Source organism: Idiotropiscis lumnitzeri, chromosome 10 (genome assembly GCF_059441095.1).
Source record: "Idiotropiscis lumnitzeri isolate Australia: NSW breed Sydney's pygmy pipehorse chromosome 10, RoL_Ilum_1.0, whole genome shotgun sequence".
Classification (NCBI taxonomy): domain Eukaryota; kingdom Metazoa; phylum Chordata; class Actinopteri; order Syngnathiformes; family Syngnathidae; genus Idiotropiscis; species Idiotropiscis lumnitzeri.
In genome coordinates this window covers 13,009,581-13,153,759 of record NC_142400.1, presented here as the reverse complement: position 1 = coordinate 13,153,759, position 144,179 = coordinate 13,009,581, and the positions used below count along the sequence as shown (strand labels likewise).

Sequence of the window (144,179 nt, the reverse complement as noted above, 5' to 3'; positions counted from 1 at the left end):
TATTTTGCATATTTTGCAAAATGCCATATTAGCTGTACATCTTTAGCAAGTCTCAGAACAAAACATTGTGATCAAGTTACCACTGGGCCTTGCAAAGCAACACTGCTGGAGTGTGGCGCTTGTGGGCGGTTTTGAGAAATGTCTCGAAGAAAAATGCCTGTAAAGATGTTGCTATTTAGATCGTATTCAAGAATCAAAGAAATCTTTGAATTAAATATATTTCATATTTAGTGATTTTGCATCAATTCGAAGATGTTATTGAAGTAAATATCTGTTAGAAGCTTCGCAAAAAATTGTAGTTAAAAAATGTGATTAAACGTGATTAATCATGGCATTTTTTGTGATTAATTAGTTAAAAAAAATAATCACTTGACAACACTTGTTAAATTATTTTTTCAATCTTATTCAGATAATTTAATTGTGCTGAACATCCTTTGTAATACTTGAGCCTCTGATGCTCCTCTGGGTGAACTGCCGGATCAGACATTTTACAAGTCAGTCACTCTGTGACGGGAACACACATGTGAATACAAGGTGAAACTGTTCCTCTCACATGGTGCACCGCAACAATGACAGGTTAAGTAGCCACAGAGGATTCAATTATATGCAGCTCTTGCCCAGTAGCGAGATGGTTTTCTTTGTATTGCCCTGTCTGGAGGTAGAGGAATTTGCGTCATTCGCATTCATGTCCGCATGAATATTTGCCTAGATAAATAAAGACAATGCATTTGAGTTTGACCTTATTGGTTCAATTTCTTCACAAATAAAATAATACTTTTGATGTCAGTATGTAAAATTCTGTATATTAATAATATTAGAAATTTAAAAAAATATATATTCACATTTAGGACACCTTGGGAATTAGTTTTCACATTCCAAAAACCTAGTTTTCCTACAATTTCTGACATTTTCACAAGAAAGAAAATACATACAAGTGAATGGGAATTGAGCAATTTATTAATCTTTCAAGCAAATTTACTCTGTACTTTCATATATTAATATTATAAATGCCGTCAATATACATGTACTGTTCATTACTCATACATTGTCCCCCCCCCCCAATTTTTTTTTTTCCACAATCATACTGAGTGGTGGTGGTTGGAAATTGGAATGATTGTGTATGGTGGGACGTTTTGTCACATTCCGCTTCAGTTAGGAAATGTCTACAGAGTTTTGTAGGAGTAAATTTCGCTATTCTACTCATGTATAGTATGTCCATCACGTTACTTTTCATTATCGAAATCAGCACTACTAATTTATTACTGTGTTATTCACACCAGAACAGCCTTTCTCACCCAAAATAACCCACTTTGCTTTCCTCTGAACACATTCTGCAATCCAACGTCTAAATATACATATTGAGAAATAAAAAAAAAATGTATGGAAATCCTGGCTGTGTCACCAAATGTGAATGCAGAGACAGTTTGATGACATTCTGAATAAGTTCACACGGAAGATCTCCAGGTGCTGTGGCTCCTGTTAAAATTAAGAAGACCTTAAACCAGCCTAAAACACATGGAGGTGCACTATGACCTCAAAATCAAAATGCAGCATAGGAGATCTTAAGTGGAGAAGAACTAAACTCAAAATTCATTTAACCTCGGCAGACAATGTCTTTGTAATTTTATTAAGAGTAATTCGGGGCTAGACAGTAAAAAAAATAACCTCAACAATACACGCTCTCCATTTGTTTTGTTTGATAAACTCACTTATCCCCCAAATCAAATAGCAGCAGAACTACTCTCACACAAATGCAATTGATTTGCTTGCCATATTAGTGAAAAAAAAAATTCAACTCAAAACAGAAATATCCGCATAAATCAAACACAACAATTCAGTAATGAAAGAAGCATTAAAAGATCCTGTGTTCAACCCATTCCGGGTTTAGTCGGCGTTTTGCCCACAATCAGCTGTGGCACACTCTAGAATCCCCTTACTCTGATCTTCAAACCTCATCACTGGTTCCTATCAATTGCTGGATGGTAATCTTGGTAATAAATCTGGCAACATAGATCATCAAAATCCCTTAATAGCTGCATTACATTGGCGCTCTATAATCTTCATTTCACCCAACTACTTCTATGCTCACTGCTATTTTAGATTCATTCTTCAGCCCTGTCTTCGTTTTTCTCTCACCAGTCGTACTTTCTATTTGTGTTTTTAGTTGTGTTGCCAGGTCTTGGTGGTTGATGGTTACCTCCCCCCACATGGCCTATGATCATTTATTGATGACAGGAGAAGAGAGGGAGGCCTTCCCAGCTGCTTCTGCCTGGCACCCCTCTAGGTACAAACGCACGCACGCAAATGCACGCGCACACAGTCACAGTGTTTCCATCACCTCAGAGCACAACACATTGGCTAACGCTCATATCCTGCAGACTTCCTCAGAAATGGAATGACACACATCGTGAATTGTTGTGAGGTGCAGAGCACTGTACGTACAAATGCAGGAAGAGGAAAATCTAGTTTTAGAGCATCAAAAAAGGCCAGTTTGACTCTCACGTGTGACAGTATGTTGTTTTGTAGTGTCACATATTTCTCTACCATCTCTACTGTCAGGTGCAATTCTATGCTGCACTTTTGCTCCCTCTTTCTGCCACTCTACCTGCCTCCAGCACTATTTCACTTCCTGCTGTGGTGCTACCGACTCTGTCAAACAGAAGCAGACAGGAAAGACACCTGTGTGGAGGGAAAGAGGAAGTTGACGATTGAAGGAAGTGTGGGAAATGAAAAAAACTTTAATATTTGGAAAACAAAGAACACATTTTGATGCAAAAACAAACCACTATAATTATTTCTGTTAGTATACAGCTTTCTTTCCTAAAAGATAAACTGTATTAAAATGTAGATTACCAACTAGAAAGAAGATGACTTGTCAAGTCATGTTCTTTGTAGTTCAAGTCGGAGTCAAATCCAGTCTCTTGGATACCAACTCAAAGTTAAATCAGGACTTTTTCAAGTTTTTGGCAATCAAAGCCACCATCCTAAAAATGGCAATTCAAGTTTGACTCCAGTCGAGGTCAAATGACGAATCCCCATCACAGGTGTTTGCCAATTTCTGCCAACTTTATTCATGGAGAAAGCCATAGTAAATATTCAGTCATGACAAGTTACAAATTCAAATCATTATTATTATTATTATTATTATTATTATGATGATGATAATTAATAATCATAATGATATAAATTTAGGTTCCGTCCTGAGTGGTCACTTTTGTATTTCACTTTTTTAGAGCCTTGTGTTTACAACAGATCCCAGAACTTCGACACTGTCATCTTATTTGCCGACAGATGCAGGTGTTTGTTTAAACGATGTGGCAAGTAACTCATGGTCAGTTCCTGTACACGTCCATCCATTATAAGAGCTGATTATCCTCACGAGGGACTCAGGCGTGCTGGCGCCTATCTCGGCCGTCTTTGGACAGTAGGCGGGGTACACCCTGAACTGTTTGCCAGCCAATTGCAGGTTACACATAGACAAACAACTATTCACACTCACAATCACAACTAGGGACAATTTCGAATGAAAACATACAATTTAGGAAAAAATACTGTGGATGGTATTTTTTTTTCTGAAAATCTAAATTGTGCCAATATATGTTTGTAGATAGAATTGGGGACTTCTTCGGATTGTTTTATTAGATATTTTTTTTTAATCAGGAACTTTTGTTTTCTTATCCAAGCAAGATGACTTGGAGGAAAGGTTTCTCAAAAAATGCTTTGGAAAGGTGTCACAATGCAACAAATAATATTTAGAATATGTTGTTCTTGACCAACCTACACAAAAAAAAAACAAGGACATCTGTTACCCACAATCCTTTACGGCAGCAATTTTTTAATAAAGCGACAGATGTCACTCAACAAAGATGCTCTAAAGTGGATACCAGTTCATGGGGCACTTTGGACTTTGGGAAAAAAAAAGAAACTATGCAGTTGACGCATACACTAAAAGTAAATCTACAAGATAGCAAAATTAATTAAAAACGTACCACGTACAAAGCTGCCCAATATGCAGTATTACTGTATCAAATTTTGTAGTGAAGGCCATATATGTATATGTATATGTGTACACACTTTCACTCCTGGGCCAGAGGGGTTTCATTGCTTGCCTCTTATACCCAAAACTTATTGATATGGTGTACTGGAAGAAGAGCAGGGATGGAGCGAAGGGAGGTGAGCAGCATCTCAGTACAAGTCGCTGTGATATAAAGGCCAGTGTAAACACACGTCCTTCCTGTAACTGTGTCATAAATAGCCTGAACCATGCATGTTGCCACTTTGAAGTTACACATGGGATACAGCTGTGATATACAGCTGGCTTCAGCTGGGCTACCCCAAGAGATGCATGAAAACACATGCTGGCGCACACACACACTCACATGAATACATTCCCTCGTATATCACACACACAGACACACGGAACAACAATCTGTCTATTACCCCAGAGGTGCTGTTAGTGCTAACACACAAAGTTACCCACTAGAGGGGTCATCCTACCTGTGCAGCTCGGAGAGATGTTGAATAAGGAAGGTGTGTGCGTGTATTTGAGACAAAAAAAAAAGTTACACTGGACATTCATGCAGGGCTCATTCAACAATGTTTGCAAATGCACCTGTAGGTGGCATTATTATCACGTCTAAAGGAATATCAGGATGTCAGTCAACAGAATTCCCTTTGTGATCATTCATGCGAAATATGAGCAGCATTACACACACACACACAAAAAAATAGAATTACTCATTTAGAGTGAGTTTTTTCCCCATTTCCAGATACCATGGATAATCCACAAAGCTCCATAAACCCGAAAATGAGATGGAAATATGATTAGAGCCATCAACTTGAGTAAAAGCTCCGTTCTGAAACCCAAGTTATTTGTCAAGGTAATTGAGGCCCTTTTTTGAAATATAAGTATTTGTGTATGTGTGCACTCATATGAGAATATTGGGGACTGAAGACAGGTTGACAGCACAGAAGTCTGTTTGTGGTTTAATCCCCTCGTAGGTCACTGAAAGTCATGGTGGGGCACAATTGTAACCAGGAGAAATTCACGTTACAAATCTGTCTTTTAATATATGCATGCAGGCTGACTCACCTGAAAGATTCACACAGGCAGACAAGCAATATTTCCTATATTATACATAATATCAAGAATGTGTTTGTTGGATGTCATGAAAGGACCAATATCATTCTATTTTCAGACCATAAAAACCCAACATAAATTATTGTGTGTTGACTGTGCAAGTATGATGTCTTGTTTCAGGTCACACAATTTATAAACAGTCATCATGTTGAAGTCATAGCTTTCCGGCAGGGCTGCTGTAAAAATGGTCTGTCCGCATTTTGTCACATTTTATGTTTATATAGTCACAATTATGGGGCTATGAACTAGCTGAATTTGACAACATTTGACTTATTTCTTGTGGTGCAATTGCAAGAAGATCCGTAGTTTTTATGTTATGACTGTAACATTTTAATTGTAATTGTTGCTGAAAAAAAACAGTTGAATTAATGTTGCAGCGGATGAACAGGAGCAAACAATAAATCATTTCTTAAACAATCAGCCAATAGGAGGAGCTATTTCACACAAGGTGAACAATATAAAGCTTACCAAGCACGTGCCATTGTGAGGCCTGACTTCAGTTTGTTAAAATATCCCTCCCAAACCAAGGATCACTTGCATAACAGGTGGCATCACGATTTATATCCGGTGCTTCGTTATTCCCAAGAATTTATTGTCAGACACATGTAAGAATAGCATTAGAGGTGAGAGGGCTGCATTTGCACAAGTTTCCCCAAAGCATACACCACCTTGTGGAGACATTTGCTTACGAAACTGATGAGATAATTTACACTCACACAATATTCACACGAGAATATTTATTGATAAGACAACTACTCTAATAAATTCATGAATGGAGCTTTGGAGCTGAAGGGTCACTGTTGAAGTCCCTCTGCACTCTGATATCTCTTCTTGTCGTCCTTCTATGTGTGATTGCCATCTTGCTTCACGTCTAATTTCACATGCCCATTGTGTGCGTGCATGCATACATAAAGGCGCATTTTGGGGATTGGGCTAAAACATCACTGAATTAATGCCAAGACTCAAGTGAGGATTGGCCTGACTCATCCATTCAGGTGGCGGATTCTATCAAACACACTGACGAGACGTGTCATGTGTTCTCAGTTCCCACTATGTGTTCTGGTTTTGGCGTTGGTCTTCCCAGTCCATTCCTGGCTAAACGTGGCTGACCTGTGTCTGCTGCATTTATTAGTTGAATATCCTTTAGCTGTATCAAGCGCAGTCCTTTTTGTTGCACCACACCTTTGTTCCTGCTGAAATTTGCTAATCAGTTTCTTTGTCCTAAGTGTCCTGCCATAATTCGCAGTTGTGTTTTCGCCACACTCTACCAGCCAACTTGTCTTCACTGGTCAAGTTATAAAACCTGCCAAGTTTTCTCCCCCATCTGGCCCTTGGAATTTATGTCATTTATTTCAGTCTTTGTTGTCGGTTCAGTTTGGGGTCCTAAGCTTTGGTAGAACACGTTCACCTAGAATTGAGATGGGAGCACTACCGAAGAGAGAAATGCCTGAAGGCATGGTAGCCTCGAGTCCAAAAATTTGATTCCTAAAATGTGAAACTGGTGAGAATTTTTTGGTGAAGTTAGTCAGAGACAGAGAGTAAGAGGGTAATACATTTTTCATTAATACAGATTTGCAGATTCAAGAATTAATAAACCGGCTCGAACCCACCTGAGTATCCAGTGAGGTATGATTTGACCTTGAATTTCTAAAGTTCCAGACAAGACACTCTTAACTAGATGATAATGCAATGCCCCTAATTTGATGAATTGATTAAAAATGCAAAGCACCAGCTGTTTAGCTGTTCACATGTTCCATAAATTGTTGCTTTAAGAACACTGTGTGACATTACCCACACCATAATCTTTCTTCTCACCACATGGACGTGATGCAGTTCTGTCCATAAGCGTGCCAGATCACACACAGACGTGTTGAAGAGAATTCACGTTGTGGGAGTAAGAAATTAATCGTTTATCTTGTTTTGAGAGCAGCCGGAATGATTAGAGCCGCAGCGTTCCGGATCACCATTAACATTGCAGTAATCTGTCTGGGACGTAGTCACAAGACTGTGAAAGTGCTATTGTGTTTGCAATGCTGATTTAAGTTTGCATTTTGGGAAATGAATACAGTCACAAAAAAAATACACCCTACGTTTGAATAATTTTTGAAAGTGACCAGATTGTCATGGTTTCTGTTTGTTGATTTTGGGTTAATATTTTGTTTCATGTTTTGGCTTGTGTTCCTCTGGTGTGTCTCTTGTTAAAGCATATTCTGTTCATCTGTGCTTGTTGTCCCTAGTGTTGACCAATCAGCTTCTTCCAACCCTTTGCGTCTTGCCCAGGTGTTCCTTGTTGTCTCGTCAATTTATTTAATTTAGTTCCCTGCTTCCTTTAAGCCTTGTCGGTTCATTGTCAATGTCTCCTGTCATGTGTCTGTCGTCCAGTCCTCAGCATGTTTAAATTTTCATAGTCTAAGTTATTTTGTTACTTTATCCATGTTGTTTTGTACTTCAATATTTTTGTATATCAAAGTTCCTTGTTTGCCTTTTAGTTTTCTTCAGTTAAATACGCTTTACGTTACGCTTGCCTCGCTTCCCTGCATTTGGGTCATCCACCTCAATCCTCTACCATGCCAAAACTTGACAGTCTTTCCAAAATTTGCTACCAAAAAATATATAATTAAACAATGAGCTGCGGAATCAGATTTTTCTATTCAGGCACCCAGTTTCATCAAGCTACAAGCAACCAATTTATAAAATGTGTGGTTTCAGTGCAAGGGTCATTTCACTGCATATTCAAGTACACTTGAAAGTACATTGAGTTTTAAAGTACCATAAAAGCATCGATCGTTGGTGAGAAAATGACACCAAAGTGCAGATATGTGGTTTTAGTCTATGGACAAAGACACGCTAAGTTCTCGACAAATGTATACTGTATGGCATGCACACAAAGATGCATATAAGCTAACTCATACAAATGTGAAAGACACCGAACACAAACAAAGTCCTTTGCTCGCAAGGTTTGCATAGTTGAATCAATCTAATTTGCTACTATTGTGAGAAGAAATTAGCATGACAAGGATGGGATCAAATGAGGTAGTTACAGCTTGAATCATAAATTGCAGACTGAGCGAACGTGCCACCGCAAATGGATTATAGTTCACATTAGTATTCGTGAAAAAGGGTGCTTTTTTTGGGTATTCATCTCACATTTATGTATCCTACTTTGCGACTCATTTTTTTTTAATAGTATGATAGCATAAGGCCCATTAGAAAAAGTTGGACAGGAATCAAAGGTTCAAAGTGTCGGTGGTATTGACATTATATCATTCACACAGTATTAACAAGCCACACTAAAATGATAATGGGACCACATTGAGGTTGTTGTTTCATGCTCTACCTGTCCAATCTCATGAAATTGGGTCCAATGTTGATGTTAACGAATCATGAGAAGCTGTTTTGCATGGATACACTGCAAAGAGAAGCCAAGAGAAAAGCCACAAATCAATTCTTCTGTTTTCTGTGTGCCAATCCAGAGGTCCAAGTCAATCACAAGATAATATATTTTCAGTCTCCCAAAATAAAAGTCCCATATCTCTCTCTCTCTCTCTCTCTCTCGCTGCGGTCAATGGGTTGAATTCAAAATTAGATGATAAAGATGATAATAATAATGACATAAATTAGTTCATTTCTGCTTGATGCACGCTGTTGTCAAATTTATGAATGAAATATGATGACATCCATCACACATGTCCGTGGTGCTCTGAATCTCTCTGTCTGTGCTCGAGTTCGATTCACCAAAATCGCCTTTGACAGTGAGCAGGATCAATGAGCAGGAACAGACACAATCTAACTGTTTCGCTCTTTGTCATTGAGTAAGAGACTCACAATGAGTAAGAAGGGATGTCTTACAGACATGATGGACGGAATGTGTTGGGAAAAAGTTCACAGCTGTTCTAAGTGTCAAAAGCTCTGCAGAGATCTATATAAAAGCATGAATGTCCATTTTGGTAATTGATTGATTTAGGCCAGTAATTCATGGTCTGAATCTGAAAGCCATAAAACCACGAATGGCCAAGGACATTTTGTAAAACAGTGCCTCCATCTAAGAATCCTAAATGAGCCCTCTAAACTTGATCAATTTAGCAACAAATCAAGAAAATACAATAATCATTGGTGGAATTTGCATTTGTGTTTGTCAACAATGTTCTGCAACTAAAATGTTCAATTTACATTCTATACATTTGACCCTTTTTTTTTTATTTTTAATTTTACTATCAAAGACTAACATAAGTTGTCCAAAAATGACCCATATGCATTTCCTCTGGGATTTGGATACTTTCTGTTTTTATAAACTATGACTGCCAGAACATGTATTTTGTCTGTCACACAGACAATTTCAGAAGTGTCCCCTCTTTCTCCACCTCCTTTACTGCCAAATAAGACTTCATGTCAGTATTATCAAAATGTTGACCTTAAAAGAAAGTGCTGCGTGCATATTGTTTGTGACTACTGTGGTTATTGATATTTGGTTATCATTCATTCATCATTCAAGCCTCCTACTAAATTACGCAAATGACTGATATGAATATTCAGTATGAGCGAGGACAGTTGTATTAGTCAACTGTAACATGTCATGTGACGACAGATTGGATGCGACTACCAGTAAATCTATTAGCTGAATGAAGCTTTTTTTGTATAAATTCATAAATTAACCACATCATATTTCAAGATGTGTGGTTCCAGCCACGTATCCCTCAATGCATCCGTCTATTCTATATAGCGCATATCTTGTTCAGGGTTGCAACTATCACAGCTAACATCCCCACATCTAAATTTGACTAAATGTTGTGTACTGTCGAAGTAATGCAAACTCAACAAAGAAAGTCCATTTGGGCTTTATTGTAATCCAAGGTCTTGTCCATGCTTGCAGTAGTGACATTTTTAGTAGCCCATAATGAACACAATCCCTGCAGCAATCATACCTTGGTTTCATAAATTGGGTGTAGCCAGTAGTATCCTGTTGAATATCAAATAATGTCCTGAATAAAATACAATAATCTTCAAGGGACATTTACCAGGACTTCTTGCTATGTTTCCATACTCCCAACTACAGATAGAGAGCAGATGTCCAAATGGATCACACATGGAGGGAATTTCAGCAAATAACTTTCCTCATCACAGCTTTCAATTTCACAAGTTTCACTCTATGTCTGGTGCAGATGTTTTCACACAGTACTTGAACCAATTTCCTTCGGAGAGATACGGCAGCTATGACCAAAGCCATGGCAACAAACCAGACTGTGTTGATTACAGAGCAGAGTTTGGTTAGAAGCATTGCCTCTAATCACTTTATATTCATCGTCCTCTAAGTGAGTTTGTCTTTTATGTTGTGCTATTATCGCTAAACATGAGATGTGAATTGCCTCACTCTTCTTTTAGTTCTAATGTGAGATGCACTTGTAATATAATATACGGTGTCAACTTCCAGCCACATCTCAAACACTAGAATGTGTTGTAATTAATGATCTCCAATAGAATACAGGAATATCATTTTTTTCCAGTGTGATTGTTTAGGTGTCAAAATTCCAAGAACTCATTCTTTGTGTCTGGCAAGGATTAGATTTAAACCCTGTCTCTCCGATGATATGATAAAATTAAAATAAAAAAAAAAAACATGCATTGCATAATAGATTCCAGCTTGCATTTGTAGTTCTAGCAATGAACTGTGGTAACTGACAATGATTTTCTTTCTTTATTTATTTTTTTTTGCCCACGTGCCAATATCCTTAACACAATAATGCGGCGCTGCCTGAGGGATCGATGTTCACAGGCACCCAAGCTTGTTTTCTTTTCCTTGCTGGTGACATGCAGAGATAGCTCCAGATTATCTGAAGCATTTGATGATAGTATAGATTGTATTTAATCAAATCCCTAAATTCCTTGTGGTTTTATGTTGAGAATTGTTGCTCTAAAACTCTTTGACTGTTCACGTATGCAGCTATTGTCATATATAGTGAACCTCACACCATTGTTACTTGAGAACCACTGAGCCTTTTGGGGACGCTCCTTTTACGTACACAATCATGACATACACCTGTTTCCAATGAACCTGTTCACCTGTGGAATGTTCTGAACAGGTTCCTCGACATTTTCTGTCTTTTGGTACCCCCGTCCCATCTTATATAGAACGTTTTGCTAGACAATTTGCAAAAACAATAATCTTCTTTAGTTAATAATTACATATCTTGTTTCTGTAGTGCATTTTATCGAATATAGGCTGAAAAGGTTTTGCAAATTATTGTATAGTGCTTCTATTTACATTTAACACATCCAAACTTCATTGGAATTGGAGTTTGCATTTTTTATGCATATAGTGGACTTTTATGGGTTCTCAAAGATATTTTATATTGTGGTGAAATGCCATAAGTAGGACTTAAAACACAACGAAAATGTATATATTCACATGCTTCGCTATACATAGGTTCCAATATTCGAGAATTGTTCAATGTTGATAACTTGCATAATGACTGCTTCAATATCAAAAGGCTAATGCCATATTTCTGCATGACATTTCCCTCGCTAAATATTCACCATACTGGATTTGGAGAGCTTAACCTTCTATATGAATATGAGGTTATTGAAAAATGCATTGCATCCTCGAGTCACAAACTAGATATTAACTAATAAAAAGAAACTGAGTCAAAACAGAAACTTTAGTTTTAATCAAAAAAAGCCTTCATTACTTATTCTCCTCCATGGCTGATGGTGACGTTTCTCCAAATGTAATTAAACTTGCGCCTGTGAGGATAAAAACATAAGCTTGTTAATACATCCTGGGTGTAATGAAAAAAAAAATAAAGACAATGAATAAAATACACACGTGCACTGCCTCCCATTTATTGCTTCAGAAGTAATATTCTATCTAATAGCACGGAGATGGGAAAACATATAGCAGCTTACCATTCCAATAAAGCCACCTGGCAGCTGAAGGTTAGATTGAGGTTGAGGCAAACTCTGTAGCAAGAAGAGAAAAAAAGCTAATTATAATGCACCTTACAATTAGAAAGGAAAGATGCCAGCCATGCGCCATCATCAAAGGAACAATTATGCTTTTGTAAAAAGATGATGGTGCTAAAATATAAAGATTCACGACAAAGAAGTCGAGTCAGTGGACGCAATCTAATCAGGAGACTTCCATTTGATTGTCCATCATTCTGTTCAGCGTCATGAATATTTGAGATCACAAGTATCCACATAGATGGCTTAACAAAAGTGTTCAGAATCGTCTTTATTCGCCGAGTATGTAAAACACACAAGGAATTTGTCTCCAGCAGTCTGAGCTACACTAGTATTACGGTAACAGGCAACTACGATGCGAAATATAAGTACAGAAAAACGTTCCGCAATGTAGAGCTACTATTGTGCAGTAAAACCACCCAAATGACAGCTGTGCAACAATTTGGACAGTCATAAGAGCAGAGATAAAGTGATCAGTGGTGCAGTACTTAGAATACTACGACAATTGTACAGATGATGCAGATAAGCGTTGCACCATTTATTAAGCCCTAACTGTCCATCCCAATCGGATCTTGTCCTTTTTTTGTGGCGGCGCTGAACCAGACCGTGATGGAGGAACACATTCGATAACTGAATGGAGGTGATGTTGGCCTCTCATTTCAGGTCCGAAGAGACTGATTGGTTCTGTTTATAGTGTTGTTCATAGTTTTATTTCAAAGGATTTCTACCTCTGGTTTAGGTTTCATTTACTGATTCAACTGAGAACAACTCACTCCATGTATCAACAAATGGCTATCACAACGGTTGTTAATCATTTCCTTCGGACATCTTATTTGCTCATCGCCGACTAGCCAGCTGCCAGTTGTTTGGCCTTGAGTTGCCACTCGTCCCGAAAAATATGGAATTGGTCCTTATATGGCCTTTAAATGTGGTATAGCATTAAGTTGATTGAGAGTCAGTGGCGTACTTTTTGTTAAACTCCGCTCACGAACAAACACAAACCGCACAATTGATGGGGGTGATACCTCTCGCCTTAGGGCTCTTGCGCAAGGCAAAGGTAACTGTTTTCTTTAATTCAGGAATGTTATGGTGAAAAACAACTGAAAAATAGAGCAGTCTCGCTTCGTTATTACATTGCTCCCTCCGTGAACACCCTTCTGCTACTCTCATTAACTCCTAGCGCCCTCTATCTTTATGGTACAACATCCATTTTGACAGTATTTCTTTCAAACACGACAGTAACGACTACAAAAAGCAAACGAGCAAGAGAAACTTGTTTGAACTGATTCAAAGTGCTTATGTTGTTTGCAGACAAGCAATGCACTAATTTTTGCCACAGATGATTCGATAATTAATCTTAATCATTTTCACACAATCAATTGACTTCTAAACAATATGCCTCTTGTCATCAGCTGTTGTGTAAATTGAGTTTTAACATTTATGAAGAGCATGTTGTCAAACTGCATCGAGACAAGTAATGTTCAGTAATTATAAAAAGCTAAGTGGTTCAAGTTTTGTATTTCACAGAAATGATTTCCCTGCTTTCCAAAATTAACTAATTTGTCTCACCAATGTAATTCCCTAGCAATCGTTTAATGATTAAAAACCATGTAAAATTTGTGACTATTTCAGCTTCAGTTGCATTGCAGGATTTAAATCATCCGATTGTGAGTCGGGACATTAGCAAACCAATTATTCAGCCTATGGCATTCATAACCTCTATAACTGGAATGGTTTCATTTAAAGGGCTCACAAAGTTCATTCAAGTGATAATCCTCCGTTGAAGTTTAAATGGAGGATAAAGAAATATAGAAATAAATCCAAACGTCAACATGGTCAGAGTCCCATGCTTACAAAAAATCCGCATGATTAAATAAAAATAAATGCAAATTAAAAACACTCTGGCACAACAGAGTAATGCAGCTCATTGTTTCTGAGGGTGCATTTAGCCAAACATGGCAGACATCAGCACACACACACACACACACGCAAGCTTACACTAACACGCTATTGATACTCTTTTGAAACGTGCGTTTCTAAAGGGAAAAGCAAAAAAAAGGAAGCAACTCTTCAGCAGCCTGGAGTCTTTACTGTGAGTAACTGTGAAGTCTGCTACAGAGAGAGGGAATATAGTAGCGGCCATCGTAGTAATTGCTTGTGTATTTGTGTATGGAATAGGAAGAAAAATGTGTGCGTATGTGTGCTGCCTTCACCACCTCTAGGCTGAACTGATGAGCTCATTACTTTTGCTCCCAGAACCCCCTACAGTCTCTGGAACCGCAACACACAGCGGAGCTCTCCATGTGTCCTTGCGTGCATGTGTGTGTGTGTGCGTCAACATGGCCTTTACTTTGGAGTTATCCCTCTGAACTATTTATTGTAAAAGCAAAAGGCCTCAACAGAGATGTGAGGGAAAAGTGAGTGAGAGAAATGTGATGTCATCAAAAGTGATAGGTAAAGGGAGATGAGTAAGCTGTTTGCATACATGCAAGACTGTGTCCGAACAGCTTCAAAAAATACTCGTTACATTTGAAAAAATTCACATTGTCACTTTGACTAAATTTAACACCTGAAGTCGTATAAAAAATGGTATACAGGTACTGTGAGACACACTTAAGTCTTTCTCCTAAATGGACGAGGCTCCTTATAACGCAAGCACGCCTTATGTGTGCAGCGAGTTCAAAATTCTGTAAATGTTATTGTGTGATTTCGATGAGTGCTCTGCTTGACTGACTGGGAGCATTTCTTGCCGTGACGCTGCTTATATAGAGGAAAGGCAGACGTGATAGAAGACAGTATGGTAACGTTAAAGGGGGAAGTGTGCACGTGCCATCATTCCAACATCGGTATAAACAGGGCGTTGAAAGTGAAGTTGCGAGCGTCATTCGAGCGATAGATGACAGATAACGAACACAGCTTTACTAAGACTTGGAAGCAGCGCTGGGCGAGTTACGCCACAATTTGTGACTGGATTGTGGATGCTTAGGATAACGTTTGTGCTTGCACTTTCGCAAAAGCTGGCATTGTGCCGAGGTGCCGACACAAGGCCCTGCCTCAACAGCTTGCCACCATAGAGGTTGGGAAGCACAAGAGACGTGAGCGGCTGCATGGACTACGTGCAGAAATAGACATTAAACGAGGTGACGGGAAAGGCAGGCAGGTAGGTAAGTGGCTTGGATACAGGTTGGGAATGACACAACTTGGAAAAGGCAAAATTACAGCAGGGACCAGAACCTTTACCTGTCCGCCTATGTTGGCCACCACGCGGAAGTCCCTTGTAAACGGCCAACCGGGTGCTCGTGTAAGGGTCTGAAGGGAACGATTTATGAAGTCTACATTAAGGGATCATCAACAGAAAAATGCAACAAAAACATACAAGGGCTTGAATAATGAACAAGGAGAGGGACCGGGAAAACCGAAATCAGTGTCAAAATAGGAATCTGATTCAGAAAGGACATGACACAAAAGTGTCTTTATCTTTGAAAATACAAAGTAACTACAGAGAGCAGGACTGGATTGAGAAGACATGGAAGAAAGCTGACATCCTCACTTGAAGGAAAGCTTGACAATGTGTCACTGATTAAATCAAGCTTAAATACTGTAAGACATAGGCCAATATCATATAATAAGCTGCTGCTCCTCTGCTGACTCCTGCTCCGGGGAGAGGGAGGAAACTGGAGAGTCTACCTCTCCAGGTTGGGCCCGGACCATCTTCAGAAGAGTTGGACAAAGTGGCTGTTGGAGAAGCAGATTTGTTGGTTGAAGTAGTGTCATTTTCGATTGAGTACGAATTCTAACAATGATATAGCGACAATGGCCAGAACATTATTTTAAATGTGAAGGCAGAACTTTGTGTTCATGTCTTTCGCCAGCCAACAGCTGGAGCTGCAAGCCCCATTTACAAGATTCAGATCAGTGGTGTTGCTCCAGAGTTTATGTGCTGAAAAGTAGAGGAAAATAAAGTAAGATACCATCTGGACTAAACACAAACCCACTGAAATGACCACAGGGCATGGCTATTATTGGGCTGCTTAGAGTTCTGAAAACACGCCAAGAGTAATTAAGTACTTCAATTAAGAATTGTTGTGATTTCTAAAATTAGTTTTTAGTATTTGTGTCTCTTCCTTCTAATCCGGCGTTCACATAAAGGAAATATGGATGATGTTTGGATGTAGATGGAGAATTTGGAATTGTATTTCATGTGATGTCATGTTAGCGGGGCTACATTAACACTGTATTTAACATATTTTGGTAGAAGCAAATGGAGGCTGCATGTGACTTGTTTTGGACTGGTGAGGAGCACAGCTGACTCCTTGTAATTAAAACAATATGAAAAGCCTTGCTTGATTGATTCGAAGTGTTTGTGTGATCATTTCATGTCCACATTAGCAATGTATAGAATTGTCACACTCGTCTCGAATCTGGAGGACAGGGCCTCACCAACTTATGTGAGGATTAAGTTACAAAAAAAAAACATATAGTCATGTAGGCTACACGAAATGTACTTGAGTATGTAATGTTGATTGTTATGTGTCGATAGTCTTTTGTCGGTATTTTGAAGACCACTCAACGTCTGAATAGCCTTCTGGTGAGAAAAGCATGTCCATGATGAAATGTTTGGTCTGTTGCCACTACTTCCTGGGTAAAATATGAAAAACTATGGAATTTAATATCATAATGAAATATTTTTATGTGTGGGCGCTTAAAATAAATCCCCTATTTGAGGAAAGTTTTGAACATCTTCATGGTGATTAGACATTTCTTTTGAATACAAATGTTGTTCTGATGCGTTTTAATTAGGGCTGTCAAAATTAAAGCTTTAATTCAGGTGATTCATCAAAAACATTTTAACTCAGTTAAATATTTTAACTCAGTTAACTCAGTTTGATTTACTTGAAAAATCATTTGCATACTAAGCAAATATTGTGCCATATTAGCTGTCTTTAGCATGAACAAAACACTGTATTTAAGTTACCAGTGGGCCTTGCAAACCAACACTGCTGGAGTGTGGCGCTTGTGGGCAGTTGGGAGAAATGTTTCTAAAATAAATGTCTGCAATGATGTCTCCATTTAGATCGTATTCAAGAATCCAAGAAAGCTATGAGAACACTCTTTGAATTAAATATACTTCATATTTGGCGATTTTGCATCAATTCCAAGATATTATTCAAGTAAATATCTGTTATAAGCTTCGCAAAAAATAGTAGTTGAAAAAATGTGATTAATCCTGATTAATCATGGATTTTTTTGTGATTAATTAGTTTTAAAAAATTAATCACTTGACAGAACTAGTTTTAATGTTTACTTGGATGCATTTAGAATTTAGGCAGATTTGTTCGCTGTTATTAATGTGTCTAACCTGATTTCTTTATTGACATGATTCGTGGTTTTCACAATACAATGATGAAAGTACATACATATTAAGTTTTTTGTTTAATTTAAGGTGGTAAAGCATAGGTTATATTCCCCCAAACTGTACACTCAGTTTAAATGTAAACAATAGTGTCATTATTACTGCCCTGTCCACACTACATCCTCATTAGAGTCACAGGTGAGTTGAAGCCTCTCCCAGTAGAATTTGGGCAAGAGGTGAGTCAATCACAGACTTAATAAATTCTATGGAGGAAAATATGTTCTGACACTTTACTATGATGGCTGTATTCATATACGATATGACAGGAAAGGTGGTGTTCATGGAAGTCTAGGGACCATCAGCATTGCATTCAAATCATCTCAATCTTATTCTATATTTCAATAAGAAAATATGAAATAGAGAAAAAAAACATGCTTACCTAAAAAAATTGAGTTGGATATTTTTGGTATGCACCTATTTGAAACCCATACAGTCGTACCCTGCGCTGCTGCCTTTCATATTTGTCTATATTGACTCATTCAAGATGTGACTGTGAAGTCATGTTTAACTTAAATTTTGTGATTTAAAAAATAAAATGTATTCCTATGTTTAAGTCCATCACAATGTTGTGTTCTATTGTAGCTATGTTAGATTTGAAGTATATGTCTTAATATTGCTCTATAGCTTCATTGAAATGTCGGTTTCTCATTCTAATGCTTTCTTTTTTGGGGGGGGGGATTCTTTGTTGTGTTTTGTATTTTTGTGTATCATTTTGTAATATTTCATCCCCTGTAGTTGCTGTTTATCAGTCAGCTTGCAACAAATGAGGCTGTCATTATTTGCAGGATTTGATCATGAATGTTTCACTGATATAACTTTTTTTTGCTGTGAATACAGTATGATAAGCGGTCATGCAAAATGTTAGACTGAAAGTGTATTCACTGGGAGCCTGTACGTTTCAAACCGAACGATGCCATGTAATATTCGAACACGACGACAATAGGCAGGACATCAACTGGCTCTAAAAGAGAGAGAGAGGAGATTGAGAAAAAAAACAACGTTAGAAATAATAGTAGGCCGAGGCAGCAGAGACAAAAATGAAATGTGAAATGCAGGCTTGATTGGGGGTGATACGATGACACAATGAGACTGAGAGAATGAAAACATATATGACATTCACTGACACATGCTTTCCCTTATAAGCAATTTAACTATATGACACACCCTTAACTTATTCCACACCATATGCTTGTCCTATTTGGTTATGCGCTCGCATACAAACAGTGCTATCGCTGTAATTTAACAATAATTTGTTCCTGCTGTTTCATATGTCTGCATCCTGTTGTTACCCATATGTCCATGCAGCATGGTATTCCGTTTCCATACAGTATTGCGTCTATTTCCAACATCTCTATCAGATAACATTCAGGACAATCACACATGATATTGGACTGACGCTCTCTTTCTCTCATAGCACAGTGCTTTTCTGATTCCCATCAGAGGCAATATGGAGCACTGCAATTCACTAGCAAATTCAACATGTACTGTGTAAGACTGCATTACGTTTTTATTGGCGACTGAAAATATTTCCAACACAAGGACAACAGCGGGGGCCCTGTTGAATATGAAGGCACCGTTGTGAGTGCAGTGTTAATAATAATAATAATAATAATAATTTGTATGTATGTTTGTATGGCTTTAAAGAAGAGATCCTCTTGAAAATAAATACTGGTACGATTATCTGTGTGTGACTCAGTTATTTTTTTGCCATTAAGTGTGCCGTTGGACACTAAAATAAAACAGCAAATAAAAACATTTTCTTGCATTTTTCTCATCATTGTTAATGTAAAAAGGCATAGAGACAGATGTTCCCAAATGCAGCAAAAATGCCATGAATTAAATGAATGAAAGAATGAATAAATAAATAAATAATTAAAATAAATAAATAAATACTAAAACCAACCTATTACTTTATTTATTTAAGCAAAATTTATCAACCAAAATTTACACTTAATGTTTCTATACAGAATAAGGGCAGTCATACAAATTAGATTTGTATTCCTGCCGGAAGAAAACGTGTACAATGATTTTAAGTTAACATTAAACTGGCTAACTTTAATCAAAGTATTGTTCCAGAATAAATGTAGTCAGTTTTTCTCCATCACCAGCTTAGAAGTTGTAGCGCAAAGCCCTGGGCTGTTTTGGGAATTCAAAACAGCAATGAGCCAAACAAACGTGTGCGTGCAGATAATGTACGAAAAACTAAACAAAGATGGTAAGTTTGGGATAAAGTATGTGATGAGTTTCTGGAGTTCTCACTCACCTGACTTCTGTGCATTCAGGTAAGTTGGCTCCAATTAGATGAGCTTGTAGCTAGGCGATCAAGATGTTCACATATAAACCAAACATGTCCGTGACGTCACACTTAAAACCTGTTTCTTCATTTCAAACAATGGGTAATGAATGTGTCAAAATCCCAATCCATTGAGACATAATCAATTAACTATGAAACGTCTTGAAAATAAAATAAGAGCCACAGGTCTAGTAGATGTATTCCCTGGTTGATTATGCGATTCAGTCTGACATACATAACTTCTGCTTACATGAGTGCTTTACATACAAATTCATTATTTGTACATCAACCTTGTAGCACTGAGTGGCAGGAACTGTCCAGATAGATACCTGCTACAACACAGAGGTAGTGATGAAAATTGCCTTCAGGCTGCGCTGTAGGAGTGAACAACAGAGGAAGCCTCAATTTTAGAAGAACATCAGCGGGCACACAGACACACACACACACACAACACTTCCTCAAAAATACTCATTGATTTTCTACACATGAATACAGCACCGTAGGTGGTCTGACAGAAGTGTTTTATTGTGCTTGAATGAGGCTCAAATATCACTACGTTGCATCAGCCTGCCAAATGACTTTTTGCTTTTTTTTTTTTTTTTGATGCAACACATGAAACAATAGTACGCAGCTGGTCTGGAAAACCTTGCATATTTAATTAGACTGTTAAGCAATGGGGAAAAAAATGTTTTGTAAATTTGACACACCACAGAGAAGAGTGTTGTTAACAAGTCTTCCAAATCTGGATAAATTAAAAAAAGAAAATAATTAATCACCAAATATTTAAAATGGGGCTCTAAAAATCTGAAAAATAGGCTCCTTTCTCATTTTGCTGGACATTGTGGCATATATGCTGAACTCACTGAAAAAGCTCCCGTTTAACTTACAGCTGTCAAGTCACCAAAAAAATACAAATACTGAAATATTGTTGCATGGGCACTATATGTTCACATTTGCATGTGCTTCTGTCCACTGCAATGTTGCCTTCTCATGTCAGACTATATATTTTTTAATCAATGCATGAATCTATTTTTAAGCCACTAACAGTGAGATAAAGAAAATGGAACTCTTCCCGGATATACTTTGACGGCAACACTGTTGATTGATTGGCCACTGGTGGATGCACGTTTATTTTATATTCTGCCACATATAACAACAAAGATGTATTTGCACTTACCCATCTATCCATTATCCGTACTGTTTATACTGTTCAAGGTTGCAGGGAGCTGGAGCCTATCCCAATTGACTTTGGGCAAAGGATGATCGCCGGTCACAGGGCACAGACAGAAACAGAAAACCACTCACGCTCGCATTCACATTTTCAGTGTGTGAGATCTGAACCACTGCTCCCACTCGAGTCAGGTGAATGTTCCACTTCTCTAGACCTGTATTTCCCAACCTTTATTGAAGCAATGCACATATTTCATGTTGCAAAAAAAATCTCACAATACACCACTTCAAATGTTAACACATTTATTTACCTTATGTTATCTATTGGAAGCGTATTTTATCATTTGGCCTCTTGCTACACGTTGGCAAAATCATTTTTATGGAGTAAATAACTGATTTTTCATCCAAATAAGTAACATTGGATAATTTCCCGTAGCGCACCGGATGATCTCTCAGGGCACAGTGGTTGTGAATCACTGATCTATGGAGACTGTGTCATACCGCATGTACCTGTTAGCAGTCTGGGTTGTAAACGACTCTGGCTAACTTAAATGTTGCATCATCCGTTATATTTCCTGTGGCGATAATTACAAATGTGAAAGAAGTTTTCTTTTTCAGGCTTACATAAAGTGTGAATTGAGATGCTTGGGTTTATTTTGAGGCGCACTCAACACGAACCATGCACTCGCTGCTGTCAGGCCTGCTTTTGTCAGTGAATTATTCTTTCATCAGGGGAAAGCGAATGTTTGGAGGAAATTGTGACAGTTTCATGAACACAGACATTGAATTATGCTCGACCCAGGTACTATTTTTAGTTAGCGAAAAGGTGTCTTCAAACAGAATATTTGTGATAGTTTGGATTCCTTTTTATTCTCATCATGTCTTTTATCTCCCCTCGCTGAATACATTGGACAGAGCACTGTATTTAGTCTGTTATTTTTTTCTACATTTGCTATTCTGTTATATTCTATTCTGAAACCGTTACTATTTGCTGTGAGTGTGTTTTGTTAGTTGAGTGTCAATTGTAACTCTGGTGTCAGTGGTCAAGTGTTACCTCTCTTTAAGTCTCATTTATTGTGCATTTCCTCTGTTGGCTTAACGGCTGCAACACGACATACCCAATGAGAAACTGGGGGGAAAACAAAGTAGGACTACATGCATTTAAGGATGTAAATATATGTACAGTGGAACTTTGGTTTACAAATGCTCATTTGTATTGTAATTGATCTTGCATTGTATTGGAATTTATGAAAAATTTAACTTGGATCGCGCACTATTTTTAAAATTCCAGATTTGATTGTCGGCTGTCGAAGTATCCTTTGGCAAAGCAGTGAAAACATATTTGCTCCCAATGAGCCTTGCATTACATGAATGTGAGAGTGGATGGATGAATGTGAGGCTTTGCAACACGCGTAGCTGTTTAATGGCATGGGATCTCCGTATTTGGTTGCAGAAATCACTGATCGTTAATGTTGATACGCCCGTAACACTCATTGTTCTGGATACCGTACTTCCTGAAAAAAAATCATGGGTCAAATTGCTCAAAAGGTTAAAAATAAGAACAAATAGTTTGTAGGTAATTGTGATATAAAAAGTATGTTTTCCAACACATCGACATTTTATCTCATTGACCAAGTTTACTGGTTTACTCTGCTCGAGTAAAGTCATGCTCACGCAGGTGCAGTGAAAGCGAGCAGATGCCTGTGACCAATAGAGTCAGCGGCAACGGGGCCACAGAAGGGCGACACAAAGTTAAGCACCATCACCATATTACCATGTCTAATGATGCGTAGACAACAACAAAGGTTTCACTCATCATAGAACAACAAACACACAGCACAGTGTCATTATTCTAATACTACTCGTCTGAATGTGTCATACAGGCACGGCATGTTGAAACATCGATAATGGTGATCACAAGGGTTGCGGGTGTGCCGTGCTGGTAGTAGGCAGGGTACACGCTGGACTGGTTGCCAGACAATTGCGGGGCACACAAAGACAAAGAAACACAGTCGCACCTAGGGACAATTTCGAGTGTTCAATCAACCTAACATGCGTCTTTTGGAAATTTGGTAGAAAACTCACATTGGCATGGGGAGAACATGCAAACTCCACAGCGGAAGACCAGTGCCTATATTCAATAATTCCCCTTTTGCTAGTTCTTTGCCAAGAGGGCTATGATCCCATCAATATAATCAATACAGTATTCGATTACGAGACCTTTTTACTTGTGGTGCAAAATCATTTTTGTTTTATGTTAACATTCAAGAACGTTTAAAATACACTAATAGGAGTGTTCAGCCGGTTGGATTTGTACTCGTTCTGCTGCCTCATTCTGTCGACAGCACCCGCCCCCACCAGCACCAGCAGCAGTTCATTCCTTTTGTCAGTACTGTATCTGTCTGGCTCTGTACAAACAGACAGGCAAAGACAGGGAGAAGTTGTTGTGCTTGCAGTTTGACACACTTCAGCTCATAAATTCCTGTCAACAGCGTGTATGTCTCCCCCCCTCCCTACTCCTCTCCCTCAGTCCCTCCACCGCTTAAGGAGTGGAGGAACCCAATGACCTTACTGTCTCACGCAGTCAAAGGTTTCGGTCTGTGACACAGAAACCAAAAAACATGTGGGAGGTATCTCCCAAAAATCTCGGTTTTCACCTCCCTCTATCTATATCCCTGTTGTACTCCCTTTCTGTCTTTCGCTTCGTCAGGCAATGTTTGCAACAGACAGTCGTCACTAACAACCACTCCCTACGGTTGGAGGTAAACACCTGGGTAATGAGGCTATCCTGCACCTATAACCCAAAGAGCGACAATCAGGTCACACGTGCAAAATAAGGGCACATATTCATGCATTACACAAACACATACGCACAGAACTCCAACACAAATATGCATGGATACACATGGACAAAAAGCAATACATCTGTTAAACTAGCTTTGAGCCAACATGGCCGTGTCAGCCAAGACACAAAAATCCAGACGTACGGCACGCTGCATTGAGTTGAGGTGAGGGGGAACAAACCCAAGTCAAGCATCTTTTGTTCCCTTGCCATTGATCATAGTTTATTCTACAAAAGTAGCAACAATTCGTGGTGAATGTGAGAATGACAATATTTGCCAACAAAGTTATGTTGTGTTCAGGGTAGAAAGCAACCACAGTGAAGCATCAAGGTTGTCTGTGACATCAGGGTTCCTCATACTGTGAAGAATTTGACATACGTTTCCGTGTAACAAGTACATGGATAAAGATGATTAAAACAGATCAGTCAAGATGAGGATGCTCAAAGTGCCCAATTCTAATTCAAAATCAAGATCCACTTTTTTAAAATGTCTTTTAACATTGACAATATGTAACAATGATGACTCACATCGTATTTACCGACCGAGATTTTATGAAAAAATAAGCATGTGTTCTAAATTGTGTTCTAATCACTTCATAAACAGGAGTGATGCACGTGAAAGCTGTGACAATGGACAAATCCATGCAGTGACTCAATCCAAATCAAATAAATTCATATATACCAGTAACCGAAACTATATAGAACTTCAAACAATTAACCACATAATATTACAAACATGCTGTGCATCCATAAACTATTCACAGCATTTTCCTTTTTTTTCATTCCGTTCGGTTAGAGTATTTCCAAATGGAATTACAACATGAACAGCATTTTTGGAGGCTAAAAAATCCTTTAGCTGCAAACTTATTGTCATCTCTTTCATAATTGAGACGAGAGAGGGCAAGTTAGATTTGTCTAAAACTGAAATTGTCATGACCACTTGTAAGATCCATGCATTTCCAAGCAACAACATAATTGTATCTTTCCTCTCCAGCTCAGAACATTGTTTTCCACAAGAGTGTTTCATGTCAAGAGTAAATTTAGTCACTCAAGCTTGAAAGCTAATTTGAATTCTGAAGGAATAACTGACAATACAATGCAAGTGTGCTATATTGTTTTTTTTCCCCATTTCTGTGACTTTACACTTTCAGCTGACTGTAGTTTACATGTGCATTGTTGTAAATGGCTGACAGTGAAAAATGTGACCAAGACCCATTTTAATTTCGAATAAAAAGCAAGGCTTTCTCAATATTTATGGGCTCTATTCAGGCGAACAGGAGAGACGAGTTAAAGCGTGAAAGCATGTTCCTTATCACAATTAAAAAGTCCCTTGACATTTCTGCAAACCTTTCAAGTAAGATTAATACTAATATTGGACTCAAACAGCTCAAAGTGAATTGGCTATTGCGTCCCTTTCTTTGTTTTGTTTTTTTCTCCATGTATTTTTTATCCTGACAGATTTTTTATTTTGAGTGCCGTTTGGTGTTTTTTTTCCTTTCACCTAAAAATTACTTTTAGAAAAGTGGGTATGCTTAGAGTGTAAACTAGGACTATGGTTGATAGGACTGAGGAAGAAGAAAGAACAGTAATTTGACTGAAAATTTATTTTCGTAAAGCATTTAAAGTGTCTGCGGTCCATCTCCAAAAAGGACAATTATCACAATAAGTACACTAAAATGCTCTAATAGTGAGCATTTAAAACCAGACTGTTACTTTACATCCCAGAAATCTAGCCACCATTAACTGTGAGCTTGTGTCTTTAAGACCCATCATCATAAAAAAAACATGCCATTCAAATATAGGACAAAGAAACAGAGAGATGTGAGAGATTTCTAATTAGAATGAGTGCGATAGCTTCACCTCAAGCACAAAAAGAAGACGACAGCACTGAAGGCCGAGGTGACAAGGTTAAAAACAATCCTCTACGGCTCACCTGAGATCGCAGAGAGCATTAAGATGGGGAAAAAAATACAAAGGCTCAAGCGGCTGCTTAAGATTTACATGCTGTAAATTATTCATGTAATCAGCTGGAGAAGGACAAAGACAGATAACAGGTAGGGACCAGATAGGAGAAACAAGTCACAAATACAAAGACCAAGACGTTGGAGCATATGTATAAACACAGACAGAGACTGAATATCTCCAGAAAGGTTACAATGGTCCTGTCTTAACCATGTGACCTTTATGACTGCTATTGCCGGTAACTTTTGCACAACGACCCCTATTAACGTCGATGAATAAATACATGTATAATTATGCAGCAGCTTTAGTATTTTTTTTTTTTTTTTTAGTGTTACATGTTGAGTGACATAAAAAAGTCCTGACCTTCAAATTAATTTTCATCTAAAAGACATTGTTCAGTGCTTAAACAAATATACAATATCTATGCTATATTTGAGAAAAATATGCTTGACCAGCCACATTATTTTGCCAATATATCAAGCAAAATTGTTCAAGAGCACCGGTTAACTTCCATTTTTTTTTTTAAATTAGATTTTAATTAGGAATAGGTACGACATAACGCAAATTGAGTCAATCAAAGTTTTGAGGTCAGGGGTCAAATCCAGAGGAATCCGGTCTTTCTGTGTTTGAGTTTGCATATAGTTACTTCCGTCCTTCTACATTCTAAAAATCAGTTTCCCAGATCAACTGATTACTCACAATGTTGTGTGACAATGATAAAAGTGAATACATGGAAATAGTTGCGCCCCAATTTTATTTTTATGTTTAAATAGCTAAAGGGGCTGCTGTGGTGTTGTAAGCAACCGCACTGCTCAAGGCAGCATTAGCTTTTGTACACTAAACAGACCAAGTTCGCAGAACAAAATCAGCTTCTTAAATTCTTATCGTCCAGTCCATACATGTGGCTCAGTGCCGTCGAGTGTGTTCGCATTCACCACCGGTTGCAGCCGTCAGTGTCGTGGTGCGAGTGTGTGCCAATTTCGGAAGAACATCTCATCGAGAAGCCCTGGAGTTGTTGTTGTTTTTTTTTTTTTTGTTCGGAGATGCGGTCCAGCGCTGATTTTAGGAACCACTTCATGAGCGTCAATTTCTGATAGCAAAAATGGATGGACTGACAGACTTTGAAAAATTCAGAGCACCAAAGCTTCAGCGAGGAGGCTGACTCCACAGGCGAGTGTGGCCGGACATTACACGTAATGCACATTACCACTCCTCTGTTTTGTATTGATTTGTCCAAAATGAATTGACAACATTGAAAATGCAAGCTAATATCATTTTCCTGAAAAAATAATGAATGAATTGAGCTTGTTGTTGAAAAATGCACCATCCGCTATGGTCCTACATAAGGGTTTCAAACACAGTTTTGTTTTACATACCAGTGGCAAGATCTTAAAGACTGAGTTGCTGACACTCCAAAACACATGGTTTACACATGGTAATTCAGCAAAGTGGAAGCCTACAGTTGTGTCCATGTGTTGGGCTGCAAGGCCTCAAACTGCATCAAAGGCACCGGAGCAATAAATACATAAGGGCGTTCACAGTAACACTGGCAATAAAACAAAAATCCCAACTCCTGTCAAGAGTTCATGTTGTGTCTTACTGTGGTGAGTGGGGGTGAAAGTCGGATGATGAAGGATAAGAAAGAAAACAAGACGAGAGGAAATACAGAAAACAACTCCCAGATGCAAGGGCTCAAGAAAGGCCAGTGAAGAAAGGGAAAACCTGTCAACTCTTAAGTGCAGGAAAAACAGCACCTATCCAAATTTGTCTGTCCAGTTTTTTTTTTTCAGCAGGAATGCCCACATCTCAACATGACTCATGATTGATGTGTGCTCTGGCCCAGTAAAAAAAAGAAAATAAAAATTCCGGCCTTCCTGTGGGGAATTTGCATGTTACCCTGTGTGGGTTTCCTCTGGGTACTCCGGTTTACTCCCAAATTCCACATTCATTGGATACTCTATATTGCCCGTAGGTGTGAGCGCGGATGGTCGTTCGTCTTTGTGTGCCCTGCGATTGGTTGGCAACCAGTTCAGGGTGGCCCCCGCCTATTGCCCGGAGATAGCCGGGATAGGCTCCAGCAACCCCCTATATTAGGGCTGTCAAAAGTTACAGCATTAATTATGGAGATTAATTTATATTTTTATAACGCACTAAAAATTATGAACTCAGTTAACTCAGTTGTATTTACTTCGTGTAGCAGTTGACCTCTGCTCATTGTGCAGTCAATCTTAGAGGAGAGTTACTGTCGCAAAGACAGACTTTTAGTTAGTTTTACTTTAGGAATTTGCTCAAAGACTCACTTTGCAAAGCCGAATTCAAAAAGTTGTACCTCTTTGGTGTATTGTTCCACTGTTTTCCCTGTACTTCACAGGAAAATAATCGTATTCATAGATCAAAGAAAGCTATTTGAACAGTCCGAGTAGAAATATACTTTTAAATATCGGTTCCAAGCTTCTTAAAAATTGTAATAGAAAGACACGATTAATCGCGATTACTTATGTAAATTTTTGTGATTAATTAGTTAGTTATTAATTAGTAAAATGGTAATCGCTTGACAGCACTATATATATATATATATATATATAATAGTAGTTGAAAAATGTGATTAATCATGAAATTTTGTGTTTAATTGGTTTAAAAAATTAACCACTTGACAGTACTAACACACACACATATATATATATATATATATATATATATATATATATATATATAGTACATTGCTTACTATATGCATTGTTTTGTTTACTGTATTTGATTTTTACATCCAAATATGTTGATGTGATCATGGAAGCCTTCCATCTCGAAGGCAAAAATGAGAGAATGGAGTTTATTGACAGTGTATGGGCATGACCCAAAAACCATGTTTAAAAAAAAAAAAAGAGAGAGCCTAGAGATGAGTGGAAAAATGACATTAGGACTGACTGACAGTTCCCACTGAGCCATTAGTGCAAATTAATTGGGTGGCTGTCACTTCATTTGACTATAATTACTTGGGAAATGATTTAAATGCATGCTAATTGACGTATGACAGCGCTCTTGTGGTATTACGGACCACAGAAATATCTTCGACTTCTGTGGGTTTTCTGCAAACTGAATGGTCACCAATAACATTTTGCAATTTCGTGACACAAGGCAGCAACATGGGTGAGAGCTGAAGGGAGGCGGAGGCAAAACAACAAAGTGAGATGAGTGACGGGCTGGATGTCTGAAAAAATGTATATATATTCATGCAAGGCGATCTAAGGTCTGGCTTTGGAATCACAGATTACCCTGTCACTAAATGTGATGTAATCAAGATGAATAAAATGAAGTAGGCAATGTTGCCCAACTTGGGTGTGTTTGTTGGTTTTATTTTTAGCCAGTCAGGAAACATTACAGACAACCAGCTACATCAAAAACAAATCACATATATGCATTAAATGAAAAAAATAAATAAACAGAGCGTGTGCCTGCGTGTGTGTATTTGTAGTGTGATAAAGAAACATTCCAGGCAGATGGAAAACATGTCTTGGCTAATCCACGGGCTATAACAGTTAATTTTCCATGACCTCAACTCCATGCTGTTAAACATGCACATACTGGGCACACACTTGTATGTTAAGATTCTTCAAACGGCAGAACACCGTCTGGGTCAAGGTGGTCATGCGGACCCAGAGTCTACTGCTATTAAATAAATCAACATACCGTATATTTTGGACCATAAATCACACTTGATTTGATCCTGAGACTTATACTCAGGTGCAACTGGTGAATATTAACATTAGCTCAGACTGGTACCAAAAAAATCCCTATTCCCCAATCATGTATACGACAGTCCACAAGTCCAGTTGGATTGGAAACTTTCTCTTCCTCTTCTTCTAGAATCCCTGTCGGTCACATCGAGACAGCTTCAAACTTACTAGCTTTATACAATAGCGGGCATGACTTCTTCTAAATTCCCCCTCAAAATTGTGACTTATCGTCCAGTCTGACTAATATGTCTTTTTCATGATATATTTCTGACTGTTTTATACTCTTGAGCAACTCACTGTCTGAAAGATAGGGTACGTGTTTTTTTTCTCAGATAGGCCACCATCACAGACTAAATGTGTACGCAAGTTATAACGGCAGCACAATTGTGTGGCCATAATGAGTCAAACCATTGATAACCTATGATAATGACGTAAAATGTTGACTAAAAAAGTTAGGTGCGAGTTTTCAAAAAGTAATACAAGGACCGGTACTTTTTCATTCTTCCAGCACAAAAGGTTGTGTGTACATATGTTCGATAATACCAAGAAGGTTTCGCGTCACTTTCAAATGAAACCCAGATCCTTTTGACCAAACAACATAACCACTAAACCAGCAGCCAGCGCAAGCAAGACAATTCAACTGAGAGCCCTGTACGGCAAAGCTGAAGGCCTGATCACTCACTCCATTATAGAAAACGAAATGTGTCCTTTTGATTCTGGATGAGTTAAGTAAGACAGGACCTCTGCCCTGAGAAATCTGTTGCAACCACAACAATCCCAAATGTATTTGAAGATCCTTCAAAAGTGCAACAGTGCTTGAAATTTGATGAGCGATATTTTTATGACATAAGTGCGCCTGTCAAATCACTTGCACATTTAATTATATTGTTGATTCATGATACATTCTTGAGGATTTTGTATTATGTATTCATGAGCTATGAACTCAGTCACTTTAAATGTTGATACCGCTTTAATATTTAGATGTAGTGAATATTTGATCATTTTTGTATAATTAATGAAGCACTTCATGGTGTGGGGAAAATGTGCTTATACTTTTAACTCCTGAATTAGTATTTTATGAGCGTTATTTGCGTTATCTAGAATTGATGTTGTGACACTGCGGTTGAGATCAGGCACTATCAGCTGACAAAATAAACTGTCATACAGACGAGATGCATTAAAAGTTTAGCAATTGATGAGACAAAGTGAGTGCAAACTGATGTTAATAATTAAAGATGATCGCTACGATGTGAGGAAGAACAGTAGCTGTCAAATGTTAATATGGATCTGAATGAAAATGAAAACAGGTGGGCGCCAACCACTTTGATAAGTAAGCACATTTTAATAAGATCGCAGAAGCATCTGTGATGCACGTTGAGGTGCACAAATTTACGAGCCAATCACAGCTTCGTCATTGTCATTACAATGTTCCCTTATTCTCCTTTGGGACTTCGATGCTCTCCTGGACAATGAGAGCGAGACCTGGAAGGGTATGATCTGGAGGAGCAACCCCCACCACCATCACCTCACCCCTCTTTCGCCCGGAACTTGAGTGATGTTGTTTTAGGAATTTTATGCATGTCATGCATATAAGAAATAATTTTCAAACATATGGATGTCCAAGTACACTTAATACCAAGCACCCAAAGTTGCATTTCAATAAAGTCATGGTCTTACTGCATCATGTCATGGAACTGTAGGAGGTTTCAGTCTGATTGCATATTTGTATTGTGACAATTTAAAAAATATATATTCCATTCTACTCAATCAAGCAACAAGCCTATTTCACTCAAATATTGATGACAAATCTGTCTGAATGTTGGTTTGTGAGCAATCTTTTGCTAAAATAATCCGTGTATCTCAAAGGAGTGTTATAGCAAGATTTTGATGATTAGTACGCATGATAATTAAATGACAATAAAAGGCCGGTCTAAAAATTACTATTTCGTAGGGGTCCTTTTGGAAAGGTCAGAAATTTGGCACAGTCGTTGTTGAGGAGTGGGCCAACATTTGACATTCCACAGTCAACCACCCGATCAATTTGATGCAAAGATGTGTCGGGCAGCTTTAGGCAAATGCTAGTCACTCCAGACACAGACTGCCTCCATTTCTTCTTTCTTTCGAAAAACTCAAAACCTCTTTTGTGTATACTAGATAGTTTGTCGTAAAATAAAACCAATGGAAATGCGATTAAGTCATACAAATTTAAAGTGTGCCTTATTGAGTAGAGTAAAACGAAATAAAAGACGTGAAAGATTAAGCTAAGCCACCATCTGGAAAACATTAGCGTACCAGTTAGGCATATGGTTCCTCCAGCATACAGGAAATGGCTTATTTCTCCTAAGCAGACCTGCCTGAACCGAGGAAGTGGCTAACCACATGAAACTAACGCAATGCCGCATGTTTACTCGCCCACATTTGCACAGGTGAGAGATGAACACAGCACAGCCTTGTTTAGCTCCTTCTACTGCGCAGTGAAAAGTGTTTGGATAAGTCATGAATTCATGTCATTCATAGATTGAAACTTGCATGGGCTCAAGTTTTAATTCACACATGAAAAGCAAATAACCTACGGTTCTCTTACATAGTTTGGAGTTCTTATTAATAGGCAGGGCATTCTGTGTAGCACCGGCCAAGAGTCACTTGAGTCTGTTCGTTGCATCAATGGCATGCTGTGGATATATTTGTGATAGGCTTGATAAAATATCTGAAACTACGATCAACAGGTATGTTCTCAAACAATATTGAATGGATAGATGAGTGATGAGTAACTTCATAATTTCTAAGGCTATCTTTTTTGTTTAAAAACAGAGTGGAAAATGGGGAATGGGAATTAAAACATCTCTTGAGTAAATATCTTTTTTGTTGGTAAGAATTCAAATTTTTGTGTTCAATAGCATGAATAAGTTTTCTTTTTTTGTTCTTTCAGCACATTAATGGCCTTGCAGGAACGAGGCAAGCGAGGCAATCAATGCAAAAAAAATGCTTTTAAACATCTGATTTATACCTTTTTTTTTACTAAAAAAAATCAAACCTAATAAACAGCTTACTAGGAATTCTGTAATTAAACTGGTTTACCGTAGTTCACTAAAGAAAACATAATCAACACTGTCCTTGAACCTGAAAGCCCTTTGAAAAGTGAATAGATTGGCATTGGATGTTTTTCAAAGCTGTGTGTAACCTTCATTTTTTTTTTTTGAGAGAGAGATTGTTTACAGTACGGTGCTTGAATCTAAGTTCATGAAAGTTATAGTTTTCTGCACTTGTCATGAAGCGCAGTATAGTAGTACATTTAGGAACTAGTTTATTTAATCATCCTTCATCTTTGGTCATGTCTGGTTGACTATGAGCTGTTCCACCTCCTCATCATTATCATCACCTTTATCATCATCATCATCATCATCGTCATCATCATCATCATTCGTCTTTAGTGTTTACTGTCTGGACTGATATCAAGAGTAGGCTCTCGCCCTTCTCTGATTGGTTTAGACCGTGGTCTGCAAAATGTGTGTTGTTGAACCAAATAGAGACTTTTCCCCGCCTCCAATGGTTGGGTGCACCGGTGCGACCCTTTTTTAGTCGCACCGGTGAGAAAATAGGTCGCACGTGCAATAAAGTTGATCATGCTCTAGAGTAGTGCGGAAGATAAAACATAACGTATTTGACCACAATAAAACAAACTCGACATTCTGATATGTCACACTAGATTGGCATAAAAAAAATATGTAAAAATAAATTACAAATTGACGTGAGAACGAAGAGACATAAACATGCAAAGTTTATCATAAGCCGATCTTACAAATACATTATAATTTGTATTATTATTATTATTATTTTTAATTTCCTCTGCAAACAACTACCAACCCTAACTTGTTCCTGCTTTCTTGCCTGATAGCTGCCCGGCTTCTTTTCAGAGTGTCAATTCTCATAAAGCTTGAGCAAAAATGGAAAGAACTGAGAGAGATTGGGGGGGGGGGGACAGTGGTAATAACCGTATTTTCCCTCCGCTGGTTTTGATTTCAGGACAGAAGAATGTGTCAGAAAAAACAGCAGGTGCTCTCCTGTCTCAATTCCATGCCAGATCTTTGAATAGGAAGACGGATGGAAAGCAGTTACCAACTGAGCAAAAACAGATATAGATAGTAAATCCCTATCCTTGCCGATAAAAAGACTTGAACTTAGACAAAGAAACACAATGAGCAAATGTGATTCTGGGGACAAGTGGGAGGTTGTTACCGATGAATTTAAATAGCTTTGGGTTCAGCCAGCAGCTCAATCACATAAAACCTCCCCAAAAAATGCAGCTGCAGCACATTTTTCTGACAATGATTGTTCTTAATCAGTCAACAAACCTGACAATGTATCTGGCGCCAGATAGCAAGGGTGAGACCCTGCAAATGAGACAGACAGGGACAAGGGGGATTCTGGGTAAATACAGAACTGCATGCCGCTCACACTATGTAAACACTGCTACCTGATTACCCCAGGTGTCTGTATTCACACATGAGGAGCATTTCATTTAAACTCTTCCTCCAAACATGTGTCAGCCATCGCCCATCTGTCTGTCACCCTGTCATGCGCTGACAATACCACCAGCACAATTAATGGAAATCTGTCAGGATGGGCCAATTTACTCCTAATTTCCTTCTTGCTACTAAAATGTCTGTGTGTGTTTCTTAATATGAGGTGTGTCATTTTTTTTTTTTTTTTTACAAAAAGCACGATTCTAAAAAGGATTTCTCAATTGGCCCATTTTGTAGCACATCCCATTTGGAGCTTATAATTTCTGTTGCTTTATTTGAATGCAGAACCACATCAAAATGGGCATGTTGACTAAAAAGTGTGCTTTTGCCACATGCATTGCATTGTTTTGCATTTTGCAGAGTGCATATTCAAAGCTGATAGCGACCAAAATAATAAGTGCATTTTGATTTGATATTTCCTTGCCATGAGCTAAAATATGTTTATTTTAAGGTTTTTGATTTAACATGATGGGCAGTACGGCGCATGATTGGTTAATACATCAACATCACAGTTCTGAGGTTGTGGGTTCGAATGTTCTCACTGTGCTTGCATGGGATTTCTCTGGACCCAAATAAGGATAAATTGGATAGATGGTGACTGGATGGAATATAGATCAATATGGAAACTTAAAGAAAGACACGCCAGTGTAATACCGCCATCTGTCCATATTTTATTTCCCTTTCAAGTTGAGATAATCCCAATGTACCATTTTATGTGTTTCATGACTATTCGGGTATAATTGGAAAAGCTTCTGGATATCAGCCGGCAGATGTACTTAAAAGATATGACTTTAAATATGGTGTGGAAAATACTGTACGATTACCGATGCTTGTTAAAGCCCGGTTCACACGACAGGATAATTAGCCCAATTTCAGACCAGATTCTCCCCTCCCAACCATCTTCAGGACGCGTCAATTATCGTAATGACTCCAAAGATAATTTTACCAGACATTCCTGATGTGTGTGGTGTGTTGATCTCAACCGCTTGGAAGGTCGTTTTGCCAACTCTGATCTAAAATTATGAATATTCAACACGGTGGATTGTTTAAACCGACTTCTCATCTTGTGTGATGATGAAAGCAAAGAAAAGGAAATTCTGATATGATATATACATATTTTTTTTATTATATTTTATTTTATTTGTTTATATTCTAAGGTAATGAATCAGTCTGGTGGGCACGAGAAGCACCAACCTACCTCCATATAATGCTGCAGTAGGTATCGTCCATTCTCACGTTATCTCCACTCTTGAGCAACGCCTTTTCTTTTTATGTTGCTTTTTTTGCATTAAAAACAAACCACGAGCCACTGCATCCTCTTCTTCCATCATGTTTGTTTCCTCCAAAGTTTTGTTTTCATTTTGTTAATCCAAAGAGGTTTTGTGAGAATTCCCGTCTGATGGGAATATACGTAAATGGGGAAGTAAAGATTCACTAAGGCCCTGATTTGATTTTTTTTTTCAGTTCCCGAATTCTAGTATTTTTGTTTTTCCAAATGATGAACTAATTTCATAAGCAAAATATGTTTTTATTTTAGTTAGTTTTTCCTAATTATTACCTAATTACTACCTGAAATCCAACTAGATCATCACAACTATCCTTGGGCAAAAAAAGGCTTTCCCTAAATTGCAATACTTCTAAAAGCACTATAAGCTTTAATATACCCGTCTTTCTTTGCATAAAAAAGTGAGATTACAGTAACTACATGGGATGAAATGGACATTTGTAACATCTTTAATGCTATTGTATAGAGGCAGAGCTATTCCTCTGTGCACCGTCCCTCATTATCAAGGCATTTACAATGACTCAAATTAAAACACCCATTAATCCGTCAGTGTAATCCCTCTATTGCATGGAGCAGCCTATTCAGCCCCAGTGTGGATTAGAGAACACTGAGACCCCGTGTTGGTGGTCACTGGTGTATAACACCTCATAAAGATAATGCTGTGAGTTTCTGCGTGTGCATGTGTGTGCACTTTCCTTCTATGCTGGTGGTCAGCATTGTAACATTTTGTAGTACAAAAAGTGTATGAGTGTGTGTACACGTTGGGGGGAGTGTTGTCCATGTGGATAATGTGCTTCTTTTCTTCCTTTGTGGTTACCTGGTGAAGGGGAAAATCCCTGTGAGGTGGTCTTCTCACAATGTGGTTTGCCGAGAAGGCAACCTGTAATAGAGGAAACAGTGAATTAATAAAATAAACCCCCTGAGTGGAACACTATTTACGTTGCACAGTTAAAGGGTTTAGCGTTAGACGGAGGGTTGGATCTCATCACGTAAAGGGCCACACCTTCCATAAAGTGACATACTTTTCCTTAGTCTTATTTTACTTCAGAGATTCGCTTCGGTTCACTATGCGATATGGCCTCATTGACCTTTTTGATTGAAAGATGCTGCCAAAGTCAGCCATTTACAGAAGATGGACTTTTACGCAGAACTATACATTAATAGTACAGTGTGTACTTTTCCACATCAAATTAGACTAATACATTTGAATTTGATAAGACAAGGGCAACAATTCTAAAAAAAAAAAAAAATTTAAAAAGTAAAATACGTTACAATATTGCTCTCAACATAAAAGGGCAGGAAGTGACATCACATTCCTGTCCCGGCAGCATTTCTTTTAACACATCTAAAAGTGGAATATTGCAAAAGTGACTTTATCAAATAGTTGCGTTTTTTTTTTCTCCCAGTGTTTCTTTTTTACTTTGCTGATTTTGAGGACTTAGTTGCTATTGTTTTCAATTATTTCCCAGTACCTCTGCTTGTGTTTTTGTTGATGAATAATTTTGTTCAGTACACCCTACATCCTTGCCTTTCCTCATCTGCCATTCCACTTTTGGGTCCACCTCCATGCCAAAACCTGACACACAGTAAAAAAATAAATGCCAACAAGCAGTGTGAAATGAATATTGAGAACAACAGGCACTATGTTCGTAGACAGGTGCACATGTACTTGGCACAAAAACTGTTGCATCTTCCGTTTTCTGCTGGGACAAGTGCAGTTTACCATGCTTTGGAATTCAGCAAACTGTGCCATGCCGGGGGTGCTGGCGGACTTTTACACTTTTACACGCCCCAGAAGCGCCTGATAATTGAGTGACAAAAAGAAGAGTAGAAGTGCTGATTTTCTGCACAGAATCCAGCGAATCCTTTTTTTCCGCCATGTAGACCTCACACCTCTCCTACGCTACTATCAAAGGGAATGAGGAGAGCTGCTTCCATTGGTAATCAAGTTGGTTGCATCCAGTCCCACAACTGTGCAATATATAGAGGTGTTTTAATATCCTCAATTTAACGATCAGAGCCTTTGCTTAAAGCACATGTTGATTGGATCTTTTCAAATCCATTGTGGTGTTGCACAGAGCAGAAATGCAAATTATTGTGTCAATGTCTGAGTGTCAACTTATATGAACCAGGAATAATATTACAAATGGAATAATAATACAAATAAAGCTAGTGAATGCACCATGCATTTCTGTTAGATCACAAAATGTGGTCCTAACTCTTTTTTTTTTTTAAAGCAGCATTATTGGAACTTATGATTCATAATATAATCATTGAGGTCTGCAGGACTGAGAGGTATTCAATGCTGTTTTATTTTATTTATTTATTTTTATTTCTGGTAAATCCATCCTGGACCAGCCTGAAATACTAATGGCAGCTCACTGATGGACTCACTGGGCTGACAATGACCACCTCTAGCAATTCAGCCCTGTTCTGTAATTCGCACCCTGCCGAGTGAACGTAGCTAAGTCAAGTACGCTCAGCCATGAACTCTACGATTACACGTTTACAATGAAGTGATCTGTTGAACATACACGTTCTGTCAGCAGATAATAAACTGGGAAACAAATATATATAATTCTGTTCATTGGTCAATGGGAAAATCCAATGGCAGGTGCGTTTTATCTGCTAAAAACTGATTATGTGATGACCTCTCCACAAAAAGTAAGTGGGTGAGATGTATAGTTTTGAATACAGTGTGTGTTCGAAGGATTAATAGAGTTGATAAAAATGCACAATTGGGTCTTATTTCCTTTTCTACCTTTATGAGTGAAATAGGTCAATACGCAGTATAAACCTTCCTGCTGCCCTAGAATGGAAATAGTATCCATCTTTTAAAGCCTGATATCACTTATAACATGGACTAACAAAACTTAAACTCGTGTTTCAATATGACGCAATAATTCAAATTGTATTTTTGCTCCTTTGAGCCCCCTACATTTGAGAAGGGTAATTGAGCCGAGATGTAAATATAAAGATTTGACAAGCTATTATTAAGTCCTTCTCTTTTAGTATCAGTGCCATGATCATCATCCAATAAGCACAAGCAGCAAGTTGTGTGTCACTCTCTGCTGCAGTTTACTGGACTCCTTAACCGGCTACTTAATCAGAAAATCTGCTGTGCTATGGTCATGCTGTAAAAAACATGGGTGGGCACCCATAAAGTGTCAGGTACTGTGCTGAACAAAAATCTTCTAATCCCCCAAACGCTTTGCGATTCATTATTATTTCACAGGGCAGTCTTCCCAAATACATAACGCTCCCCAACCCTTCTGGGCTCAGTCTGCCAAGCTCCAAGTCTAGGTTTGATGTTCCTCCAACATCCAACCAGGCTATGATTATTTCATTCTTTTTATCAGAACAGATTCATTATTAAATTTTTGCATTATTAGATTTTATTTATTTATTTTTGACCAAAATGACTGTGTTCATATGTGTGACCAATCCCCATTAAAACTAGAAAGGAAGAAAACATCTGAATAGAATATACTTCATGTCTTGGATAACTGATGGATGGGAAAGGGGTTTTGATAAAATGGAAAGTCATAGAATTTTGGAATAAAGTCTGATCAGATTAGTTCTTCTTTCAGTTCTTGATAAAATGTTGCTCTTCCTACAACCAGTTTTACGGTGACAGTGGATGGTTTCTCTTCAAAACCACTGGACCACACATTTTAAAGCTTCTTCTCAAAGACTTACAGTATATCTCAGCAATGTATAAACTCTCCTACTGAAAATACAGGGTCAAAGGCTTTGTGAGAGACCTCTACATCATCAAACGTAGGCCTCTTATTTAGAATTAGAATTAGAAATCCCTTTATTGTCATTGTACTCAATTTTTTTATTCCAATTGCCACGTGTGTGAATAGAACCGAGCACTTCAAACATGTTATATGTGAAGCATGGGTGAAAGTTGGTGCATTACATTTCATCCTGCTAAATTTTCTATGGTCAGCTCTAAAGTGGGTTATTAATAAGTGTTTGGGAAAAACAGTAACTCAGCTACAGAGCGGTAGACCACAAAGTCACAGAGCCGGGTCCTTGAATGCAGAACACATGGTGCGTAAAAGTGGCCAACGCTCTGCTGACTCAAGAAATACAACGTTCCAAACCTCCTCTGGCATTAACACCACAATGAAAACTGCGCGCCAGGACCTTCATAGCTATGGTAAAGCCGTTACAAGCGATCTTCCATTTTACCTCACCAAGCAAAGTACTAAGACAGAATTGTGTCAATCATTGAGACCTGACCCTATAACTAAAGGTTGATGGAGGTAAACCTCAGGAGCTTGGGTGTGCTTTAGTGAACAAAAATGGGAATGCTTCATGATGGACCAAGACATTCTGGACAATTTTACACATCTAACTTTGAGGGAAACTTTTGAGGAAGACCCTTTTCTGTTCCAGTGTGGTGATGTCGAAGTACACAAACCAAGCCCCAACAACGGAGGATTGAGGAAGGGCTCTGTGTGACAAATGCCCCCTTTGATGAAAAAACAAATAGGTAAATGTTTAACAAATAAACTCCCGGTGTTTACCGTGCATGCATCTATAATGGTCTGGTCGAAAGGTAGTAAATGGCAATTTGTTTCTGCAAAGACTGATAATCTTTGCCCTTTTACGAGTCTTTCTCTTCTCTGTATTTGCGGTTAATTCCACAAACAAAAGTCTTGCGTTGAGTAGTCGACTCAAACTGACCAGCTCTATCACTGTTAACGTTTCTAAAAGCGTCCTGGTAGAACCCTTTTCGCCTACAATGTCTACACTCGATGTGGCATTATCATTTCCATAATGCTGTGCCACCTGAGGGATCGAAGGTCACGGGCTTTCAATGATGTTTTTCTGGCCTAGCCGCAGAGATTTCTCCAAGTTCTCTGAAGCTTCTGATGATATTATGGACCGGAAATTATGAAATCTCTCAATTCATTGCATTTGTACAATGAGAGGTGCTTTTTGTACGTCAACTTTAATGGCCAGTCAGGACACTCACCCGTTTCCAATTAATCTGTTCACCTTTGTATGTTCCAAACGAGCATTTTCCAACATTCCCAATTTTTTTTCTTGAACCAATCCTAGCATTTCTGGAATGTGTTGCAGGCAGCAAGTTCAAAATGAGAGAACATAAAAGAGAAAGATACAACTAACGTTAGTTTGAAAATTAAATATCTCATTTTTGTGCTGTATTCAATTAAATGAAGGTTGAAAATGATCTCCAAACTGTAGTATTCAGTTTTTTTATTCACATTTTACACATTGTGTAAATCATCCCATCTAATATCTTCAATGTGTTACATCTGCACAAGCACACATTGTGAGAACAGCTTTGTATTTGCCGTCATGCAAAATTATATCTCTCATTTTAGCAATTCAATAATGAGCAGAATATCATTCTGTACAGTGCAGACCTCCACCAAGGCCGAGCTGTTCATGAAAGTAAAACAAGATTCATAGTGATGCATTTAGGTTCCATCTGTTGGCTGCTTCCTCGTTCATGGAGGATGACAAATAGATAATTGGTGCAATTAGGGTTCTGGGTGGTGTACGGTTCAGTGACGCAGTTGTGATTCAAATTGTAAAAATATATTCTTACATACAGTGCAAGTACAGTTTCGCCCAGGTTCAACTAGCTTGTTCAGTATTTTTTCAGTTTTTTTTATTTACACTTAGGTCGCAATACAAAACTTAAAGTATGCCATTCCGTTGGCATTCTGGATCATTTAATTATTTAGCTGGTGGTGCAAGGCCTCTCATTAATTCTTACCTACGCAAAAATCATTACTATATCCTTTGGCCTTATTTTTTCCGCCACACTTCCAGTTGGTTTTCTGCATCTCTCCTCACTCACTCCCTTGACATTTGTCTCCCTACATCCTCATTTCTGCTAATGAGCCCACTTAAATCCATGCCAAAACACAAATAGGAAGAAGAAATAGGTACAGCTCTCACTAGATGCTCTGTTTGTTCAAGGATTCATCATGTGTGCTGTTTTCAATAAATAATTGATGCAACGCTGACTTTTGTCTGCAGACGAGACTTCAGGACATGAATTATGCATTGTTATTCCTGGATAGGGCAATGCAGGGACAGTGTGTCTTAGTGTGTACTTTTTTTAATGTGTATGTAGCCAGTGCACACACAAACTATAATTTGTAAGATTTAAGAGTCAAAGCGCCAACATGGACTGAAGTCACTTGTGATTACACATCTGACAACATGGTTTTGTTTGTTTTGTGTAAATAGCATCTCGGATCAGGTTTGAAATTTTGGAAAGCTAAATGCATGTAATAAAACATTAATCAAACAGAAATTTAATTGATTTATATTAAATGCTGAGTAATTGTATGTGAATAAGGTAGACTATTTTTTTCCGTTGTATGTGACTGTACAGTATTTTTCCATTTGATAGGTACTCTTTACTCCCTCTTCTTCTCTTCTTTTTCCTGCTCTGCAGTCATTGCAACAACAAAGGAAGCTACGTTCCCACAAACGGTGAAAACGTTCGACCTGCAATGCTAAAATATTTTCATCTACTTCTTGACTGTTGTCACATGGGAACAGAAGAGGGAAAGGGGAAAAAATTATTTAAAATCAGGGGGGGCGGGATTACAAAGAGAACGGCTCGCAACCACTCGCGACAGCTATCATCAGTGATCTCCGCTGTCATTTGACTCCGCTCTAAATAATTCATCAAAAGAAACAATAGTGAAAATAATATGCAAATAAATCTAAAAAAATTAAATTAAATTAAAAAAAAATAATAAAAAAAAGGGGGAGTAACATCAGTAGCAGGTTATGACTGCGTTGAATTTGAATTCATCTTGTTTCATCTACGTTGACAGTACTGAAGTCACACATGCGTACTGTGTGTGTGTGTGTGGGGGGGGGGTGATGGGGCGGTGGGATTAAGTACAAGGGGTATGGAGGGATTTTGGAAGGGGGGAGGATCAGCAGAGAAGAGGGACTAGTCAACATTAGAGGCAAGAAGAAAAGGATTTGGGAGTGGAAGGGAGTAATGGAGGGAGGGACGCTTTCGAGGGTGCATTCGTCAGTGCTGTGAAAGGTAGCCATCAAGAGCTTTGATGAAAAGTGCAGGCCTTCTAAAGCTTACAGTGACAGCATATGATTTGGTCAAAGTATGAATCTTTTCAAAGGTAGACATTCTCATTCCCATTCATCTCTCTCTTGACTTGAATATATTTTTTGGGGCTGAGCTCTGGCAAAATTCCAAATGGCTTTGACAGATTGGCTGCATGCACTATTGTCCCTGTGACTTACAGACGGTAGGTCGTCTGTAAATATAGAGACCACGAAATGAACGGATTACGTTTAATGTTTAAGCAAATGGTCCTAAATCAGGGTCTATTCAGAAAGTCACATTCGTATTAGGCAAATGACACAGGTCATATAATTTCATATGCAGAAGAAAAATCTCATTATCTTTGTCCTTGATGCAGAAATGGTAGACGAACACAAATGTATTTTAAGAGTGGCGGGGTGGGGTGAGGGGCTGAGCATATGTTCTGACATTTGTCATGTCTGTTCAAATCTGAACAAAATTTTACTGACAGTATAGTCATTAGAATTTAGGTTTAGGACGGGGATATCTAATTATATAATGGATGAAGTGGGTCAAGAACAACTTGGGGGGGGGGAACATATCCTTATTTCCATTTAAATACAGAGACATACCAAGTTCAGACATGGTAAGCAACAGAGCGGCCTCGCACCACTAGTTTACGCCCTAAACAAATACAGTTGCTGGCTAGCGGACGTCATGTTGAGCAATATGCTTGTCTATATCTTTAGGGTGACCATAATTGAGAATCACTGGTCTACAGTATATCGAAGGAATACAATTATGAGCAACTGACTGGAAGTTCCACTTTAATGTTGAATCAGACCACACCTCGCCCATTAACTTTGAAGGCAAGAAAAGATGAGCCTCGACCGTATACAAGAGCCCATCACCATTACTTTATTTCAATGAAATAAGAACTGGCATCTGTAAAGAAACAATTAAATGTTGTTCATTGATAATAAAGGTATAATATCAATCAACTGGACTGGTTGAATGCAGGTTGAAAATTGTGTAGCTAATTACTCTTTAAACTCTAAATTATGTTATTTTAGGCTTATTATATATACATGTATTGCACAACACAAAATGTACAAATACAACATTCAGTGATCCCTGTAAAAAGACAGATTTACATTTGTGTTATAAGCACTTCACCCTAATATTGTTGCACGCAGAAACAAAAACTAGAAACAAATACTGTGGCCGTACGACTTCACATATAAGCTTCGCTTTTGTCAGTTAGCTCAATAAAATTGAAATCTCCCATTTCTAATGTTACACTGCAACATTGTAGTGGGTGAATGTAAAATTATTTGACTTCCTTTTGCACAAACGGATTGTATTTTATGTCATTACTACAGCTCTCTCATGAATGTTTTATATGTTTCTCATATTTTGCAACACCTGAGCAAACGACTACCGGTGGGCCAATATATCTGACATCATTTTCTTGGAGTGATGCTTGAGGCTTATTAGCAGCCTGGCTTACAGCAATGTGGACAGGCTTTCAGAGCCAACACTCATTAAAATTAAGGGTTATGCTCTACTGTCCCGGGTCAGTGGTAACACGCCTGTCAGATGATGCCAAACACTAATGCACACACACAGGCACACACATACACAAAATGCATTTTGTTGAAAATATATATATATTTTTTAAAACTTCCAGACACTTAGAAACAGACTCATGACACTTGCACAAGCTGAACCATTTGAAGTGAACCTCCCATACGAGCCTTCGAGGCTTTTGTGTGACAATAGTCTAGGGCCGTCCTTCTCGTAGTTACACACATATATACAGATAATGGAGTCTAATTTAGGTTCTCCGTATCTGCAGAGAACTCCAGAGGACTGGTCCTCATTGGGAATATATTGGTGACCTACATACTAGGAACAAGCAGTCATACCAGTGCATGCTCCACACTGTTAGGCAGACTCAAGATACTGTTGTGGAGCATCTGTATAATGTCAACATAAAGACATGGCTTGCAAGGATAACTCAAATCATAAACAACCATTAACTCAGGAAATCATACACCAAAAGATCCCCATCAATATTGAGTAAAGTTTTGAATGCTCCAAAATGACGACCAGACTACTTCTAAATATACAGTAATGATATAAGTAATATATAGACAGAGGAAAAGATTTTTAATATTATAATTCAAAATAGACAATGTAATGTGATGTCGTGTTTGTACTGTCCGAGTTAACAAGTCATGTTTCGTTGTAAATCAGATTACGTTGCAAGACCATGTCACATTGTTTTTGACTTGGAAAACGGGTGACAGTCGATATGAAACGAAGGACTGGACTCTGTGGTTTACATTAGTGGGATACCTAAATGTAGGCAAGTTTTAGTCTGGTCTTCTCATTGCAGATTTTCCATGTAAAAAAAAAATAAAATACTGTATATATTAGGTGACACAGTCCTCCCTTGACATGCCTCAGTCTTTGTTGTTGTGAGCGTTTGTATTCACCACATTTTCATGACATATCTCTTTTCTCCATCAATCAATGGGGACCACTTGTAGTTTGGGGACTAAAGAACGTTATGGGGACGCCATCCGTAATTGAACCCCACATAGGAATTGAGTATTTAATTATAAATACCTTCTTGCACCGCATATGCTCTATAAGAGTACATGAAAGGTAAACACCCATTATTACTGTATTTTACGGACTATAAACTGCTAAAGAAAGCTATTAGAACAGTCTTTGATTTAAAATACACTTCATATTTGGTACTTTTTCATTAATTACAAAATCTTATTCGAATAAACCTGTTAAAAGCTGCACAAAAAATTACTCGCTGTTAATATTTTTCTGCGATTAATTTGTAAAAAAAAATGTCATCGCTTGACAGCACAAATATATATATATATATATATATATATATTATTATTATTTTTTATTTTTTTTTGTCGTGATGGGAAAATGAAGCCTCAATATGCTTCATGAACCAGCTTTTTTATTCTCTGACTGTTCTAGATGGCATCATCTGCATTTCTGGCCGGCTGATCCTTACACAGATGTAGCTTGAGCGTCCTTGCAAGTGAAGCACTTCTCCAGAATTACCAACCGTGGCTGAAGCGTGGCTGCCCTGTCCTAATACTCCTGACACCCAACATGATGTGTGCATTACAGCTCCTTGTTGAGAAGAGACAGCCATGTAGTGCTCTTTGCAAGACCACTGACCCAAGACTGGGGTTCAGCCTTGTTGTGTGCCCATGAAAAGTCTCCACAGGTCACTTACATCCACCAGGCTGGAACCAGCCCCATCCCCGTGGGCCCGTCAGTGGAGGTAAACATATTGTAGAGGAGAACAAATAATGAACAGAGGAAAAGTCAGAAAAAAAACACCAAAATGATCGACTTCTATAAAAAAGGTCACTTTATTCAAGGCTTAATTCACCTCTGTGATGATCCATGCTTCCAGTGTCACGGTTTGTGGAGTCACAGTCATTGGAACATCCATCCAACTGGTTGCCAGCCAATCGCAGGGCACACAATTACGGACAAACATCATCACTCACAATCACACCTAGATGTAAATCGAACCCGAGCCATTCGCGCAAAGTACAACATGCACCACTACACCGTCAATCCCTAACAGTGGGTAAGATTGTACTTTGCTGTGTTAATTACCCTTATAAATGCCAAAGTTTATCAGGTCATGCCTTTATGCGCTTTACTGCTATTTCGGGTGGCAATTTTTGGGGAGAGAGGCTGGATGTGACATGCCTTAGTGTGTGTGCCTGTATTTGTGCATGTGTTTATTTTTTAGTGTTCTTAGTGGAGGTTTGAATAGCGTTTCACCTGTTATCGTCAGCGTGCTTCTCACAATGTAGCTACTCATGTGCAGTTCTTGTTGGATCCTCTTTACGCATCGTATGATCATTATTATTTTGTGCTTGTTCCTTTGGTTATTGATTTCTGCACCAACAGTAACACTACTACTACAAATAAAAATTACAAAAAGAAATGGGATATGACTTTTCACCTCTGCTGTGAGATCTCTAAATGAGTTTGACAGATTTACTGAAGGCAAGGACTTACAGGTTGAAAATGTAGACATCCTGAAATGGAGGGTGTCATTTGTTTCGGTATGAAAATTCCAACATCAGCAGAATGAAAGTTACCTTCATTTAGGAAATAATGTAAAATTAAATGCCCATTATTCTGAATGTCGTGAAGAAAAAGTGACCTGAGCAGGCTTGCCTACAGTGTCTCAGTTATAAATCAGACCTCCATAAAAAGCCACCTGGTCTTTTTAAACTGTCCAGTGCAGTCACAAATCATATCCTCTTTAAATGAAGCTATGCAGAAAATAAGTATATCATACCTTCTGCATACTTATAGTCCCATGTGGTTTAAAATCGCCCCCGGCGGGGAACTTCCGGAAACACAGTTTCGAGGTGGTTTTAAAGATGAGTCAGGATATGATGGGATAGTTTAAAAAACTTTATTAATCCCAAAACAGGGGGATTCACTTTTGTCATCATAAAACAACAAAATAAAAATCTGAATAAGTGGAATATAAAATAATAAAAAAATTGAAGGATATTGTACACATCAGTAAAATAAATTTGCAGTAATTAACACATTTAATTACAGTACTGTCATCAATTATGGTATAATATTTAGGTTTTTAATTCCCGCAATTTCCAGACTATTGCACATACCTAAACCTAAGCCACAGCCCACTCAATTTAAAAAGTAAAACATTTTGCACACAAAGTTTATTATATTGTCCTGTCATGATCCGTGTCGGGCATGGCAGGGTTTTTGTTGTTATTTTTACGTTTTCATGTTTTTGTGTTATTGTTTTGCCAGCTGGGTGGGGGCGTTCCCCCTCAGCATTCGTCCTCACCAGCCACGCACCTGTTTCACGTGAACCATCACACACCTGATCCCCATCTGCCGCCTAATTACTGGACTATTTAAGCTTCCCACGCCGACAACACAGTGTCGGGTCATTGCCGCTCCTCACGGACTTTCACGACCGCGTTTTGTTCTCGTCCCTTGTTCATGTTCATGTTCATGTTCATGTTCATGTTCATGTTCATGTTCATGTTCATGTTCATGTTCATGTTCATGTTCATGTTCATGTTCATGCGCTCGTTCTCGTTCTCGTTCCCGTTACGTTCCCCAGTATTTGTCCCTGTCTTTCGTTCCTCGCCCTCCGATCCTGCTAGTTTCGTTTTGGTTACCCTTTGTTATCTTGCTCACGGCCACGTTGTTTTTCCTTGTTTTGATTCCTTTAATAAATTCCCCTTTCGCTACCCATGTCCCTGCTTCCTCGCATTTTGGGTCCTACCTCCTCCTCGCCGTACGGCGATCACGACAAGTCCACACTGGACAATAAGGCAGAAAGAAAACGCAAACACGCTTAAATAAATAAATCACTCTTCAAAAGCATTTTTTTCCTCGCTCAAAATGTTACTACATTATTATTTGCATACAGACACAAATTTTCTCGGGGGGTGAAAAACAAAGCTGAGAGGAAATCATGATGGTCAGCAAGTGGTGAAAACAAACATTTGTTACCCAATGTCATGTTTGTATAAAAGTGTTCCCCAGATAGTGATAAGTATTTTCCAAAGCAAGTTTTGCCACAGGGCCATTCTACATGGCTCTCGCCTCAGACACACTTGGCAAACATCTGAGATTCTGGACTTTTTTTGTGACGTCACAGGAACTCACATCAGGCTGCACTTTACTCGCTGTGGGCTACTGTATATCTCGATGTTGTCGCTGCTTCTTGACGTGAGGTCAACCCCTCCGAGTAACACAACTTGGCTCTTGTCAATGCGTACAACCAAGGGTGGGTGAAAAACATAATTTCCCCTTGTTTCATAAGGAAAAAGAAGAAGAGACACTATTTCTATTGTGTCATTAGGATCATTCGTTTGGCATGACACAGCTTTTTCATTCTTTGGACCTGTTAAGTTTTAAAGTTTGCTGAATGGCAGGCACCAATCTGCTTCATCCATGAGGCAAGAACAGTGACTTAGGTGATATATTTCTGAAGCAACATAAGCACATGAGAACTCCAAAACAATGACTCATTGAGGCAATATTCATTTAAGGCCATTCGAGTCCTCTCATGAATATTCTTGTGAAAATGTTGTCTTACAAAATAACTACAAAAGTATGACCACAAAGCTTCCAAGTTTTTCTCGACAATATAACTGAAAGCTTATGCAAGACGATTTGCTGAACTTGTTTCCTGACACGGACTCTGTCTACCGATGCCTTCAGGCAAAACTGACAGAAGAAAAATAACTGTCACACCTGCAACAAGCCCCCTCCTGCTGCATTTAAGAGCAGTCTTCTAAATCACATGCAAAAAGAATAAACACGTGGTTGATTCCTACAAAAACATATCTGGACAAATTCTGAATTGGTGACTAATGTACAATTGTCCCATCTCGTATAAATTGTATTGACTTTACAGAAACTTGATTTTCAATCTGTTGTTCTTATTGGGCCAGAAATGAAATTTACCCATACTGAACAGAGCAGTCTTTCTCAAGCTATCAATTACGTTAAAAGCAGAAAAGTAAAGGGAACAGCTATGAATCACTAGAAATGATTCACTTCTCCATCATTGAATTTATATTTCAGCCCTGAATGTTTACCCGAGACGTTCACTATTGAGTGATGGTGCATTTATGGACCATACTACTCACTCAGTCCCAAGAGAGTGAATGTTAAGTGGTAAAGTAATGATTTTGTTTTCTTGCATTTACTTTTTATCACAAATGAAAAGATATTTTAAATCTTCATGACAAAAAGTTTGCGAGCCTATGCGCTTCTGTATTCCCTCTTATCACTTAATATATAGTCCGTTAAAATAATGGGGTGTTTTTTTTTTCTTGTGGCCTGACTCAGCATTAGCCAGTAACTTGGAGAAACCGATGCCAATGGAAATGCATCCCACTAAGAGGAAACAAAATTAACTAAGGTAGAATTAATCAGTGATGTTTGTCGCTCATTCTCATTGAACAAATCATGAAAGGCAAACTCAATGGGTATGATCGTTCGCTGAGGGATGCATGTCGTTCATTTGGAGTGAACGAGTCACATTCGCTCAAGGGTCAACAGTCCCTCCAATGCACACACGCGGGCAGCGTCATTCACAGATCCACTACCGGTAGCACACTCGCGGCTGAGCGCAACTGAACTGAGAAATGGAGCATTCCATTCATGAAAGTGATTTTATTTGGTACGTTCACTCAAAATATTTGTTCATTTCAATTAATCGTTGGTGAACTAAATATTACTAAAGCAGTGCACAGGGGAGTTTTGAATGTGCCACTGATTGACAAAATGTCATAAGGAATTTTATTTATCGTTACTTACAATGATGATGGAAAGTGTTTGTTTTAATTATTAATGTAGAATTATGTGTTTGTAGTCCAGTTTGGATCCCTGGGAGGAATGAAATGTCAAGTATTGTTGAGGTGTTTGATGTGAAAGTTACAGGTTGCAATCATATCCCAAAGCGGCCTTTGATATTGTCTTCCTCCAACTACGTGTCGGATTTGACACTGTTCAAAATGAACAAACGGCTATAAATTTAGACCTTAAAATATGAGACAAAGAGATGTAAAAATGACTCACCTCAGCGACCTCGACCCCCTTGTGTTCGATATTTCGTGTATGTCAACGTTAAATAAAAAGTTGTATTTATCAATATGGAAAAACATTCCGTTTAGAGTTGAAAGTTAAACATATATAATTCATATACTTTAAGGAACGATCACCCAAGGAGAAATGTTTGGACAAACTGAATGAAAGATCTATGACATAAATCTATGAGTGCTAGTTTTATGAAAATAATACAAAAGTAAAATGAAGTCACATTTTGAATCAAGCAGCAATGTGAGAAAGAAAGATTTTTCTTCATACATTCGGCATATGCTGCAAAAGAGCTGAGCAACTCTTATGTAAATCAGAATGAAACATTCATAAGAAAGCCATCGTTTCACACTCAACCCACTGGGACGGTACTTCGAATGATCCATATGGTGGTTTGGCAACCATCAGAAACTCATCTACAGCAAATGGAGCCGCTCTGACAGATCCAAGCGACACTGCAGTATGATATGCAAGTGGGCAGCAAACACAAAATTTTTTATTGGTAGGAATAAAAAGATGTCACGACTCCAGAGCAACCGAACTTAGATTCAAACCGGGTGCAGAATTGTGTGGATGTGAGCGACAGAAAGGAGGCTGGCGCCATGCACATAATGCATTCCTGAGCCCCTTCACAACAGTGCTTGACCCCAACCCTTGCCCTCGGCTGGACCTCAGGCCGATTGGAAACTTAACCCTTTCCATCTCATAATGCAAGTATACCAAAGTTCACATTCACAAAGTCTTTTGCTCACAGACAAGAAGCACACGCACAAATATCACCATGTGGTTATCTGTGTCTAAGTGTGTGTGTGAGATCATAAGAGAGGAGCTGTGCTGTGGAAGTTGTGGCCCCAAAACCACCACCCCCGCCACCATAAAGAAATGGGGACTTAATAAGCTGTGGGCTTCTGTTGTGGTTTCTTTAACTCTCTAGCGCCCTTTTTCAGCTTCTGCTTCACACTCCGTCTCACTTTCTTCCTCCAATGAGCTGTTACTCTCCCGCTGCTTGCCTGAATTTGTTTCCCTCTTAATCCATCACAGTTTCTCTCACCTATCAGCTATACCCCTACCCGTTTATTCCTCCCTCAAACATACTTGTAGACACAGATTAACTCAAAGTATACTAATTCAGGTAGCTAGAGATACCGTATATTTCCGTGACTTATCTGCACTTAAGTAAAGTATTTAAACTTGAATCTAGCAATGAGTTTAATTGAAACAATATGGTTCAAAATTGAAAATTACCTTGGCTTCTAAGTTTTGTTCGAACAAATTTACTCTGCGCGTCAACGTAAAAACAGAATTGTGATTACCTTCACATGTAGTCAAGAAACCTTTGAAAAGCCATATATTAAATTGTTCTGGTCGCGCAAGGCCATGTATGCCCCTGCAAAAACCTAAATAAGACCTCCTTATGTATCCTGAATATCTGGTCATATAAACGCATATCGGAATCTCTCCACTGAAGGCAACATTGGTTTGTGTGGTGTGCATGCTCTCTCCACAAGGAATCTTGGTCCTTTGAGTACGGTGCCCACTGGAAATACATAAACAGAACTAAACAAATCTGCCGAAACTCAAAACAGAGCACAGGACCATACTTTTGGAGCGAGGAGGAACCCAACTGTTTTATTCTTGTGTTGAGCGACATGAATATAATGTCTTTTCTAGATGCTAGAAAGCAAGAAGCGTAAATGACGCCAAATTTCGTCAAGGCGTTGACCGTGTGTCAGTTTAGATGTGGATTTGTTTATACGGGAGTAGCTCTGTCTGCTCATGCATGTAAACGGGTTATTCTGAATGTTTCAGAAACAGGAATTATGACCTTAACCTGAATACTTACGGCACGAAAACATAGTCATTGACTGTAGTCGAGGGAAACAAACACTCGGAAGTTGAGGGATTGCAGACATATTCAAGTAATTTTTTTAACTTTTCATCCGAGCAATTTTGCCCAATATGCGACCATAATATTGATTAATTGTCTTTTTGGTTCTTATTTCATGAATGCAATATTAATAAGAGTTCCGTGTTTTGACTCATGCTTCCAAATACAACATCCATCCATCCATCATCTGCCGCTTATCCGGGGTCGGGTCGCGGGGGGCAGCAGCTTCAGCAGGGAAGCCCAGACTTCCAGCTCCCCAGCCACATCTTCCAGCTCTGCCGGAGGGATGCCCAGGCGTCCCCACGCCAGCCGGGAGACGTAGTCTCTCCAGCGTGTCCTGGGTCGTCCTCTGGGCCTCCTGCCGGTGGGACATGCCCGGAACACCATCCTAAACAGATGCCCGAGCCACCTCATTTGGCTCCTCTCTACGTGGAGGAGCAGCGGCTCGACACTGAGTCCCTCCCGGATGGCCGAGCTTCTCACCCTATCTCTAAGGGAGAGCCCAGACACCCTGCGGAGGAAACGCATTTCGGCCGCTTGTATCCAAGATCTTGTTGTTTCGGTCGCGACCCACAGCTCGTGACCATAGGTGAGGGTAGGAACGAAGATCGATTGGTAAATCGAGAGCTTCGCCTTTTGGCTCAGCTCCCTCTTCACACGGAAACGAATCCGACTTACTGCCGGCAATGCAGACCAAACTCTGACATCGGTGGTACAGGAACCCAACTGCCCGTCAAATACAACATATTATTTTTTTTTAAAAAAAGTCATTCCATACACATAATCAACAACTTTTTTAATTTACAATAATTGACAATGCTTCTTCAGCATAAGCAGCCGGTATAGTCTACAGGCCGACAATACAGTGGGAGGAAGTCAAACACAGTTTGGTCTTGGAAACTGTTATGTTATAGTAAAATGAATCTGTGAACAGGATTAAGACTTGGAAAACTAAGTTTTGCAAGCAACTGCTGTTAAAACTAGAATTGTAAAAAAAAAAAAATTAATAAATAAAAAAAAGAAATAGAATGCACACAAATCCTCAATTTGATATTTCCCTCTTTGTCTTATCATCACTGAAATCTTTACGACAGGGTAAACACACACCGTAATAGGGCCCACCTTCCCAAAAAGAAAAATGAAAACCTATGACAAGCCACTTTGTCTTTTTCCTGTATTTGTTTTAGAAAATAAATATGGGATATTTCCCCCAAGATTTCAGATAAAACTTTGGATCAAGTTTGACCAAACTTCTTCAAGTTGTGAGACTCGGCTTTCTAAAAACAAAATCAAAGAGAACAACTGCAGATCTCTTTGTTATGTGTGGGTTTATGTCCTCCAACAGGACTGCAGGAAGATGGAGTTTGGATAATTGAATGAGGACCTCCTCAAAGACAAACCGCACTGCTGTGTGATCATGAGATGGTAGACTTGGTCGAGGTTTAAGATCTTTCTTGTGGTCACTTTGGTCTTTGGTGCAATTCTTCATTATTGTTTATCCCCCCCCGCCCCCGAATCTTTTTCCCTTTGTTGAAGTGTGTAACTTCAATAGTTTGAGAGTGATATGAGCAAAAACTAAAATGTATTACGGCCTTTGATTTTACGTTTTTAACCACCTCCCCCTCCAAGTTTGCATTTTTGCGGAAACCTCAAACTTTGTAAAAGGAGAAAAAAAACCATCATGACGAGCTTTAAAAAGGGTTTAATTCAAGGTGGTTGACACCAAGAAGCAAGTCAGATCAAGACGATAGAATTTAGTAATTGTCACAAGCAACACTTTCTACTTTGAACCACACATGCATACTGTTGCACTTAAACACACATGGATTTTGTGCCTTCCGAAAGACGCCTAAGCCACAACTTCAGCCTCCTCCGCCTGTTTCCTCAACATCAAACTCCCACAGAGTGCCTCTTAGTCAATTAAAAGCAGTCAAGCCGGGATTCTGAGTGAAACCCTTTTGAGGCGCGCATGTGTGCGTGCGCGCGTTTGGAAAACTTCAAGACGTCTTTAGCCAGAGCCCTTCCTGCTCATTCTGGTAATGGATGGATGACCTTTGACCTTTGAATACATTCTATACCTGCCTCTGGGCTCCCTGTCTTTTTATTCTCACCATTTTAATGTTTTCTCTCTATTTCCTGTCTATCCATCTCACTCTCAATCTCTCTTCCCTAATGAGACGGTGACTGTCTTTCCTTGTGGGGAAAGAGGTCAATGCCCCGGACATGCACGCGCACGCACGCACACACGCACAGACACAAACTGCAAACATGCATACACATGCGGACATGCACAAATTCATACAGATAAAAGGACAAGTCCCCATTGCTACCCTTGCCACACACACTTATATGGCAACACACACACTGACCCAGAAATCTCATCTCTATTATGCAGAACATCAGTTAACTGATGGCAGAGCTGATTATGCAGCTACCCTCGACTAGCCCACAACTCCCTTGTGGATAGCTTCCTTTAAAATCACGATCCCAAATGTCTTTTTAGCATATCAATAGAGAATTGTGTATTTGGAAACTGTGAGATTTAAGCACATACAGCATTCCACAACTTTCTCATCAGATTACGTCAAAGTAGAAAGCCATATCAAACCAGACAAATTTAGACAAACATTCCACCAGAACATCAAAAAGAAACACTAGCTGTCAAGACACTCATCGTGATTCATTTCTCTGTGTATTAACTCATAGTCTATAAATATTTTACATGCGCATGCAGATACTGTATGATATTTTGAAAATGAGTAAATTGTGCTTGTAGAGCTACGAATATACTTTCTCTTTTAAACCCTCTAATCTCGTTGCACACTTGAGTACAATGACAATAAAGGGATTTCTATTTCTATTTCTAAAAAAATTCTACTGTACATGAAACTATATGTAAAAATATTTACGGTATCTATCATATCTTAAGGAAAGGTATTCATAAAAATTACTGTTCATAGTATTATAAAGATTATAGTATGACTGTCGTCAAATCATTTTCGACACACAGAAGTAATTATTTTAAACTTATTTAAGCTTCTAAGTTCAATGGAATGATTTTGACATTTAAAGGAACGCTTGCTTGTTAAATGGTTGACGTAAGCTTCTAAAGTGCACATGTAAAATGACAAAATCAGTTGTTGCTCACTTACCATTGTGGAAAAGATGGATTGCTGCTTTTGCGCTGCAGTAGTGTGGAGTGGTGACCTCCACAAAGATTGCTTACTTGGCAGATAAGCAAAATATCGTGCATGTTTGTGCATGCAAATGTGCTTTTGTGTTCCTCCGCATGTGATTCCGAGTGCGTGTGTACGCATATGAACTTGTCTGCTTGCTAATAAGCAGCTAAGAATGCTCTGCGTTCATTGATAATGCCATGCGTTGCATTTCTCTATGTATTAGCTCTGTAATTGAAAGGCCATATGTGGCCTACTGGGGAGGTTTAGTAAAGGGTAAACTATGAGGCTCATTATTTTTGGGAGAGGTATGCTCCCACTGGCCAAAACAAATTAGTATGTGTCCAGTTTAACCTTCAGAAAAACTTAATTACTGTAGGTATGCTGTTTATAGGCACATTGTTCCAACATGTTATTTTGGAAGTGGAGCTAACCCACAAACCTGATTCAACTCATAAAAGTGGTGTTCATTTTTTACATTTTGTTGTTATGTACAGTGTGGAGTGTAAAGTCGTAGTTGTTGTTGGGTATTGCTGCTCTCTTTGGGCCACTTTAGATCAGATATAAAATGAAATCAGTTGACTTGTGATGTGGTACTGCTAATATCTTACTAATGTTCAACAGAAAATGCTAAAACCATGTCCTGTAGACCTCAAAAAGGAATGAAATCAATAACACACTGAGAGTGTGTGAGCTTGTGTGTCTGCTAGGTCTATAAATTTGAGAAGAGACATGAGCTGCATGTCTCAGCAGTTTCCTGTTGTAAGCTGAGCTCTGCTGCGTGTCCCTCTGGTACTCCCGTCACTCGCCTGGTCTACAGCGCAACGCTTGCCACGCAACCGCTAGTGAGCCGGCACATGTGTGTCTGACTTCACATGTATGTGTGTTTCCTTCTGTCTCCTGTCTCCAGCAGTCCCCTCTGCACCATTAGGACCTGTTAGGGTTAAGGGCCATTGCTACAAAGGTCAAAGTTCATCCTTCCAAAGGTGAAAAGTGACGATGGTTACTTGTGGTGTGAAGTGATACTGGACAAGCACCAAGCAGCAAACGTGAAATGGAATTGTTGTTTTATATATATTTTTTTAAATATTAGATTTTTTATTAAATCAGAGAATGGTTGTGCAGACCAGCGGTACCAAACCATCTGTACCTGTGACATTGGACTGGAAAAATAAACAAAAATCTTTGGAGAGCTTCTTCATACAGGGGGAAATGTTGAGGCAAAAGAAGACTTCTTCCAAGAAAAGGAAAGCGGCATTTAAGAGACAATATCAGCTGTAAAATGGTGTTTTATCGCTACGGGCAAAGAATCTCTAAGAAATATGTGGAGACTAGCTGCTAAATGAGACAATAAATCCTTCAAAAGCGCTTCGGCACATAGAATCTTTCCTTGATTAAAAATCAAGGTGGAGCATCTACAGGTTCCAAAAAAGCACAGGCAGAGTAATGGTGAGTTGTATTTTCAATCAGTCACTTTTATTTGTTTCCATGTCGGTGAGTGAAAATATTGCTTTACGTCAACTTGGAACATGGTCCAAAAGAGATTGAGGGCTGCATATGCAGCATAAAAATACCACATCTTGGTGGCATAAATGAAGGCCTTTTTTAAAAATGGTCCCGGACTTCTAATATTCTCATAATGCTATTTAAGATGGGGAGTGACATGAAAGTGTTTCCTAACAGAGAGATGTGGGTTGAAACCTACAGACTGCGCTTTGACCAACAGATCACATTTACTTTCCTCACTTGCCAGATCATATTAAGGGTTTATGTGTCGCAGTTGCATACAGCGAAGGGACTCTATGCGTGATAAACATCAGTGTGAGAGCTGAGTGCCTGAGAGATGACTCAGTTAAAAATAACTACTGTCAGTCTGTGTAGAAAGCCTTGGAAAATAGGAACATCCAAGTTCACCCTGGATTTAAGGATAGGGGATGTTTGGTGTGCACACAGATTTTTGCTGACATCTGCACACTCTCACACAATCACACACGAATACACACGATGCCCAAACAAATATGTCAACCGAGCACTAAATCAACCTATTCACCAAGCTCCAGCAGCAAAATTCCCCCTCAAGGTAAACTCTAAAACGTAATTGCACGTCACTGTTGTATTTTGCTTCTTGTTATTTTGGTATTTTCTGTAACCTGGGAAGACTGATGGTTTAAATACCACCATTAAGTAATTAACTGCTGGCTAGAAAAAAACTTAAAGTGGTATGGAATTGCTACAATATAAACACTGAACAATTCTAGTTTGATGGGAAAAAAATCACACTAAATACAGTGAAGTAGATACTGTCATAAAATACAAATGAAGATGATAAATTGTCTTCCATTTACATTGAATGCACTTTTTTACAGTCTTTTGATTTTCAAGAACATTGCAGAAAAAATGTCTGTTGGAGCACTCTTGAAAGTGAGTGTCAAGTTTCCCCACATGTTGTGCGAACGTAAATGTGTTTAAATAGAAACATTGTGGCCAAACTGGTTGAAGCAAGGGTCAGGTTAAATCCTCACGTGGCTTGAGTCAGGATCCAGGAAATGGACATAAGTCATTGTAATGGGCTCTGAAGTGTGCGGGTGTTTGGGTGCGCATATGTATGAATTTATCCATCCTCTCCCCAGTTGAGCAGGATGTCGGAGGTCAAATAGGACGGGTTAGAGGTTAAAGCCTGACTAAATAATTACACGATAGTGTTTCCAGTGTCAGTCACACAAACACAAAGCGCCATGGCCATAGAGGTTGTTATCTTTGAGGTGTCTGGACAGTGTCTTCCTCTGTGACCCCCCTTAGCAATACACAAACACACACTTGAACATGTTCTCTTTCCTCTCTGTCGGTGTGACGTCCACACAGCCACCCGTCATGCAAACACATATAACGTCCAGCCTGAGAGCTGACAGGCACGCCGTCAGGAAACTGAAGGGGGGGAAAGCAAGAGAGGCCCAAGCAGGAGCGGCAAGGTGGCTATATTTAGCCTGTCAGTCACAAAGGTCGAAGGTCAACTGAAAACCTACTGACACCTATGCACCCACACAGCACATGTACACCCACACACACACACGCACATGCTGTAGGTGTTCATCAAAACAAGGTCAAGAGTGGAGGGCAGCCAGCTGGCAATAGGCTTACAGAGAGAAGGAGTGCATAGTTGCCTAGTTTTACTGGTGTCTGACCTTTATGTTTAAACGGGGTACAAGTACTTTTATAGCAGAAGAGTTTCATTTATAAATTAATCAATGATTCAGATAATAGACTTTCAACAACTGCAAATAGCTGGATGGATAGATTTTCAGCCGAGGTACTCTCAATGATACTTCAGTCTAAAATAAAGACACGGGCATACAGAACAACATGGGTGGGCAAGGTGGGCAGAGTGGCCAGGTGGGCTTGAGGAAAGTGGAATGCCTTGTCAACACAACAGGAGTGGACATTTCATCCATGGACGCACACACACAAAAGCACATGTGCACAGACCAACTGATGGACCTCTTGATAAAATGACACATGGTCAGCCAAACATGGAGACACGGCCACAAGTCACACGAGCACATTACCTTGACCAAGCACTCAAGTTTAGACAAATTGATTATTTGAGTTAAGTTAGTCAGTCAGTCAATCAGTTTGTTAGTTAAGTCCGTATCTCACTGAGCGGTGAGGGTTTGCGTATGGCCTGAATGTTGATTTATTTATTTATTTTTTTTTGTCAGTGTTTCTTTAAGCTTGCAAATGCTTGTGAAGACGCTCGGTAAACGCGCGTTGCAAAAAGCTTTTTTTGTGGCCAGCAGTGTGAACAGTACAAGTCTGATTTTTTTTTTTTTTTCAAATCCGTTCTGGGCCTGTTTTGTATGTGGGATATAAATTGGTTATGTATGTGTTGCATCTGCATTTTGAATGCTCATCCACACACATCTGACCTATATCTCATCAAAAGCCCAATATTTCCCCCGCATGGGCTGGAGAGAGAGAGCTCGGAGACTATTGACATCGCCCGTGAATCTGCAAATTTGGTTTTGAGAAACAGATGTATTGAAACTTGACTGTACTTTAATCCCACTTGAAACATGAAGCAGTAAGAGGACTATTGTGGTGATATTTTTGTTTTCAGATGTGATTTTTAGTAGCGGTCTATCAAAGAGCTTTGCCTCCATATCCCCAAATTATATGTACCTCTTCCCGCTTTGCTACTTTGCTTATGCTTATGCTTTCTTGATGGATGGATGGTACAATCCACGGAAAAAGGTAAATATTACGGCCACCTGCAGGGCACCTGTTCACCTTTGCAGTAGGTCCATAGTTGACTAAGTGCTTTCGGTCATCAACTATACAGAAGCGTCTGACTCACATGGCCTCGTAGATAAGCGCTATGCCTCAAATCCAGAGTACTCTTTGAATTCCCACACTAGGATTGTATTTTAAAAGGCATACTCAGCATAGTGTGGCATCTTCTTTGAGATTGTCTGTGTGTAGAAAGTGACAGAAAATCTGGCCACATGGGCAGCAGAGCGTCTCATGCTTGTGGCGTTGATCACTAAATTTGGATACTCCTTGAGTTCTCTCTTTAATGTTAAGCTGTCTTGGATATACACTTCTTTAGCCACTCACAATGACACATTCCTTGGATATATATTATGTTTGTTTTATTCCAAAATTCGTCAAGATAAATTATACTATGTGTACTGAAGTCTATAATTTTTTGGGTAGAGACTTATTTGGTTTGGTTGACCATGCATCAATTAATGCGAAGTTAAATGGTACAGTTTTTTTTTTTTTTTTTTTTTTTCAGAAACAGATCCTTGTAAGTTGGGACTGTGTGGGAATGATTAATTTAAAAATAAATGTTAATTGCTCTTTTTATTTTTTATCTTATTAAATAAATCACCATTAATTTTTACAAACACACATACAAAAGTTACAACAATTGGTACCATTGAATACCAGTATCTATTCCAAGCTAATCTATTCCATTATAAAACAAATTATATTTTTTATAAGGTGGTTTCAAATTAATGTCACTGCATGCATTGTTTTGTAAGTGTGTGTTTGCGTGCATGCATAGGTGTGTTTGTGTGGTGGGCCGCTGTTTTCATTACAACAGCTGCCTCAACACAATTTCTAATAAAACTAGGCAGTAGTCCACAGGACACAAATGGAACATATAGCAATTGTGGATTTTTTTTTATTTGAAACAAATGCAAATGCTCATTCAAATTAAGAATCCACCCCTTTAGATTACTGACACATACAAAAATACACTTGCGTAGTAGTCAGTTGAAATTGTGGGTCAAGGAAGAGTCTTTGTGATTTTCTTGCAAGGAATTTTGATGACTACTTTCGTTTCATTTCAGCAGCTTAATAACATAGTGCTGTGCATAACTCTTGTCTTAAACATATATATTTTGTGTATATCAAATGTGAGCAAAAACAGCAAACGTCTTATTACAGCAAAATGCAACAAATGTGACTCACAAACATGTAAACCAAATTAGGAAAGTAATGGAAACAACATTAGAGTCATTCCCCCAAATTTGGGGCGTGACAAAAGATATTACATTGGTCATCACATTATGACTTTAAAAAAAATGTGGACTGTAGCACAGTGCTGCATATGGAAAAATATCAAATATACCAGAAATTGTTATGATGTATTGCTCTAATTCTCACAAGTTGACTTTGACAAAATGTGTCATTCCTGCCATTAAATGTCCTCAAAGTAAGAGAAAGGATGTGTGCATTTCACAGCTGATGCTGTCATGGTGGTTACAGTCAGATAAAAAGCATGAGATATTTGACTAACATTTCACAGATTTTACATCTGGTAATGCACAGTTGCTTTGCCTCAAATTATAGGACTCCAAAAGTGCAACGTACACACATCTACCATTTTGACGGGAGCACTGTTATCTGCCTTTTCATGTTCATCTGAGCCAGACTATAATAGTGCATTATTACCATGTGGTGTGACAACCCAATCCGATGTAACGAGAAACTCCACCCAACCTCAATGCTAGTAGAGAGATTGCACGCAAACGGCGTCTCTCTTGCTAAATCAGATGAGGGGGAAACTACACACAATGGGCCTGTTGTATTATTAGCCCCCTTAGAGGAAGCTACATTTGTCGTATCAGACTCCCCCCCCAAAAAAGGAGGTCTGGGAAAATATCAGCTTCCTGACTAAGTGTTGGCCATTTCGCCTCTCTGGCTGCTGCAATCACTTTCTGACCCTGTTTTGCTTTGCTGCAATTTGGCTTTTGCGCTCTCTCTCTCTCTTTCTCTCTCTCTTTCTCTCTCTCTCTCTCTCACCCTCTCTCTTTTTCTCTCTCTATTTAGTTACTTATTTGGCACTGCAGCACCATTAACATCACTGATAAAAAAAAGGGCTGAACCAAAATCTGTTTCTCACAAAACACACTAGAGATCAGGAGAGTTCATGGTGCCATAAATAAACCACTGTGTGCTCACTGAAAATGGGTTAAAGATGTGAGGGAGGCCAATAAACAATGATGGAAAAAGACAGCATTTCATTTATAACCATTTTCACATTATTAGCTCTGACATTTAATTTTCCAAAGTTTCTGCTTGGCCTCTATAGTTTAAAAGGAGCAACAAGAAAAAAGAGCAGAAGCGCCTGCTCTGACTTATCTTGTTGATCGTCAACTGTTTCTATCTGACTCTGCACTCTCAGTCAGGTTGACCTCAACGGAACTGTTTGCCATCAGAAGACTTGCTGCTGTTCTTAAATGCTCTCAACGCCAATAATGATTTCCTGGTCATTGTGTTACATTTTGTCCTATCTGTCTTACATTCAGTTCTAAGCAGTGACATGTAGGGTCAGGGTTGAGGTTTGGGTTAGGCTGTCAAATCAGGCTCCTGTATCACATTTCCAACGAGTTGGACAATTTTGTAGAACACCGGTACTCGCCGTATTCGACTGTTGCCAGGTAAATTAGGCAGCAGGTCACTGAATATCATTAAGTTCATTATTTAATAAACAAATGTATAATGAATTCTAATAAATAAGTAAATAAATACATTTTCTGCCTGAGTTTGAGACTTCAATGTTGAACTACAGAGACTTGCAGAAAAAATAATTCTCTATGATTTGTTTTTTTGAAATATCCAAATTATGAGTATCAAAAAGTGCAAGTGTGATATTGAACAAGAAAGGGTACTGTGGGCTCATGGGAAGTCGTGGTAAGCCGCAAAAAAGTTACAGAAAAAATTGAGAGGCGCTATCACTCCATACCGCTGCAAACTGGTGGATAGTCTCAAGTTATAGTTCGATATGGAAACAGAACTTATCTATGACCCGAATCTCTAGTAAAATACAGTGGAGACGATGTATGAAGGCCAATGGGGGGCAGACTTTCACCAGATGCTGTTTTCTTTCTTCTTCTCATGCATATTTTAGAATGAATACAGAGCAGCGATTCAATAGTGATTTCTTAATTGGGCTTTGGGGTAAAAATGATTATGCTCCAAAAAATCTGACTAGCCACATGTGGTTAGGTGTGACCTGCTCTCTTTTATTTGAGTTGCTGACATCTGATTCCTTGAGTTGTCTCCGTTTTTTCTTGAAATGTCTCTTCACGACAGGGTTTGAAAAAGACACCATTGGGACTCGATGACAAGACGTTGTTTCCTTCCACTTGGTGTCACTTAAGAATTACGTTTTGCCAAAAGCGGTCTTGAGCCTGAGCTAAGACATAGCATAGTATAAGTGATGAAAAGTCAAACTGCCCAGGGCAATGACATGGCAAAAAGTGGTGCACTACCATTTTATTGTAATATCATCATACAATGCAAATTTGCAAATGTCCCCCAGGCCGCAAGTTTAGGACACTTGCTGAGTCAGGATTCTGACCAAGGTTTGTGATATTGAGTCATTGCAGTTTTTCTCTACAGATGTTGAAAAGTACATGGTCATGTTAGGAGCTCTTGGATCTCTTAGATAATATTATTATTAATAATCAGGGTAAAATTAGGATGGTCTTAAACATTTCCAGTCTGAAATCGGAAATAATTTGTCTGGGATTACGAAATAACCATTACCTACATTAACCAGCCAACTCACAATGAACAAAATAGATTCATGTAACTTAAAAAAATGTGTATGTGAAAGTCTGCAAAGGATGATTTCTCAGACATCAAGAGGTCCGAATGACAGAATAGTAATGAACAGGAGAAGTGAAGGCACAAAAGGCAGAGTTAGAGATGAGAGAGTGGGTGTTTATAAGACATATCGTGAAGGAAAATGATGGAGTTAGCACCTTCGAGCAAAGGTAAAGAGGGGACTGATGAGTTTGGCAGAAAAGTTCAAGAAAGGCCGTGGAGCTAATCAAAAAATGTTTTGGATCCAGTTTTTCCATTCCACTGCAAATGATGTTTCACAAGATACTTGGTCATTGCTAAGCACTAACCTCAGTTTGGGATTGACGAAAATACTCCTTCGTGGCCTTAGATAAACTGAGTAATTCCTGCGCAGCTGCAGTTTGTTCAAGTAAACGGTACAAGGCAAACTCACAAAAAGTTGCTTAATGTCAAGTTTTGGGTGAAATTTCAAGCTCAATCTAATATGCACTATAAACTTTACAGACTTTACAACTTTATTTGAGCTTCCCGCAGGATTTGAATGCACATGTCCGACAGCTTGATGTTTTAACAGCTAGCTACTCTTTAACGACTATGTCGAAATTTACTTTATGTATCTTCAATCGATCTCTACATTTCCAATGACGTGCATGTCTGCCACTTTCTGTGACTCTTCCAGTAAATGCCTACTGATAAAAGTCTATCACACTAAACTCAGATGCAAAATCGGAGAAAATCCTGTTTGAAGCCTCACATTGGCGAAGTCATGTTGATCAATTTTTAGGTGGCCCCTTGGCCTCACAATGTCAAATGAGAACCAAGAAAAGTATTGGTTGATTCTTGAACCAAACACCTGGTGTGAATTTTACCATTCAACTGCTTGTGAGAGAACAGCAAATTGTGCAAAAAGTACCTAAACAGTGAAGAGTTGGGCATTGAATTAACAAATTTAGAGAAGGTCAGATTGTGCACTTTTTTTGGTTCTAGTGCAAAATATGTCCAACTTTCTTTTCACACCATATCATCTTTGGATGATAGCATAATGAAATGCATTTGTATTATTTCATTCATTTCATTTGTATAATTATAACCAATGGGGCCTTTTTACAGTTCTTTTTTTTTTTTCTTGTCATGATTTGTGTTTTGTCATCAAGTGTATATCTAGTTTTGTTTCCTCTAAAAAATTTGTTTTGTTGTGGTCCATGACCTGTCTTGCTCATTAAGTTTATTATTATTTTTTTTATTTTATTTCATTTTTTTGTGTGACCACGCGTTGTTGTCGGCCCGGTAACTTGCGTAAACAATTAGCTCCCTCCAACCACTCTTGTCTTCTCCGGGTGTCGTTGTCTCGTCAGTGTGCTTGTATTTAGTTCCCTTGTTCCTTTCTTTCTTTGCTGAGTCATTGTGCTTGAATTGCTGTATCTGTCTGTTCTCAAGTATCCTTGACATTTTATGTTCCTGGTTGTCTGCATCAAGACAGACTTTTGTTAATTTTGTATATTTTCTTATAATTCCTTGTAAATAAATTATTTTTGTGAGACTGCTTCTACTTCCCTGCTCGCTTCCCTGCACTCCGGGGTTAACTATGCAAAACTATTTTTCCGATCTGCTTATCTGCTTATATCAACAATGAAGCACATTTTTTCATGGCACAAGACATAAAAAGGTTAAAACATTCATGATTATGAAAATATAGTGCATGTTATTGGTAGTCATAACAAGTTGGCATTCACCAATGTATGTTTGCTTATGCACATTCAAAAACAAGCACTTTTATAGGACCTATTATTGGACTTTTTGGATTCCTCAGTTTTGAAAGTCAGCATCAATAATTATCTTAAATAGCAGATTTGATCATGTGAAACTTAAGAAAGCAAGTTTGGGATATGGAAACTCATAGTATAGACTTGAAGTGCATAATTTTTGCTGCTGCACTAATTAAAATGGTAAAATGTACTGTATATACAATATTCATCAGGGACATTGTTGAGTGATCAAATCATTCAATTTTTAGGACATTGTTGCACGACACAAAATCATAAATATCCAAAAGCTTTACAGCATGTCTGATACTGACATTTTCGGTTTATTGCCTTTGAATAATTCAGTGGTGATTGAACGATTTGTCACTGTATACTAGAAAGACTTCATAAGGCTCACCCATAACAACAGGTTGACAGCTCTTTGCCCCCCCCTCCCCCTCAATAATCGCAAGGTATTTTCACAATTCAAATTCTACACTGTATTAAATATAAAAAAAAATTCAGAAGAAATACAAAATAGTGCCATTTAGAGAATATGGTGTGGCACTGCCTTCCTGCAGTTAAGGCAGCATAACCAACTACTGCAACTCACATCTAGGAGACGAAGAAGTAGACTAAAGTTCATTTAAAGTTTCTCAACATGATTAGGACATCATGTGAAAAAGCCCTTTACAAAGTCATGATGGCTCTCACATGCGCACGTGCAGTGCGGCTGAATGTCTCCCACATGCAATGTATGTGACACATGGACAAAGTCATTAGACCGCACTTCCTCTCGGAACACAAGTGAGAGACGTGAGTGGCTGTCTTGCATGAAGCTTACAGGAAACGTGTGGGTGGGTGCATGTATGTGTGCCGCTTTTCAGTTGCTCTGTTTGTGTTTGCGCTTGCATGTGTCCTGCTCTCACGTTCTGCCCTTGGGTCTTGTGACCAGTCGTTTGTAATTGCTCCACTTTGATTGCTTTCATTGAGTAGACAACTGCTACAATTACAGCCAATTAAGAATGCGCAGAGGAATCGTTTGCTCGGCAGAAAGATCAGCAGTGCATTCATTTGTGGGGTCAGCTTTCTTTTCCTTTTTTATTTTTTTTTTTAAGCTTCTTGTCTCATTTATACTTCCAGATGAAAATCATTTGTTGACAAAAACAGTGAACTAAATATCTCAGTGGATGGTAGCTCTTGTATTCAGAAGAGGGGGGGGGGGGTCATAATACGGATGGCATAAATGGAGCGAACTGTGAAAGTTTCACTTCTCCTTACAAAAAAGTACAAGCCGTTAGCACTTCTGCTTTTTAATCACTTGACTTATTTATGTGCTACCGATGTGTGCTACACGTGTCTACCCTCACAGGCTTAATGTTGTTTTTGCATCAGGAGCAGAGGTTTGCACTTCAGTCAGCATCAACACCTTTGCATGCTTAGTAGTGTGTTTTATGTGAGTGTGTCACGGCCGCTGCTCCTCATTTGAATGCCTAAAGCTCAAAAGTCAGATGGTCTTACCAAACCCCAATATTACAACTTTTTTTTTTAAGGTAGACAGTAAAATAAACCACAATAATATAACACTAAAGTTAGGGGACATGTGGAAAATGTTCATAAAAGAGAGTGCCTGCTCACTAATCAAGTGTCAAATTACACATGGTAAATCTTTAGAGCTGAATTTCTGACACTATCTGTAAATTTGGAATTTTACTGAATTTACCCATTACAATTTTGAGTTTGCCGATGTGTCAGCTGCAAGTAAACAGATGCTGCATAACAATGGGTGCTTTTTTTTTTTTTTTTTGGGTGTGGGGTCACTTTAGAGTCTGCGCTTACTTTTATAGACTCAGGGCTCAGTAATTGGTAACCCTCGAACTCGGCCCCAAGTTGTCGTTTTGAAATCCATACTAGGCACTGGTGCCACAGTAGACGTGACAGGATGAGAAGTGACTCATTTGCATGAGACAGGACTGCCTGTTCAAAACAGATTGATTTTAACAAGGCATAGTTGTAGTGTAGTATGTGAAGTGTTCTATCATGCTTATTTTCTTTAGTTTTCTTTTTAATACAAAAGCATCCCACGGACAAGTTAAGATATGCGGAGACTGTTTTAAAATGTCAAATACCCTTTTATTGTTTTCAATACTGCAGCCTTACTTATCAATATTGCATACACACAAATCAGGGCCCTGACTTCCCGCACAAGGTATGTGTCCTTTTTGAAAATCCTTCCTCATCCCTGTCGCTCATCCTCACAAGGGTCGCGGGCGTGTGGGAGCCCATTCCAGTTGTGTTTGGGCAGCCCAATGAAAATAATGTCTCTGTGTATGTATATGTGTATGTTTATCCAAATAAAACTGTATACCTTGTAAATGTAAAATAAATCAAATTGTATCCCGTCTTCAAATTACTATGTATGCAAGGCGACTCAGCTTGTCACTGAAGCTTGCTCATTTCCCAGCAATTTAAACTTGAAAGTGGGATGTCGTCACAACTCTCACGACTACACTTATGCCATTTTTAAGGACATCGCTAGACGACATTTCATTTACCTTAATTCCCTTGAAAATTCCTATTGTCGGTGTGGAGACAGCCAGGATTCTTCCAGTGTTAATTAAGCATCTGTCTTGGAGAAAATTAAGGTCGTGATCCGCCAGACCTCATCACTCCCGCAGTCCCTGGGAGGGGAGACTAAAAGAGACTTAATGAAGGAATAAAAGGATGATATGACTTAATGAAAGGCTTAATGAGGCCTGTGTATATTTAATATGGGCTTCTTAGCGCTTAATTAGAACAATATCAGTCTTCTTTGGAGTTGTTCATTGTTGACTGGTAGCGGCTGTTTGACAATTGCAAAAAAAAAAAAAAACAGAAGCTATCCATTGTGTAAGAAAGCAATCTCTTCATAGTCAAATACTGTTCGGTAAATCATTCCTCCACTGATTAAATCAAGAATTTACTGACTAATTGAATAAATATGTGAATGTATGATCCAAACCTTACGATCATCATTCAGAATCTGACACAGTGAAATTGTTTAATGGACCGTAGCGAGCGAGTCATATGGTTGTGTCAGTGAAATGATTCAGATGCTCTAATGCTTCAAACAGTGTTTCCTCTCCTCATCGTGACTCGTACGAGTCAGAGAGCAAGGTGCATAATGCCCATAGGCATTGTTAGGTAAAACAGCTGAAGAATCTGACGCAGTGACATCATTGCCCCTCAGAGAACTGACTCAAGCATCACAGCGTGTTGTTTCCCACACAAGGGCGCTTTGTCTCCATGTCGGAGTCATTTATTTTATGACCGTAATCCAGATTGGTGATGCCCACAGGCCCTCATTTGCAGATCGGGATATTCAGAGGTCCCAGCTCAGTAACCACAGCGTGACCATGTGAGGGCCTCAGATGACGCAGCCAAATAATAAAACATAATGAGTCATGAAGTTTATGGAATCCAAGTTTCCAAAATAAAGATGGACATTATTAAAAGGCCAACCAAGACAAAAATGATGAGATTAGCAGTTTCAATCATCATATTTTTTCTTCCCCCCCCAAAAATGACTTGAAAACAGATTTATGGCAGCCGGAATGTCGAGTCCTGTTCTGCACCTGGAATCATAAAAAGCATTTTCCATGTCTAGACGTCTCACTTCACCACCTGAGCCACATCTTGTACAGAGTGCTGTTTGCAGCATCTTTTCCTTCTTTCAATAATTCAAGAATTACATTGAAGAGGAGGACCAGGATAAAACGGGTAGTCCGAGACAGCACAATACCTCAATTTAAGATACAAAACGAGAGCTGTAACAAAGACTGCCATACTGTTTTAACTGAGTCTTTTTGAACCTGAGTGGTACTAATTAACAATGTCCTCAAATAGATTATATGTGGATGCCTTTTGCTGTCACATGAGCGTAATAAGTTATGTCTCAGTGACTGTGTGATGGTAAAATGTGACACGTTATCGCTTTAAAACGGGAAATGTAACTTATCGCGTAATAATGGGATAAATTTGACTTGAGAATTCAGCAAAACAAAGCAAAGACGACCTCGTTTATAAGAAGGAATAACCTCGTTACAAATTTTTTTTATTATCATTGCGCAGAAGGTCAGCCATATTTGATCGCTAACTACTGCAACGACACTTGGACAAAACAGGTTATGATGCGTCAACACAATCCGTGGTATGTATTCGGAAATCTAATTAAATATACAGTATAAATGACATATGCGATGCTTTCGTATCATTTTGCTCCAGTTGAAAAGTGATTTGACATTTACAGTAGTTTCCGTGCTATCTTTGTCCATCCATCCATCCATCCATATTTCTTAAACGATATCCAGCAAAATCAAACAGCCCTTCTCAATGAAGCATAAAAATCACAAGACCAAGCAAACAAATGAGATTTTGTTGCATGTGGAATCAAAAAATACATGTAAGATTTCAAAAGCAGATGACCTGAACCGGAATAAATTGTGCCGTTTTGTTTTGTTCAGGAGCATATTAGAGTGTGCAGTAGAGTTAAGTTGAATGAGATACCAAATTATATATTTCTATGGGACAGTAAATGTGTCACAAATTTAATAATTAGAGAACATTAAATCGAGAATTTAAGAAAGTACCGAAAGCAACATAGAGCAATGCAAGTAATGCCGACTATTCTTAAACACCATAGAAGAAGAATAGTAGTCAAACTTATCACATATTGACACGATAACTTAATTGTTACAATGTGAAAGTGACGGCGGACACTGAACGCGGGACAGAAGAGGCTTCCAATGTAAAACACTAACTGTATATATCATAAAAGTCTTTCAACAAAGCAATCACGTTCCAAAAATAGGCACGACATTCACTCCACAATCAAAACAACGTGACCGCATCAAATTGTCAAATGTTGCCCAAGTGACCGAAAGTGACCTCTGTCGAACAATCTCAAACTGTGAGAAACACCACTCTCGGCGATCAGTAGGGATAGCATTAAAAGCCAATGATATGATCTGTAAACTGGGGTCTCATGTATACTATTTTACCCGCCTAGGTGGTAAAACGATGTGGAAAATCTCTTCATAGACGTCCCAGAAGTCAAACCTAGTGACGCACAAAATGGAGCATGATTGCGGCAGAACGCTTTCATCACATTTATCTCAACACTGACTGAGTGAAAGTCTTTTTTTTTTTTTTTTTCAGAGGCTCATCTTCTACCATCCATACACGCAGACACAAGCTTTTCCTGGAAACTGCTGACTGCATGCAAACATGTTTTTCCAGCACTGTGGTCATCATTTCCCACCATGCCCTAAACTCTTTGGGCGGGAATCCATGCGTGGAACACCAAAAGACATCTACACTATTTTAGTCGCTTTGCAGGCGCGGAGCCAATAACTAATGCTGCTCTTTGCTTGTAATTCAACGCCTTTTCAAGGATTCCTTTGAGAAAATGTGGCGGCTCAGGCCGCCTTCCTAGTTTCATTCATTTGTCCTTGAAAGTGAAAACTATTTGGGAGGGTTTGCTATGATTTAATACTGAGTTGGTTGCATTTGGGATTTTAATCTTGAGTGTTATGATTTTTTTTTTTACCTCAATTGTTGATCATTAATTTTCAACTATGCTGCCTACGTCTGGGAATTTTGTGTGTGAGCCTGAGGGCAGTCTGACATCAAACTCTAGAGGGTGATTAAGCGACTTTATGTTGTAGTGTTGATTCACATGGAACATTGCACAGAAATGTGGAACAGCGTTGCATAAGGAAGGTCTGAATTAACATTTACAGTCCTTATTCATGAACCATGTCTCTGGTTCACTGCCGTGCAGAATCACTTTAATCCCCTCTCAAGGTTTATTTCGAGAAAGCCAGACAGCTGACTGCTCCTGCAAATGAGCCAAATATTTCCACGGCTGTCATTTATTCCACTTGTGAAGACATATGTCTATTCCTTGTCAGGATTAGGGATTCTAGTCATTGTTCTGCAACATGAGAATGATGTCAGCATTCCTTCTGGCCCTCTTCTGTGAGAAATTCACAGAAACGCAGCTGACAGATTTTGCAAAGATGGTAATGTGTGACTTTGTTTGAAAGAAAAGTTTTTCGACAATGAACTGCAAATGGGACAATTGTAAGCGGGGAACGAAATGGTGTCGTGCTTCAATCTGTCTGTGAAGGTGTGATGATGACGACGGTCAGTGTAGTCTTATGACAGAAACGAAGATGTAATCCTCCTTATAGCTTTGTTTACACCTTCAAGATGTTGAGCAGGGGAAAGGTCATGGCCTTAACATTTTCTGGATCAACCAGTTCTAGTTTGAGCGCAGCACATTTATCATATCTACGCTCACTTGGTTGCTGAGTGTAGGAATTAAGCATCAACAAGGGACATGTTTTGGCTTTAGAGTCCAATCGACCTTCATTTACATAACAAATGTCATTAAAATGTGAACATTGATAGACATGGACAGACTATAAACACATAATATTTGAAAATCTGATTTTTTTTTTCAAGTAATGGTTCAATACAATCTAAATAGATTTTTCTGCACTGATGTCGCATTTCATCAAAGAATTTCATGTTACCATGGTGAGTTATTTACAAAGCGTCATAAAAGATTTGCTTCAACAAAAAAACACTTAGCTAATGTTAATCCCAAATAGTCTCTTGATTCTATACTTATATTACAGTCCGATTGCTCTTCAAAATTTCCTTTGACCTTCTTGCTCATTTCACGTAATTGACTAACTGCAAGAATACAATTTTATCTTGCTGTGCAACTCAAATCTCAATACAAAAGTATTCTAGCCTTCATTTAGAGCTGTCAATATTTAACTTGTATTTCCATCCATCCATCGATTTTCTTTCGCTTAGCCACACAGTTACTAATGTGCTTGTGCCAATCGCAGTTGACCATGGACAAGTCGTCAGCCAATCACACTAACGCTAGTTTCATTAAATACATCGCCTCTGCATTCAGTGACCCCTACAGAAAAAAAAATACGGGTCAGTTACTTTGGAACACTTTCACACTCTTTTTGATAAATGTTGACATATGAAACTATTTTGAGATTTAATTGGCATTAATGCCAACATCTGCTTATTTTGCCCTGGATGTGTTATACAACATAAAATACTCACACAAGGTTAAACCATTGACTTTCATTGGAAGGGATCTTAAGCTGTTCAAGCTGTTTCAACACTGAACAGCTGACTGAGCCAGAGTGGAAAATGATTTTGACAGGACGAAAATCGATCTGACTCTTAAAATATATATTTTTTTAATACATTATGGAGGACCCCATCAATAATGGCGAGAGTGTCAGCATGATCGTGATATTGTATTGTATGCAACATTTCATAGAAACATAATGCATGTGCATATAATCATGTTCACCCACTTGCATAAGCAAACCCGCACTGGGCATGAACAATGTATGAATTGGATTTTAAAGTTTACAAATTGCCACTAGTTGCATTTAAAAATCATCAACTGGGTGCCCAATCTGATTAATTCCCGTTATTAAGAATCAAGTACAAATCCAACCATTGAGAGAAAGAATGATTAGATTAGATTTGAACTTCATTTGAAAGTAGAGTTAGTCACAAACTTATCCACTCCTTCGCTATATAGAACAGAGATACTCATTTGACACACAGTGTTTCATATCCACACCCTGACGCCTTTCTAGGTGGAGCCAAACCTATTGTTTTGAAGAACCCTCACATAGTTGAAGGGTGGGATTTGCAATTGGCTTATTGTAGCCTATGCAGCTTTGTCTTGGTCATTAAACTTAAATGTACATTTTTGCACACAGGAAATATGCAGTCCAATCATGTGCATTGCAGCAGTGCATTTGGCACAGTTGATCATAACACACTGCCCGACAGCGTAAAACAGTGGGTGGGACTTACTGGCACTGTGTTAACATGGTCCATTTCTTACTTGCAAGATAGGCACACCAAATACCGGAGGTCTACTTAAGATGTCAGTTCATTTAAATCAGGGCTGAAAACATTGTTTGCTGCAGCATTCTTGTGAATCAATCATTTATTTTCTTGCATTAATCCACATTTGCACATTATCCTTTGATTTATAATAATAATTTTAATATACTTGTTTTTGATGATTTTATTATGATTTTTGCAATGTCTTTCTAACATTTTCCCTCTTTCCATGCTTTTAACATTTTATGTTGAACACTTTGCATATACTGTTTCCCATTTATTTTTTAGACTCCATTAACATGATCAGGGTCTTCACACAAATGAATATCGCTGATCAACAATAGAATACAAAGGTCATTTTTGCCAATTTTTATCTCAGTGTGTATCAAACTGGTAGCAATCCGTTTTAAAAAAGTTAGTGACCCCTGTTCTAGTAGATCCAATGTCTGAGCTCCATTCAGCATGTGTCCCTGTTAAAACCCTGCCAATAACATGTTCAGCATAACTTGTCTAAGTAGTGAATAAAAGCAGAAAGAAGTGTAAATAATCATTATCAGTTAATTGGCATATGTTTGCTATTTTAATTGGGTTCCCTTGTTTCTAGCACTAACTGTCTCATTTCCTACATTTTCCTGGGTTCCACCCGTATGTGTTAAACTATAACCAACTGTACACAGGCCATGATGTAATTCTGCCTGAGGGGCTTTCCCACATTCATGGCTCAGCTGATAACACATGTGGTAGAGAATTGTAAAAACACACATGGGTGTGTAACAGTTTCAAACTCAGAGCCCATATCAACCCTCCCTGAGAACCAAGGCGAGGAGGGGGCGACGGCAGGGAAAAATGTTCCACTCATTTTCAGCGACCGGCAGCTTTAAAGCTCATCTAGGCTGTGATTAAATTGGCTCAATACAACAACCCAACCCATGTTGTTGCACGATGGCTACAGATGTGCTTCGCTACATTTAACCTCTTCTAAGTGTTCTCAATTGTTTTTCTTTAACTGGACTTATTAAAAGAAATACAAGTTCCACTTGAATAAATCTCCTGGATGCTTAACAGGGCCTTTAAATGGTCAAAGGCAGAATTCAATATTCTCGGAGACTGTTTGACATCAGTGTTGGCTGTGGTTGCACATTTACTGCACACTGCTGTGCAAACCAAACATTGCTCCAACAAGCCGCTGCAATGTCAGCTGCTTTCATTTAGTTGGACTGAGCAGTGAGTCAGTCGGGGTGGCTGGAGGAGAATCCGCACATATACGGTGATTAATCACATCTGCACAACTCCGTCTGGTCTTCACTGAAGCGGGATCTATTCATATTCTTTGGCCTAGCTTATAGAACTGAAACAAAGACTATTGAAAAGTAAATAACAGCCCGACGCAGCTGCAGAAAGTGATTAAAAGCCAATACCGTGTTTGGATATGTGTGGGAGATGAGGGAACAGCAAAATAAGCCCTTCAAGGGCACTCAACAGGATAAGCTCAACCGATAAGGGCTCTGGAGAGGAAGCTGGGGTTGTTTTTGAAGGAAATGACATCATTTGGTTGGATGGAACAGTGACCTCATGTTGACAAGATAATAGCTGAGTGAGTGTGTGTGTGTGCGTGCACGCGTGTGTGTGTGTGTCTATAGATGAAAGGTTTCTTAAAACACCACAACTGATTGTTTAATATGGGCTGACTTCAATTTCAACATGTTAATAAACATAAATTCACTCATTATGACTGGATGATGAGATATTTTAGTATGGTGCCAAAGTTTTTCCTATTGACCAAAGTACAGATTATAATTAATACAGAGGTATGATTAAATTGTGACATGACTTTTTTTTTTCTTGTGACACTCCATTTGCATCGTCATGGACGGAGGCCCATTTTTTGGATGGAGGCTGGAGGAGGAGAGGATTTTGAAAATGGACCGACTAAGCAAGGATGGAAATTTAGTCCGACCCTATAATTGTCCCGAACCGGGTTAAGTAACCATGGATGCTCGTCTGACTGACAGATACACGTCCAGCCTGCTTTGTGGCTTCATAAGAGGTTTGGGGGAGAGGGACTGCTGAAAGCAAAGGACAGAAGCACTTTAAAAGGATGAAGACAGACTGAGACAGAGGGAGATTTTATTTTTTTTTTTAATTAAGACTGATCGGCAAAATTGCGTAAAGTGACGATCGCTGCATATGATACGATATGATCACCACATATTACGCACACGACAAACTGATGAATAACCAGTTTTGAAATCAGAGGCCAGTGAAAACTTTGTTTGAAATGTTATTATTTATTTTAAAAGGGGGCTTGGTAACAACAACAACAACAAAATGCTAGTGGGATCTCAACATTTTTTTTTTAAAGTGAAGACAATTTTAAATTTTTGTATTTTAGGAAGAAACATGAAGTCGATGCATAAAATTTTTTGGGCCACATAATACGAAGTGGCAGGACAAATCTGGCCCCCGGGCTTTGGGTTTGACACTTTGTATACTTGACAGTTTTTGGTGCAGCCATTGTGTGTGCTACCTACTTAGTGATGACATGCGTGTGAATGGTTGTCTGATACCCACTGGAGACCAGTCCCAGGAGTAGTCTGCCTTTTAGAATTTTAGCCAAAGTCAGCTGGGAAAGACTCCAGATCCCAGAGATCCCAAGCAAGATTATTGGTAAAGAAAATAAAAAAAAAAGCTAGCAGCAAGCAACTGAGAAGAGAAAAAAAGAAAACATCCCAACATTTTCGTAATATTACACCGAATATACAGATAGGGGCAAAATTATTCATTAGCTGGCCAAATTTTGAGTGACATCTGTTTTAAATGGATAAGACACAAGAACAAAATTCAGAGATGTGTTCAGATATTAAGTTTGAAGTATCTTTATTACATTTTTTTTTAGTTTCATGTACAGAAAGAAAATAAAAATTGAAAGTGAGATTATTTCCTATCACTTTGCCAATATGAGAAAAATCTAAAAAAGTATATTAGAAAAAGAGGGTAAGTCATGTCCCTGGTATGTACTGCAACCGCCCTCAGTGGTGGATGTGTTCCGCCTGCAAAAAAAAAAATAAAAATACAGTTTTAGTCTACATGCACAATTGAAAATGTGAACAATGTCAATTGTCTGTGAATCATTAGAATTACAGGAACTGAAGCTTCAAATTCACAACGTTCATGTGCGTCAAAATGGGAAAAAATACAATTAATTCATGGAGCGAAATGCATTCAATATGTTTTCTTTACACTTCATTATGGAAGTGCTGGGTTATGAATTTAAATGAATGCAAACATAGACCATTGTGTTTTCTCCGGAAGAACATGTCTCCGCAGGGATTTTGGATGCGCGAGGTTTTCCAGTAAAAATGGAAAAAAAATGTAAACACAGTCACCTATTTTTTGTTTTTGCATTGTACCTTACACAAGGGAGTGTTACAACCTCCAAAACAACTTTTTGTTGCTATGCACTTTTCTTTAAACTACTTTGTGATGACTTCAAATTGTCCTAGGGATTGGAAAAGCTTGATTGAATATGAAATTTTAAAATATTATTTCTCAAACGAGTCTGAAGGAGCTGTTGGACCTCCCGAGAGAAGAGCTCAACTGAGGCCCAAAAACAAAGCATTTTGGTGAAGGTCTTAAAATATATGCGGGATTATTAATACAGCGAACCACAACATCCTCATGGACAGTGATGGAAATAAAGTATAAAGTTTTGCAGGAGAGACATGTAAATCATGATTGGTCAGACCGCCAGCACTCAGAAAGAAGAGTAATAACTGTGATCCATTAGGTTTCCAAGAATCTTTTTAACAATTAATTTCACTGGCAGTCATTCTTTGGTGTTGGTCCAACATTCCATAGAAATGCTTACTTCTGATTTGTATGGTTGATTTTTTTTCCCCCCTCTTGAAGCATAACACAAACGAGCATCAAAATATCTGTCAGAAAAAAATCGCAACATATCATCCAAACTCATTAATACCTAGATAAAATTATATAGTCATGAAGATTATGAGACCTCCCCATAAATGATGACTTTACAAATTCCTCCCATCCACCTCTCTCATCGAGTAGACACGACAGGAGTGTCACAGACAGAACAATAAGACAAAGAAAAAAAAACAGCTTCTACCACATGCCATCAGCCAACTACCTAAACTAGTCACATGCAAAGAAAATACACTTTTTTTTAATTGTCATTGTTTTTAAATTGTTCTTATGTACACGCCATTTTTTTCCATCTGTATTTATCATGCATTATTGAAAATGTATCTATTTTTTTTATTAACTTTTACATGCTTTGTATAAATAACATGTTCTAGTAAGGGACAGCTCTACTATGGAATTATCTAGAAATTATATGAAAAATGTGTTTGATATTTGAGGAATTGGGTTAATCAAAATTATACACACTTACTTAACATGTTAATAACAACCTTGTAGTGCGAATTATATTAATGTGTTTAAAACTTGAAGTCGGATACGGGTGAAATCAAACTGACACTTTGTATAATATGCAAAATATGTTTAAAGACCCACTAAAGATGATCCTTCCATGTGATGAGGCAGTGACAGAAATGGTTTTTTTCACACAAACAGGGATGGTTCCATCTGGTCTGATTAGCATACTACATTTCAATTGCTAACTTTTAATGATGAGATGATCTCACACTCGTTTTCACAGAATCCTTAATGAAGAATTTGCATATTAGAACAACATATTGTCTCCTACTAGCTCAGGGGGAGGCTGATGGGGCGTGGCAAAGGGTGAGGAGGGGACGCAATGTGGTGGAATATACAATTTTTGTCTTGAGCTGCAGTCTGAGAAGTGGCATCTATGAACCACATTTAATCAGAAAATAACTCATGTAGCTAATTATGGTATCTTTGAATATGGTCATTAATGCTATTTGATACCTGATTGATGTTTTGAGATTTTAGATGTCATTGACAATTTATGCGTGTAAGGGTGAGATTTTGCCTTCTCTTTGTCCAGGTGTATCAGTGCAAATGTATGTTAGTAGTGTGTGATGAGAACAACATTTTCCACTTGAATGTGAGATTTGGAAATGTAATCAGCAAACTCCATGTGGCAATGACTGATCCGCCCCGACACACAAACCCGCCCCTTCACATGCCAAACACAGTTCTCCGGAGAATCTGCTGCACTAAATATGGCGCCAATAGCAGAGGAGAAATTTGGGTATAAATATGCAAATGTAAGCAACAACCCTTTAATGTTACAACAAAGAAAATTCTAAGGTAGCAAGTCACAGATAGATAGACAATTAGAAATTTTAGGGGAACAAAAAATATTGGAGCAGATCATACCCAAAATTACAGTGGCCCACAAGTGTAAAACACAACAACAAATAACTAAATGCAACTGCAAATTAAAAAACATAAAACCCCCAAATTGTGTGCAAAGATGAATTAAAAAACACAAAAACAAACGAACACAACAGCAAACAAAAAATCAAAAATAAATAGTGAAACACAATAACAAAAATGTAAACAGCAAATGAAAAGCACAAAAACAAAAAACTAAACAACTGCAAAGGGAAAGAAATGACATTAAACTACCAGAAGAGCTCGTTTGCGCGAGTGAGATCAAACTCATAATAAGTAATAAAAAGAATATAATTAGTTTGTGTTGTTAGAGTTGGGTAATTGGTTGGGTCGTTAGCCGTATCTATTCGGTTTGGTTGTTAAAAATGTGCAGTCAGTAAGTTTTGTTGCAGATTTGGGTTTGGCTGGTGGAATGTCTTTTATATAATGAGGTGTGGGCTATGCATTTGGCTTAGGCTTATATGTGCCCAAACACATTTATGAGATAATGTTACCCTAATACTGCTTCTCAAATAGTGGGGCGGGGCCCCTCTGGGGAGGCGCGGTGCAATGCTGAGAGCGGACGGGTGTGAACCTGGGGAACATCATTTTTTTCCGCCGTACTACATTAAAGTGTAATTACTCATCCACTCCAGTAGTGGGCAGAGGCACTCTCATTGCCCACTGTGAGTATTAACTGCAGTGTAGGTTTGTTTTGCAACGAAAATGCTATTATTTATAGTCGCGGCGGAGAATGGGTGGGGGGTGGGTGCAAATTGTTTTCCTCTTGCTAAGGGGGGAGTAACAGAAAATAATTGACAAGCACTGCCCAAATAAGACATGCGATTTAGAAAAATGGATGGATACTATAAATGCATAAAAGGTAGCTAGGTAGTTTTGTGGGATAAATCTGTTGATGAGTTTCATTGTTTTGGCAATTATTTAGATCAATAGGTAAGAAGTTGGTGGATAGGTAGGATGGCTAGCAGCGCCAAAGAGACTGACAAGTACATTGAGTATCAAAGCATACGCAGGTCTTTTCCACCCAGAATGGAAAAGACGTCAGGATAGTGGTGGACAGGTGGTGCAGAGGGTGATATGAAGAAGGAGCGTATATATTTCACCTGCTGACATGGCCTCTCAAAGAAATCTTTCATTTGATCCTCTGAACAGTCAGCTCAGTGGGTCCAATGCTGTCAATTTAGCTGTCACATTACACTGGCTCAATTTCTGCTCTTTCATCTCGGAGATTTTTCATCTCATGATGTTCTTAAGGGGAATTGGCAAAACAGATGTATGAGCAGAGAGCTTTAGAAGTCAAACTATCATTTAGGTGATTTATAGTCTGCATTTTTAACCTGCACACTCACGGAAAGCGTCTTAAGGACGTTATGGCTTTAAAGACAACCTTTCATCCCATATAAAGTTTTCATTTGTATTGTTGCCGCATTTATAGGATCTATGGTCATTCTATTTCCAATATTGCAAATCATATATGCCATGTTCATTCAAGTTCTCCCTGCTAGCATGCTTCACCTCCAAACTCTATAACTGCGTTGAACTTAAATTTTAAGGGGTGGAGAGAAACCGAGTTGAGCTTTGCTGCAGACGTGAGGTTCACATATCTCATGTCAATGGGTACTTTCAGAAGGTGATAATTTAATCTGCCAACACCATTTGTAAATCATTAACTCCAGCGAAAGTGAACAAATACTTCTAACTTTATCACATAGTAAGAGGGGAATGTTAAAAGCAGACTGCAAATGTGAGATATTAAAGGAAGGCCAACAGGGACTAAAAGCTTTCACCTTAAAGAGTACATAAATAATAGTCTCATGTTGATTTAGGGACTTCAGAGAATGGATTTTTCGCCCCCATCAGACGACTCACCTCTCTCTCTCTCTCTCTCACTCTCTCTCTCTCGCTCAAACAGTGAGATGTTTGAGCCCACCCACAATCATACACATGTAGTAAGAGACCATATACTAAAAAGTAGTGTCAGCAAGTTCTCCTGAAGCCCTTACCTTACTTCGTCTTTTTTTCCAACCTCACCGCATCGTTTTAAGGTGACCTTCAAGCCTTATACTGTCTATGCAATATTTTTTATGGATAGCAAGCTGACAACTTGTGATCAATTTTAACAAAGATTTACAAAAAATACGAAAAAAAGGATAAGAGGATGACCAGCTAAACAAAAAGTGCAGTTACAGGTTGTTTAGAAAAAGTCTATTCTCTATTTGCAGTGTACAAGAAGTAATCCGTAATACCAGTGGGAAAGTTTGTGGGGCTTTTATTTTGTTATAAATCAACCACTAATATGATCCTTTTGGTTGAGAAAGTATGAAGTCCTAAGAGGTGAAATAAACAGAGTCTGGGTCATAGAGGGTCACAAGGTTTTCTGAGTGCTGCACACCCTTTGAGACTTTTGTCCGCAAAGAGGCAAATGAGCATAAATATACAGGCAACTACACATGCAGAGAGACACACAAACTTGCAAACCTTGGCCACCCAGGGTGAGAACAAGAGAGATGGAAACTTTAATTGTGTTTATAACCCAACTCTGGATTATAGGGTAGACTGACAAGAGGGAGAGTGAGGAGTTTCAGTTCCTCAGCTGTAAATAATTAAAACGCAGCCCTCCTCTACTCTCTCTGTCTCACACTTCCTGCCTCCCACAAACACACATGACTCCTAACCCACATACACAGGAGTCTCCATTATCGTTATTATAACTTCCTTTCCCGGTATGAAGCATATTAGCAGTTCATTTTATAAAGAACTTTTAAAAGGGAAGCACAGTGTGCCTATGATATCTTGTTCAAATATAAGGTGTTGTCTATGTGTGTGGTTGCTAAGCAACGAGTCACAGATCATTCAACAGTTTCATGTGTGATGCTTTGATCATCACATACCAAGGATCCAAAATGTTTTACAGTGTCATGGTTTTGGATAAAATTGGTTGCAAAAGGGATGTGAATTGGGTTGAATTTACTTAAAATTATTTTGGAAGTAAAATGAGTTGCAATTTCCGAACTATGTTTCCTACTTTAATAATCCATGACAGATCGTCAAATGACAATATTCCAACCGCAGTGAATCGCATTATATCACTGAATCCAATGTAAAACATTCCAAGTCAATAGTACCACTTAACTCAACTCAGTGGTTAGGGCGTTCCTAAATGGTGAGAATCTTGCCTAGATCATATTTGAGACGGGGACCGGACCACTTGAATAAGCTGCCGATTAAATTGGCCAATTTAGTCCTTCTAACATCAGTAACAATTCATCGGAATTAGCCTATTGTCCGTTCATTTTATTTACAATGATGTGCACAGATAATGAGTTTTATTTTCAACGTAAAATACAACCTAAAAAATTCCGGCATGTATCAGTTAAATACAACCATTCAATGGTTCTATCAATCAACAGCTCCTGAATTTTTACTTTTCCTAGCAATGCTCTGGGGAGTATTGCGATTCATGTGGAAGTGACTGTGGTGTCACTATTTTATACGCAACCTAAAGTCACATTTTGTTGAAACAAAATTATTAAAAAACAACCATCCTCATAGATATAATCAAAAGAGAGATATAGGTAGCTCCGGTGACACCAAATCTCACACGGACAAAATGCAGGCGTGTTCCAAGTTTGTGCTTTTGTAATAGCTTGTTGATCACTGACGAAAATAGAAAGTGGATCACAAGCGTTTATGTCAGTTAGCGTTAACCGCTAGCTTCCTTACGTAGTCAATTTTGGTTAACGATCACCGCAGGTGAAAGCCATCGATCACCGCAGTTATATCTGGGCCAGCAAATTTGTAATTCTTTTTTATTCACCTTGTTTAATTTCAGCACACATGGCTACAGTTTTCATTCGATATGATGCCAGATTTCATCGTCCTCTTTTTCTTCTTTGTGTCATGTACAGAACGTCAAGAGGTGTGGTGTCCATCGGGAATTTTGGGAGATTCCCGAACGGCCGGTCCATTTCAGGGTTGGTCGAAACCGCCCTTCCCTCTAGAATTATGTTGCGTAGAGTGTCACCAGCCAAACGCAGCACAAACAAAAAAGATCTGATGCAAAAAAATAGTTTAAAAAAAATATAAAATGTGATATTACGCATTTCAAATTTTTTTTCTCAAATATGATCTGACAATTAATCGGAAATCAGTAATTTTTTTCCCGCCAAATTTCAGAATCAATATTAGCCTAAAAAAAAATCCAAATTTTGGGCCCTAGTTGAGACTTGGCATGAATCACTTGTCCTGTGCAGGACAGCTGAAGCTAATATTGTGAGCATATTATTGTATATAGAAACTGTTGGATTTACATCAAATTTTATACACTTGTTACTGTATTTCAAAAAAGATTTAAAAAGTTGTTCTTCAACAGTATCAGTCCTATTTCCTTTTAATGGCTTAACTCCACAGCTACTGAAGCACTCACTTGACGGAAATACAAAGGTTTGACACTTACCACTAAAACTTGAAACGTTTGAGAGGTAATCATTCACAGTTTTTATGACTTTTGGAAGAAGAGGAAATCCTCTGCATGATCATGTTGTTATATGACTTGCCTTTTGAAGTCAGAACCAAGCCACATTCTCTTGTTATTGCCCTTAAAAAGTCTGTCTCCTCTTGGTCCTGCATAAACAGCGACTTAGTGGTCCTTTTTTTTCTTTTTGTTTAATGAGTCAATTAATTACTTTGGCGGTAACACTATCTGAAATAATACTGAGTAATAGTGGTGCGATTTGCTTTGGCTTCAAATCTGGAGACACGAGGCCGGGTGGCTGACACGCTGCCATAATAGAGATCAATCGGGATTCAGGAGACCAACAAATAAATCTGAGTTGCATCTGAAACTTTTCAATATTTCACCTCCAATAAAGTCATAATGATAATCAGTGCAAACTTGCACCCACATTGCATTGCATTTTCCACATAAGAAAGAATTCACAATCGAATTAAGGAAGCTGCAGCCATATGTGGATTGTTTTTTTTCATATGCATACAGTAAGTACTGAGTGACATCATGTATGATGAAAATTCAACTCAAATTTTAGTATCCTTTAACTTTAGTAGCAAATTTTCCTTGAAAATTTGATCAAGCGCTAAGTATATGATTGTCTGGATGTTCACTTTTGAAGGTTCAACAGTGGTCTAATACAAAACAGTCGCTCGGTCCAAAGTGGCCCGTGCAGCGATACTGGGGGGGGCGAACAAATGAAAGAAAACCCAAAAAAATTTTTAATACTTTAGTGTCTGGCTTCTCTCCGTTACATTGCACTCTTAACTCAGGTCACAATGCTAATTGCCTGTGTCGCATTACGCAAATATTATACCCACAAGCTAGCAAAATTAGTTAAAAACAGACCACGTACCAAGCCCACGATGTACAATACGAGCACCCACCAACCCACGTTGCCGGTCCACAAAAGTTACAGTCTTGTTTGAACTGGTCCGCATAAATGTTGGGGACCACTGGTCTAGTATGTAATGTACTGGGTGGAGAAACCCTAAAATGTGGGTGTTCCATGTGAAATTTGGTTGCCAGTGTATTCTTCCATCGACCCACATTTTATCTTGCACGATCAAGCAGGCATAATAATTTTGGCATCCGAACCAGGTGAAATATCACATTGTACTTGAAATTTTGCAATCCGTGCTGCCACAAATTCCAAGACACTTTCAGAAAGCTATTAAATGGGATTTTTTTTTTTAAATTGAGCTAATCAAAGAGGAGTTTTACTGCGTTTTAATTGTGATATTTATTGGGAATTAATATCAGTCCCAGCTGACTATTTCCACCTTTCTTTTAATTGTTGGACCTTGAAACATGCATCGAGTCATAAGCATAATATACTTATTAATAAGTGGTTTGGAGAATGAATGAATGAATGCATGGCATTAAAAAAAACAACAAGCTGTTTTCGAAATGAGAGATACTTTCATATTTAAAGAGTTCTCTATTTTTCAATGCCATTCAGAAGTTTTGGGAGATTACCATCCCCAGTGAGAAATCAATGAATCAAGCACCTAGGTTACACGCAGTGGGTGAGTCAGAAATCTGGACGGATGAATGTGTGTTTTACGAATATTATGCAAGCCCAGCACCCCCCCAAATTTTTTTTTAAAAAAACATACGAGTGAACGTGAGAATATAGCACTGAGTGGAAAAAGTATAAAAATCTAAAATATGGAAATCTACTGATTGACTTGAATTTTCTTGAAGGCAGCAATGGGAAATTTTTGTCATTCAGTCTACAACCTCAACACTGCACTCATCAAATCACATTTTCTTTAAATGTACAAAAATTAAACAACTTTTAATGCAACTCTTGGGATCTTGGCTTGATTATTTAGGAGTTTCTCTTTTTCCATCCAGTTGAAAGCAAACCAAGATAAAGTTCACACTTAGCAACACAGAGCACAACAAACACACACACACACACACACACACACACCAGCATCCTTGCTGTTGCCTGAACAGCCTGCCAATAGCAACGTTCTGCCTTAGCCAAGTCTTTGCACTGCTGGAGGTTAAGGGTTCAGCTCATGTCAAGCATGCATTTGACTAAACACGCACACACTAAGTACACAATCAAAGAATGGTGAAGACCTCTTACAGTGATAAACAACAAAAAATAAAGTGGAGCACATAATTTGACCACAGGAATAAAGACAATGCGGCGATCTACTAAAATGGAACCGGTAGATTTCTATCTTTTCCACCTCTCGCCACTCATTTACTTGTAAAACTGATGTTTCCAGCTCACCTTCTCTTCTACCAAAATGATGCAGTTATTTTGGAAAAGGTTTTCTCTTGTCGCTCACTGTTGTATGCGGACAAGGCAGTAATGAGGCAGAGACAGTGCAAGGCAAACTGACTTTTTTACACAATCATAGTTGTGAGTTTGTATCTTGTAAAATGTCAGCAAAAACAACAGGGATGATATCCTTCTGGGGATGGAGTACATTATTGAAAACATGAAAGTCATATATTTCATTGTTTTCCTTTTTGAATTTATTTGGCATGGGGACAAGTGCTCATAGCAGCCATATTATTGCTTCAAATGGGCTCACATTATTTGATGCCTCCTAACTGTAACATTCATAAATAAAGTAAATTATCCCAAATACATTAGCCGAAATGCGAGGGAAGTAGTAACATGTGTGCAAATACCGTTGCTTGATGGACGGGAAAAAAATAACATAACTCAAAACACACACTTCTTTTGCTCACCATATTTAGAGTAGTCACTGCCACAGAATGTCGAAATGTGGATTCAGGGCTCCGACGCTGCATATTCTCCACCTAAAATGAAGGTGACAAGGAGAATTGAGAAAATCAGTGCAATGCAATCAATAGAATACACATTTCTTCCTCAGATGAAAGATCCTGAACGCATAGCTTAAGCAGTGAAAAATCCATTCCTAGGTATCAATACAATTCCACAAAGTAAAAAATAGTCAGTTTTAAGAGAATACTCCACCACCAAGTTTATATACTGATTGTAAGAAAGGTTATTTTTTGAGTGGACCCACAGTATTTCAATATTATTTCTATATAAAGCCAAATATTCAAAGATGGCAAAGATTTGACCTTGCCAGTGTTGGTAGTAGAAGCACTGAACAGACAATTTAAGATATCTGATGACCTGACCAATGTGAGAGGCCCTAATCTGAGAAAATAAATGATCCGAATTGTCATCGGAAAAGAGACTATTTCGCTTGCGGGTGTAATACTGGCAACACACACACTACTTTCACAAAGGCGTACAGACGTCCACATTCACAGAGGGCACGTTAGGAATTAAAAGCACAGCTATCTCGCAATAGAATGCCTACCAAACTTTTGTATTAAGTTGTTCTATTATGGAGCAGCCATCCGTTCTCTACACTGCTTATCATGTCCAGTTGTTGAGAACTATGACTGGATAACAGCTGCCTGTGGGCCAAAGGCAGACTTTGCCCAGAATCGCTGCCAATCACTTACAGGGCACATAAAGACAGCAGCCTTTCACATTGAAAGTCATTGAGTGGGAACCAATAACAATGAAGGCTGCCCAGAAGCCATGTGACACACTACACTATCAATGAGTCATTGAGCATTATATGCACAATAGTGTTGTCCTTATTTTAAATTGTATAACCTTTAGGGCAACGGATTTTGGAAGTTCCTCTGCAGTGGATAAAAGAAAGGAAAGGATAACATCTCCCTGAAACTTTACCAACCAGCCAGCCATTACGTCCATAGAAGAAATGTGAAAATCAGTAAACTTCATTTAGTTTATGAGAAATAGCCTCAATTGTCACAGTGTTTCCGCTTTTGTCACTTCCCGTCATTGTGCAGTGCAGTTATTCACTTGCTGACAGCCAATCGCAATGCTCATTTAACCCGACAGTCTGATCCGATTGTGCATGTTGGATAGGGCGGACACGCACCCCAGACATCCCAACAACGGCTCCAACTTTACGAATGGAGCCAAATTGACCAATTGGTCTTGGTTGGCACAAGGCAGCCAATCACGTTAACTGTTGCACCACAAAAAGTTTCTTACAGCGATTTCCAATATCAAACTGTCTTCCAAATATATAATTTTTACACACTTTGTTCCTTCAATTTGCATGCCATACTTTTAACCTTTACATTGTGAAGTTGTTACTTTTTCATTTTAACCGATGCAAAATACCCATAGCCGTTTTACTCTCTGACACCCACAACAGTAATTACTACAATTTTAATCACTTAAGTGACATTCGACTTGAAATACTCATTTTCACTTCAAGCCTTTGAATTTGCTGTCAATCACCATAATAATAAGTCATTTTGTTCACAATAAAATGGACACTGGCCTGAAAAGCACTCTATAATCATAATTAATGAAAATACTTTACTTTGACCTTTTTGTGCATTATGATTTTTAGGGTTAATAATCATGGTTAAAATGTGTGATCGTTCATTTGTGGAAATTATGTTCATTTAGTGCAACGTAAGGAAAATGCATTAGGTCGGGCATTGTCCAGAACTGCACGAATTGGCCTTTTACCTTGGCTATCTTGTGTCATGTGATATACACTGTAAATTGGAAAATAAGACGTTTGATGTTTGGTTTGGAATTGCAACCAACATGATTGTAGATCAATTTGGAGGTAAACTCACCGGATGGAAACTACAGTATAAAGCACTTTGGAATTTCAAATAAATTGATTGCGGAACATACAGAGGCATGACCTACTTAATTGTTAGAACTGTCTTTGACAACAGTCCTGGCCCAAACAATGTTTCAATCTTCCTGCAGACCTCTTATGGCCACTAAAGCTAACGTTTTCTCACAAATGGGCCCCATATAGACAAATAATCACCAACTATATCAATGACAACACATTGGACAAATACACAAAATGCACACATCAAATCACATTAATGGAGCTGGACTTGATCTTTTTTACTGCATTTTACACATAAAAACGAGTGAGAGAACCTCTGAAATGAAAGGCTTATGTTACAGCAATCTGTCAAAGCAAGTAAAGGTTCAAAGTAGGGTCAGTCTTCCGAGGGGATTTTCTCACCATTCCGTCTCAAATTACGGCGACGCAACGAGACTGAGTGGAATAGACGGGAGAGATCTATAGACTATATTGTAATGTTCAGAAAGAGATGGGACTAACGATGACGAGGGCATCTGTGGGTATGTTTACCTGCAATCTGGGGTTTTGAAACGGTTTGGGCACAAAGAAAGTGGTCAATCTGCTGTGATTCCTGCTCTGGTTTACGCTCTAAGATGTTGGAATGATGAACCACAAGTAAACATTCACGAACTAAGAACAATTTGGCCAGCAAATCATTTGCAGCAAATAAGCACTGTTGTTAAAATGTTCTAAAATCTTTTTTCATGTAAATTAGATGCACCTTTTTTTCCTCTTGTTTTGAAAAAAAAATGGCATGATGAGTTATGTTGTGCCTCTCAAGCCACTAAAGCACAGGTGTCAAACTGTTCCTCGAGGGTGACTTTTCTGCATGTTTTAGATGTTTCCCTCCTCCACACCTGATTCAAATGATCAGGATTGTTATCAGGTTCCTGCAGAGCTTGCGGATGAGCTGAAAATTGGAATCAGGTGTGTTGGATGAGGGAAGCATCTAAAACATGCAGGAGAGTGACCCTCGGGGGCGGGAGTGTGACACCTGGGCTCGATACACTAACTAATACTATTCACTAGAATTTGGTCAGGTTTAGTATTCTATCCATTTGGGCACAACTTTCCAGACAGAAATAGAATTTGGAAGATCACAAAAAAACTTTTGCCAAATTAGGATTTTCTAGTAGGTACTAATAAACAACCCAATGGCTAGTAGACAAAAATGAAAATTTTATATCCGCTACGTGTTTTTTGATACCACCTTTTATCCTTGTTCAATTAATTAGCAGGTTACAATGTGTCACTGTGTTACGTCACATGTTACGTCAGTGGTGCAGCTATCACCTTCCCGACGCACCCTGCAGTGAAACTTGAAACAGATGAGGGTTTACCTTCTCAAACTATACCACGTCTCTGCTCATCAAACAACAGACTTCATTGTGTTCCAGCTTTAGTGAAACAGAGTCTCGGAGCTGACGGAATGCACCAGAACAGGTGAATGGAAGATCAGTAGGCCACGATTAAAAAAGAGGAGATATCGAGCTGTACAATGCACCCCCATCCAATTTCCAATTCATCTTTCTCACATCCTGTTACTCTATAGTCATGGCGTCATAAGCTGCGCTTGTTTTCCTTCGTTTTACTTGCCCTGATCCTGTTTTGAACACACACAAGCCAGTCAGTTCAGTCACCAACTGAAAATGACCGCAGGCATAGAGAGAGAAAGAGAAAAAAAAAAGGAAGAGCATTGTGAGAGCATGTCGGTATTGGTGGGGGGGGCGGGTGGTCGAGGGAGTCGACAGATAAAAGAAGGTGGTGTTGAGGGAGGCAGTGACAGACAAATAGGGGAGCAAATGAGAACCAGAGACGGACAGAGTGGGGGGGCTTCTTCGCCCAATGAACACCAGGGTTAAGAAGTCGAAGCCACCAGAAGCGTCAATTCCTCACTACAGAAGCCAGTCTTGCATCAGCCAGTTCTGTCAAATACAAGGTTGAAGTGAAATGTTCGGACAAGATGGCTTTCCTAGAAGCACTACCTCAGAGCCAAATACACGTTTGGTACTTTTTAAGGATGCATTTCAGAAAATGTTTTTATAATCATGCATCCACACCTTCATGGGTGGCGATGTGATATGGATGATTAAGTTATGCTGGAATGCTTGCAGAGACGGAACTCATGATGAAACGGTTTGTTGACGCCAGCTCTGACTGTCATAGAATTTAAAATATAGAGTGCTTTGACCACATTTTCCATGATTTTTAAATAAGCGTGTCAACCCAATAGGCACCGGTTACAGATTGCTTGGCAACCACCATTTGTTTAGTTCAAGGATTTTTCAGAGGAAAAGAATTCAATTTGAAATATTTATTTGAGAACGTGACCTGTGCTGTTGTCTGCGATGCATTACCAGACTTTCATTCATGCAGTAGCCATAGAATGCAAGGTGAGGCTTTTCAATTGCTATGCATAGCTAGGAATTCTCAGGTCAGGTCAAATGGCCAACAAAGCATGTATAATTTTTGCGCACGGAAAAAGTGAGTGCTGTAAAGCATGTCAGTGCAAGTAAAATTGGGGCTGGGAAAATCTGTTGACTTCCTATTGCCGCTCTCACACGAGATAGATGACTAACATCACCTGAATTTGAAGGCTCCCATTAACACGTATCCTTGGAATTCATTCCAGAATCCCTGTTACCATTTGATTAACCCCAAATGAAGTGCAACTGCTCTAAATATGAGTTTATTGACATTTTTGTGGCATCACGGGAATCTCAAAGTAATAATTAAATACACTAAGTTAATACAATCTTCATCAGGTGGAGTAACGATGACAGAACAGTCACATTATCAAGAAAAGGAAAATCTGCAGAAAGAGCCTCCTTGAGCATTTTTTTTTTTTTTTTTTTTTTACCAAGAGGCCGACAGCACCATTGTACGACCCGCAGGAATTTCCGGCAAGCATTGTTGGTAGTCTAGTAAACATGACAATAATCTCTCGTGTTCTTCATATAGCTGAGCTTTGAGGTAGGGGTGACAAGATAGCAGCCTCATTTGACAAAGAAATGCATCCAAGCCAGGCTATGTCCATGAAACTAATATTGGTTAATCTATAAACATATGTTTGACACAAACACAATACTGCTCATCACCCAAAAAAAAAAGAAAAAAAAGAAACACCATATACCTTCAGTGAAGTATAATGGTGGCAGCAGCATTCTTTGGAGCTGCCTTGCTTCAAGTGAAACTGGGGCCTTTGTCAATGTGGAGGGAATTATGAACAGTTCCAAATACCAATCAGTGAGAGCACAAAACCTTTATGCTTATGCCCCAAAACAAATAAATGTGAGGAAGAGTCTATTAGAAAAGTTGAACAACTGATTTGGTATTAAGAAGAGAAACTTCAAATGGTAGCTGGTGTGTGCAAACTCCAAATTAACATGAGCTTGAATGTGATTGATGGATTCTTACCACATTTCCATCCTCAATTATAAGAGGGTGTGCACACTTGCGCAACCACATTATTTTATTTGGTTCTTTTTACTTGCTCTCTCGAAAAGGTCTCTATTTTTTAACAGAGTTGTAAATGTCACATTGAAGGTGGAAAAGGATTTATGATTTATCTTGGTCACATGTTTTAAAAACCCGGTATTTGAATGCAGATCTGTCGACTTTTTATGTCCACTGCACTTTGCAATTAAGGGAGATCAATGTAGCCCAACTCTCCAATGTTTTTCATAGTACTTTTAAATATTACTTTTAGTTCTCTTACTCGTTCCATTGATGGATGACAGGGCAATATTCGGTGGCATTCTACCATGCATTTTTGGTAACATAGCTTTCGGACATTTTTTCACAAGAATGACTTATTCCACCTCCAAAAACAACCGCTGCTGATATAATGCTGCGCCACTTGTGTAAAGTTTATACAGACGTGCATCATAGCATGTATTATTGTGGAATGAGGGAGTCACAACTGTACCACATGGCTCAAGCGACACTCTGGGCTGAGTGTGTTGCTTAGAGTAGCAGCAAGAGGGAGCAGCAGTACAGAGCACACAAGCTGCATTTTCTGACTGCAATGATGTCATTCTTCCAGTCAGTGCCAAAAACAACCCCAACAAAAAAAAAAAACAGATGAGTGTTGGAGCAGCAAATAGAGACTGATACTGAGTCCTGCTCATGTTATGAATGTTAAACATTTCCTTATTTAACTACAGTAAAGATGTAGAAAAGCCAGAGTCATTTAATACACCCCTGTTTTGTTTATTTCACATTAAAAATGACTGCAAGCTTGATGGAACACATTCAGTATTTAGTCCTGAAAATCAATTAATGAAATTTTTTTAGGTTGTTACTTGAAAGTCTAAACTCATTACGCTTACACAAGCCAATTATTTGATTGATGTGATTACAATTATTTTCTTGACTTCTACAACTGTTTTTTTCCCACAGTTAAATAAAAAATGCACCACTCTGTCGATACAAACCCGACACTGACATCAAGAAAGAACAGAAAGTGAGTGAGGATGTCTCTGGTGAGATTTGAAAAGTGTTATTTTCACTGGGATTTGCTATGTGATGTTTCTCCAACAGGCTGCTGAGTGCTGCAGCATGAGGATAGTCACGCTACAGCTGCTTTGTATGAATAACATTTCATGTGCAATAATCTGTGGTTTTCTTGTCACAAAAATTGCACACAAGCACAGATGGGGTAAGGTTTCTACCATTGCCACCTTCACACATCTGTCTGTTCATCTCTCCCATACACACATAGTGTTTACACGAGTCAACTCTGAAGTTTGGTATCGACAAATTCGCAAAAGAATGTAGACATTTGTGCAAATTATACAACATACGTCACATGAAGCCAATAGAAAAGTATTTAATTAGTCAGCCATTTTACTCATACCAGCAGCCTAAATTATTTCTCTGACTATACATATACTGCACCAGTCAAAAAAAAATTGCATTGAAAGATTGCATCAGGAAGAAAAAAACTAAAAAAGTATAAATGACATTATTTTCGTACATTTTTTCAACGGAAATTGAGACAAACTGCTGGTTGTTTTATAGCAAAAGTTGTGTTTGGAAATGAATGGGAGGGGAGCAAGCTCTACCTCTCCAAACACACACACACATTGCAAATTGTCATTGTGGCACAAAAAATCCGCATGCCAACTTGCCATGACGACTTACTCCTTCTATTTCATCTCGTTCTGTTTGTCTTCTTCCTTGGCCCTGTCCAACTAGCCACACTACACCACTACACCCTATGGCCCTCAATAAAGTGTTCACCTATTAGAAATTCACATAGTGTTTTTACATAGTGTGTTATTTAGGGCCCCGGTACGATCTGCATTGCACTCACCGAAAGGAAATACGGCAACAACACTAGGTCAAAATACTTAAATGACTTTAAAACTTCCATTTAAATTATACGGCCAAATGATCAACTCGATTAATCCAGATAAGGTATGTATATGTTTTCCGAAATGTTGTCCCCGCCTACCAAAGACGTATTTATACGTTTTTTTTGTTGGGTTTTTTTTCACGCAAGAGTGTACAGGAGGGTCTCACGCGGCTTCTGACTGAAGGATAAAGCTTGACCTTAATGGTATTTTTAAAAAAAAAAGCGAACGGCCACCAGGTGCCAGCAAGTATAAGATCAGACAGTGATCATGCAAAGGTCATGTTGAAGAAGAGAACAAGGACTTGGCATGGTGGAGTAGCTTGGCCAGAGCGGAGAGTGCATAGTAGTAGGAGTCGTAGTATCGATGTATAAAACGAAACAATTAACCACAAAGGATTACTTTTTGCTCAAAAAAAAAAAAGCATCCACATCCTTGCTAGACGTCAGCGAAAGAGTTGCTGTGTTTCAAACGATGATAATTCGTTCGTCAAACAAACGAAAGAAGCAGTCATCAAGTGACGCTCGGCGTGGGTCGCATAGCTCACGGGTCGTTTTGCCGGAGACATCGAGCTATGGAAACACCACCGATGACAAGAACTGCTAAAACCACTCCCGCTCACTTCAATTTAGTCTTTAAAATGGATGGCAGGCACTGACCGGTACAAACACATCACCTGTAAAAATCTGACAATGTTAAGAAGCGTGTTGCTAACACAACTGGATGACCCAAAGCTCCTTTGAGGTTGAACCACCTGGTAATCAAGATGGCCGTGACAAGGTGTGATAGTCTTCGAATGCAATGATTGGGTCACAACGTGTCTGCATGTATACGGGAGTGATTTGTCAGTACGCCAATTAACAGTCAAAGCTGGAAAAAGGTAATTACAAAGCTGCGTAGGAGACGTAAATTCACGCTGAGCCACACAGAGTGACTCAAAACGATACATGAACACACACGCTTGATTAATGGAAACGCAGGCACTGTGACAATTACATGTAATTTCACTTTTGCTCGGATTATCAACAGGAAACTCCTCAAGGCCAAGTCGTGATGGGTGTAGTCCATGTCAGTGGCGATATGAGAACCATCATGACTAACCAAATCAACTGAGAAAATGCAGCTACAATTTTGAAACTAGGAAATAAATTCTAAACAGTATCAACTCATGTCATTCCCAACCCAGCATTATAAAGCAATATGATAATACATATTATGTATTATAGGCTATATAATGCCTAGTCTAAGCATTCTTATTTTAATCAATTATATTAATGTCATAATAATTATTGTATAATTATGGGAAAGAAGGTATTGGGACTGAGACTGTTACAGCAAAAGAGACTTACAGAAAATATTGAGTTGGTTTTCCATTTGTTGCTATGAGAGCTCAAAAAAACACACACACAACTGCTGCTCCTGTAGGCTTCCACACCTTGTCAGAAGGTACTTGTTGAACAAGTTGTTCAACGTCAATGTCGTATCGGGTCATCCAGATGTGCGAACAGACAGTTTTGGGACAGGAAAAGGAGGCGGAGAAACCAGGTCAACTGGTGCAGCACGTGTGTCTGCAGGCATCTACAGATCAAAAGACAAGAGACCAACTGAACATCTGCACATGTCCAGACATGTCTGAAGTGATGCAGAAATTAGTTGGAGTTGATTTGTGTCGTATCCTTAAAGCGCCTGTAAAATTGACATTTTTGATTAACTGGTATACAAAGTCTGCCCTATGCTGTATCCAAACATTTAACGTGGTGGCTCATTGAAGCCATGTCTCTCCGACTGTTTCTCATGAGTCACATAAAGTCACCAGACCACACATATGGAGCTATTTACATAGAGCAGGTGGTGGGGCAGTCAACACTGACAAGTGTGCTACCAGCAAATGGGCACACGGTCTTGTTATCACTGCTCTTGCTTCATTTATGGCCATAAATCAAATATTAGATTTGACATTCAACCTTGTGCTTCCTAATTTAAGAAACGAAGGAAGACTGAATAGCAGGTGTCTCATAATTTACAGTTCTGTCATCGTAAATGATAAAAAATTAAGGCAAGGTGCCAGATGATGTTAGCATACCACACAGAGGTTCCTCACAGAAGATGACCCCCCCCCCGTCCCCAACCAAACACCCACCCACCCATTTAAGCTTTCACGCTTGCATTATTTCAGAATATTTGTGTCATAAATCACCGTTGTTGGATGGGAGGGCCAGGTTTGTTTTCTCGTTCAAGCCAAAATGTTTTTGTAAAATTAAGAAAATGAAGACTCCCTTACTCATGTGGCGGTAATTTTACTTTTTCAAAATATGGCCATAGGGATGCACAACAATATGTTAAACCAGAATGTCTTTAGACAGCCTGAAATAGTGCAACAAACACAAACCAATTCCACATAACCTGAATTGGTCTTAGGTACAAGACAAGAGTCCTGTTATTTCTTTCAGCTGGTCTAGCCTAATCCCTCATTAATTGAAATACTTTTTAAATGTCCATGTAATATATGCAAAATTGTACTGCAATTAGGCAGCTCAATTTGTTTCTGTCGTCCAATGCGTGATTGTCACTACCTTTTCTTCATGGAAGCATCGACTATAAATGGACTTCTCATTATTTTATCTTGTAGCCCATTCAAGGGACTGTTATGTTGTTATTTGTTTGTCTCTCACTTTCTTCCTCTTCTCCATTTCATTTGAATATCTTTCAAATCAATACAAATCATATCTAATGGGAAAAAATGAAATATATGTGCAAAATGTAAAAATAACAACCTTGCCATGAATGAATATTCCAAGATTGCTATTTCCTTCTTATTTACGCCACTCTGAGGCTGCTGCCGCCCCAGGAATGACAACCCTTGTTGGGATTCTGTCGCATCAAGCCAGCAGATTTGAATGCTAAACCCATTAGCCGAGCATCACTCACAGTCAGAGCTGGCGATGATAAATAACCCAAGCAGAGGAATCTGATTAGGGAGATGGAGGCAGGAGATCTGAGGGAATGAGTAACAGCAATGTTGCTGTTATCAGGCCTCAGTCAGATTGGAAATCGTATACCGAGACAACATGAAATGTTCATCTGCAATCAGTTGTGGCAGCTTGTTTCCCAAAACATGAGTTGGGACCCAAAATTGGGTCTGAGAGTTATCACTAGTGGTTTGCAATTAAATGAAAGCTGAATTTTGCACGCATGTGTGTGTTTAATCCCACTGATGTGCACAACACGCAGGCTGTTTAAAAGTGTATTCCAAGTGGAAGAATATCGAGACTTTTTGAAATGCCTTGAAGGTTATAAGGCTGCAGGTGAGTGAATCAGCTATTCATCTGACAGTCATCTTTAAATAAAAGGGACTGCTCATTCAAATACAAAGTTATGCAAATTGTACATTTGAAATGACATTTCATTATTCCCGGAATCTACTGGCTCTTAAAGTCCTTCACTCTCATATCATTTAATTACACTGGTGCACAGCAAATGTTAATTAGAGGTGGCTTTATGTGTCCCAAAATGTATTTTTGACGCTGATTAAAAAAAATGTCTTTAATTTTTTTTCGTTCATCAATGTTTTTGAGATATTAAATATTGTATTAATTTTTTTGTTTTGTTTTCAAGTTTGGCCTACAAAAGCTCGCAGAAAAGATTTTCCTCATGTATTGTAATATATAGCTATGACGAGTCCAAATAAAAAAAATAATAAGTATACATATATATATATATATATATATATATATATATATATCATTATATCATTTTATATTGTTATTATCCTATTATAATTATCCTACTATTATTATTAGGAGTAGTAGTAATATTATTATGAATACCTGATGTGTGAAAGAAATAACTTAGGGCAGTGATTCCCAACTATTTTCTTTGCACACCAGTTCACACAAGTTCTTAACTTTTGCAGACTGGCAAACAGTTGGGGTTGGGGGAGGGGCGGATGGGGGCTGGTCGCCGGCAATATTGCAGCGCCGGCTATGTATGTGGTTAAGAGTCCAATGTAACGGAGAGATGACAGCCACTTTTCAAAATATTTTTCAGATTCAAATAATAAATAAAGCACTGCAAATTGACCCACAGGACCAGTATTGGGCCACGACCCAGTGGTTGGGGACTGCTGAATTTGGGAATCATCTTAATAATTTATCTCAAAAACTTTACAAAATGTAGTAAAAAAAATGTTGACCAGTCCTATTTTTGCTCACTAATGATTTTATCGTGCTCAAGTATAAATGAGAAATTGTTGCCTAGACCTTCTCTGATATTTGTGGTTTCTTCTCGGGTATTCTCACGTGCTGACAGCTGCCTTGTGGGTTTTAACTCTTCATGTTGCCAAATTCCCACCAGGAGTACGAGTTACTTGAGAAAACCTGCCTTTGAGGTGATGTGACATTTTCTTGTATATTTTCAAGCACAAGTTTGGACGCGGCGAACCCAAAGGAAGTCTCAATACATACAAGTATTCTTTTCAGGTCAGACCAAAAACATTCATGTTGCATTTTTGTCCGACCTTGCAGAAGATGAGCGCCATACCAGAAAAAATAAAAAACGAAACACACCTGAAATATGTTAAACCAACAGAATAAATGACATGTGACATTTAGTCAACTGAGGTGTTTTTCCAGTCATCGTTTCATAGCTTTGAGAGGCATTTTAAAAATCCCAACTACATCTTTGAAGTAAAAGCCTTGAGAATGGGTAGAAGCGACTTCCCAACACACATCACACGTGACAACGAGGATTCTGGATTCGTGAACGGCACAGCGGCCAGAGAAGCCTCGTTTTGCCTGTTTGGTCATTTGGCAGACTGCTCTGCACCATGGTGGGCATTATGGGATAACTTTGACCTGACAGTTTGGTGGCTGAAAGTCATCCAAAAACTGTACGTCTGTTGGAACCACGTCAAAGGTTTGGCGCCGGTATGTTAACACAATTTTCATGAATTTTATGACCTGTGTGGTAGTTGTCATTATATTTCATTCTTAAATATCACAACACTGTGCATCAAACTCTATAACTCATTGAAGAAATAAATTCACCCAATATATTATTAATTTTATTTTTTTAAATCACGCTGTGGCCGCAGCACAACTATGAGGGCGGTGGATTTGGCAGTCACACACGGACACGAATGATCGTGGTGGAAGTGTGCACTTCACAGCGCAGATCTGTGAGCTTCCCGGTCAACTTGACTTAATACTTCCCTGTGGAGGTGTCCTTGCAATTTCTGCTCAGCCCACTTCAGTTTCTTCTTCCATGTCACACGCCAATCAGAGGAGCCGCTACGATTGTAAGCGAATCAAGTTGGTTGTGTTGCAAAATGCACATTTTTGACTGCACTAAGGTGCGACCCTCTGCAAAAATACCCAAACTTTTTATAGCCCACATTTATACACAGTTCGACAGCTCGAGGTGCTAAACTTCCGCTGGGCACAAACATAGAAGTCCATATCATCGATAGAATGTGTTTAATCCCACGGCCGAGGACACACAAACACGCGCACACACACAAAAAAAAAAATACAACAACAATCAGATTCAGTTAATAATTAAGAACAAATTCAATTATGCGTGACAAGTTCACTGGGAATCGCATCTTTACCACGTGCACAGAGACTCTAACAGGTCTCATAAGCCTTCCCTGTGAAAAAAACAAACGTGCTCACATCCATCGATTGACCTTTCCCACTGAGTGTTATTAATAATGCAGGTTGCATTAGTAAAGGTTAACGAGCAGCGGTGTCAAAAATGCTCACATGGAATACAAAAAAGAACGTTAAAGAGGTGGTCAAATGACATATTTCCTTTTACTTCTATTATTATCTTATTGTGGTTGTTGTTTTAGACTTGCTCTAACAAACACAAGCTATAAACATGCAATAATAAACAAATGAATGAGCCCACAGCAAGAACCCTCAGCAAGTGCAGCTTCTGAAGAGTCTTTTTTCATAACAAGCAAACAACTTATCATATTAAAAAAAGTCATAACATTAGACACATGCACAAAATATATTTTGTATAGAACTGTCATTTTAATACATTCATCCGCACTTGCGGAAATCTTGCATTATTTCATTAGCTTTCAGAATTCATTTGACATCATGTGTGATTATGCCTTACCCAGAGAACGAAAAGGCTTATTGTTGTAGTTGTGTTTGGTTCAAACTGTGATAATGTGTAATAATGAATGTATGTAATGTAGTAATGATTTTAGTGTCAACTCAGCCTGTAATCGTTGTTGTAATTGTTGGCTTGTTAATTGCATATTGGGTGAATACTTTTCCAAAGTAGGCCTATAACATATTGTTTGCGTAATTAATCCATATAATCCCTTGGTTACCCATCTTGTGAGCTCAGTGGTTGTAGGTATAATTAACTGATACCGCAGCGTGCGCTTTCTCGAAATTACAGTACAGAGGGACTCTTTCCTAGGATGCTTAAATAAATTACCTAATGACATACTTTGGACTCAATATTCACAGACAGTCTAACTGCGCTTGAGAAAAACGTATCCTGATTTTCATGCTATTACAAATGTCGATGTACTTGTTTGGGATTTTTTTTTTCGACCTTTACTTCGGATGGAACCAGCTCTAAGTTTTGGTGCAGGTATTCAAACAGGATTTTGGTGTATTTGATTGCGACACAGACAGGAAGATTTTGTGATGCCATATTTCATTTATAAATAGTGATAACAGCGTTCATCGTACCCAATCAATATGAGAATCCATTCACATTATTATCGTCATTGTTTGTATTTCAAAATTCCCCAACCTGGCCACGGCATAGCATCCCGGACATGAACGGGATGAAAGGCAATTTTCATGTTTTCACTCCACAGAGCAGATCTGTGATATCTGCTCTACTTCATCTGTCTGCGGAGGTCTCCATGCAGTTCCTTTTGAACACACTTTGTCTTATGAGTTTCGATGATCCGCTTCGATTAGACTTGCACAAAGCGCAAAAATAGAGCCCTTTGTCTCTCTTGAATTTTGAAATGATTGTCCATTTAATCCGTCAACATTTTTCTTTTTTTTTTGCTAAATTTGCTCAATGTTAATGCATTTGAGACTCGTATATTGCATACTGTATCTTAAGTTATCTATGCTCGTCTCAAATGTTGGCTTTTGTATAAAAATGCTAAAAAGAATTGGTGGGTATTCATTTGAATCCCGTATCTTACTTTCTCTCTCACGCACACACACACACACACACACTATGTGGGTCAGTTTTACGATGGTGTCAGTGTCTGGACTCAGCAGCAACATATTTGCATCAGTCATCCTAACTAGACCGTGAAGAGAGACGGATTTCCCTGCCCAGCTGTGCTTGTGAGTCAGAGAAAAATACCCTCATAAAAGCTTGCTGGACTGAAGCGAGGCCTGAGGATAACTTGGATCGAAGTAATGAGCCAAACTTCAGGCATTTAGCCGTTGGCAATGCAGATTTATTGTAAGTGGAAAGTAACGTGTCATGAGGCATACACTATAATGCATACGAGTCATAATTTTTTTTTTTTTGAAAAAACTCTAGTGTTCTTCTAAATTGCCCAGCTCTCCAAAGCATTTCCTCAGTACTGTATATGTAATCAGTCTGTATAAAAAGTAAAGCATAGTAATTGAAAGAAAAAACATGATTAGGTTATTACAGTTATTTTATATCTTAATAAACTGCTATTAAAGCATTCCATGTAGTATTTTCATAGCATCATGTCCCCCAAATGTAAGTAACACCTATTTTCGTAGACAGGTGTCCGTACGCTCGGCGTAAAAAACGGGTGCATCTTCATTTTCATGCGAGGGCAAATCTAGTTGACAGTTTTTTAGGAAATTGGCAGACCACGTTGCGCCTCGCTAGGCATTTTGGTGGACGCAGCTGGCGCGCCTCCAGCGCACCTGATAATGTGGTGACAGAAAGTACAGTGCGCGCTGCATAAAAATAGGTGCATGTACATTTTGCCGGGACAAGTCTAATTCAGCATGTTTGTGAAATTGGGAGACCGCGCGACGCACTGTAAGACGTACCGGAATGTTATATTGCATGCTCCCGGCACATCTGGCAATTTGGTGACCTAAAGTGGACTTGATTTTAGACAGGTTGCAGCGCATGAGCATTTTCTCTGGACATAGTCTGACTGATGCATACACATCAAAATCAAGGTGCTTAATTTGCCATTAAATTATACAAAAATGTGTAAACGCAAATTATGGAATATATTTTTGGGAAAAAAATTATAGAATTAAATCTGTAAAATAATCTCTTGTGTTGTTCTTTTACCAAACAGGACACTGACAATAAAAAGTACAAAAAAAGGCACATTTCCGTACTCTTGACACCACAGTAAATGAAACGAAAGTCACTATTTTTTAAACTTTATCTCAGTTCTAATTGCATCAGAAGAGGTGTGACCCGAAAAACATGCTGAGCTATGAGCTGTTTTGCAACCCTTGTGATCGTATGAACCTAATTCTGCTAGGAAACCAAAATAGCCTACTTGTGTGCTTTAGGGTTGAATGTGAGCTCACTTGTGCAACCAATGCAAAGCAACCAAATTCAACCTCTAATTAGGCCTGCTCATCCCAAATTTAGAAGAGTAGGATAAAAAAAAAAAAAAAAAATGTCCATGTAGAAAGCAGCCTCAGGGCATCCGCAAACTTCAGAATGTGGCTGTGATTGCAACTGTGGGGCTAAATTAATTCAATAGTCAGGCTTGTCAGGTCATATAAAATAGTTTGGCATTCTATTAAGGAATTATGATGAGGCAGAAAGGTGCTTAATTAAAGTCACTGAGAGCTGTAATAACAGCAGCAATCTTGACTCCTTTTCTTCATTTTCTGTCATTTAAACTCTGCTTTTTAAACAAAGCGTACAGAACGACCAAGCACAAGAACGGATGGATACAAACAGAGGGTGATGAAAGTACGTCTGACTCATCACCTCAGTAATCCTCCCTTCCGGCCCACTCGCTTTTCTGCCTCTGAAGTAACTCATATGAACTTGCCCAAGTATGAAAGCAGTGTCTGCTAAATCTTTTTTTTTTTTTCTTCAAGCAGGACTTGGGTCAGCTGAGTGTCAGCAAGCTGGGCCTTGATCCCAAACTCCCATTCTGGTAAACTTTCAACTACAAAAAGACCCCCTATTGCTACTTTCAGCTCTTCATCTCACTCGAGTTCACAAAAAGCTTTGTTGATAAAGCCACTTTGGAGGGAGGAGATTTCACTCACCTTCTCACACTGTTTTTTGCTTTAAAGATGTTTACATGTGTCAAACAAGTGCAATTGGAATACTGCTATCAGGTCCCAATGCAAAAGTTATCTGTCAAGATTAAATTGCTATATTCAACATCGGGCATTACACCATTGATGCAATACGCACAAAGTGGGATTTATAATTTGAATCCTCATTACAGTCATTTAGTCACTGCCATGGCAGGCCTCCATTCCTCAGACTCAACTTGCTCAGAACAAGCTGAGAAACAAGCAGTACGCACATACACGCACATGCTTTATCTGTGATAGCTGTGCACAGAGAACAGTTCCTTTGCCAAGGCAACATTCTCTTGGCAAATGTTGTGGAGTCTTCTGCTCACTTTGCACTTTATGCAGTCTATCGTTATCTGTTACTCTTTTATAGGAATTTGAAGTATGCGAAGCTCAAAATGTCCTGGATGACATGCAGGCTACATAAAGTGAGTTGAATACTGCAGTCAGTAGGCTGAAGAATAACTAGCGGTGGACCCCGCAGGTGGTACTTTTCCTGCACCTACTGTGTTTGAAGTGGAGGAAATACTGTTCAGTTTCAACCACAAGGGGGCCACTAAACCAGTGTGTAAAACTTTTAGACACTGCACAGAGGATACACCACAAGAGGAATGTCAAGGTTTTCATTTGATTTAGTTATAAAAGGAAAACCACAAGCGACTCTCTGATCTGTATGAAGTATGAGGACAGGCATCTTTTGCCGATTGAAATTTTTAGTAAGTGATCACAGGAACATAAAGGTGTGCCCAAATTTCTTCTCCAAAGGCCACATACAGAAAAATGGAACGATGCAAAGGGGGTTTCACAACACCCACACTTTTTTGACACACACAATTTTGTCACTGTCCCTCGTGCTATAGGCCATGTCAAATGTTATTTTTAGTATATGCACCTGGCCTCTAAAAATGGACCACTGGCTGAAAATGGCCCCCAGGCCGTAGTTTGGACACCCTATGAAATGGAGTCTGTTCTTCCAGCCTAGCAGCGAAATCATGGGAGGAGAGCGTCAACATGTCGGAGGTATTATGTAAATCAGCCCCATTCCTGTGCCACTGTTCAGCAGGATTTAGAATAGATTGCTCACACTTATTTTCAGAAATATGCAGCTCACTAAGTTTAATCCATCTATTTGTACACACTCCGCAAGCGATTCAAAATTACTATTTTCTATAAAATGCACTGTCAAAAATTGTTAGAAGAATCCAAATTAACATTATACACATTTGCATATTTGGAGCATTAAAAAAAGAATTTCAATTTTGGACCGGGATGAATTGCCTGCCTTTTTATTAAAGAGTGCAAAGTGAAAAATAATCATCTAATGGGTCTTGTTTCCCCCAATTAAATTCTGATTCCTTTTCTTCTTCTTGTTCAATAGACATGGTTTTAATAAACAGAGGTCGAAAAAACAAAAAAAAAATAAACAAAGAATTGCTCTTGTTGTATTACTTACTATTATAGATGGTTAATAGCATTGGTTCTTATTTTGCCCTCAAGTCAAAGTGGAATAGAGGGCAAATATATGTGGAAACACACATAAGTCAGATAAAGCTGCAAGTGAGGCTTTCAGTTGACCTCTTTGACCTGCACCAAAACTAGAGTATACGCGAGTAATAGCGCCCTAAGGCAGCGCAAATGTTTGTGTGAGTTAATGGGCAAAGAAGAGAAATAGGTGTGCAAGCATGTGTGTTAGTCTGTTTTGTGTGTGCTTGCGCATATGCATGCTTTCATACATGTGAGAATGCGTGTGTGTGCGCGTGTGTGTGCATGTGTGGCTGTCAGCTCTAGAAGCAACAAACCCCGGGGCTGTGACAGACGGATTCTAAACCACGTTACCCACATACCCCAATGCCTTGCTTAATAGTGCATGAGATAAGAACACTTGGATTTCAAAATATCCACCCCTCACCCCACCCTACCCCTTGAGAAAGTGTGCTTATATGGCTCTCAAGTTAGAGACAATGGCTCCCGTCCTGGATGGGTGGGCTAAGGAATCAAATGTGAATTCATCTGCACCAAAGTTCAAAATATGTATTTTGGTCACATACACACAATGGGTGTATGATTGCAAATGTCTACACAGGGGACAACACACACACACAGCCATGCGGATAAACAAACACAGATGCACCAGCTGATACACTGCTTACATGGACATGCGGACTTTGTGGGATGCAAACAAGTCTGCGTTGACATGGACAAAACAAACACCTCCCTACTCATCCACTACGTAATCCTCACTGTGGGAAAAGTGACCTGTTCTACCGCACATTACAGCTTAACAAATGCAAAGAAGTTGAGGAAATTAAAGGACAGGACACGCCACAGTCAACTCTAAGAACACAGGTTCATGTGAAGCGCATTTGGCCATCGAGGTAATTTGAGATGAGAAAAGTAATGCAGAGCTGAAAAAAACAAATTGACTCATCATCTTCTAGCATAGTTAGTAGGTAAACTGAGGACCGGAAAACTTTCAAACGTCAAGCTCCCACAAGGATCCGGTTATATGCTCTCTGCATGACATTGAGACATTGAGCACACCTTTGCCTACCTGTACATATTCCAGGCTGACTGATAAGGAAAAAATGAGGGTCAGAAATAATGCAAAACTACAGACGGCTTGATATGCTTTATTTTAACTTCCAATTTGTGGGCTCTAAAAAAAATAAAATAAAATAAAAGAATTGTCTAGTATGAAATTTTAGCCCGATGCAGTTTCAGTATCTTAACAATTTGTGGCCTGGCTGAAAACAGAGAAAAAGAATTTGTACCCTTAATTCCAATGATAATAATGGTCATAAATAATAATGGGCAAAGATTACTCAATGCTGCCTTCCCCCTCCCCCTCCTCCCGGCAACTGGGTGAAGACAGGATTCACAGTACAGCAATGATTTTAACTTTTGCTGACATTTGATTGGAAGGGGGTAATCAGAATTAAATTCGATTTTGTGTGTACCCCACTGAAACAACAGCAGCAACACAGAGCATTGATAAAGATCATATTTGAATTACTGGTAGTTTAGCGTCAGAGAGACTTCGTAGCTTATCCCATCTGACACAGGATGAAAAGTGACGTACACCACAGATGGTCCGTCAATCACAAAGCATAGAGACGACCATACAAAATCAATTTAGACTTCACTGATCATAGGACGATGGGCAGGATACCAGTAAAATTAAAAGCATTCTGCTGATAGCCCGATTTTAATGGAGCTACATAAATAATACAATACAATGCAATACAACTTTATATAGCGCATTTCACAACTGCTGGAGCAGTTGTTGTTGTTGTTGAGCAACGAGATAATTCGGGCCAATTGTATCTCGTTGTTGCCAGGAACTCTTCGTTGGGCCCAACACCTCGTGAAGGTGGTTCCTGTAGTTGGGCTGCTGGAGCTGTATCAAAGCGCTTTCCATATGGTGGAATATAAATTAGCAGGAAATTAGAACGCAAATTACAACAAATAAACAATAGAAACCTCAATTATCTTTTTATAACCCGACTCAACTCAACTTTAAAACAATGATTGATGCACATAATCAGTCAAAATCAGGAAGACAATAACAAGAACAATTAAAACAGTAAATTAATAACACAAATGAATAAATGTTTTACTCAATGGATAATTACGAACCAATCAACTCATTCACTGTCAACAAAGGTAAAATAAACTGACTTTTTGACTCCTAATCCCATCAATGGCAGTGAATGAGTTAATTAAGAAATCAGTCAATTAATCCATCAATTTATTTTGCACTTATTAACACAAATAGAGAAGAAACCATGAAACAGAACAATGTGTCTCAAGATGAGTTTTATAAATTTTCAGAGAGCGGGCTTCACTGAAATCTTCCAGGAAAGGACCAGAAACAAAAAAGGCTCTATCCCCTCTGAGGCGCCGCTCAAGCCTTGGTAGCGAGTGTGGTCCGCAGACCTGAGACACAGGGCAGGTTCGTCGGGGTGGAGGAGCTCAGAGAGGTGGACTAGGGCGAGGCCATTTCAAGAATTGAAGACAAACAAAACTATCTTGGACTGATCTTTAAAACATACAGGGAGCCAGTGACGGGAGGCCAGAATTAAAGTTAGGAGGTGAGGATCAGCATTCTGTACTAACTGGAGACACTTGAGGCAGGACGAGCTGACTCCAAAATGAAGTGCTTTACAATTATACAGCCGAGACGTAACAAAGGCATGGATTTCTGTTTCATTCCTCAACATGCTTGTGAGAAAGAACACAGCAGAGTGAACCGAACTGTCTTTCAAACTTTAGGTCCAACTGAAAACTTCACATGAACAAGAATAACATGTATTTCTTCCACAGTTTCTCAGCAATGAAAAAAGCCCTACAGCCAACAGGATTAACTGCCGTTCACAATTTCAAATGTGGCTGCAGTGAACCGTCAACCCTGATGGAGTCCTGGAATTTTCACAAGAACATTACAAAAGGACTTTGCAAGCATTCAAACTCAGTCTAGATTCAGTCTGAGCCACATTGGGATCAAATGATACCACTAAGTTTCCTCAAATGATTTATTTTCCCCCTATTTTTATGGCCTTGTTAAATATTTTTAGATTCTTTAGAAGCTCCTGAGACAGATGAGTCAGCACAAAGGGACTGCCTCTATTCATTCTAACAGATAGACGTTCCTCTGAGGCAAGAATTATACAGACGCTTGTCAAAAAGTCAGAAGTTACCCTTTAAAGAAAATGCAAATTAGTGCTTGAGGTTTTTTTTTTTTTTTTTGTTGAAGAGTAATGTTTAATATCTACATCTGCGAACATTTGCTGTCACTGTCAAATTTGCATTTCTGCCAAGCATCATTTCTGTCAATGTGGCGACAAGTGAACTGCAGGTGAACTTATTCAGGTGGGCCAACTTGTCTCTCTTTGTGTCTGTTTGGGCGCAGCATCATACCTGCTTGTCTTTGAGAGAATCCAACCGAAAAATTAAGTCAGGGAATGTGCTAAAAACCTACAATGGTGTCTTAGACAAATGGGAATACATTACATGGAGAAAGAGATTCAGTTTCGTAAGGAGCATAAACAGCTGATGTGTTCTTGGTCCATGGCCGCAACTTATTGTGTCAGCAGCTTTCATTACAACCAACAAATGAGAGCATCAAGGATTTAACTTTGCATCTGGCAGCGACACCGCGATCAACATGCTTCGAGACTACAACAAACTCAACTGGCAGGCCGAAGAGAGAAATGCGTGCAAATACTTGTCGACTCATTGATCACACCTTTATGGGCACCAGTGCAATCTAATTAGACAGTCCAAAATGTTTACCTTCACAAGGATAACAGCTACCCTTGGTAAAACGCAGACTGTCATCAAGCCAACTATCATGCCAGACTATCACACTGGTTGAAAATGCGAATGTACGAACAACTGTGCTTTAAGCGCTGCCGATGGCGGTCATTTGGAACTCATAGAACCATAGATTCATAAGTAACTTTTGTTTTGTGTCGATGCAGGACGTATTGCGTGAAAGCAACAGTTACAAAAGTCACCGTCACACGTAAACAGTTAACTATAATGGTGTAAGAAAAATAATTCCACGAGATTTCAGATGATTAATGTAGAAGTTGTTTCTACAAACTCATCCTTTATGGTCATTAATGAAATTATGATTGAAATGCTCAGACTAAGTCTAGTTCAGGGGTGTTCAAAGTACAGGGGAACTGCTCGGTTATTTAATCTGGCCAAATGAGCATTCATATTGTCAGAAGTCACAAATATTTGTTGCATTAATTTAAACGATTTTCCTGAAATGGGTTAATCAAATGTATTTATTTTATATATATTTCTGTCATCAAATAATTGTTTTGATAAATAACTGGTTCATTATTTATTATTATTTAATTATAAAATATTACATGAGAGCTGTATTAGTGCAATAAACTATCAATTTGTTATTTAATTACATAATTGGTCTACTGCTTGTAAATGAAATAAAGCAATATTATTGAATTTTAATAGAAGGGAAAAAAATATAAATATTCATCTGAATACAATTTATTCCTTGAGCACAAAAGGTTTGCTCACCCCCAGTCTATTTAGATGTGAAATGTAATGTGGATGGTACACATTCAGATTTCATCGCTGAGAATGTCTTTCTCTCTGTTGACGACTGGATAACTGGATAATCATCATATTAAATTTGTTGAAGATTCTTTACCTTTAATCCAAAGGTGTTTTAAATTCATAATTTTTAGGTTTGGAGTCTCGCTTCTCACTGTATTTATGTGGCTTGTGCAGTCACAATTGGTTGTTTTTGTTGTTGCTGCAAGACATGGCTGATGAGCGACTGTCCTGCATACCAACCGTTCGTTCACCTGCCTTGGTAGCAGAATAGCCTTTAGGCAGAGGTAAAATGTCATGGTCCCTTACAAGGCTGGTGTGTTAAAAAAAATTGAAGGACACCCTTACACAAAGCAGGTCCACCCCAAGGAAAAAAAATCCCAAAATGCAAACCCTGCAATGTTGTTTATGCCACACAGTGTAGTGGAGTGCAGTGACTTCTCCATTGGAGACATAAGATACACCTACACAAAATATGTCACATCATAGGAGAGCAGCTTCTTTGGTGCCAGATTCAGTAGTTCATTTGCATCTCAAAAAGAAGGGACATTCCTTTGAGGACAACTATTTCAAAATTCTGTGTCGGGGGGCTGCTGGTTTGAAAAGGGTGCGAAAGAAGCTATCTTTGTGAAAGATCCTCTTTAAGAAGAGGAGGAGGTTTGCACCATCCCCGAGTCTTCTTACAACAATGTCCTGAAAAAAAAAAAAAAAAAGATCATCGCATACCGCAAGAAGAGCGGCCACTAACGTGCTGGTGAAGAGACTATTTGGCATACGAGACAGTCATATGTCAGCCACGCCTGGCAACAACAGTGACACGGGATTGTGACCACTCACAGGGGACACACCCACCAAATATCTATAGTAAATAAGGACTCTTTACACTTAGATGGTTAGAACATAAAATTTGGCTTTACTCGATCGGGGTCTTTGGGGACAATCACAGATCAGCGAGGATAAAAAAATGTAAAAAAAAATAAAAAACTTAGCGATCACCAGCAATATTTTATAACCATATCTAAATAATAAAAGGAAAGGTTTATAGAATGTTTTCATTTTTTTGTGTATCTTCATTAAAAATTTCACTAATATGTCAAATTTGGGAATTTGACAGACCGTGCCGCACCTTTCTGGGCGTTCCGGCAGACCGATGGCGTTTTCTATTTCACATATCAATTTCGAGAGAGGAAGTAGACTAGACAATCCGCCAGAAAAAAGCAGGTCTAAGTTGTGGTACGGCGAATGCAACACAATACAAGGGGATATACGATCGGGGTGGAAGGCATTCTCGAAGTTCACTTCACTTCCCAGCGGGCAATTTTGCATCAACCGTAAGAGGAGATCTTCTTTCAGGTCGTTTTAAATGTACTTTGCATGGGGTATTCTCCTGCATGGACTCCAGTGAATCCGCTTCTGCCATGTAGACTGCATGCCTCTCCTGCACTGAGTTTAAAAGGAATGAAGGGAGCTGCTTCCAATGAACGGCAAACAAGCCGGTTTGGCTCACGCAAAAACGCCCATTTCTACCTGCACACGTCTATGAAAATACCAAAAGAAAGAAAACTCCACCCATGTGTTCAATTAGACTGTGCTTTGCACTAGACTTGCGCTTGGCATGAAAATAGGGCCCCCAAACATTAAACATCGATACAATTGATGCTTCAGTCCTTTGAGACACAGTATTTGCAATATCGTACCATATAGAAAATCAATACTGGTATCAATTAGCAGATCCCCACAAGTAGCACACCAAGCAGCAGAGCATCTTTCCGGGTTGCAATGAAATGATAAACACTTTAGTCTAGGCCAACCTTCATTTGTTGCGGCCCACCACAGGTAAATGTGTATGTGGTACACACTGTAGCTGTAATTCCTTATTTTGCAAAGCCAATCAATTACATCATTGATTGATCGGCAAATTAAAGACATTACAGGCGATCACAAAATATGAATAAAATGCAAAACATCAGCCCATCCGATCCAGCCAAACAAATTTGTGTAAAGTCCACTAAAATCACTGTACATTAAAGGTGAAACATTTTCAACAAACAAGAAGAGTCCAATTGTCTTGATTCAACTTTTGCAGATTAAATAATTATCTATAAAACTTTTGGTCAGTTTACTTTAGCCATGTCACAGATTACCCAAAAAAAGGCTGGTTTAATTTCGGGCAAGTAAAAGACACAATTTTTAGATTTTAGTGATAGCATGCCAAAGGATTACAAGGTCATTTATAAATCTATTTTTTGACAGCTATCTGGAAGTTAACCCTGCCTGTCTGTCACAGTGTGCAGGATAATGCATAATTTAGAGCATGACTCATGCTTACTCAGCTCATTTCTCAGTGGAAGATGAATCCTTGACCTTGTCAGGAACCAAATTTAAATCCACTGTGATTCAGCTCTAAATGGTTAGGCTTCCAGAACACCAAACAACATGGCATGTGGGCTAGACAGTGCCCATGAGTCACAAACACTGTACAACCAGTTGGCAAACAGATCTAATTTTAATGAGCCGTGACATGAACAAGTAACTATGAAAGTGACCTTGTGAGCCAATGCCGGAAACATGGCAATGAACGGCCAATAGCTTACGCATTTTAATTTAACCCATTTTGATAAGGCGGATACAGAACTAGTCCTTATTCACTGCATCCCTACATAAAATTCACAACAAAGACTGCCTTATTTCACAAATATTATCTAGAAAGACTTTAAAATAAAAGTGTCCTTGTTTCAGTCCAAATCCAAGTTGATTGTAACGTTCATATTGAAAGTTACTGAAGGTTGTAATAATACTCATTACCAAAATTAACTCAGTTAAAACAGATTAGTCAAAACTTGTATTCAGTAAAATGCACGTTACAAAAAAAAAAAAAAAGCTCCTACTTAGCCATCATGTGCTGCATATGAACCATGTAGTAATGTGTCCTGTATCCAGCTGTATTGCAGCATGCATCTCCTACATTATTGAGAGCCGGGCACTTACTTGGGTTTATTCATCCCATTTCCAGCCACTCAGATTATGACTTGCACTAGACTGGAAAATCGTGTCAATGCAGATTGTCTCATGGGATACGTCTCTTCGTCTCTGGCAAAATCTGACCCCAGGATTTTTTTTTTTTTTTTTTTTTTTTTTAGATTTAATTGAATAGCCATAAATGTGCAAATATTGAAAGATAAAGATCGTTCATATTGTGAAAGGTATTGATGCTATCTGCCTAAATCATAAATCACAATTTATATGAGAACACGTTTTTGGTCATTTTGTCAATGTATGCGAATGTTCCATGAGTACCAAATGTGTAATTTATTTCATTCGCATACAAGTGCATTGTCTATGTGTTTTATGAAAGCATAATGATTTTGTGGTTTCCTCAAAACATTATTATTGTGTCTGTCGTTTGTCATACCGGATTCCCACAGTGGTACCAAATTGTGTCCTGAAATATCTCAATAATAAAAATCTCATGTTCTTGTAATGATCAGAGAGGGTAGTTTCAGTTTAATTTCAGTTCAGTTTGCGTCAATTTACATGGCTGTGTATTAATTCATATTGTGGGCTTGGTGATGTTAGCTTTGGATTTACCAACATGTGTGCAGATTCATCACTAAATGGCTCACATTAATGAAAATCCACGTGAGGAGTAGTGATAGACATTTGACTTCAAAAACTAACTGCAAATGTTCTGACCACCTGTTTTGTTGACGGTGTTATATAAAACAGTCAGAACCTACCTTGAGGAGTTGCCAATCAATGGTCTGCGTGATACATTTGCTAACGGAGATTTCCTTTTACACTTGAAAATAATAAATAACTCAGTATAAGAAAGAAAGAGCAGATATTAAAGGTGAGGGTGACTGTCGGAAAAAAGAATGGGTAAAAGAAAACAAATAAGGTATTAAAAGGCTAGAGGAGACCAAATCCCATTGGTTGAATACATGAATTTCACATTGTGATATCTGTGTAAATCCTCTGTGCGGGGTTGTTTGGATGCGTTTACAATACATGAAAACAGTCCCTTTTGTCCAAAGAAGCCTGACATGGTGAGTTAGTGTTGCAATACATAATCTTATTCATCACCCTATTCCCAGGTAGGTTTAAAAAAAATAATATATTGCCAACAACAGTATGTGATTCAATATTATTCAACCATAGAGCGCAATTCTGACCATGTATTACAGAGAACAGAAAAGGCGTGATGAAAAAAAATCGCCACTGTTTTGTATTATGCAGCTGAAGGAGCAGTCGTACCCCGGCCTTAGCAAAAATGCAGCAACATAACAACACCGTTTGTAACGCATAACTCTAATCTGAAAGCTGGAACTGAACACAATTATAGCTCCCAGCGGTACAATGAAAACAGAGTCAATAGTCGCAAGAAATCAGTTAGAAATTGTCTTTGTGAACCATATCGAACTATAACACCTACTTTCAGGTCTACTTTTGAAATAAGGATTAACAAAGTGAGACAAACATGAAGATGGTATCATGGCAAAAGTAGAAAAACAAATTGAGATGAATAGTTTTTACTTTCTGTGAGATTGTATTAATGTCTTGATTATCATGTTTTGGCAGAAAAAAAATACATATTAACAAGAAGCACAGTGCCTCTCGCGCAAAAGTCAGTTAACCTCCAGCCACCTGCTCCTGTATAGAGAACAGATGGTACATAGAAAATGAATTGTTGACGGAGGCACTCAATGTCAAGCGTTCATGGATATAAAATATGGAGAATGTAGAAAAAGCCAGATTTTACTTCGGTCATCATCTTTCCCCAATTTGTATCAAACCAGTAAAATCAATAATAAAGCTTTAGCAAGAGTGTCAAGGAGATCTTGTACTGTGCAAGTTTTTTTCCACATTCCAATCTCATTACATAATCCAGAAAGAGGAGATACAACGTCTCCTCAGCAATTGAATCAAGAGCACCTGGAGGTTAATAAAAACTACCCCCACACGTTGGCATTGGGCAGAGGACAAGTTGACTCAGGGTATTAACAACAGCCACATCCCACCCTCAAACAAACACACAAAACAAAAAAGGGTTACAGCCTTAGCTCACCAACAACCATTTAGGGATTCAAAGGGAAAAAAAATTAAATAAATATATATATATATATATATATATATATATATATATATATATATATATATATATATATATATATATATATATATATATATATATATATATATATATATATAAATAGCCAGTTGTTTTGTCTCTGTCATGTAGTAGCGTAATTCTCTTTTATTGTGCAAATAAAAACTAAATAAATAAATATATTCAGGAGAAGCTTCCAATAAGCAGTCTAATCATGAAAGGCTGGCGAGTGTCTATTCAAGCAAAAGTACAGGCAAATCTTGCTCATTGGCCAATTGATTTTTTCTTTTGACGATCACATTTTTGGATATCTGATTGAGCAGATTGTGCTGGTGCAAAATCTTGTATATATTTGGCATGAAATTACCCTTGAGTGGGTAGTAATTAAAATGCAGCTGCATACTGTAATTCTTGTTAGAATGTTTTATTTAATTATGACAAGTATGGGCACTTTCAAACAAATAATACAAATAAAACAGGCAACACTAGCCATAAAGAAAAAAAATATAAGGCAGTATGCTGGGTGGAATGGCCATGATTGAACATAGTAAAATGAGATGCAAAGACACAAAGGAAAGCAAAGCGCTCTATAAAAGCTGTCACCCATATGATTTATTGAATCACTATCAATGTATTAAATCCCGCCAGTCCTGATACTACTGTGCACGCTAGTGTTCATCCTCTAATGACACATGGCTGTATCTGTTGGTGTCTATAAATCACTGCTTTATAATCTCCTAACTACCAGACAATAACAGATTTATCTGTGATGAAATCCTGGTATTTACACTGTGTGCCTGTCTTATAAGCCAGTCTATCTACATATCTAAGTCTCTGTGCTCCCATGTGGCTAGATCTGATACATGCATACGCACATACCCAATATATATATATATATATATATATATATATATATATATATATATATATATATATATATATATATATATATATATATATATATATGGGTGTGTGCGTGTGTGTGTGGATGTGTGTGGATGTTGGTGTGAGCAGCAGACTTAGCATTGACAGAACCTCAGACTTTAGAGGGATTATCGAGCCATACCCAGACTGCAACCTGCTGTGCATTTGTAGGTGTAGTAAGTTGACCTGTAATCAACATAGGCTGAGGCCGTCATTATAACAATGTGTTCACAGCTACTTCTGTATATACCTGGATGATGGCAAATGAGGAGTCACTATTCGATTTGTTTTGAAAGACTCAATAATAATACATCAGATTAATATGTCACTTTTCTGGACAAGCGGACTCTCAATGCTCTCACATTGGATTCATTATTCAAGGACTCATGCATTCCCAGTCTTGTGGAGGTAAAGTATGTTCTGTAGCCTCAGCTGACCTGGGACAAGCTGACGGCCCCTCCAAGCACCAACAAACATTCACAGCCAGCCATGCACCCGTGTGAGTGTCACTGGAGGCAAGGTGGGTGAAGTTCCATGCCCAACGACACAAATGGCATATGACTCGGACAGAGCAGGAATGAAAAAATGGACCCTTCTTACTAGACAGGCCGCTCTTATTACCTCTGAGCCACAACCTCCCAAGATTCATCTTTAGACATGGTCCAATATCAGATTTTGACGGTATGATAACAAAGCAAAAATTTTGCTATTTTATGGTATTAATATTACAGCTTTAAAAAGGAAGAAACATTAACTTTCTTCTGTTTTCATTCTTCTTCGCAAGTCACGGGGTCCCTTCACTAGTGAGCTACTTTTAGAACTCATGCTGTCCTTGTCGGTGTGCTAGTACCCGCTGGCACTATGTTGTTTTTGTATTTTTATTAGGACAGTGTACATTAATCCCTCCTGTGAGCCATCACCTAACAGTGGTGGAGGAGTTTGTGTTTCCCGATGTTTATAGCAGCTAAGTTGCCTGGGTCTTCATGCCCATGGGAGGATCACCCATGGCAAACAGGTCCTGGAAGAGGGCCTTGAAAAAGCACGGCTCAGAAACCCCTTATGATGAAGAATATCACTGGATCAGTTTCCCTCTTGCGTCACCGGGGCCCCCCCTCATGAGTCAGTCCCAATGGTAAGGCTCACTGGCGGGACCCTGGTGACCATACCTGCACCCATGGGGCCTTCCCATGGGTTCAACACTTGAGGTCAAAAGGGTTGGATGTGGAAGTCTAGGGGCTTGAGCTGGAGTGCGGAGCTGAGACTCCGCCCACAGCCTGGGCTGTCGTACCACTCCTCTCATGAGGGGTTGGACACTCTTCCACTCTGGAGTTCAGTGGAGGGTGTGGGCGTACTTATCGCCCTCCATTCTTGTACATTGAAGTTCACCCAACTGGTGAAAAAGGTTGCCTCCCTCCACCTGAGGGGACAGGTTCTGACTGTTGGTTATGCACCAAACAGCAGTTCAGCACACCCAAACTTTGTGGAGTCATTAGAGGGTGTGCGACCAGGCGCTCCCGCAGGGGACTCCATCATTCTGCTGAGGGACTTCGTTTCTCACGGGGCAGTGACTGTGAGACCTGGAAGGGTGTGATTAAGAGGAACGGCATACCCAACTGAACCAGAGTGCTGTTCCGTTACTGGACTTCTGTGCTCATCACATATTGTCCATAACGAACACCATGTCCAAACATATGAGTGTTCACATGTGTACTTTGCACAAGAACACCCTAGGCCGCAGTTCGAGGATCGACTTTCTAGTCGTATCATCAGATTAGCGGCCACATGTTTTGGACACTCTGGTGAGAAGAGGGGCGGAGCGATCAACATATCACTCATTAATCTTGTTCTTGCCCAACATGGCTAAATATAGGCGTGTGATTCCATAATCAAATTCAAATGTAAAATCACAACTCCACTCAGTCATTGTGAAGGAATGACTATCAACAGAAGAGAGACTCTAATCAGAAGCTCAAAGTAACAGTCAAGCCATCCTAATCACGCTTTCTCATCCTTTTTGTACTATTTCTCCCATACTCTCTCACGTTTCCCTCACTATTTCCCTCCCTTTTCTGCCCATCATTAGCACTCATGTTGTTTTTCCCTTCTTCATCTCCCTCCAATCCCTCCTTCAAATGCTTTGCATGCTGAATAGTCATAAAAAAATCATTTATCCCTGTCCCCCAGTGTGGGGATGTATTAGCATGCCAGCAGAGCATGCTAAGTTATCTCCCAGCTACAGGCGCTGAATGGTAATACTAAGCTCTGATAATTTTCAACAGGATGAGAATTAGAACTGTCCCTAGGATTCGTTGTGGTGGGACTAATGCTATGTTTTACCGCACTGTAATTTACTGTACTGTAGCTTTTGAGTACAGTAGTGTCCTGCATGACTCATTGATATGCACAAAAGGGAAAATCAATCAAAATTCAGCTTACAAGAGAAATTCAACCTTATTGTTGTAGCACTACTTTCTTCTTTAAGGCACAAATTGTATTCCACTAACGAATTCAACTAAAGAGTTTCAGTGGTGGCGTCAGTAAATTTGAGCTTGATTCACCATAAATGTCAGATATAGACACTGATTTAAAATATTCCTTGTAGTGTGGAAAACAAGCCATGTGGGAGTTTGATATTGTATTTTTTTGTTTATTTTTGCTGTTTGTTTGTTTTTTTCACATTTCAGTCAAGTTTGAGTTGACATGCACCGGGTAATATTTGAGTTTGATCCAACTAGCTTTAAGTTATTTGTACATACCAGAATAAAAAATTGGAACAGCATTCAGCAACCAGAGTGACAGCCAATTAAAGGGAGAGTTTACAATTTAAAAGAAAAAAAACTCACTTTTTGTCATAAATGTTGAAACTGTATGATGTGACTGCAGGATTCTACAATAATTTTCTTCCATAAAATGATCTCTTCACTGACACTATCTTATGCCTATAATTTAAATTTACTTATTATCATAAAGCTTGTAACGGCGCGAGAAAACTAGTCTATCAGAGACTGAAGAGAGAGAAACTGTGACCAAAATGTGTGTCGGGCACTTGCGCCGCACGGAGATACCCAGCAGCCTCCATTTCCGTTGTACATTGGATCAAATACAAGTTCCAATGGACAACAGATAGAACTCGATATTCATACACAATGCACATTCCCTCGGCATAAAAACGTACGCTGATTTGATCCAGGTGCAAGAAGGATTTGCGGATATGTGCCTGGGATGTCAGATTTCATTCATAAAAATGACAAGAGCATCCATGGAACCCTCTGAATCATTGCATAAATCTATTCATTGAATGCTTTCTTATCATCATCATCTTTATCACATTTTTTAAATTACCCTCCTTGGCCGCAGCGCTGCTATGTGGTTGACACATGGACAAGAACGAACGGGTTGGAAGGCGGTCTCTGTGGTTGCCCGAGCCAACTTCACGTCAGTGAGTGGTTGCCCTCAATGTTAATCAAATAACTAATTTCACAACAGATGATAGGCGGGAGTCTACTTTTTTTTTTTTAAATTGATTCAATGATTTTGATTGGCAGCTACATCAATGGTATAAATCGCAAGGGTGGCAGTGATTGAGTTAATAACCTGGGAGCTAGTGACACTTCCTTTGAGGGCTACTGATAACTTACAATCTACTTAATGGGCACCCCTGCCTTAGTGTTTTGTAACACCCCACAAGACTCCAACATGAATAAGTCATGCTAGCAATGTAGCAGCCGGCTTGTTCACATCAGTGAGGGGCGTGGCAGTGAGACGCGAGAGAGGGTTGAGGGAGGAGTGAAGTGAGGATATATTCAAATCCTACTAGCACTTAGAAAACTGCAAATTCCCTCTTTAATAATTGATTGCACTTAAAATTCGTATTAGTGAGTAATGTTTGGCAGATATGCCAGTCAATTAACTAAACTGCTTTGAATACGTACTAGTTGGAAATATTTTCTTGAAATAAAGTGACATGCTTAAATGACTCTTAATTTATCCTTATGGATTGAGGATCCGGGTCAGCAAAATCCTAAATTTAGCTTGTGTGTAAATACTTAATTTCGACAATAAATTCTGTGATCTTTTTGTCCCTCACTGATTAATTGAATTTCTAACCTAGCAATGTTTGGGTTATTAAGGACTATTGTAATTTTCTTTAACGCCCAATAAAACACTTTTTTCCTCCTACAACCGACGATATATACCAAGAATATTTGTAATAAAAATAATAATAATAATAATAAATAATTATTATTATAAGAAAATTTGACACTTTCCTTAGTGTTATATTTGACACTTTTCTTATTGTTGATGTTCTTGAATTTATTTCTAAATGCTTAGTCTCACTACTGTACTCTGATGTCAGGCTCCAACACAGCAATGTATGCTTTGTTATCTTCAAATGAACTAAGAGCTTAAACTGTGTGATGGTGTGATGGTAAAACCAGATGGATGATATGCTACAAAACCACTGCCCATTTTAATGAGCGTTTCAGCTTAGTCACACATTTAAGCTTCATAGCGGGAAGATGCCACAGATTAAAGTGCTAATGTTGTCCTGCGTAACTCAGTGGATCAGCTATAGAACTCATCTCCCACTGAGACAAGGCACAAAGGCACTCCCATAACACACACAAAAAATGGTTAACGTTATGAATATGTCAATGTATTTGATAAGAACTGATAAGCAAAGTAATTAAGCTACAAAAAATGGAGCTCAAGCATGAAATGCCACTGTAATGATTCATTCATCTACAATTGATCTTTCTACTTCACTGAGAGGTTCAACAACCAGAAATTGGATGTCAAAGTATCATCACACATGGAAAGTCCTCTGAAAAGACCCATAGAGCCGTTACAATGCTGACTTCATTGTTCAACGGATAGCCTTGCACAACTTAATCTACCGTACTTGACATGACACTGCAGACACGGTGTTTGGCCGCCAGCATGGCTTCGGTGACGTAATGCGTTGGAAGCCAACGGAATGTCTGACGTTTGCCGAAAGCTAACATCTAGCAGATAAGCCCGATCGCTTTATAGCAGCAGCAAGCAACAAGGGCGGTGACAATAATTGTTGCCTGATTGACTGATTGTTTTCTCTGTGTGCAAACAACGTGACTTTAGTCCATCATCATGAACAAACATCCCACTGTCCTGTGTCGATACTGTTATAAACCTTTTTGGATTATGCCAAACAGACACATCTCGCCTAGCTAATGGGGTCCTTGATATATATATATATATATATATATATATATATATATATATATATATATATACACTAATATAATGTGCCCAGTCCCACTGTAATGTTCCTGAAAGAATTTTAGAAATGTAAAAATTCACATTTTATTATCTGTGGTCACTGATGATAATACTTTCAGCTCACTTTTGTACAGACAGCCCGATTCAGTTCCCACTCGCCGGCATGGCTCAGATGGTAGAATAGTTGTTCCGCATCATGAGTTCGATACTGGGACCTTGTAACTTTGTCAAATTGTTCTTAAACAAGATAGTGAACACTCTTTTGCTGCTGTTGATATTTTGTCATCATTATTCGATTAAGCAGAGGTGGGCATTCTGTCCCAAGGACGGAACAGTCTGTCCAATTTCAGACGAAGTTTTTCTTTAAAAGGACAGACTGAGCAAGGACAGAAGTGGGTTTTCGTGTGTCCTTGTAATACCTAACCGGGTCAGCAACCAACGGATGTGTTGTGTTGGGTAGGGTAAATTGTGCATCTCTGCAAATAACAAGACAGTGTTAAAGACAAAGTCAGCTGGATATGCTGCAGCTGCTAATGACTCTTAATAGGATAAGGGTATAGAAAATAGATACTTGGAAGTATTGTATATGTGTGTCAATACTAATGTCAGAGTAACACAAAGCTCAGCATTATTATATTTGCTCAGCTGTTTTTTGTCCTAATTAGACTCTGCCTATGTACCTAATTGCAGTAGTACTATTCAACTTGACGGTTGAAAAATAATCTACTGTGTAGTTCTCGTCAAAGCTCAATACTGCTTTGAAACTGAAAAATTGTCAAGCGATATACATGAAATCAATGTTCTCTGACAGTGCACACCACGCTGCGATACACTACAGGCACACTCCTTTCCTGTTTCAACAGCTCAACATCTTTTTTCACGTCTCCTATCCCTGCTAACCCCGTCTGCATGACTCATCAGCACCCATACTATGCCACTGACCTATTTCTGTCCCACCTGTGTGTCACTGTACCGTTGACTGACCCACATTCCACTGATCCAGGCACTTCCATGCAGTGACCCGCGCCAGATCCACACGAACAGCAGAAGGTGGATGAATCCGGGTTTCCCAGAGAGTTGAATACACTCTTGCATTAACTATTACAATTTCATTATTGATAAACTGTTTCGAATACATCAGTATTGTCAGTCTCACTTTCTGTCCCGCTGAGACTAACATTTTCAATATTCAATGTTTTTCAAGTGCTTTTAGGTTTTACTATTAAGGGTGTCTGCTTTATTTTTATATTTGTGTGTCAAGAATGAATGAAAGAATTCAAAAGATTTCAGACAATTTCAGGTCCATCAGAATATTATTTTCGTAATTTAAGACTGCTGTATTTTTTTCACATATCAAAGTGGACATGTAAAGACAATTCTGTTTTAACTGTTTTGGTGATATTATTATTTGCAATATTTATTTGATGATGCAAAGGTAATGGCTCAACAAACATACCATTTCATTTTTCCTGAATTTCTTTTTGAACCACTAGGATTCTACCTGATGGCAATATTATCATAGTATATGTACTTGTCAAAATGTGTCCATGGTTGTGTTCCTCTGCAGCCTGTAAAACACAGCGACAGTGGCACAGTGATGATGCGGGACCATGTGGTGGAAAAGTAAGAATCAGGAGGCGGGACTACCGTAAGAGTGGCTCTCATTGGTTCTCAATGACATCATTGATAAGAGCTGCAGAAAGAATGAAAGGAGCTTGAGTCTCTCACTCTCCCTTCTACCACTTCCTTGCATGCATTATTAGCACAGGTTAAAAATAATTATTGAACCACTGGAGTTTTTTGCCTGTACATCCATGCTTGCCTGAATTGACTTCAACCCTGCGCTTAATGCAAATAAATGATGCTTACTCTCACCTGACGTTCACAGAAATGTGTTTTGAACCCACAAAAGAAGTAAAAAAAAATTAAAGAATAAATACAAAAGCCTCAAATGGCCCCCAACAATTGCACACGTGGAACTCCAAATATTGCTTGATTAAATATAAATTTAAAATATATATATATATGTTAGTTTCATAATGCCATATTACAGAATATCAGTGTTATGGCAAACGCATTCTTTTTGCACACAGTATCGCCAAATAAACATTTATATCCATTTCACCAACAAGCAGTGTGTGCGTTGATTGTTAGAGAAGGTCTCCGACTGACAAAGACAGTGGCGTGGAAAAGTTGAACAAATATGAAGTTAGGTCACTTACTATACGACGTAGGATCAAAATTCAATACGCTGCCATCCTGTCGAACATTTAATCTCCAAAGTATATCCAGGTTTTTACATTTCCAAGTATGCCTCCCTCAAGGCAAAGCTGCTCCAGGGGTTTAAATCCAGAGTCCTCATCTTCTCCAAAAATAAAAGTGTTCTGTCGCTTAATCCTTAAAGCTTCCTCATAGATGACTCTGGAGTTCCTCCGTCTCTCTCCCAAGCATTTGAAGAACGTTCAGCAGTCTGAGTTCCAGGTTCCAGCTAAAATCAAGAAAGGCGCAGATTCATATTTTAACCAAAACAGGTAGCAATGAAACACATTTTAAAGTGGTCAATTTGTGGTTGATTAAAAATAGAGAGCAAATTATTTATAAATGCATTATACTAGTCCTCATAATATATCACAAGCAAACACTTCAAACTTTCCGATTTGTCTAACTATGCTAAACCCAGCATAAATATTAATTTGAACAATTCAAATACAAGGGGAGGAATGATGTAAATGCCGAGAATTCATCCACACTAATATTTGATGAAGGAAAGAGTTTTGTTTTGTCTTTTAATATATGCAAAACATAGTGTTGGGGGTGCAAACGATCGTCTGAGATCCTGAAACCCAAAAGTAAAAAGAAAATGTACTTCTTGAATAAAAATGAAAAAAAAGTATCACTCATTGAAATTCCTTTTCCACTTTTTAAAAAAAAGTCGTTTCCTGATAGATTTGTGCAGCTTTCTTTTAGTTTTCTTTGTATTGACTGAGAACAAAGGAACCCTTACTGTAACAAAGAAGCTGCTGAGACTTATACCTGTTGCTCTGCATGCTTCCAGTAAACAAACGGGAAGTTTTGAATGAATATACAAGTTTTATATAGCTTACAAGAAAGCCTTAACACACCAAATTAATTAAAATGGGTTCTTAATTCGTGCAACAAGTCCCTTCTTCTTTTCGAACTGACTTTACACCTGATTACATTGTTCTAAATTCCCATACTGCATTCGGACCCTGCGCGGGAGCGCGAATAAAAAGAATTAACAGACAATATTGTTTGCACGAGCAAGCAATAAATCCAAACAATAAAACCACATTATTCCCCCCTCCTTGCGCGCACACACTAAAAGGTCGCATTTGCTGTAAACTTCTGACAGGCAGCTGCTTTGTCTTGAGTCGCAACATCCCAAAGGAACAAAATAAGGCATCTAAACAAACTCAGCCTCCATTAAAGTTTACAATCATTAATTAAATCAGGCATACTGTACTTTGGGCATGATGACGTTCCTTCAAGTAGTGTCCAAAAAGCTCGAGACAGCATCAGACAAAGGAAAAAGCTGGACCGCTCCTCTCTCTCTCTCTCTCTCCCCCCACTGTCTGTCTATGTCGCTCTACCTTTGCTGCTTTGTGCTCAAGTTTGAGCGCTGACGCACTAACATGAGCGGCAACTTTTACTGGAAAAGAACACACAAAATCACGCCGGGAGCGCGCGCACGCGCAAGTATTCCTCTCTGGGGCAACTTACCTGAAGGTGTTTTTCTCCGTGCGTGTGGCCGTGCGTCGCATATGGAGGTTAAAAAAAATAAAGTTTGTTAGGACACATGCAGCTTTGTGTTGTGGAGTCCCCCTTTGTCTACACGTGTGATAGATGGATGGGGCTCGTTTTGGCCGCGCCTAGTTCATCGCGCTCTCCAAACAAGAGTCCCGCCCTCTCCGAGTAAAACTATGCACACACATCAAAATAGACTCCGCTATAACAACAGTTTTCATTGAGGTAATTGGTGACCACCAACAAGTCACCTATGGCTGTATAGTAGTTTCTTAGCGCAGTCTTAGTCCAGCATACATGTTGCACAAACTGTCATGGAATTGCTAGAGAGGACCAGGAGACATTATTTAGAGTGCAGTGGCAGTGAAAAAAGAGAGGGACAAAAGAAAAAGGTCTCATTCTAAATTTCTCATGATCAGAATAGAAAATTTGACACTCATGCACCACAGCCTCTTGGGCTTCTGGAAAGTGGCAATAATTATTGTGTGACGATGAAAAAAAGAGTTCATTTAATTATTCCGAGAAAAAATGACATTTGTCACTCAGACATTCACCATTTTTAAAATGGTAGACATTATGCTGTTAGCGGAATTAATCAGTAACGTCTGAACATGTTCTGTAATAATTGACAATCCACAATTCTGTCATGATCTGTTTTGGATGACTTTGTTTAGATTTAGTCTATTTCATATTATGTCATGTTTTTCTGAGTCCCTTGCTCCTGTCTTCGGTGTTTGTTCCCACTTGTTCTCGTCAGCCCTCTTTAATCAGCCTACTTAAGGTGTTCAACATTGTCTTGTCAGTTTTGGGGGGATTTAGTTCCCTGCTTTCTTTCTGTCTGAGCCAACAAAAACAGTGATTGCAGTTGACTGTGATTGCTGGTTGTACAACCACATTAGCTGCTTGTAAAAACTAAAAAATGAGGGACAAGTTCATGAAATGCTAAATCTCGAGGCGTGGGCAGAGCAACCCGAACTGTCAAAAATGATTTTGTCTTTGTCCGATTTGGCCTCTTTGGTGCATATGATTAGATAGGTGACTTGAGCTATAGGCTGTTATCTTGATGTGCCCTTTCTCTTGCTTTCACTCGCCTTCCCTTCCCTCGATGACATCCTTGGCACACGTTAATTGATTTTAGTTAAGACCGTGAGGTCACACATTGTTGTATGGACTAGGCAGCCCTTCTTCAACAATCTGGCAGAAGAGGCTCCACGATATTGTACTCGATCTTTCTGGCATACATTTTTCTCGTGGTTACTATCCGCAAAGTGAGCAATGAAGGTAAAAGAACAAGGAAAATGTTCACTCAAAACCTTTATGTTTTTAAAAGTGATATGAAACAGCTCAGGGATTCAGTATGCCACCATTTTGCCTTTTTATAATGTTGATGTGATTGGTTGTAAGAGATGCGATGCATTCTGCTAATAAACGGGGAAGGCACTTAACAGTGGTTTGGAATGGAATGGTAGTTTGCTGCAAATTTCAAACAGGTTTACGGCTTGACACATAATATTGACTCCGAAGTGAACAGAGTGTGTACAAAATGGAATGTCAAAGTCCTTTGTATTTGCTGTTCATTGCGTTTTGTCATCAACTATTACTTGATACTATGATTACATTTTATAGTGGTATAAATCCTTATCCAACAGCAACGTGTCAAACGTAATAGCTTACATTGATTTTTTTTCTCTTCTATTTTTCTTAAGGGGATATTGAAGGTCAGATATCAAGGATACGCAACATTTGATACACTTGCAACATATAATAAGCACCGATATAAGAGTTACATCGACAAATCTGTCTCAACAAAGATAATAATGCTCAATTTAGACTGATAATCTCCAGGAAGTATTTGTGTGCATTATCTGTACCTTGTAGAGGTCGGGAATCCCCTGGTAGGTTGGCCTACATTATTTAGAAACACAAGGGAGACAAAATATTGCATTTTGTTGAGTAGTGCAATTCTTTACCATTCTTTACTGCATCTACCATTATCTACATTCAAGCCAGTCACAGGTTCATACGTATTTACGTCATCACAAACACGTCACGTACTTCCCCAACCTGTGCCTGTTATTTTCTTATAACTTGACGCTACTGACGTTTCAATTGTGAGTGAAAGTGCGTGTAAAATGGAAAAATTGCATGAAACAGACCAAGAGAGATGGGAGCCCTACCTTCGCAGGCAGGTGCCCGTGCGCTTGGCATAAAAACAGGCAGGTCTTCAATTTGGTGCCGGAACAAGTCGATTCTACCATATTTGGGACCACGATGCACCTCACTGGGCGTTCTAAAAACTCCCACGCCCCCGATGCGCCTGATAATTTGGTCATAGAAAGTAGACTGTGCCCGGCGTAAAAACAGCGGCACTTCCATTTTTGTGCCAGTGCAAGCCACTATACAGAAAATTGCACGGTTGTGGGGCAGTATTTACAGAAAATTTCACAATTTATTCAGTTCATCTCCTTGGAATATTTTAGCGAGGTGAATGTGTGCATCCATTTATCCCAAAAACAGTGTTGCCTGCCTTTTTTAACCACCACTGTTTCCTCACAAAACGAGACGGACTCATTATTTAGTTTAATTATACAATATATTACTATGTGATATTTTAAATATAATCCACCATTGTTCATTGTTAACAAGAATGTGATGTTAACATACATGTGTAATGTTGCCTCAAGACCCGCCTCTTTTCACACAGTAGCTCCTGTGGTCATCCATTCCATCCACGGGCGTTGCCAGAATTTCTTTCATTAGGGTCACCAAGGTGATACAGCACCTCAGTGAGGGGTGGCCAAGGGTGCCCATGCGTGCGTTCGACATTCTTTATCATAACATCCACAGTCAGCGTTTCATGAACTAGAATTTGCAGAGATCCAGAACAATAGCCATCACACTTAAAATCAAGCAGGAACAAATCAGGAACTAATCTACCATTTTGCTGATCTTGATTTACTAGATTATATCATTTTCTTTGCCTTTGATTTGCTTTTGTGTCATAGTGTACTTCTATTTCATGCTCAAATTCACTCGCTAACAGCCATCCAGAGTGATCAATTGTCACAGATGGCATTTTGCATACTATGAGCAATAGTTGATTCATTCAAATCATATCCAAAAAGCACAATAACACAATAGTCTCTTAATTCTTCACAGTTCGTTCCTGCTTGTATTATGAGAGTGTGTGCAAAATAAATGTACGTTTGCATATTTCATGAAACTATAACAGTGGATGGTATGACAAACAATGACTTCTCAGCCATGTTGGATACTTGGTAAGGTGTGAAAGTAATTTTGATTGAGGTTGATTGTAAGAATTAAGTGCTTGTTACATGAAACAGATTATTTTACAAGTTGCATTCAGATCAAGTGCACAATTATTCTTAAATGTAGTTAATATTTAAAATAAGAAAAAAGAACAACATTTATAGCAGAGTATCAATGATTCCCAGAATACTGCATCCATGAGGAAATGTCAGAAAAAACACAGACACCAACATTTTCCTTTAGGTGTGAGGGTGACCAGTGGGGTGGCCACCCCTGGCCACCTTGTTGCTCCGCCCCTAACCCCATTCCCCAGCCACACAGTCCACCCCCCACAACTCAACCCCCACTCTCACACACATTGGTCTCCCTTACAAACCAACTCACTTGCACCTTATCGCCAACAACTGGGCTGAAGAGGGGAGCAGATGTCTGTCAGCACAAATGAATATTTTGTAAAAATTTTAAAAATCAGAAATGTGTACACGATCAGACATAAAATTCACCCTCAATTCTGAAAATCTGAAAACCTGCAGGTATGTCAAGAGAAATATTGAAAATGGGGCCACAGCAGCAAACATGTAGATTCAGTCTGAAATAAAACCTAATGTAAAAATGAGAAGAAAATACTGATACCACCACTGCTTCAACCCCCCTGGGTAGAGAGCTGAGCAGATAGGTCGACATTGAAATACAGTCATGGCTCTCTTTACCCACCCACTAGCACAGCTCTTATCCCCCCTGCTGTGGTTTTACTGGACCACTGACTCCAGCAGCGAGACTGTTCCGCTCCACTCTGCAGTGCCCCAGCTCATGCTTGCATCTCTCCCACTGTGGAGTCAGCTGAGCAATGCATGAGCCATGCATGAGCCTGCACACTGAACAGGCTTCATACAGCTTGGAGGAGCTTAAGGCATCCACCGAGGTGCCAGTGCTCTTTGGAAATGTACAAGATTATATGGCAAACTGGTGATATTATGTGCATGCATAGTACATGCTGATACTTATTATCGGGGGTTGAGGAATAAAGTAGTATACCGCAGCTAATGCAAAATGACTGCAGAAAAGAAGGTGATTTTTTTTATATTCACTGTGGAGTAAGTAATTACACCCGACCATGCGCTGTTGGGATAAAATTGATATATCAGTAAATTGCTGTGACGCTGCAAGTGCTCATACAGTTTCCTTGTGGTGTAAAAAAACAGTTACAGATTCATCAAGTTATGCCTTGAAGATACAGTGCAAGCAGCAGTATCTTGTACACAGTTTGATGAAGAAAAGAAAAGCCCTTTGGAAATTGCTGGTAAAATACATTCCTTTCCTACTGCACAATAAGAAACCATCTAGATCTTGCTCCTCAGAAAAGCAATTACTCACTTTGACTAACGCAACACACAACCTGGAAAGATGATGAAAAATAATTCAATGAAATGTCTTCCAAAGTCAGCCCTACAACATCATGGTTGATAATACATCTGTACTGCAGACAAAATGTTCACCATTTCATATAACTTATTAAGAGAGTTATATACAACACAAACATAATACATTAAAACTTGATGCACGCTCATTTAAACCACTATGCCTGATTGAAGACCATGACCAACCATCAAAAAGTAATCTGCACCCCATAAATCATCACAGAGGAGGCAGGCATATAGTGTCTGCTCTTGCTGTGGGTATATCCTTGTACTGTCATTCATTTCATGCAATAGAATTTTAGCCATCACACACTCATGCACGCGTGCACACACACGCACACACACTAGATATTCACAGACCTAGACAGGCAGACATGCTTGTCAGCGCGCTGGAGGGCCCTTGGCTGACTGCTACTAAACCAGCCCTTCCCCCACAATAAAGATCTGTCTGGGGCGAGGGGGAAGGGAAATCATGACTGTCTGAACATCAGACAGCCAGCATACACCATTATGTGCGAGAATAGAATCTCTTTAAATCACAAGTAAAGTTCCAATCTGAATTAAAGTTGGCCCTCTGATAGCTGATGTCATTTTGAATTAAACCCCGTACTAACACGTCGGAATTCTCACGACATAATCATGCGAATCAAGAGCATACAATTGGATTCAAATGCATTTAAATGGCTGCACTTGTATATAATGTAAACGACTTGCTTTTTTTTGGGGGGGGGGCCTGAAAAGTCTGAACTTTTCAGAGGTGATACTCAAAAGGTTGCAGACAGTACATGTCAGTGTTATCAGCAGATGTCACCTTGTGCATCACATTCTGTTGGCGCACCGGGCAGCAATCGTTTCATTTTGAATACATTATGATGTGAGTCATACTCACATTAATCGGCAACGTGAATCTCATGCTTGACATGATTTAAAACGCAGGTTAATGTATGTCGTTGCCAAAGTGAATTTAACACTTAGCACCAGATACCAAACTTTGTCCAATTCTTGTTTACACTGGTTGCAGAACATTTATCATAAAAGTATTGCATCATTACTTTTTAAGTTACTATTAACCCTTAAACTCACAAATCAAATATTTGAATAATTTTAGAGCTTCGAGTCAAATCAACGACCACATTATTGTTCACTTTTCTGAGTTTAACGCAGGTCACAGCTCCGATGTGTAGGTCTTGATGCACACGATATACAGTAAAGTATCGTACCACATTCATCACCGTTGAATTTAGTTAAGTACAATATGTGTGAAATCATATGAATATTTTCTCATTCTTTCAGATTTTGTCAGTGACATGAGTGCAAGTCGTTTTATGTAATCACCTCTGACTAGATGTTTAGCAGCCAAATGTGTATTTTAATTTGGATTCAGTTGTTTGCTACAAGTGTAATGCTGACCAGCGGGGCAAAGTTGGAATATCACAATGCCAAGACCTAATGCTTCAAAATAAGTTCCAAGAATCAAAAATGAGAATCCAAGTTTCAGTTCCAGCTGATATTTATTTCCTTCCTTGAAAAAGTTCTGTACACAAGTTTATATCAACAATCTGACAGGCAGTGAATGAACACAATTTAGCTGGCATGAGTTCTCCTCCCTTTCTCTGATTCTCACAAAAAAGGTGGTTCCTTTGTTTATGGCATGATTAGAGACAATACATGATAATTCTACACAGCATATTGCACAGGATGGATGAAAAATAAAGTTAATATACTTAAAAACGATTTTATTTATATATATATTTATAAAAAGTCCTGAACTGACCATCTTCAAAGTAAGGATGTGTAAAAGATAGTCGTTCAAGACAGTGCCTGTCCTTGATAGCAACAACATACATAAACACACAATCTTTTTGCTTTATGATACAGTCAAATATACAAAGATTGAGTTAAATTTTTCCTCATTTTTTCCCATTTTTTTCTGAAAAACACAACAGCTAGGTAACCTGAATCTGAAATACAAATGCTAATCACCATGCCATAAACATACTAAACAATTATCTAATAGTAGCCAACAAGTAGAAAAAGATTATATATTCAAATACAATGAGAAACGCAGTACAAGTAGATGTTGCGGAACTCAAGTCAGAAATTTGAATATGCTTGATCTTTGTTGTTTGCTGTCGAAGAAGATTCAATCCCGTGGCTGGTGGATGAGTTTGACATCAATTCATGAAAACATCAAAAAAATAAGTCAGTTTTAAAGCTACAATCTCCTCGTGTGTTGTTGTAGGCAATATATAAGAGAGAAAGTCAAATAAAAAGGAGTGGCTGCTTCAGAGACCGACTGTTAAAACCACATGCTCCGCAGGAATAGCTTCTGGCAATAATCAGTTCATGTCTTAAAGAAGCCTGTGGACTGGCACTGTAAACTGTAGAAGGTAGTCTGACACAGAGACTGGTGCTGCATTCAGGGGCTATTTGAAAATTCATTATCTATGCGTATGCCTTGTTGAACATTACAGGTTTAAGATGACAATAAGAGAATGGTGACAAAAATCATGAGTCTCCCAAGTGATATTGTGACGAAGTTAGACAAGTTAATTCACAATAACAGATAAGAGTGCCTGCTTTTTGAAAACGGCCAAATGAAGCTGAACAAAACTAAACATTGACCACCACAGCGTATTGTGATCGTTTTGCTGGTTCTGATTGCAAAGGAAATTGAGCAGGCAATATAAAACTTAGAAGAGTGGGATTTCCAACAGACCCTGAATGCAGCATGAAAACCAGCCATCTGAGGTTTCAAAATCAGGAAACCCTAACGTAGCTGAATTACTAGGCTCCACAGATCGGTTGTTGACTCATCCTTCTCCATATAGATTTGTACAAAAATACACTGAGAAAATAATCAAACCGTTTCCTATATTTTAAGTGTCCAAAAGTGTGTACATTTAAATATAAAAAAAAAAGGAATCAAAGTTGTGTGTTTTTAAAACTCTAGCCCTTCGCCTGAGAAGAAAACGTGACAGAACGACAAATAATTGTGTGAGAAAACAAAAACAGGACTTAACACGGATTAAAAAGACAAAACTGATTGGCCCAGTATATAAATACAACATCCCATATAAAATGGCATCTGAATGTACAAAACAAAGCTCTCCGTGGATGAAAACAAAAATTGGTGAGGATTTTTAATAAAATATTATCTGAAATGATCATTTTGGTCCTGAATAGTAAGGAACATGTGTATAAAGTTCAGCACTGATTTGTAGTTGCGTTTGAATCCTGAAGTTTGAAATATTAAAACAGCTGGTGATTATTTCAGTGTCATTTTATCCCCCCAAAATCTTTTTTAACAAAAGAGACAAACTGAGGTGAGGCTATCTGTACGTTTAAATAACCCTAATACTATTTGTAACTGCTCGACAGTCTCACATAAGATGTCAGCACAAGATATGAACAAAGAAAGCTATCATGCTTCAACTTGTTTTTTTTTTGTGTGTTTGTTTGTTTGTTTTTTTTATTTTTGCTTTAGAGAAGATATCAAACTTGGGGAGAGGGGCTTGGGGCAACAACCCACCTCGGTTTCATACAAAATCCCTCTGTAACCACAAGTCAGTAAAAATGTTTGCACGGCAGTGCAGTTATGTACCTTTTTAGTGGTGAAATTCACTTGGCAAAAACGTTAAAAAGTTATGAAATGTCCCTTTAAAAAATAATCAGCAACAACATTGATTAAGTGAACGGCGGACCGCATAACGTGCAAATCAATCACAGTAAAGTTGTTCGGGTCAGCCAGTTCACTGCCGAGCGTTTTCTCAAACAGGAAACCGAACCAGTGTCGCGTTTCTCCCCCTTCTCGCTTGTTTTGCGCCGCTCGGCGCTCGCCAGTTCCACAGTCCTCCACGGTCCGCACATTCAAAGCAAAGCCGCCCACAAAAGGGCCTTTTTCGGCTTTAAAGGTTGAGCTTTCCAAGCACTTGCAGACGAGAAGAGACGCCATGGCGCTAGTTTTGAATGCGTACTAACTGGTCTGGTAGTTCGGAGACAAAGCAGATGCTGCCCACCCACTCGCGTCCGGGACCCAGGGCTCCGTTTGTGGTCGTCGGTTGTGCCCACTGTGTTCTCAATATGTGAACACCAGGTTGGAAATGGTGGACTCCAGCCAATCCCCGGAGATCATTTCGCTGACTTCGGGTGTGCAGTAGTCGGGGAACTCGAAGTGGGAGCCTCCGGAGCCGGACTCAAAGTTCAAATCCAAGTCCCTGTCCAGCACAGAGGAGCCAAGGCTCCCCAGTGACATGCTGTCAAAGTTGGGACTCGGGTTCAAGTCGAGCAAGTCGTCCTCGAACTCTTCGTCCTCCGAGGAGGAAGACGACGACGACGAGGAGGAGGCGGAGCAGTGGGAGCCGGAGGGTGTAGGCGAGGAAGCCCGCCGACTGTTGTACGCTTGCCCGCTGTGACGCTCCGACGAGCCGCCCGGGGACTCGCTTCCCTCCTCCCTGCCGCTGGACACGTCCTCGTACAGGCTGAGCGGGTCGCTGGAGTCCGCCGAGTTGCTCAGCGTAGGACTGGCCGGGACTGTGACTGACGACGCGGGACTGACGCTCAAGCCGCCCCCGTAGACGTGGTACACCCGCTTGGCTCTCTTGCCTTCCGGTACCTGCTTGGCTGCGGACGATACCGACTTGGACTTGAAGAGGGGGGTGTTGTGGTGGTGGTGGTCCGGTGGGTGCTCGGAGGCAAACTGTGAGGCTTTGGTGCTACTGCTGTTCCCGAAAAGTGATTTGTGGGCTTTACTGCTGGGTGATTTGAGTCCATTTTTCCTCGAAGATGAGGACGACTTCATGCTGGTGCTATTCGAGCTACTGTTGACTTTTTCCCCGCTACTTCCCGGCTTGGAAGCGCTCGATTTTACCTTCTTCCTGGGCCGGTACTTGTAGTCGGGGTAGTCCGCCATGTGCTTGAGCCTCAGCCGCTCCGCCTGCTGGATGAAGGGGATCTTGTCGCTGTCTCTGAGGAGCTTCCATCGCTTCCCCAGCCGTTTAGAGATCTCGGCGTTGTGCATATCAGGAGACTGCTCCATAATCTTCCTCCTCTCGATCTGGGACCAAACCATGAATGCGTTCATGGGTCTCTTAATGTGGCCGCTCGGAGTTTTACACCACGCCGGGTTGTCTCCCAGCTTGTCCCCGGCGGTCGAGGAGGCTGTAGAGCCCGGGGAGAGGGGCGAGTCAGCGGGGTCTAGATCCATGCTCGCTCCGGAGCTCGAATCCCCGCTGAAGAAGGATGAAAGCGCCTCCGCGGTGCTCTCTGTGTGGCTCATCTTCTGCACCATGCTGCCTCTCTTCTCCGTCCACTTAAACGCAAACTCAGCTCTTTTCTCCCAGAGTGTGAGTTGAGGTAAAAAAAAAACGAATAGAAGTCACTCCTGTGATGTGTAGTATAAACTCTGTCCAGTTTGACCAGATATGCAACACAAAGTTTAACTTCCAGAGCCTTCTCAGTGTCTGATCTCTCTCCCTTCCTTCTGTGTGGTAAAAATCAATAGAGCCGAGAGGTGCCCAGTTCAACACAGTCTATGCGGCTGACTCTGTGGACTCTGTGGCCCGCTGCTGCAAAATGTTCCCACGTACTATTATAAGTGTTTTTTCTCGGCATCAGCCCGTGTCCCCTCTCCTAGAGACAAAAGCCAGACATGCTGAAGAGGAAAAGCAAAAAAGCAACTTGGAGTGAAGAACACTGTCCGCCCTCCATCTGTATACTTGCAGCAGAGTTTCAAGCAGCCCTCCAGTCTCGTCTCCCTTTGCATGCATTTATCCCTTCCCGAGATACAACGGTGATAAAAAATAAACCAATGAGAGGCTGTCGCTAGCCTGCCTCGGCGCCAAACCGACGCCCATCTCGGCGCTGATTGGCCCAAAATGGAATCTAATAATAATCAGCGCGTGCAATGAGCAGCCTCGTGTCTGACCTCATTCCAGAATACAAGAAACTTCAATTTTTTTTAAAGAGACACTGGCTTGTGTTATCGTCCCCTCCCCTCCTTTTCTACTACACCGCCAAGTCCATGTGTATGTCATTAACATATAGCTATAAGGGAAGCAAAGTATATTTAGCCATATGGAAAGTTTGACAACAGTTTGTACCAGTGGGCAAATGTGAATTAAAAATATGCACCTTGTTATTTTAACCCCCCCCCCCCCCATTTTGACTGGAGAGCAGATAACATAACAAGGAGCTTCTGCAGGCAATACATCCCCACTGGCCAATTCAGGGAAGCGTTCAACATCTGCTGAAAAAATAAAATACATATATTTCCAAAGATGACCATAGGAAATATATCGTAGACACATAGTTAACATATCATAAACTGCTCTATATGAGGAGATGATGTACCGCATATAACATGGTCAGTGCCGAAACGTTTGAGTGTGAACACTTTGTTCAACATGATCATGTTGGGCAACAGAGCAGTTGAGTCGCTCACAGAATAATGTCTGACACCTCAGATGGTTGTACTGATTTGAGAAGTCTCTCTCTCTCTCTCTCTCTCTCTCTCTCTCTCTCTGGTTCTCCCCATCTCGTTCTCCGTGTTGGGCGGTCCTTTGTAGGAACATAACAGACCAACCCTCTGCAGGCACACACTAGTCAGGGAAAAGAGTGTCGCTCAAGACGTGTGAACAATGAATGTACATTCATTCAGGCAGTGTACAAACTCTGACACACTCCTACACACACATGAAAATTCACACGATTGCACCGAAAAAAGAACAATCTTGCAAGAGCATGAGTCCTTGTGAACCGGAGAGAACTAATACAGTGAGTGGGTAAACAATTTGCACTCTTATCCGTGTTTATAGTCTTAATATGTGCAAATACAAATTATAGTTCCATCTAAATTGCTGTTACTGTCCTGCATTGTGGTCACAATGAATTAAGACTAGAAAACGTTGTTTTAAAAGCCTTTTAGAGCTGCTAGTTTTCTATTCTACCTGAAAAGAGGATGCAAACCATAACATGAGAAAGCACGTGGGCAGACGCTGACTGCCGCTAGATGGCGTCGCAGAGCCAGAAAGGGCTCAACTCGAGAGCTCAGCTGGAGAATTTAGGCAACACATATCAGGCCCAGCATCAAGAACATTTAGATTGTGCGTGCGTGTGTGTTATGGTTACATAATGCCTCTGTACAATGGACACATTTTCAGATTTTTATTTGGACTGGGAAGAATTGTTGAACATTAAGTTTTTTTTTTTACCCATTCTCATTTTTGGGACAGTTTCACATTGTGAATGTAAGCATAAATTAAAAAAAAGTAATGTGATCAACTCTTAGCTGATGGCCTGCCTTTCTTACCATCAAAATACAATGAAAATAGTGATGAGAGAGATTAAATGAGGCGACCACACATTTTCTTTCAAAATAAGAGTCAGAGGTGACTTAGACCACCGGTGAGAAATTAGTATGGAAGTATAGTCACCAGTGTTACTGGATGCATTTCAGTGGTTACAATTATACTCAATATGGCCTCATATCTGCAGTGCATCCAAGTAAAGCAATGGGTAATTGGGCTCCAATTTGTGTGTTCATGGAGCATAACAGCAATGGAATAAGAAGGTTAACTCATAAGCTCACTCGGCTCCTAAATGGCATTTTAATAAGAGACTACGGGAAACTGTAATGGTACGTAAATATGTTCCATAGAAGTGCCTTGATGGAGTGCTGCCATCATCATTGACAGCCTTCAGGAAAGGTGTACCTAATGAAGTGGCCATTATTTGTGTGTGTTATTCATGTGTCTCTGCAAATAGACATATTGATTGATCGATCAATTGATCCGTCCGTTCATTCATCGGATCTGCCTGCCTGCCTATCTGAACGAACGCTCAATTCAGCATTTTTAACAGATGCCCTGAATTCTGTTTTACTCTACATTTTGTATCATATTTGAATATATTCTCCACCTGAAAGCTACACAGGGAGTTTTACATACCTCTCGCCTCATACTCAGTTTGAGCACGTCTTTTCCTTGGGTAGGAGCACCCTTTCTTTTTGTTTCTTCCACTGTGCACACATTAGTATGCCATGCATGGAGACACACACACGCACACACGCAAACACACACGTATACACAAGCTGAAAGGATAAGTAGTGCTTTCAAACTTTCCTCTTGCTTTTTCGGTCACTCGCTTTTACTGCCATTGTTCTAGTATGGTGCAGCTGCCACGCGAGTTGGAGTGGGTCGCGTGCCAACCCTAATCTCAACAGGTGTTCTTTTGGAAAACTCCCACCACCCCTCACAACACTCCCCTACTTCTTTGTCATCCCTCACGCACACCCACCCAGAGGCGAAATGTTCCCTTCCCCCACTTTGCTTGTCGTCACACTTTCTCTTCACCAAGTTCAGCAAATGGAGTTTGAGCGAAACACAGCTAAAACTGTCACATAATGCAGCACTACTCCTATAAACTAACTTTCGTGAAGCAGGTGCATGCACTAAATAGACAAAATCTTGGGATACACAAATTAAATTATTGAATCAAGCATTTATTATTGCCCCGCCTTACCAAGACATTCTGGACAATTATATGCTTCCAACCGGAGGTGGGATCAAGTCACACGTGGAAGGCTCGAGTAAGTCTGAAGTCTTCACCTTCAAGTCTCAGGCAGGCACAAAATCATTTTATGTTTGACCAGTCACTGCACTCAAGTCACTGGTGATTTTAAGTTCAGTCAATTCCTGTGATAAGTCAAGTTAACTCGCCTTACAAATGCATTCTTATCTACATCATTTGGTGGTCTTCAAAAAGATAGAAGACAATTAAGTTAAAAAAAAAAAACAATACTATATAAATTTGGGGTCTTGTTTATGAGTGAGGGAAGAATGGAGCGGGAGATTGACAAGCGGATTGTTGCAGTCGTCTGTCATGATAAAAGGAGGATCTGAGCCAAAAGGCAAAGGTCACAATTGAACGTTTGAGCTACGTTCCCTCTCTCACCTGTGGTCTTGAGCTGTGGATCATGATTAAAAGAACGAGTTTGTGAATATAAGCGGCCAAAATGAGTTTAATAAGCAGGGTCTCTGGGCTCTCCCTTGAAGATCAGGTGTGAAACTCAGTCATTTGGGAAAGTCTCAGAGACGATTTGCTGCTCCTTCGCATTTAGATGAGCCAGGTGAAGTGGCTCGGGCATATGATTCGGGTGACTCCTGGATATCTTCAGGTAAATCCCACCAGGCGGTAGTGTCACAGACTTTTCACGTCTGAAAAGGGTTGCATGTGGACTTTACAGAGAAAATAATGTTAAATAAGAAATGTATTAAATTTTTTTCATTCTAAGACTTATTGTCACCAAAAATGTTCTCTCTCAGGCAAATGTGTTATTTCAGATAATGTCTGATGAAATTATAGTCTTCCATTTCACTTTTTCATATTTAACATCAGCTCCCATTTGAAGATACTTTGCCAATGTGTGAAAAGATTACTGCATAATAGGAGCAAAAAAAAAAAAAAACAGATCTTTTTTGACCAAAATTATAGCCTTAGGTTGTGCAAGATTTCTAAAAGCATCTTGCTGTAACACTTGTGTGAAGCATGCACAAATGATGCGAGTGTCGGTAATCCATGATATCAGTGGAACTTCTTTTAACCGCAATATTCTTTGCCCTTTTCAGATCTAGTGCTCAGATCTACCAAAGAACTGCTTCACAACATGGGCCAAAAGATTTGAGGAGTTTAATTTTTTTAGCGTATGGAGTTATTTATTCAATTTTGCCCATGGTGAGTTGGAGATCCGTTGTTTGTTACAAATTAAAGAAGCTTGAGCACCATCAGTGTTTAGAGGGCTGAAGAAAACGTAACCTGACATCCTACATGCAAAGTGATGAGTAGATGATGACTATATTTTTATTTTTTGATGAACTTTTACCATTATGAAGTAATAACCACCAGAGTAGTAATATTTTTGACAAAATGCTGCGCCTGAATTAAATTAAATTGAAAGTCTGTACATGTTGATATATTAATTCACACTGGTGAGATCCATTGCCAGTCGTTGCCCTCTCAGGTTTTTGCATTGACTGAATGACGCTACATTCCACTGGATGATTTGTTTTGTTTTGTTTTGTTGTTAAATACAGCGTTTTAAGGAGAGAAATATTTATTATTCTTGAGTATAATTATTTTGGAATATTGAAATGCACTTTTTAGTTCTTGTGGTCTCTAAACTGTATTTTTATAGTTTTAAAGCTTTTTACTTATTAACTGAACAGTATTTAAGCAGTGATTGTGGATTCCATCGATGGCAATCTTTAAGAAAAGTTGAATTGGAATAAAATCAAATATATTTATTTGAACTTTCAATTGTGTTATCTTAATTGTAATTCAAATTTCTTTAGTAAATTCAAACCTGCTTTTCATTCATGATTAGATAGTTTTAATCACTTAGATTGGTGAAGTCAAATTTGCATGGTTTTAACAATTCAAATTGCTGTTCAAGTAAACAGAATCTAGTCAAGTAATATAATATAAGTCAGCGAAACATAGATATGTATGTTACATGAACAGAACAGAGGAAATTTAACATGCAATCATTTAGAAGGTTAAAATAGTAATTCTAATCAGTCTTTACTAAATCAAGAGTATTCTAAAGTAAGTTATCAAGTGCACTGTACTTGATTGTTTGAGTTCCTCATTCTTCGAAGGAAATGCTAGAACTGGAAGTACAAAAAATTTGACAACTAATTGAATTTTACACACACACACACACATATACACACATATATATATATATATATAAAATATTAATTAATTATTGCAGACATCCAAGTTAACCAGGGAATTATTATTGTCTCACAGAGTGTAGTTGGCAAGGCAACAGGTGCTGTAGCACAACATTTACTACTGTTTCCATGCTCCGTGCAGCAACAGTACGGCCTTTTATTTATTATATTTTTATTGTCATCTTATTCAGTCTTGACAACACAGATCTTTACAACCCTCGAACAGACGGATGGCTGGTTACTGTATATTTGAAATGTGTTTATTTAGTCGTATTTCTAAAGCTTTGTTTGAACAGGTGTTTTTGGCCACAGATACAGACAATGATACAGACATAAATACACATGCAAGAACGCACACTCTCGGCAGTCAAAGTCTTATCTTATCCAGAAAGAGCAGCTGCAACGTATGACCCAAGCTGAGCTGTTAATGATTGGTGTGTGTGCGCATGTATGTGTGAGCGTGCGCGGGTGTGATCTCTCCGCTTTGCCAACTGACATGAGCTCATTATTAGTGGCCGCGCTTTGATTTGTGAAGTTTAGCAAGTTGAATTGGAACATCTGCTGCATTTCAAGGTGGCTTGTATTTGAGATACAGCTCCATGCACAGTAATTTCACAAGAAGTGACCATTAATAATTACAAAAATCTGAATACTACTATTTCTTATTATTAATAATAATAATAACAACAACCAGGTGTATACATTAGCTGTGCGCAGGTGCACAGAATACGCAGGTGCACATGCGTACTGAAAATATTAAAATGATTGCTTCAACTGTTTATTTGCCACCCCAGTTGTAATTGACTGTAAATCTGACGCCTAAAACAAAGAAATATACAAACGTAATGTTAACATACAGAACATACAGCAAAAAAGTCATAGATGTGCTAATGAAAATTTGCACTGAATTTACAACACAAACTGATCAGCATTGAGTGTTACACATTTAGCTTGTAGTTTGTTTCCCATTAATGATGACATGGGAAGCAATAGCATGTCTGCATGAAATGTATCGCTCTTCAGCTTGCAATGAATGCAACTTGCAACACATTTGAGATTCTGGTGTTCGGGTTTTGACAAACTTATATCGCCTTGTTGCATTAATGAATGCAGTCAAATACAAAAAGACAAATGTGTTTCATTGAAAATAATATGCATAAAATAACAGATCAACCCCATTAAAAATATTAATATGAGGAATGTGCTTGTGGCTATATAACTGGGCATGATTTCCAAGTCTGGCAGGTCTGTTAAACTGCTCATGATACAGTATATTCAAATATAGGTTCACTAATTGTCATTCTAGCTCTGTGATCTACTGAACATTGTCTCTCTTTTCTACTGAAGTTAATTTATGCTCTCTATGAAAATAAATCAGAGAGGGGAAAAGAAGACATGGTGTTTTTTCACAAGCCCACGATTTATGTTTTCCTGTATTTTTTCATATAGCAAGATATACAATACAATGCATATATAAGGAAAAAAAACATCTATATCGTGCAGGGTGATTCCCAAAATATGTCAGATGGTGTGCAGTATATCAGGGATTCCCTTGTGCATAACGTGTGCACCACCCACACCGTGGAGACGTTTTTGAGTAGGTGTAGTGTTATATATTAAACCATTTCCTGGCACAAACAGAGTTGGGGACCGCAGCTGTAGAGAACGATGCCAAATTATATGATTACAACTCATGTTTACATTCGTTCAATGAAGTGGGTGGGTCCTGAAAAAAAAATCTGCAGCACACAACAACTTCATGTGCCCCTTTGAGAACCAGATTCAGCAGGTTTGTGAAGGGTTTATCCTGATGACAAAATAAATACTCGTCTTGCCGTCATTGTGGACATGAACAACACTTCTCCTCTTACTTGGTATTAATGTACTTGTGAAAGTTCTGCATGTGACCTTCTTGATGCAAGTGCCACCGTGGGAGAGCTGCAGTGGTATGTCATTGTAGTTCCAGAATGGTGACTGTCGACTAGTCTGCCATACATGGTTGAAAGCTGTCTCGAGCAATGAATAGGTCTGCATAAACATTTGCACTTTTGTGTGTGTTCATGAGGGATGAATGGCAAATTTGCATGTTTGTAAGATTGCGTGTGTGGGGGTGCGTGCGCGTGTGTGTGTGTGTGCTAGCCCAAGTTGTGTGAATGCGAGTGAGTGTTTGTCCGTTCAGAGGCGATCACTTGTCAGTTGGCTCTGACAGGAAGCAGGAATCATAAGACGTGGCGTCACCTTGTCACCTCAAACCTGTACTGTGTGCGTGTGTCTTTGAATATGTGCGTGGGTGTGTGTGTGTGTGTGTGTGTTAGTGTCAGTCATCCCTCCTTTGGGATTTCTCAGTACTCACCCAAAAGAAGACTGCATGGATGACACAGTGAAGGGTCCCTGGAGTGACGCTTAGGTGATGAGGCAGCAGGTCGCGCTTTGGGGTGTGCGTGTGTGTTTGTGTCTTCACATCCCATGAGATTCACTACCTCCTTGTGGGAATAGATGACTCACATGATGGTTTTGGCATAGCAAAAGTTGAGCTATGGTCTGTAAAGGGAGTTGATGGTGCAGTCAGTTTAAGTCGGGGTCATATAGAGAGTGAGGTCATTTAGAGTCGTAAGTTACAAAGAGAGAGTCATAATTATATTGCTTCAAACTAACATGTTGTAATTGTGTGTAGTGGAGAACTGCACCGCATATACTGGGAGTTGTTCTGCGTGCATAACATTTCACTCCAGATTCCTTAATAAAATAGTTAGAGAGGTCTAGTTCAGGAAAGAGTAAGCGAAGACCAAGTAGAATTTAAACTAAATGCATGAGAACTTCGAATTACAAACGTCCCTTTATACCAGGGGTCTGGAACTGCACGGTTCCAGAGCCACATATGGCTCTTTCATCCTTCTGCTGCGGCTCTCTGTGAATTTGGAAAATAAGTGTTCAATCAACCTGCCATGCGTGTTCTTGGAATGTGGGCGGAAACCGGAAGTACCAGGAGGAAACCCACGCAGGCACGGGGAGGACATGAAAACTCCACACTAGAAGGCCGAAGTCGGACTCGAACCCACGACCTCTATGCAGTGAGGCCATCGCATCGACCAGTCGTCCACTGTGCCGCCCACCATAAATCCAAGAAAAGAACATTTCTGTAGATAACGAAACGCTTTTGGCTCATGCTACATAAACTATACACAGTATATCGGTCACATATCCTCACAGATGATATCTTACAATTATGTGTTGAGATGAAAATTACAACAAAACAGCCCTGATGGGCTGACACTTATAGGCTGAAGTTCAAGAGCCTCTCTATTTTTTTTTTCCCTGCGAGAGATCAAAATGGTTCTTTGAGTATTAAAGGTTGCCAACTCCTCCTTTATAAGAACAATTTCTGCGAAAATTACTTATATTTCCGTACTATTTTTCATAAACGAATGGTTTTGGCATAGATTAAAAGATGGACCTGTTGAGCTTCTCCTCGCACTGCATAACCATCAGCTACAACTTTATATATCAGAATATAGGGGTGGCATAGTGGGCGAATGGTTAGCAAGATGGCCTCACAGTTCAGAGGTGTGGGGTTCAATTCCTGTGTGGAGTTTGCATGTTGTCCACGAGCATGCATGCTCGACAGAATCTGTTCACCTGCACCATGATCATAGCCATTAAAATTGTGTTTCATCACCTGCGCCACAACTTACACCTGGTTTTAGCTGCTCTAAATTCATGTCTACAGTCCGTCACCAAATTGTCAGGTGCACTGGGGGCATGTAATAAAAATAAGTTTTCATGCCGAGTGCACGGGCGGCTACCAATGAAAACAGGGCCCCTATATGTCTTCGGATGCTCAAGTGTGTCACTGGCTGACGTTTGATCTAAGTCCAAAACAATCAGGGCAAAGAAATGATGAAAACCACTGTAATGCTTTAGGATTTAGTATTTTTTATTTTTTTGCAAGTTAAAATAAAGACACGGCTTATTTTTTTCTGTTCGTTTTTTTGCCTTTTGTTTGTTTCCTGTAACATGGCTTAGGTATTATTTTCCAATTTTCCATTTGATAAGAACCACACTGGATATCCCCCCCATCCAGCAAAGTGACAAAGTACTTTCTCACCAATTACTGACTACCATATCCTCTTCACACCTGGCAGACTGAGGATGTGTCCGTGTGTGCGGCGTGTGAACATATTAACTCACAGGAAGCGGTTTTAAAGAGGTTGTCACTTGTGTTTACCTTCCCTCAGACTCCATTTGGTGATTAACATGGCATGAGTTGGACGATATCACACTGCCATGGATAGTTCCTTATACCAGTCTTGATGTCATCAATACAACCATGGATCAGATACATTAACGAATGATAGGTTGAGAATGCGCGTGTGAATAGATTTTCCTAGTCGACAGAGAAATACTTCGTATCAAGAGATATGAAATGGCTGATGAACCTTGGAACAAAGCACTGACATCCCTGATATCAACATACAATTTTAAATCACTCCACACAGCATAGCATCTAAACAGTGAAGAATCTTTCATTGTATTTACTCCTCACCAACACTCTTACCAACCATTTTTACAAGTGAGCTGAGTGGCTGGGGGGGGTAAGGCACTTTTCGTTGGAAGTACGACGACCAACATTGGCAGAGGAGGGAAGAGGATGGTTACAAGAGTAAAATAACAGGTTTTCCTGCTAAGAAAGGTCTGTCTACCCATGTTGGCTGCTTTAGAATCAAGGGCAAAGCAATTTCTGGCTGTCACTTGGAGATAAAAGGCAATCGTGAGAGCATACTTCACTTGGGTACTTGAAATATTCTGGAGCGTTACTTTGAACAAGGATGTATGAGACGCTTATTTGTTTATTTACTCGGTATCAACAGGTTCACGGTCACAGTAACTATATCACATTTAATCATTTCAGGATTATATATATATATATATATATATATATATATGTGTGTATATAAATATATATATATATGGTATGTCATCATCCAGATTGAATACATCAAGACTGCAAATGAAATCCAATATATTAATATCCCAATTCCTTAACTGTAAGGAGCATTTTTTTCTGTTTTGACTTTTTGTCAGCAAGATAATTAAACTAGAGCTCATAGTTACTTGTAAATGTTATTTATTTGATCAAAATGTGGTAACTCACGTGTTACTTAAGGCTCGGGGCTACGTCAGTATATGTGGCCCTGTGAAAGAAAATTACGTGCATTGACTTCAAATTTCTTGTTAAAATACCAACATTGCGAATTGCCTTCAAATTTGTATTACCAGTATTACTTTTTTAAAATAAAAATAAAAATGTGAACAGGTTTTATCTGCCTTTTATTTAATACTAGTAATTCATCAATCTGTTTCTAATATTCGATGAAATCTATTATTATAAATGAAAAAAATATTAATTATTAAATAATTATATATAAATTTATTTGGGTTCACACTCATAATAGCCCGCTGAAGGAAACCATACGATGTGGCCCCATGACAAAAATGAGTTTGACACTCCGGTAATGTGACTGATCACAACTAAGGAATGGGTAGAATCACAGCTTTTATGAAAATGCATCTTTCACACTTGAACG

At 39.0% G+C, this 144,179-nt stretch overlaps 1 protein-coding gene and 1 long non-coding RNA gene across 2 annotated transcripts; both read right to left on the bottom strand.

Annotated features, from left to right (window-relative positions):
* Window positions 1-75,748: 75,748 nt before the first annotated feature.
* Window positions 75,749-123,283, bottom strand: LOC148329417 (uncharacterized). The gene is made up of 4 exons (XR_015845721.1): window positions 123,150-123,283; window positions 121,631-121,896; window positions 85,460-85,531; window positions 75,749-75,938 (listed from the first exon to the last, which is right to left on the bottom strand). It is a non-coding gene; the product is annotated as an uncharacterized LOC148329417 (long non-coding RNA).
* Window positions 123,284-129,353: 6,070 nt separating this feature from the next.
* sox4b (SRY-box transcription factor 4b) lies at window positions 129,354-133,621 on the bottom strand. The gene has a single exon (XM_088306837.1). The coding sequence runs from the start codon at window positions 133,149-133,151 to the stop codon at window positions 131,940-131,942; it is 1,212 nt and encodes a 403-aa protein (XP_088162963.1). The 5' UTR covers window positions 133,152-133,621; the 3' UTR covers window positions 129,354-131,939.
* Window positions 133,622-144,179: the final 10,558 nt, after the last annotated feature.

Excerpts from the sequence above, each read along its gene's own strand:
- sox4b (XM_088306837.1), bottom strand. The coding sequence starts at position 133,151 with ATGGTGCAGAAGATGAGCCACACAGAGAGCACCGCGGAGGCGCTTTCA.